Here is a 139,873-nt window from a genome sequence, read left to right as displayed (position 1 = left end):
GCCTCCCTAAATTCCTAGCATTCTGTCCTCCCTGACCTTGGCAATAAAACCCCTTATTGCCCCTCTCTGGTAGTCCCTGGATAGGCCTGCTGGCCCCACTCCATTGCAGGTATTGTGCTGTGACTTGACAACCCAACCCACACTGTCAAGCCATTTGACAGATTCCACAGCACTGAGACAAGCTTGCAGGGCCCAGATCTCTAAACTAATGCTGGTCTGTGGGCCCTTGGGTTCATGGGATGCACCCAGGAGAACGGCCTGGGCTGTTGGTGTTCAAGATGGGAGAACAGAGGACTGAGAGCTGCTTCGAAGGGCCTGAAGGTCAGGGGTTAGCATAACTAGATCTTTCTAGCTGTGAGTGTCCAATCTGGGTGTCACCCACAGGAAACTTGGACTCCTCAGACAGCAAGGCTGAGTGCTGAGGAGGGGGTGGGACTGGCCCACCACCCACATTGATGCCACAGGTTAATTAGGGATGCAGTCAGGCTCCCTGCTGTGGCCACCACTACCCAGGGACTCAGGACCACTTTGCATTGTTGGGCCCTTGCAGAAGAATCTTCCCTCCCACCTCCCCTCCCTGCACCTCCCCCCCCCCCCGTTATATCCTTTCTTAGAACATTCTTTTGAGTCTTAAGTGCCATAGAAGTGATGTGACTATTGGCATGAGGATTTATAAGGGTACCATATACCTCAGGTACACATACACAGATCATCTTTTTTTTTTTTTTTTGGTTGAGCTCCAGGACATTTGGGATCTTAGTTCCCCGAGCAGAGATCAAACCCATGATGCCTCCGTTGGGAACCCAGAGTCTTAACCACTGGATCACCAGGGAAGTCCCAGAGATTATCCTGAGAACCAAATAAGACCATGTAAAAATACTGGTAGCTGAGATACAATGAACGAGTGAATCATGGGTTTGAATGAATCCTGGCTCTGTTGCTTATCAAGTATATTAGATTGCTTGGGCTACTGTAAGAAATGATCACAAACTTAGTGGCTGAACACAACAAAAATTCATCTTCGTGCAGTTCTGGTGTCCAGAAGTTCAGAAATAAAGATGTCAACAGGGTCTTACCCCGCCCAGAGACTTGGAGGAGGGTTCCCCCTGCCTCTTCCAGTTTCCAGTGCTCCAGGCCTTGCTTGGCTTGTGGCAGCATCACTCCAGCCTGTCTCCACCTTTCCAAGGTCTTCTCTCTGTGCATCTCTCCCCTGCATGTTTCTTATAAGGGCACTTGTACCACCTGGACAGACAGAATGATCTCATCTTGAGATCCAACTTACTTAAATGTGCAAAGAAGTCACATCCCCAAACTGCAAGGGTTAGGATGTGGACAGGTTAGGTTCGAGGACACCACTCAACGCACTACACTGAGTGACCTTGGTAATGCCATTTAGCCTCTCTGAGCTGCAATTCAGACCTCTTTAAGACAGGGGTAGTAAGTTCTACATCACAAGGTTATGATGAAAATTAAAGTGAAAGCACTTGTCACATAGTAGATGCTCTATAAATACACATGGTTAATGATGCAGATTTCAACCCTGTGAAACTGAGAGCTCGCAACTGCAAATCTCATGGGCATGAATACCTCTGCTCATCTTTTTAAAAAATTTCTTTTGTTTATTCACACTGCATGGCCTGTGGGATCTTAGTTCCCCTACCAGGGATCAAATGAACCCTTGCCCCCTGCATTGAAAGCACAGAATCTTAACCACTGGACTACTGGGGAAGTTCCCTCTGCCCATCTCTAGGAGGTCTCCTCTTCCCTGCCCTGTCTTCTTTCTCTGCCTATCTGACCTGTACTTGATTCCTCCTGCAATTAAAACCTCTCACATAGTATCTTTCATTGATGTATAGAGAGCGCCTAGTACATAGTCTTCATTAAATCATATCCTGAAGTTAGACCGCCTTTCCTTGAGTCCCCAGGACCATGGAGGAAACAGTAGTTAGCATTCAGCCCTTCCACTGGCTATAAGAGATGAGCTTATAAGTCAGAAGATTTGAACCAGCTGTACACCAACTAGCTGTGTATCCTTAGCTAAGAATCTTAACATCTCTGAGCCCCAAGTTCTTCACCTAAAAGCGAAGCTGACAATGCCTGTCTTATCAGCCCAGCCAGCCTCCTGCAAAGATCGACTGGGATAATGTAGGCAACCAGGACTGTAATTAGTCACATGCTCCACGAGTGTAGGGTCTTAATTATCATTTTCAGCTCAAGCCAAGGGACATGGTCCCTGACTCTAGGTAGCCACGGTCACAAAAAAAGCCCAGCTTGGTCTCCTTCCTCAGGGTGTTGCACTTACTCTGCCTCCTCTTTCCTATTTGGACCCCCACTTTTAAAAACAAGTATTTATTTATTTTTTTATTGAATTTTTTGTTTTGGCCTCGCCCTCTGGCATGCAGGATCTTAACCATGGATGGAACCTGCCTGTCCTGCCCCCTGCAGTGGAAGCTCAGAGTCTTAACCAGTGGACCACTCTCACTTCTGATCCATTACCCAGGTTGAGGTCTGAGCCTGTGCCCTCTCCTGGCAAGGTCTCACTCCATCTGCCAGTCTCCCCATCAAGCAGCCTGGTCATGAGTGGGAGATGGTGTGGAACGGAGCTCATGACCAGGGGGGTCGTTTCCGGGCACTCTGCCCGCATCTCTGCTCAGGGACTCACTGGTGCTGCCAGGATCAACTTGACTCCGAGGACAGAGGCCCATTGTGTTGCATCAGGAGGGGCCCTGGCAGGGACCTCTGGCTCCAAAGCACAAGGAGAACACAGAGGCCCTGAGGGGAACAGAGCCCTTCAAGTCTGTTGACCTGGTTTCAAATCTCTGCACTTTCGCTTTTTAGCTGAGCGACCCTGAGCAAGTCACACAAACCCTCTGAGCCTCCATTTCCTCATGTGCAGATGGGGATGACAGTCCTTACCTGTAGGTGTGTGATACCTGCTAGTGAGCTTGATGTAAAAGGCTGAGGAAGGGAAACTAATATTTATGAAATGCTCCCTTTTGCTGGATGCTTTTCTCATTTCATTTGGACAACTCTGTGCAGAATTAAGATGGGGAGAACAAGGTTAGACGTGTGACATGACTAGTGACTGCTACAAGAGAGATGAAGCCTGTGTCTGACCCCACGCTGGTCCAGCTTTAAAGCCTGGGTGGAGCCTCTTGTTCCCATCCACTCCCCTGCCCATCTCCAGTCAGTACTGCTTCTGATCGCAGAAGGAAAACACCCCAGTAAGCAAGGAAAGGGGTTCTAAGTTGGTTTCAGAGTCCCTTTCCCTCCTGGGGTGGTAGGCAGTGAGCTCATGTTACCTCCTGCTGGCACAGTGACCACTGAGGATGACTGGGTTTGTCAGGGTTCTCCAGAGAGACAGACCGGTAGGCTACAACTCATGCAGTTATGGAGGCTGAAAGGTCTCGCTATCAGCTGTCTGTAAATTGGAGGCCTGGGAAGGCCGGTGGTATAATCCTTATAATCCGGTGGTATAATCCTGTGTGGGTGAGTGCTTAGTCGCTTCAGTCATTTCTGACTCTTTGCGACCCCATGGACTATAGCCCACCAGGCTACTCTGTCCATGGGATTCTCCAGGCAAGAATACTGGAGTGGATTGCTGTGCCCTCCTCCAGGGATCCCCGACCCAGGGATCAAACCCACATCTCTTATGTCTCCCGCATTGGCAGGTGGGTTCTTTACCACTAGTGCCATAGGGGAAACCCTGAGTAGTCCTAGTCCAAGTCTAAAGGCCAAAGAACCAGAAGCTCCTATGCCTGAGGGCAGGAGAAGATGGATGTCCTAGCTCAAGTAAAGAAAATCCTCCCTTTCTCCACCATTGTGTTCTACTCTGGCCCTCAACGAATTGGGGGATGCCCACTCAAACTGGGGAGGGCCACCTTCTTTGCTCAGTCTCTTGACTCAAACGCTCACCTCTTCCAGAGACACCCTCACAGACACACCCAAGGATGTTGTTTACCAGCCATCTCACCCTCTCTGTTAGCCCAGTCAAGCTGACACAAGGATGAACCATCACAGCGACCAAGGATCCAGTGGTGCCCATGGTGGTGGCTCACTGCTGGTTGTTCCTCACTCCGTCAGATAGAGGGTTGCAGTAGATCCTAGTGCCTCCCATCTGTCCTCCAGACACGCTCCAGTCTGTTTCCTTCTTGCCTCTCTTGTTTCACCTCCTCCTTCACACTTTCTGGTCCAGCATCAATCAGCTTGGGACCCCTATAGCTTTCTCACCCTGACTCTCTCTTTTATTAAAAAAAAAATGTATTCAATTTTTTGGCTATGCTGGATACCAGCTGCGGCATGCAGGATCTTCAGTTGCATCATGTGGGATCTAATTCCCTAACCAGAGATAGAACCCCGGCCCTCTGCACTGGGATTGCAGAAGTCTTAACCACTGGGCCAGCAGGGAAGTCTCCCTCACCCTGACTCTGGCATGTGCTGTTCCCCCAGAAGAACATCCTGCTTAATTTTGACTCATCATTTAAGACTCAGTACTAGTACTGCTAACACCAGGGGTCCTTTCTGGCTCCCCAGACCTCATGCAGAGTCTAAAGCCCCATCTCTGTAGTCCTGCAGTAATCCCCAATGCTGATTTCCATCTCTGCATGAATCACATGATGATCACATTAATATTCAATATTTGTCTCTTTTCATAGTCAGGATTGTCTTAAAGGGGATCAAGCAGTGTTTAGGACAGTGGTTCTGGAGATGAGCAAAAGAGAGTGAGAGGGCAACTAAAGAGGTATTTTGTTGGATTTTTCTTTAGGTTTTCTAAAAGAAATTTATTTCATTTTATTATGACATCGTAGAATAACTATATTCTAAATATTCTTTTTTAAAAACCGGAGTATATTTGCTTTACAATGTTGTGTTGATTTCTGGTGTGCAACAAAGTGAATCAACTATATGTATACATATATCCCCTACCTATTGGACCTCCCCCCTCCCATGCCCACGCCCATCCCACCCCTCTAGGTCATCACAGAGCACCAGGCTGAGCTCCCTGCATTATACAGTAGGTTCCCACTATCTGTCTGTTTTACACATGGTTAGTGTATATATGTCAATTCTAATCTCCCAGTTCATCCCACCCCACCTCTCCCCACCTGTGTCCAAATGTCCATTCCCTACATCACATGTCTTTTCCCTCCATCTGCATCTGTATTTCTGCCCTTCATTAGGTTCATCTGTACCATCTTTCTATATTCCACATACAGCCTTTAATACATGATATTTGTTTTTCTCTTTCTGACTTACTTTACTCTGTATGACAGACTCTAGGTCCATCAATGTCTTTACAAATGACCCAGTTTCATTCCTTTTTACAGCTGATATTCCACTGTATACATGTACCACACTGAAGAGGTATTTTGACATCCTGTGTCCAATGTCAGATGGTCTGGTCAGGAAGGTCCAGGGTGAGTGTAAGAGAAATTCAGGGCACAGAGTTATTTTGTGAATATGTCCCAGGTGATTCTGACTTAGGGTTGGTCTCTCACCTCAACCTTTGCCTTGGACCAGGCCACTGAGCTGCACAAGGAAACAGATGAACATCTACTGATACATTCAGTTTGGGGAAACCCGTGTTTGAGGCTCGAGGGGTCCTGAGATTGGGAAGTCAATGATGAAACTCTTATTGTGCTTGGAAACTGAACTTGACTGGGGTGATGTGGAAGAGGTGGCTTGGTGTTTGGGGAAGGGAAATTCAGCCTGGAGGTGGGTGACAGATGATCTTGAAATTTCCTCCCTGGTTGTATAAAGACCTTCCTCATGCGAATAACCTGTCAGCTAAAATGCTTTTATTTTTTGGATTTGTGACAGTGTCCTGAGCTGGCAGCAGACTTACCTTGACTTTCACTAGGACTCAACTCTCATATTCCGGAAAACATGACCCTTGCTGGTAAGTACAAAAACCCACTTATGTTATGGGCACCACAACACAGGGTATTTCTGTACACATGTGTTTATACTTACATGTGCACAGAGAAGATAAAAGGCTGACAGGAAATGCACCTAAGGGTTAAAGAGATTATCTCTAGGTGGTGGGTGGGATCATAGCTGAGCTTTTCTTCCTTTTACTCATGTGAGTGTGTTTTTTGTTTTCTACAATGGCTATGTAATATTTTTGCAGTTAATCCTGCTTTCAATTTGTAAAAGGAAATGAGGGGTGAGTTGCAGCAGTGGGGGTGGGGAAGGGACTGACAGAAGCACACACCAGGGCCTGGAGGAGTTGGGTTGGACTGGACTCAACATATCAGCTCTAGGGACTTCCCTGGTGGTCCAGTGGTTAGGACTCCATGCTTCCACTTCTGAGGGCCCGGATTTGAGCCCTTGTTGGGGAACTAAGATCCTCTAAGCCCAGTGATGTGGAAAAAAAAAATTAGCTCTAAACGTGACCTCCTGGTATCCAAACCCTCTCCAGACACAGAGTGACCAGATAGGGGTGGGGGTATGTTTCCGGCCTTCACGGAGGGACACCAGCCCTTTTGGCTTTGACCACTGCATTGGGATCATCAGGGAAGGCTCACAGTCTAACCTTGTCACCCAGGGAAGGACAGGATCACAGGAATGGTGGTGGCCTTCTTTGCCCTCACAGAAGTACTGCCAAGTACCTTGAGAATGGAGTGTGTGTTGCCTCTATCCTAGAGTGAAAGGAATGGAATATTCTGGGCACATGGGGGGAAATAGAGAGAGGTCCAGGGTGCATGCTGGGGTGAGGCCACTGGTGCTTGGGGCCCATGTTGTTGCTGTTTAGTCGCTCAGTCGTGTCTGACTCTTTACGACCCCCATGGACTGTAGCCCGCCAGGCTCCTCTGTCCATGGGATTTCCCAGGCAAGAATACTGAAGCTGGTTGTCATTTTCTTCTTCAGGGGATTTTACCTGACCCAGGGATCAAACCTGCATCTTCTGCAAGTCTCCTGCATTCTTTATCACTGAGACCTGGGAAGCCATTGGGGTCCATACCTGAGGGCATTTTTTGCGTTCAGTATCACAAAGGGAGATGATGCACTGGAGAGAGGATAGGGTCCTCTGGGAGCTCTGGCAGGCTCAGGTTCTCATAGGTGGGCAGAAGTGGGTCCAAATCATACACAGGGGTTCTAAAGAGAGCTGCTCAGGGCAGAAAGGGCTGCGTCACCGTGCAAGGGTCTGGGTGGTTTGGGTGCCTCTGTGGAGCCTGGTGACCCCCGGGGTCTGGTTTCTGAGTTTAGGAAGGGGGTCACCCTCTTCACCTGTCCGTGTTTCCACAGCCTACAAGGAGAAGATGAAGGAGCTCCCGCTGGTGTCCTTGTTCTGCTCCTGCTTCCTGGCCGACCCCCTGAATAAGTCATCCTATAAATATGAAGGTACGTGAAGGCCACCGCTGGGGGACTAAGGACCGAGGCTTCCTGTAGCTTGTCTCCAGGAGCCCAGTATACCCACCCTTGTTTCCCGAGATTCCGCCCTACATCACATTTTCTTTCCTAGAGCCAGTAAAGTCACCGCAGCTGATTCTGGGGGGGGGGGGGGGGTCTACGTGCAACGCGATGGTGGGAGTGGGGCTGCGACCTGGGAGACCAGATAGCAGCTGAGGGTCTAAGTCAGACCCTCTCAGAGTGCCCCCTTGATCTCGGCTTTTGTTCACTTGTGTGACAAACAAATGTGGTGGAAGATGCAGAGGCCAAGTAGACAGAGAGTCTGCCCTCAGGGACACCTAGCCTAGAAGAGGGACAGTCACGTGTCAATCACCAGATACCCTGGCTCATTGTCTCTTTAGTGAAGGGTCAAGAATGCTCTGAGCGAGTCCAGAGGTGGGAAGGGACTTCTGTGCTTTGGCCACCCAAGGAATTTCTGGGATGGCCGTGTTGCCCGAGCCCTGTGACAGGTCCCAGGATACAGACAAGGAACATTGATTGGCCATGTCCTGATTGAGGGGGGTTGGTGGTTGGGGAAGCCAGGTCACCTCTTAATTTCCTGGGGCTTAAAAGGAAGGTACGGGTTTGGTCTGGAAATGAGAGATGGGAATGCTCAGGTCACCTGAGATTGTTTTTTCTGTTTAGGCTGGTGTGGGAGACAGTGTAGGAGAAAAGATGAGAGCCAGCGGAGAGACAGTGCTGACTGGAGAGAAAGAAGAGAGCAGGGTAGGAGGGGGCGGGGGGAGAGGTCTGCAGGCCGAGCGTCAGATCTGTAGTGGGGTGAGGAGTGGACGGGCGGTGGGTGGTGAATGCCTCCACGTGCACCAATTTGAAAGTGAAAGTGTTAGTTGTGTTCAACTCTTTGAGACCCCACAGCTGTAGTCCATCAGGCTCCTCTGTCCATGGAATTTCCCAGGCAAGCCAGTTTGAGCAAGAGCCCAGCTAAAGGGGGACCCTTGTGGCAGAAGCAAAACAAAGGCAGTTGCTACAGCCATGATTAGAAATCCCCTGTCCTGGGGCTCCTGCTCTTAGAGCCAGAGACTCTCCAGTGGCTGCCCACTCCAGCCGCATCAGAGCCCAGCAAGCTTGGGTGCTATGTTCAGGACAGACCCAGAACCCTGGCCTTTGGTCAGCCTTGGGGACCCTGGCCCTCCCTCATATGTGTGCATGCTATAGGGGGGTCCATATGGTCTTCAAGGAGGGGTGAGCAGCCCCTTTTCTGTTCTCTGCAGCAGACACAGTGGACCTGAACTGGTGTGTCATTTCTGACATGGAAGTCATCGAGCTGAATAAATGCACCTCTGGTCAGTCCTTTGAAGTCATCCTGAAGCCACCCTCCTTTGATGGGGTGCCTGAGTTCAATGCCTCCCTCCCCAGACGGCGAGACCCATCACTGGAAGAAATCCAGAAGAAACTGGAAGCAGCTGAGGAGCGGAGGAAGGTAAGTGGCTCTCCTTTTCTTCCCCGGCAGGGCGTGATGGGGAGGAAGTTGAAGAAGACAGGTTCTGAGCTGGAGTCGGGTCACCACCAACCTGTAGATATGAAGGCAGCACCTCCAGATACCAGGAAGGGAATGAGACACTATGGAGAGAAACAAAGATGTAAAAGCCCCAGGTGTTTAGGAGCTTGCTTAGGGGAAGAAGATGCTATATTACATGCCTCCAAGAGGTGACCTTATAGTGACCTGTGCCAACACTAAGGATTTAAGGAAAGGCTGGACAATTAAGGAAAGGGGTCCTTAACTGGGAGAGGGGGAAGAAGGTCATGGTATGGTATATTGGGTTGGTCAAAAAGCTTGTTTGGGTTTTTGGTTAGTGCTTACAACAAGCCCAAAAGAATTTTTTGGCCAACCCGATACTTTCACCCCTTGGTGTGCCTTCCTTACTTTCTATGGATTCTTATGGTTCAACTCTGATGCTGTTTCTGTGTAAGCTTTCCTTCATCTTTGAAGCTGAAAATGATGATCACCCTTGAATTCCTATAGTACTTCATTTCTGCCTCTCAAGGCATACGTCACATGCTAGCCTGGGTTAGAGTTATTTATATATGATTTGTGTCTACTAGACTTTTTTTTCTTTCCCAAGTTGCTAGAAAAGTGCCTGCTACACTGAATCTGATCACTTTTTTGTGAATGAACGAATGGATGGATAGATGGATGAATGATGGCAATGAGAAAAAGAGGACTGAGAGCCCAGTGGGAGAACCCAAGAAGCATCCTTGCTTCCTGCCAACAGGCCAGGGGCCCAGGCTCAGGGAGGTGTGCGCTCTGGGTGTGCAGCTCTTAAGTTATGATGATAAAATCACACCCTGGCTTGCTCACCCGAAAGGGCCTCCTTTTCACTTCATGCTCCCATAGTACCAGGAAGCAGAGCTCCTGAAGCACCTGGCAGAAAAGCGAGAACACGAGCGTGAGGTGATCCAAAAAGCCATCGAGGAAAACAACAACTTCATCAAGATGGCAAAGGAAAAACTGGCCCAGAAGATGGAATCCAATAAGGAGAACCGGGAGGCCCACCTTGCCGCCATGTTGGAACGGCTGCAAGAGAAGGTAAGAGGTCTCGGATTGGAGAGGAGACTCCTAGGACTTGCTCTTCCTTCCACGGCAAGTACAATGGACATGACTATCATTTCAGGGAGCAAGTAGCCTCAGGCAGGAGGGGCCACATTTCTGTTAGGTTAGATCCTTAGAGAGTTCCAAGGGATTACTTGGGAGGTGGCAGGCAAGAACCATAAACTGAGCCAAGAACCATGAACCAATGAACCAAAAACCATGAATTCCTTGGGGGGATGAATTGCCCAGCTACACAGTTGAAATTTCTCATCGTCTGAGGGAGATTAGACCGCTTATCTTCCAGAGAAAGCCTGCCGAATGCTTTTGTACATTCCTGGCTTCATCCTTAAATGCCCTGATTTGATTTAATGAAAGATGCTGACTTGAGCTCTTGGCTTGAGGCCAAGGGCATGACCAGCTGAGTTGCCCACTGAGCAGGAAACACGATCCTCTCCAAACCTCTTGATGTGGGCTGAGTGGGTCACCGGTGTCTCCAATATTTTGCCTTTTGTCAATAAACCTAACGCTGTCACCCGAATATGAGAAACGTGAGAGACTGGGGTTGGTGCCGCGTGTCAGCAGAAGCACAGCCCATTCTGCTGAGAACACGCTGGCCTCGTTTCCTGAGTCCCAAGACTGCCCCAGTTTCTCCTGCGGCTCCTGGGAGAGCTCCAGCTCTGTGTTTTATTTCCAGGCGCCGCCTGCCGCGCGGTGACTCCCGGGACCCGATCGGTGGCCTCATCCCATGGTGAGCAGCGTGGTCTCCGCTCCTTCCTGCCCATCCACCTAGAGTCTCAGGCCCTTGGCACAACTACCAGAAAGATCTGGTTTCTTCACAGGGGATCTGGATGTTGTGTAGGCCCTGCAGCTGGCCAGCATGTGGCAACCCCCATCCACTCTCTTTCTCCATCTTTAGGGGGGCAACGAGCCCTCCATAAGTATCAGATGGGAGGGAAGTGTTCTGGGTCTGATTTCAGGCTTCCTCAGTTATTGAGAGATGGGTAGGAACAAACTCTTGCAGGAAAAAGAAATCAGAGACTGGGACAGGATGTGGCCTGGGCACTCAGGCTAAACCTGAGACAAATACTGAGGATAAAGCCATGATATGTGATTTGAAAGACTGCAAAACACTTTTATTTCATCATACCCCTATCCTCACAATGTGATGAGCAGGACGGGCATTATCCTTATTTTACTAGTAAGAATCCATGTCAGAGGAAGGTCCAATGCCTTGCCCAGCGTCACATAGCCACTAAGCAATGGAGCTGGGAACAGAACTGAGTTCTTTGACTATGAGTCTACGTGGCTTTTTCTATGCTTGTTTCAGGAAGACCAGACCACAAGCATCCTGCCAGCCTTTTGTCAGACAGGGAGCCACTTGGAGGTCAAGGAAAGGGAGTCCAGGAACCTAGGGATCCATCCAGTGAGCGGATATAGGGAATAGAGAGAGGTTCTGAGCTAGAGAGGCTGGGAAAGTCCAAGGTCTGGAGGAAGAGCTGTGGGGGTGAGATAAGCCTCAAATGAGCACAATGTTAGAGCAGACGTGTGGGTGGCCTCACTCCTCTGGGTTCCTGACCCCTCTTCACCTTTGCCCACCGATGAAGACAGGAGGTAGGATGAGATAGGTGTGTGGTGTCTGCTCTGCTAGGCACCTATAGCAATGCCTCTGCATCAGTACTTGCATGAGTCACCAAGCGTCAGCACCAGACTTACCTGGTGTAAAGTTGAAAACTATAGGTACTTGGACCCTAACCCCAGACCCACCAATCCTGGCTCTCTAGGGATGGTGCCTGAGGACCTCAGTGGTTTTTTTTCATATTAAATTTTTTTTATCAGAGTATAATTGCTTTACAATGTTGTATTAATTTCTGCTGTATAGCAAAATGAGTCAGCTATACGAACACATACAACCTGTCCCTCTTGAGCCTTCCTCCCACCGCCCCCCCATCTCACTCCTCTGGGTCATCACAGGGCACTGAGCTGAGCTCCCTGTGTCATACAGCAGCTTCTCACTAGCTGTTTTACACATGGTAGTGCACATATGTCAGTGCTACTCTCCCAGTTCATCCCGCCCTCCACTGCACCCTCCCCTGTGTCCATGTAGGGCCTCAGTTTAATAAGCTTCTAAGATTATGCTGACATGTGGCAAGGTTGAGAACCACTGCCCTAGATGTACCATTCCCCATGCTTTCTTCAGGGCCATGGAAAGTTTTAGGGTCTCTCCAGGGACAGATCTGTAGTCTAAGGTACCTCCTGGGATCTTAGGCTGCCTCAGTGGGTCTTCCCCAGGCTGATTCATACCTGGATGTGAATGGATAGAAGGCTCTGGCAGAGACACACTTTACTGAGCATCTATTATGTGCATGGTGCTAGATGAGGAACTGGGAGATACTAATACAAAGAGGAAAAGGCATGCTCCCTGCCCACAAGGAGGACCCAGATGTCTTCATCATGATCAGGGATGGAAAGTAGACCATGAAAAGCCCTAGAAGTGAACCCCAAAATTACAGAATTCTAGAGGTAAAAGAGCGTACTTTCCATTTGTTGTTTAGTGGCTAAGTCACGTCTGATTCTTTGTGACCCCACAGACAGTAGCCTACCAGGCTCCTCTGTCTGTGGAATTTTCCAGGCAAGAATACTGGTAGCCATTTCTTCCTCCAGGGGATCTTCCCAACCCAGGGATTGAAACCAGGTCTCCTGTATTGCAGGTGGATTCTTTACCACTGAGCCACAGTGATGTCTGTGGCCCTCCGTGAGCCTGATCAGTGAAATGAGTTGGTCAAGGTCACACAGCTGATGGGCCTTTGAAGTCAGAGCCCATTGTTTGGTTTGATGATGCTCAGAAACAAAGGGAGCTTCCCTGGTGGTTCAGACAGTAAAGAATCTGCCTGCAATGCAGGAGACCAGGGTTCAGTCCTTGGGTTGGGAAGGTCCCCTGGAGAAGGGAATGGCAACCTACTCCAGTATTCCTGCCTGAGAATTCATGGACAGAGGAGCCTGGCAGGGAAACAAAGAGTTGGACACCACTGAGTGACCAACAGTCACTTTCAAGAAACAAAAGAAGATTCTCTATCACACTTTGTGGAACTGGACATTTTCCAAAATCCTTTATTTGATTTATGCTTTACAAGCCCTTGTCTTTCATCCAGGGGCTTAAGACAACCTTCACTAAAGAGGTGGACCAGAAACACAAGGGCAGTACAGTTGCCTGTGTGTAGGGGCCACCTGCGGTGAGTTCTCCTGAGCTACTCCTGGCATTAGGTCAAGCAGTGTAATCAGCCCTAAGATGGCCAGGTGAGGATGGCAGAGGCTGATGGTCCCTGCCAGGTGGGTCCCCCAGGGAAGTTGTTCCCAGGTAACAAGCATCCTGGGGCCAGAGGCACCAGCAAGCTCCCTCACCTGTCTCCTGCCAGGCTCACCTGCCTCCTCTGGTCCCTTCTCAAGATGCCTTTGCAGACCCTGCGTGTCTCTTCCTGTGGTGGCCAGTGGTGACCACACTGTTTGCTTCGGCCCTCCAGCCCCTCAGTCTCCCTTTATCCTGGGGTAGTCGGTGTGACCCGATCTTTTCTCTCCCTACCCTCCCAGGACAAGCACGCGGAGGAGGTGCGGAAAAACAAGGAGCTGAAGGAAGAGGCCTCCAGGTAAAGCCCAGAGGCAAAGAAGTTTCCAGAACGGCCAGACAGCTCCAGCAGCTCCGCAGTTCCGGAGGCAGCCTGGCCCATTGCTGGCTGCTCTCCCAGCACTGGGGTTTGGGGGGAGGGGGGTGGCCAGGGGCGTTTCCTCTGCTTTTGGTGTTTGTACATGTAAAGAATTGACCAGTGAAGCCATCCTATTTGTTTCAGGGGAACAACGATGGGGTGGGAGAGGGGAGCGAAGGAGAGAGGTGGGGAAAGAGAGATGGAGAAGGACTTGTGGACATTGTAATCCAGCCCAGGTCAAATCCTAGGCTTTTCTTCACAGTGAGCATCTGGGCACCGCCTTGAAGGAAGTTACAACAGGCGGTAGAATTCCCAGCAAAGGGCAGAGTCCTGGGTGGAACGAGGGCTGCAGGGCGTGGCCGGAGACGCCAGCAGCGAATGGGGGGCCCTGTGATGGGGGGATGAGGTGTGAATGTGTGTACGTGTGTTAACCATTATCTTTTGATCATCATGACCAACAATGAAACATTTCCTCCAAGTCTCCAGTTCTTTATTTCCTGAATTTGTCCTTTGTGTAATTTATAGAATGTTCTTGAATTTGGTTTCCCCCCATCAGGGGCCAGATGCCCCCTTATTTCTTAGTCTGACCATCAGGGCATCTGAGGTGCTGGGTGAGGATGGTTGAGACATCCATTCTTTGGCATTGTTTGATTTTTCTTCTTCATTTTTACCCACCACTCCCCTCGCCTTTCCTGGGCTGTCCCATGTTGTACTGAGTGCACTGAATTGATAAAATTAATATTCCTTTGCATGGATTGACATTCTAATGTGGTCTCCAAGAAGAAAGAGGGCTTCCTTGGTGGCTCAAATGATAAAGAATCCTCCTGCAATGCAGGAGACCTGGGTTTGATCCCTGGATCGGGAAGATCTCCTGGAGAAGGGAAAGGCTACCCACTTCAGTATTCTTGCCTGGAGAATTCCATGGACCGAGGAGTCTGGTGGGCTACAGTGCATGGGATCGCAAGGGTTGGACACGACTGAGTGAAAGAAGGAAGGAGGAAGTCTGCCTCACGTGAAGGGTATGAGATGCTAGGTGGTCACAGATAGTGAGCAAGTGAGGAAATAAAGTTTGTTAGTGGAAAGCAGAGAGGATCATTTCATGATCCAGAACATGGAACCACAGCTGGGAAAGGAGCCTCCCTACTTCTCTCCCTGCAAACAGAGGGGGTGGGGACAGCCTGTATGTGAACAGGGTCCCAGGGCACCTTGCCACCCTGCCCTTCCCACTGTCTTATACAACTCTGTAAATAAATCTTCTTTCTTCCCACTAGTGGCACTGCAATTTAGATTCATTTAGAGTAGGATAACAGGAGGGATCAGAGATATCATTTTGTAATTGTGTGGCAGGAATTTTGATTAATTCATGGAGCAGACACAACTCTTCCTTTGAGCGGGTGGAGACAAGGATGATAGATTTACACCAAGAGTATGTCCACACCACACTCAACTTCTGAGTGTAAGTGACAAACCTGCTTATGGTTATCTAAGCCCAGAACTCAGTTTTACATGTAAGCACAAACCCCTTCCCACCCCACCGTGGTGGCTTTTGCAGGAACACAGTCCCTCTGCTGTGCTGGTCTTAGGTCTTTAGCCCTTGATCTGTCTCATTCCTCTGTGCTCTCTCCTTGGCTCTTGAGTCCTATTCTTCTCCATTTACTCTGTTCTTGGACTTAATTCTTTTCTCCTGCTCAGCACCTTCTCATAGACCAGAGGTTAACTTGAATCCACCCTGACAAAACCTAAAAGCAAGCTTTGAAGAAAATCACACTGCTTTCAAGCAAATTATTGGCATGCCAGAACAAAGTCCAAACTGAGCCCAACAATGTAAAATTAAAATATCTGGTATCTAGTAAAAATCTACAAGGGATACAAAGAAGAAGGAAAATATTACAGATAATCAGGATAAAAATCTATGGAGGCAAATATAGAAAGGAAAACTTTGATGGAATTAATAGACAAAGATTTTAAAATAGGCACTAAAATCTGCTTCATATGTATAAGGAAGTAATAGAAAACAAGAAAGAAATGGAAGATATATAGAAAAAGACCCAATGGAAGTTCTAGAATAAAAATATATTTGAAAAAATTGCACATATACACTGGATGAGATTAGTGGCTGGTTAGTCAAAAGAAAGCTTGAGGACAAAACCACAGAGATTATTAAAGCTAATTATAGAGTGAAAAGTACTAAAGAAATGAGGAGGGTAGCAGTGATCTGAGGAATAAGAAAGAAAATGTTTCAGCGCATGTAAAATTTGAAGAGAGGAGAGTACAAGGGAGATGAGGGAGCAAAAAATTATTTTAAGAAATAATGGCTAGCATATTTGAGATTTCATAAAATGTATAAATTAGAGAAGGAAATGGCAACCCACTCCAGTATTCTTGCCTGAAGAATCCCATGAACAGAAGAGCCTGGTGGGCTACAGTCTGTAGGGTCACAAAGAGTCAGATATGGCTGAAGCTACTTAGCAGCAAAATGTATAAATATCAGATTTTTTTAAATCTCAACAAACCTCAAGAAGAATAAACAGAAAAACAACACCAAGATACACCCCAACCAAATCGTTGAAAAACAGTGATAAAGAGAAAATTTTTCTCCAACTCCCTGCAGTTTTTTGAGATATATTCAACCTACAGGACTGTATAAATTTAAGATGTTCAGCATCATGACTTGACTTACATATATTGTGAAATGATTATCACAACATGTTTAGTCAACATTTATCATCTCGTATAGAAATGCAAAACTTTTTCATAGTGATGACAGCTCATGAAATTTACTCTGTAAACAACATCCAAGTATACCATGTTGATAATTACATTACATTACCCTAACCCTAATGGGTTTCCCTAGTAACTCAGTTGGTAAAGAATCTGAGTTCTTTACCTGGTTCAATCCCTGGGTCAGGAAGATACCCTGCAGAAGGAAAAGGCAACCCACTCCAGTACTCTTGCCTGGAGAATTCCATGAAAAGAGAAGCTGGGCAGGCTACAGTCCGTGGGATAGCAAAGAATTGGACAGGACAGTGTGACTTTCATTTTTTCTTTTCTTTTCACCATAACCCTGAATTATGTAAACACTCCAATTACAAAGTATAGACTGCTACATCAAATAAAAAAGCAAAGTCCAAGCTATTTGCTACATACAGTGGGTTCATTTTCAATATAAATATGAAGATAGGTTAAAAGTAAAAATAATAAATAAAGATATGTCATGTAAGCACCACTCAAAAGAAAGCTGAGGTGACCACAGTCATATCAGACTAAGTAAGATTTCAGAACAAAGATCATTACTAGGAATAAAAAGGACAATATATAATAAAGGAGGCAATTTATCAAGAGAAAATAATTGTAAATGCTTGTGCATCTAATAACAGAGCTTCAAATACATTGGGAAAAGCCTGATAAAACTGAAAGCAGAAATAGTTGACTAGCTTGACCAACTAGAACACTACCTCCAACAACAGTGGAGTATACATTCTTTTTCAAGTACACATGGAATTCATCAAAATGGACTAAATTCTGGGTCATAAATCAAGTGTCAAAAAGTTCAAGAGAATGGAATCATACAAAATAAATTTTCTGACTCTAGGGAATTAAAGCAGAAATTAGTAACAGGAAGATCTCTGGAAAACCCCCAAATATTTAGGATTTAAACTACACACTCTAAATAACCCATGAGTAGAGGCATAAATCATACAGAAAATTAGCATGAAAAAAAGTGAAAGTTGTTCAGTCATGTCTGACTCTTTGCAACCTCACGGACTATACAGTCCATGAAATTCTCCAGGCCAGAATACTGGAGTGGGTAGCCTTTCCCTTCTTCAGAGGATCTTCCCAAACCAGGGATTGAACCCAGGTCTCCTGCTTTGAGGTCAGGTTCTTTACCAGCTGAGCCACAGGGAAGCCCAAGAATACTGGAGTGGGTAGCCTATCCCTTCTCCCGTGGAACTTCCTGACCCAGTGATTGAACCCAGGTCCCCCTCATTGCAGGTGGATTCTTTACCAGCTGAACTACCACGGAAGCCCCAGAAATTAGCATGCTTTGAACTAAATGAAAAAAATCACAATACATCAAAAATTTTAGGAAACAGCTAAAGAAATGCTTAAAGAGAAATTTATATTTTTAAATGCTAATATTAGAAAAGAAGGAAGATTTCAAATCAACAGTCTAAGGTTTCACCTTAAGAATTTAGAAAAGCAAAAGCAAATATATCCAGAATAGGCAGAAGGAAAACATAAGAGCAGAAACCAATGAAATTAGAAATAGAAAGACATAGAGGGTAAACAGGAACATGAAAAATGCTTAACATTGCTAATTACTAGAGGAATAATTGTGCAAATGAAAGCTACAATGAGGTTTTAATATCACTTCAAACCAATCAGAATGGCCCCATTAAAAAGTCTACAAATAATATTTTGGTTGGCATTCTGTGATTGTGTTATTCCTTCTGGAGGTTGCAGGATTGTATTCTTGCTTCTTCTGTCTGCCTTCTGGTGGATGAGGATAAGAGGCTTTTGCAGGCTTCCTGATGGGAGGGACTGACTGTAGGGAAAACTGGGTCTTGCTCTGGTGGGCAGGGCTGTGCTCAGTAAATCTTTAGTCCAATTGTCTGCTGATGGGTGGGACTCCTTGTTAGTTCTTTGTCCTGAGGCAATCCAGTCCTGGAGACTGCAGGCTCTATGAGACACCCAAGAGGACTTGCCAAAACGTATCTCCCAGCACTGCTGCTTCCAGTGACTATGTCCCCGCCAAGGGCCCCTGCCAACCAATGCCTCTTCAGGAGATGCTCCAACACTAGCAGGTAGGTCTGGCTCAGTTTCCTGGGGGGTCTCTGCTTCTTACTCCTGGGTCCTGGTATGCACAAGATTTTGTTTGTGCCCTCCAAGAGTCTCTGTTTCCCCCAGTCCTGTGGAAGTTCTGTAAGCCCTACTGGGCTTTATAGTCAGATTCTCTGGGGATTCCCTGTCCCTTTACTGGATACCCAGGCTGGGGAGCCTGATGTGGGGCCTAGAACCTTCACAATAGTGCAAGAACTTCTTTGGTATTATTGTTCTCCAGTTAGTGAGTTGTCCACCCAGCAGGTATAGAATTTGACTTTATCATGATTGTGCTTAGTCGCTCAGTCATGTCCAGCTCTTTGGGACCCCAGGGACTGCAGCCCGCCAGACTCCTCTGTCCATGGGGATTCTCCAGGAAAGAATACCGGACTGGGTTGCCATATTGTGGCCCTCCTAACATCACGTTGTGGCTTCTCCATTGTGCTTGGACACGGGGTATCTTTTTCTGGTGGGGTCCAGTATCTTTCTGTCAGTGGTGGTTCAACAGCTAGTTGTGATTTTGGTGCTCCGGAAGGAAAAGATGTGCGTATTTCCTTCTACTCTGCCATCTCGAACCAATCCTCACTTAGGCCTCAAAAAGTCTACGAATAATAAATGTTGGAGAGGGTGTGGAGAAAAAGAACCATTCTACTTTGTCGTTGGCAATGTAAATTGGTGTAGACACTATGGAGAACAGTATGGAGATTCCTTAAAAAGCTAAAAATAGAGTTATCATATGATTCTGCCTTCCTACTCCTGGGCATATATCTGGACAAAACTGTTACAGAAACCACAGGAGATGTGAGTTCTATCCCTTGGTCAGGAAGATCCCCTGGAGGAGGGCATGGCAACCCACTCCAGTATTTTTGCCTGGAGAATCCCACAGACAGAGAAGCCTGGCAGGCTACAGTCCATGGGGTCACAAAGAGTATGACAAAACTGAAGTGACTTAACACGCATGCACATTATGTGATGCAGAGTAAGGCTTCTCAAACTGGGCACATGATATCTGGGGACATACAAAGCTACAAGACAAAAATTTCACATCTTCCTAGAAGACCGTCTTTATTGAAAAGCTGAGGGGAAACATTGTTATGATAAATTTGAAAAGCAACTACAAAACAAAAATGCACCTCAATGTTTTTATTGTAGTAAAAACACAAAATGTAAGATGAACCATCCTAACCATTTTTAAGTGTATAATTCAGTAATATTCATTATATTCACCTTGTTGTGAAACAGATTTACAGACCTTTTCATCTTGCAGAACAAAAACTCTGTACCTTTTAAACAACAATTTCCCTTTCCCCCCACCCTCCAGCCCCTCCCTGGTAACCACAATCTACTTTATATTTCTATGCATTTGACTACTTTAGATACCTTACATAAATGGAATCAGACAGTATTTGTTTTTTGTAACTGGCTTATTTCCCTTAGCATGATGTCCTTAAGGTTTCTCCATGTTGTAGTTTGTGCCAAGATTTCCTTCCTTTTTAAAGCTGAATAATATTCAATTGTATATATTTTGCTCAGGCTTCCCTGGTGGCTCAGTGGTAAAGAACCCTCCTACCAATGCAGGAGACTCGGGTTCGATCCCTGGGTAGGGAAGATCCTTTGAAGGAGGAAATAGCAACCCACTCCAGTATTCTTGCCTGGGAAGTCCCGTGAACAGAGGAGCCTGGTGGGCTACAGTCCATGGGGGTCACAAAGTGTCAGATATGACTTAGAGACTGAGCACAAGCATGTTATTTTGTTTATCCATTCATTCATTGATGTATACTTGGGTCTCTTCCACCATTTGGCTAATGAGAATAATGCTGACATGAATATGAGTGTACACATATCTCTTCAAGGCTCTTCCTTCAATTGTTTGGGATGTATATCCAGAAATGGGGTTGTGGCTCATATGGTAATTCTATTTTTAATTTTTGGAAGAACTATCATACTCCATATGCTGAGCTGTGCTTAGTCGCTCAGTTGTGTCTGACTTTTGCGACTCCATGAACTGTAGCCCACTAGGCTCCTCTGTCCATGGGGATTCTCCAGGCAAGAATACTGGAGTGGGTTGCCATGCCCTCCTCCAGGGGAATCTTCCCAACCCAGGGATCTTACCCAGGTCTCCCACATTGCAGGCAGATTCTTTACTGACTGAGCCACTAGGGGAGCCCAAGAACACTGGAGTGGGTAACCTATCCTTTCTTCAGAGGATCTTCTGGATCAAGGAATCAAACCGGGGTCTCCTGCATTGCAGGTGGATTATTTACCAGCTGAGCTACCAGGGAATCCCACTGTTTTTCATAGCAGTTGCAAAAGTTTTCATAGATTTTTGAGGAAAAAACAAAAGCTTCTAGGATTTCACTTGCTTCTAAATGGCCAGGTCTGTCTACACTCCATATACCCCAAGGATCAGCTTGCTCACTTCTCTAACATTATGCTCATTTTGGTGGAAAAGTTTGGGAAGTCTTGACGTAGGGGTTGAAAATAACCTCTAGAATCATTGCAATCTGGATTTATGAATATTGGATCTACTGTTACCTCTGTGACTCTTGATAAGTGACTAAACCTTTTGAAGTTTTAGTTATCTATCTCTAAAATAACTAAGATCAGTCACTACTAAAGCTAAAATGCTTAGTACTATGCCTGGCACACACCTAATGCTCAGTGAATAGTAGTTAGTGATATTCTATGGCTGTTCTCCTCTGCAATGAGACTAAGTTTACGTCCTCTTCCTCATGATAATGTTATTGTAATCTTCTTCATGATGGATGTTTAAAAATATCTAACATGTCCGCCCTTATCCTCTGGTAAACTTTCCACATTTATCTCCAATAATTACTTGCACATAATGTTTACTTTCTATAGAGACTTTCAAGTTGCCCCATATCTCTCTTTCTATAGAGACTTTCAAGTTGCCCCATATCTCTCTTAAGTGTGATGTTCAACTTTCCTGAATCCAAATGGGTATTGCCATTTTAGCAAACCATTTGGTGATACATAACATGACCCTAAAAAATGTCTATTGTTGTTGTTCTTGTTTGTTGTTCAGTCGTGTCCAGCTCTTTAGGACCCCATGGGCTGGAGCCCACCATCTCCTTTGTCCATGGGATTTCCCAGGCAAAAAATAGTGGAGTGGGTTGCCAATTCTTTCTCCAGGGGATCTTCCCAGACCAGGGATTGAACCCGCGTATCCTGCGTTGAAGGCAGATTCTTTACCACTGAGCCACAGGGAATCCAACTGTCCATACCCACTGATTTACTTACTTTCTAGAAATCTAAAGAAGTCTGAAATACCAAGTTTATGGACAAAATTCTTATGAGAATATTAAATATAATATTAAAATGCTGCTCATGTTACTGTCTGGCAATAGGGAAATAATCTTAAAAATATGGGACAATTATACAGGGAATGTTTGTAAAAATTTTTAATGTTATAGGGAGCTTGACTCAGCAGCCCATGTGAAAAAAATGATATAATTTAAGTGGAAAAAGCAGGACATCAAATTATATATAATTTAGTAATTCTTAACCATATAAAATTACACAGGCAGTATATGCTAATTTATGTGTTTAGCTTTTCATTCTGTTGAGATCCTGTTGTAATTTAGATAAGGGCAAGGTTCTGAAGATACAAATAGAAACACAATAAAAATTCTTTTTCTGGAATGTCCTATAATCTAAACGAGTTATATAGATTTTCAAAGTATTATGATAAGTCATATAATGAAAGTAGATGTTTTATGGGAAGGCCTGACTGTTCAGTGGAGTGGGAGGAGGTGAGGAAGCAGAGAAGTTTACACAGGAGAGGGTTATCTGAGCTGACTTTTGGAGAATTACCAGAAGTGGGTCAGGCAGGCAGAGGATGGGAAGAAGAGGGTTTATTGTTGTTCAGTCCCTTCAGTTATATCTGATGATTTGTGACCCCATGGACTGTAACATGCCAGGCTTCCCTGTCCATCACCAACTTCCAGAGCTTGCTCAGACTCATGTCCATTGAGTTGGTGATACCATCCAACCACCTCATCCTCTGTTTCCCCCTTATCCTCCTGCCCTCAGTCTTTCCTAGCATCAGCGTCTTTTCCAATGAGTTGGCTCTCTGCATCAGGTGGCCAAAGTATTGGAGCTTCAGCTTCAGCATCAGTCCTTCTAATTAATATTCAGGACTGATTTCCTTTAGGATTCACTGGTTTGATCTCCTTGCAGTCCAAGGGACTCTCAAGAGTCTTCTCCAATACCATGGTTCAAAAGCATCATTTCTTCATTGCTCAGCCTTCTTTATGGTCTAGCTCTCACATCCATACATGACTACTGGAAAAACCAATAGTCTATAGTCTTTGACTATATGGGCCTTTGTTGGCCAAGTGAAGTCTCTGCTTTTTAATACACTGTCTAGGTTTTTCATAGCTTTTCTTCCACTGAACAAGTGTCTTTTAATTTCAAGGCTGCAGAAGAGAGTAGGGGAAGGAAGCAGAGAGCCTTCCAGACTGAGAGAACAGCCTGTACAAAGTAAGAATGTGACATGGCATTCTGGAAGTGACTAGTAGTTCCCTATAGCAAGGATTGATAGTAATAAAGGTTGTGCCAGGAGTTGGAGGTACAAGAATTGGCTGGACCCAGATTCTTCATGGAGCTAGAGGAGTTTGGGAATGCTGGCTGCATCCTGTGAGATTTCTGGAGGGTTTAAAGCATGAGATCTATGCTATGCTGTGCTATGCTTAGTCATGTCCATCTCTTTGTTACCCCATGAACTATAGTCTGACCGGTTCCTCTGCTCATGGGATTCTCCAGGCCAGAATACTGGAGTGGGTTGCCATTTCCTCCTCCAGGGATCTTGCCTGACCAGAGGATCAAATCCATGTCTCTTGTGTCTCCTGCATAGGCAGGCAGATTCTTTATCACTAGCATCACCTGGGAAGCCCAGAGAGGAAAGAACTGTGGCCGAAGCAAGGACTCCCGGAGTTCACTCAAACTCATGTCCATCGAGTCGGTGATGCCATCCAGCCATCTCATCTTCCGTCGTCCCCTTCTCCTCCTGCCCCCAATCCCTCCCAGCATCAGAGTCTTTTCCAATGAGTCAACTCTTCCCATGAGGTGGCCAAAGTACTGGAGTTTCAGCTTTAGCATCATTCCTTCCAAAGAAATCCCAGGGCTGATCTCCTTTAGAATGGACTGGTTGGAACTCCTTGCAGTCCAAGGGGCTCTCAAGAGTCTTCTCCAACACCACAGTTCAAAAGCATCAATTCTTCTGTGAGAGTTCAACTCTCACATCCATACATGACTACTGGAAAAACCATAGCCTTGAATATATATGTGTGTATATATTTTCTTTTTTTACATTATCTTCCATTATTGTAAAATATTGAGTATAGTTTCTTGTGCTATACAGTAGGTCCTTGTTGGTTATCTATTTTAAATACAGTAATGTGTATATTTTAAGCCCAAACTCCTAATTTATCCCTCTCCCCTTTTGTAACCAGAAGTTTGTTTTCTATGTCTGTGAGTACATTTCTGTTTTGTAAATAAGTTCATTTGTACAGGAAATGTTTTCATTTGAAGGAGTGTGTTCTTTTTCCCTTTCCTATCTCTTGCCTTCCCTGTCTCTTGCTGGATTGAATCTGGGTGTGATATCTGGAACTGGAGGAGCCATTTTGGATCCTAAGATATGCATGGGAACATAACAGGGTCACAGAAGCCTGGATCCCTAACACCAAAACTTACTTCAGATGTATAAAAGAGAAATAGACACCATTTTAAAAAGAGATGCAGACAAAGAGAACAGATATGTGGACACAATAGGGGAAAGTGAAAGTGAAAGTGAAGTCGCTCAGTCATGTCCGACTCTTTGCGACCCTGTGGACTGTAGCCTACCAGGCTCCTCCCTCCATGGGATTCTCCAGGCAAGAGTACCGGAGTGGGTTGCCATTTCCTTCTCCAGGAGATCTTCCCGACCCAGGGATTGAACCCAGGTCTCCCACAACAATAGGGGAAGGAGAGGGTGAAATGAAATGAGAGAAGAGCATAGACATTTATACATGACCATGTGTGAAATAGATAGCTAGTGGGAACCCACTGCATAGCACAGGGAGCTCAGTTCGGTGCTGTGATGACCTGGAGTGTGGGATGTGGGGTGGGTGGGAGGAAGGTCCAGAGGGAGGGGATATATGTATACATATAGCTGATTTACTTCATTGCACAGCAGAAACTAACACAACATTGTAAAGCAACTATAATCCAATGTAAAAAATAAAAATTTTATTTTTAAATAAAATTTTCAGTTATAATTGAATCTAGTCATATTAGATTTAATTTCTGTATTTATTAGTAAAATCTGTATCAATTTTTTTTGTCTTAGCCACTTCCTGCTTTTGTGCTAATACACTGAAAGCACTGGAGTGATAGATATGAATAAAAGGACCCCAGAGCTTGTATTCTATTAAGGAAGAATCATACAGCACCAACCAAAACAACAAGTCATAGGTTCTATTGGTGTTTGCTGGGGGTCCAGAAGAGGAACTCCTTAGCCCAGGCTGAGTAAGCGTGACTTTGAACTGAATCCTCTGCATAAGGAGGCTACCACCAGCTCTGGAAGGGGTGTGGAGAGAGGGCATTTCAGGGATTATACAGTATGAGGAAAGGAAACAGCACATACAACTCCTAGGTAGTGTTTTCTGGAAGTATTTTAGGAACAGTAAGTTATCCAGGGGCTTCCCAGATGGCTCAGCGGTAAAGAATCTGCTTGTCAAGCAGGAGACATGGGTTCAGTCCCTGGGTCAGGAAGATCCCCTGGAGGAAGAAATGGCAACCCACTCCAGTATTCTTGCCTGGAAAATCCCATGGTCAGAGGAGTCTGGCGAGCTACAGTCCATGGGGCTGCAAAGAGTCGAACACGACTAGGCAACTAAAACAACAAATTATTTGTAGTGACCAGAACCCCATATACAATGGGGTTGCCAGAAGATAACCCTAGCATGATTGTGTCATTGAAAAGGGTTCTGAATTTCAAACAAACCTGGACTTAATCTATAGGCAATTAAGAGCCCTCAAGTGATCTACAATGAAAATAAATCTCTTTACACACTGCCATGGCAATGATCGTACAGTCCTATATTCAGAACATCAGTTTATTGTCAACCAAATGGTGAAGGAACTCCCCATGGAAACACAATATAATTATAATTTTCTTCCAAGGGATTCATATAACTGTGGGGGCAAGAGGTGGGAGTTGGAGGAAGGAAAGGAGGAAGTGAGGGAAGGACACATACACACACACACACACACACACACACACACACAGTGAAAGAGCGAGATAGAGAAAGATAAAATGAGACAAGAGTGTGCGCATGTGTGTGTCTGCACTTTTGCTAGAGGCTACAGATGGTAGACAGGGGAGGGAAGAAAGCCTGAAGACTTGTAACAGAAAAGCCTTCAAAGGAATGGAAAGAAGAATCGAGATGAATTTTGAAAAGTTTAATTAAAACCGTGGAACGTTTCTGCCTCCAGGAAGGAGAAAACAATCTCTAGATTTATTTGTAATGAGATCTTCACACTTTCTTCCTCGGTCTATTTTTGTGGTATCTCTACAGGCTAATGGTAATAGATGGTAATGTCTTTTTTGATGGAGTTTCCAGAAGTGTTAATATATGTGCTATTTATTTGATTTCAGATTTATTCTTTATAAAATGGAATATTTATATGTAGTGTCATGCTAAGTCATGTCCGAGTCTTTGCAACCCTATGGACTGTAGCCTGCCAGGCTCCTCTGCTCCTGGGATTCTCCTGGCAAGAATGCTGAAGTCTGCTGCCATTTCCTCCTCCAGAGGATTTTCCTGACCCAGGGATTGAACCCGTGTTTTTTGCCTCCTGCATTGGCAGGTGGGTTCTTTACCACTAGGACTACCTGGGAAGCCCTATAAAACTGAGGGAAAAGTTAAATCTTTAAAATTATATTTTGTACAGGGGACAAGAGAAAAAAAAAATACATTGCTCCTACAATGTGCCTTTTATCTCGTGGCACTTAGCTTGTGTTATGTCATTTAGTTTAATCATCACTCTAACCCTATCAGAGAGGCATTGCGTTCATTTAACAGAAGGAGATGAGCATCTCAGAGACTGAGGATAATGTCCAGATTGTTCTTGAAGGAGAGAACCAGGATTTGAATTCTGCTCAGCTTGACAACAGAACCTGTATTCTTTCTAAAACACTGAGAATATTCTGACTTTGCCTTTCCTTGGCTAAGAGAACCTGGGCAAGTGGTACAGCCTCATGAGGCGAACTGAACTCCCAAAGGAGAGGCTTCTGGGAACCTTGAAATGAGGCACACTAGTTACTGTGGGCGAAATTTCTCATGGGAAACAAATATAGCACTTATATATATATATATATATATTTTTTTTTTTTTTTTCTTGTTAGCAGTTTTACTTGAAGCCCTCGAATTTATGCAGAGAAAAGCCTTCTGAAGCCACTTGAAATGCTCTGAACTCAGCAAGGAAGGAGGAGTAACTGAGAAATTCTAAGGAGCTTTAGGTCACCAAATCTCTTTATATATAAACCATATGATTCCTTGCAAGGTCAGGAGGGTCCATATGGGAAGCTTTAAGAACATGGGAATGTCTAATGACTGGGCTATTTCAGTCGCGTTGTGTCAGAAGTCTTGAATATCTCACACAGGATATTAATCTGCTTTCTTTATCTTCTGAAATTCAGTGAAAGTATTTGCATAGTCATGGCAATGTGCATTCAAGTTTTCTTACTTCTTTTTCTCTGTGGTTATTTTATGGAACTGTCATGTACGTAGAGACAAAATGGAGTATTATGAGCATAAGGCTCTGTGGTTGGGTGATGAGACCCTGAAGCAGGAATAGGAAATAGAATTCCAGTGGTTAAGACTGTGCTCCCCGTGCAGGGGGCAAGGGTTCGTCCCTGGTCGTGGAAACTAAGATCCCGAATGCTATGTGGTGCAGCCAAAACAAGAAAAGAAAAAAAATGGGGTATCTCGTATTGCCCTATAGTCCAGAATTCAAGAGTTCACAAATTCTGGCATTTATCTCCCACTTCAAACTTCTTATACTCCTTCCAGCAAAGCTCTTTTGTCTACCAGTGGGTTGTCTTTTGGAGAAGGAAATGGCAACCCACTCCAGTGTTCTTGCCTGGAGAATCCCAGGGACGGGGGAGCCTGGTGGGCTGCCGTCTATGGGGTCGCACAGAGTCAGACACAACTAAAGCGACTTAGCAGCAGCAGTGTTGTCTTTATGTGCTATATGTTCTTCTCTGGGCCTTCTCTTCATCAACTCATCTATGCCCTGCTCTTTTTTCATTGAACAGCTCTAATCTCACCTCTGTCAGGAAGGCTTTGTGGTTCTTAAAGCCTGCCCTGCTCCACTAGGCGGAAATATAGAGGAATCCTTGGGGCTCCCCTGACATAGGGGACAACTGCTCCAGGGGGAAAAAAGGCAAGAACAGCCACTGGGAACCTTGAGGGTGCAGTCAAACCAAAGATTTACTGGAGAAAGCTGCTTCTTCAAGCAGCAGCTTCACCAAAACAAGCATAGGAAACTGCACAGGGATCATTTTGCCTCCTGGATCCCCCACGGATTTTTCTCTTCCATCATCTTAGGCTGCTGAATCACTGAATAGTAATGTAGACTGTTGTCAAGCTGTTTTTTAGTTTATGATCTGATAAGGACTCTACATAAACTAGTTGTTTAGTTGCTCAGTCATGTTCAACTCTTCGAGATTCCATGGACACGCCAGGCTTCCCTGTCCTTCACCATCTCCCAGAGTTGGCTCAAACTCATGTCCATTGAATTGGTGATGCTATCCAACCATCTCATCTTATGTCATCCCCTTGAGCACAAAGAGAATCTACTGACTCCACCAGATAGAACTGTCCTTGTTCAAGGATGTGTAACAGGGAAAAACCAATCAGACTGTGATAAGGGATGAAAGTACAAAATAAACCTTTCACAGCACTCAAGTTATACAGGAATACTTGGTATTTTTTGAGAAATATTTGCTATCATGGAACAGAGAAGAATTTTTAAACTTTATATTTTGTATAAGAGTATAGCAGAAAAAACCTCGAATAGCCAAAGCAATCTTGAGAAAGAAGAATGGAACTGGAGGAATCAACCTGCCTGACTTCAGGCTCTACTACAAAGCCACAGTCATCAAGACAGTATGGTACTGGCACAAAGACAGAATTATAGATCAATGGAACAAAATAGAAAGCCCAGAGATAAATCCACGCACCTATGGACACCTTATCTTTGACAAAGGAGGCAAGAATATACAATGGATTAAAGATGATCTCTTTAACAAGTGGTGCTGGGAAAACTGGTCAACCACTTGTAAAAGAATGAAACTAGAACACTTTCTAACACCATACACAAAAATAAACTCAAAATGCATTAAAGATCTAAACGTAAGACCAGAAACTTTAAAACTCCTAGAGGAGAACATAGGCAAAACACTCTCTGACATACATCACAGCAGGATCCTCTATGACCCACCTCCCAGAATATTGGAAATAAAAGCAAAAATAAACAAATGGGACCTAATTAAACTTAAAAGCTTCTGCACAACAAAGGAAACTCTAAGCAAGGTGAAAAGACAGCCTTCAGAATGGGAGAAAATAATAGCAAATGAAGCAACAAACAACTAATCTCAAAAATATACAAGCAACTCCTACAGCTCAATTCCAGAAAAATAAATGACCCAATCAAAAAATGGGCCAAAGAACTAAATAGACATTTCTCCAAAGAAGACATGCAGATGGCTAACAAACACATTAAAAGATGCTCAACATCACTCATTATCAGAGAAATGCAAATCAAAACCACTATGAGGTACCATTTCACGCCAGTCAGAACAGCTGTGATCCAAAAGTCGACAAGCAATAAATGCTGGAGAGGGTGTGGAGAAAAGGGAACCCTCTTACACTGTTGGTGGGAATGCAAACTAGTACAGCCACTATGGAGAACAGTGTGGAGATTCCTTAAAAACCTGGAAATAGAACTGCCTTATGACCCAGCAATCCCACTGCTGGGCATACACACTGAGGAAACCAGAAGGGAAAGAGACACGTGTACCCCAATGTTCATTGCAGCACTGTTTATAATAGCCAGGACATGGAAGCAACCTAGATGTCCATCAGCAGATGAATGGATAAGAAAGCTGTGGTACATATATACAATGGAGTATTACTCAGCCATTAAAAAGAATACATTTGAATCAGTTCTAATGAGGTGGATGAAACTGGAGCCTATTATACAGAGTGAAGTAAGCCAGAAAGAAAAATACCAATACAGTATACTAACGCATATATATGGAATTTAGAAAGATGGTAACAATAACCCTGTATACAAGACAGCAAAAGAGACACTGATGTATAGAACAGTCTTTTGGACTCTGTGGGAGAGGGAGAGGATGGGATGATTTGGGAGAATGGCATTGAAACATGTATAATATCATATATGAAACGAGTCACCAGTCCAGGTTCGATGCACGATACTGGATGCTTGGGGCTGGTGCACCGGGATGACCCAGAGGGATGGTACTGGGAGGGAGGAGGGAGGAGGGTTCAGGATGGGGAACACGTGTATACCTGTGGCAGATTCATTTTGATATATGGCAAAACCAATACAATATTGTAAAGTTAAAAATAAAAAATAAAAAAAAAGAGTATAGCAGATTAACTGGAGAAGGAAATGACAACCCACTCCAGTGTTCTTGCCTGGAGAATCCCAGGGACGGGGAGCCTCGTGGGCTTCCGTGTATGGGGTCTCACAGAGTCGGACACGACTGAAGCGACTTAGCAGCAGTAGTAGCAGCAGCATAGCAGATTAACAATGTTGTAATAGCTTCAGGAGAACAGTGAAGGGATTCAGCCGTATATATACATGCATCCATTCTCCCCCAAACTCCCCTCCCATCCAGGCTGCCACATAACGTCGAGCAGAGTTCCATGTGCTATACAGTAAGTCCTTGTTGGTTATCCATTCTAAAAATAGCAGGGGATATGGAAAATTTAAATTGCAACTCCTGGGGGGGGGGATGTGGGAGGAATTGGCAGATTAGGATCAATGCATATATACTATATGTAAAATAGATAACTAATGAGAACATATTCTATAACAGAGGGAACTCTACTTAATGCACTGTAGTGACTTGAATGAGAAGAAAGTTCAAAAGGGAGAGGTTAGGCTTCCCTGCGGAGAAGGCAATGGCACCCCACTCCAGTACTCTTGCCTGGAAAATCCCATGGATGGAGGAGCCTGGTAGGCTGCAGTCCATGGGGTCGCTAGGAGTCGGGCACGACAGAGTGACTTCACTTTCAGTTTTCACTTCCATGCATTGGAGAAGGAAATGGCAACCCACTCCAGTATTCTTGCCTGGAGAATCCCAGGGACGGGGGAGCCTGTTGGGCTGCCATCTCTGGGGTCGCACAGTGTCGGACACGACTGAAGTGACTTAGCAGCAGCAGCAGCAGCAGCAGCAGCAGCAGGCTTCCCTGCTAGCTCAGTGGTAAAGAATCTGCCTGCCAATGCAGGAGACGTAGTGGGTTCGAGCCCTGGGTCTGGAAGATCCCTTGGAGAAGGAAGTGGCAACCCACTCCAGTATTCTTGCCTGGGAAATCCCATGGACAGAGGAGCCTGACGAGCTACAGTCCATGGGGTCACAAAAGAGTAGCATGATAGTTAGTGACTAAACAACATATATGTATGGATGGATGATTCATTTTGCTGCACAGTAGAAACTAACACAACACTGTAAAGAAACTGTACTCCAATAAAAATTTATTAAAAAATAAATAGCCCCTGCTATGTATTAATGAAATTCAAGAAGTTTGGCCCAAATTACAGCTAAAAGATGATAAGAAAACACATTAATATGGAATAGGCTGAGAAGAAAGAGGAAGAAATATGGAGATGCATGCAATATTGGGAGCTATTGAAGGAAAATAAAAATGTACGCCAGAATTAAGACACAGAATAGTAAAATAAATTAATAAATCACTCACCATAAACAGATGATTTAAGCCAGGTATAAAATGAGCTTAAAGATTTCTCCTAAAATGCTGAGGGGAAAAAGAGAAGTAAAAAATTTACAGCGAACAACAAATGAATAGAAAGTACACTGTTAGCATTGGGTTAACCATTCATTTTAAAGGGAATATTTATTTACTTATTTACACATTATTTATTGACAATGGCGAATGCAGTTACAGTAGATCTCAGGAGAGTCTATGGGGAAACTTATTTTCAAGAAATTAACTTCACTGAACTTGATTCTATTTTCACATTCGAATTCCTGCTTTCCTATTATGTTTTGAGAGTGTGCCACTGGGTTTGGACCTTCCTTATTCACTGACATAAGAATGGGAGTTTATAAATGTGCAAATTCCGTATAATCACAATTCATTTCTTTCTGGAAATTGGGAGGGTTCACGCAGTGTGCAAATTTTGTAGTTCTGATTATCAGGCATTGCACCTCAAAGCGGGCAGGAGTGTGCAGGAAAGAGTGGTAGCCACCAGGTGGTGCTCTTGGTTCTTGCTGATTTCATTCTGGGAGTTAGAGCAGTAGTTCTGCAAAAACACAAGACTCGCCCAAGACAGGTTGCTACACCAGAGCTCACAGAATTGGTAATTAGGAGTAGGGTTGCTATGGTGATGGCAGGGGACATCTTGGGATGTTTATGGCTTTGTAGGAGCCAGTGCCTATAAGCAATCAGATTGCTTCCTTTGATGATAATGGCTGGTGTAGCAAGGTCATGAAAATCCTTTCAGATTGTGCACATTGCAATGGTTGCTGTTTTTTCAATGATCCTCTTGATTCGTGGGTTATAGCTGGGGTGTTGAGAGTGACAGAATGTACTTGTTTTAATATGTTTATCTTCTACTGTATTGTACTTTTGGCATTTTTCCATATTTGGTTTTCCTCATCCCTAGCATTTCTCAATTTTTTTTTCATAAAAATACTCTATGAAGAAAGACTTGATGGTCTAACAGGTTCGAGCAAGACTGCATGTTAATTGTTTTTGAAGATTCAAAATATCCACCAGTATATTAAAATCAATGCAAAGTCCTGTTTTATGTTAAAAAGATCGTGTGACAATTGAACCTATTTTAGTGGAATATTCATTAACACTTAGGGATTCTTCCCTCATTTTGTCCCTAAGAAGTTAATGAATGTTCCATTAAAATGGGTTCAGTTGTAGTAACTTATTACGTTTACATGGGTCTCCCCAGGCTTACTGTCTAATTGAGGTTCAAAAACCTAAGAAATATTTTTTGGTTGAATTATCTCTCTGTGGATACTATCGGTTGCAATTTTTTAAAAAATATTTATTTATTTGACTGTGTCCAGTCTTATTTGCAGCAGACAGCATCTTTGTTGCGGCACTTGGGATGCGCTATCTGTGCCGTTCAGGCTTAGTTGCTCCATGGCATGATGGACCTTAGTTCCCAGACCAGGAATTGAACCTGTGTCCTCTGCATTGCAAGGCAGATTCTTAACTAATAAGCCACTAGGAAAGTCCCACAATTAGTGTTTATAAACAATCTTTAGCCATAAGTTTTAGTGGGATTCCAACAGCAAGATATAGCAACACCATTAGTGATAAGTCATTTGTAACTTAGTGGGTTGCCATTTCCTTCTCTAACCAAATTATCACCACGTCGTCATGAAAGGACAAAAGAATGAAGCACTTTTGCCTCTACTCAACATTTATTTTTTGTCTTATTGCATATTCTCAGTGTTTCAAGATCATTATGTTGCTAGCAATTTTTCCGAGAGACACCATTTCCCCTGTGAATAATCTTCTGCGATTGATCATAAAACATAACCCATAAAAAACTCACAAAAATGCAAAAACACTGAGCATTTGCTCATGCGTCTTTTGTTTCCCCAGGGAGACATCCTTACTAACATTTTATTGCGTGCATGACCTTATGTCTCTTGCCTTTTTTGGAAGTGTTATGCATGTCTGAACTCCTACTAGCATAAAAAGAACAATAATCGTGGGGGCATAAAGGGGATGCTATTTGTTGAAACCTGTATCAGGACTCCAAGCAGAAGGCTCTCTGACTCCTTTCTTTTGAGTAAGTCTAGGCCGCATCCATTGAGGTGGGTTCTTCTACAAAGAGTATAGCCTCTTCTTGTTTCTGAATTTAAACAGATCAAGGCTCTATAACCTTTTTCTGTTCCTACAAGTTGTGCAAGACTGGGGAGAGGGGTACCTCTGAGTCTTTGTCTTATTATCTCTGAAATGGGTAATAAACCCCAGCAAATGAGTTACTTTGAGAATCAAATGTGATAATGTATGTGATGAAACAGCAGAGTCTGTTATATAGGTAGGCACTCTGTTGAGGTCACTTTCTCTTGTTACCTTCTTACTTTTTCCCTTTCTTGGCCCTGGAAACAAAAAAATCATTGAATCCAAGGACATGGGATGGAGCTAGAGTAATGGCAGAGACATAACTATACTCTGAATGTTTGTGTCTCACCAAAATTTATGTGTTGAAATCTAATGCCCAAGGTGACAGCGTTAGGAGGTGAGACCTTGCAAGGTGGTTAGGTCATGGGGGCAGAGATCTCATAAATGGGATTTGTTGCTATTTAGTCGCTAAGTTGTGTCTGACTCTTTGCAACCCCATGGACTGTAACTCTACCAGGCTCCTCTGTCCATGGGATTTTCCAGATCAGAATACTGGAATGGTAGATTCCAGAATACTGGAATCCCTTCTCCAAGGGATCTACCCAACACAGGGATCGAACCCAGGTCTTCCGCATTGGCAGGCAGATTCTTTACCACTGAGCCACCAGGGAAGCCTCTTTATAAGATTACAGTGAACATTAATCATATAACGTATGCAACGCTCCTAGCACATTTTTGGGAGACAGTATTCCAGGAATGTTAGTTCTCTAACATCCTTCCATTCTTCCTTCCTTCTTTCTACTTTTTTCCCCTCTCTTCTTCCATCTCTACCTCTCCTTTCCTTCCTTCCTTTTCCTTTCTTCCTTATTTTCCTCCCTCTGAGTATAAATAAGTCTTTTTTGGATATCTCTGAAAACTATGCTTTCCTTACTCCCTTTCTGATGTCTCAGCAGAAGAGAGGGGGGAGAAGGGAAGAAATCAGAAAAGATTTTCTGTCAGAGAAAGATAAAATGATTGCCCTAAATAGCACTGGGGGAGTGCAAGTCTTTCTCCTGTGTTCCATCCTACCTCTTGGTTTGAGGGCCTGGAAAATCCCATGGACAGAGGAGCCTCGTAGGCTGCAGTCCATGGGGTCCTGAAGAGTCGGACATGACTGAGCGACTTCACTTTCACTTTTCACTTCCATGCATTGGAGAAGGAAATGGCAACCCACTCCAGTGTTCTTGCCTGGAGAATCCCAGGGACAGGGGAGCCTGTTGGGCTGCTGTCTCTGGGGTCGCACAGAGTCGGACACGACTGAAGCAACTTAGCAGCAGCAGCAGCAGTGTCCTGGTGGGCAGTGTGTAAGTGTGTGTATGAGACAGGGATACATCTGAGGCTTTGAGTTAGGAGTTGATGCTCTCAGAGGGGAAAACCATGACTCTCCCATTTGGTATTGCTCCCTTATTTTTCTTGAGTCCATCCCCCTTTTTGGATTGTTTCTCTTTGTAATTATTCTCTAATTTGACTGATACAAGATGACTTGGTATCTCCTTTCACTTTTAAGAAGGCCATACCCCATGTTCCCCTGCATCTCTCAGAAAACAAGGCAGTAAACAAGGTGGTACCCAGAGGAAATAAGACAGGTCTATTCAGAATGGAATATTAATTAGGTGAAAATGAATTCTCCCCAGTTTGTGAGGAGTATTCTTTCCTGAGCTCATACAGAGCCAGGAATCGTTCAAGTTCCCTTGAGATGGGATAGATGGACCCGGCTGAATAAACAGAGTGTTTCAGAGACTCCAAGAGGGTCGCAGGTCACATGGGCTTTTTATCTCATCTGAATGTCTCAAGCTTACACCACAAGCTTAAACTATTACAAACCAAACACTCAGTTCCCTCCTGATCTTCCGAAAGTCCCAGTTTTCCCCAATCTCCCTCATCTCAGTGAGTAAAAAGAAATATCCTGAGACTCCCAAGTCAGAAAGGTGTGGGTGACCCTCTGAATCCTCTCATACCCTCAGCACCCACATCATCAGATTCTCTAGTTTGTATCTCCCAGATGGATATCTTTAATTCCTTCAATTTTCTTTATTTCCACTGCCAACCATCTCCTGTCTCACATGTAACCAACCCAGCTATCACTTCCCAGTTAAACTACTGCAAGCAGTTTTTCTGACCTGCTTCCAATTCATTCTTCATATATTAACTATGTGTGTGTGTTAGTCACTTAGTTGTGTCCAACTCTTTGCAACCCCAAGAACTATATAGCCTGCCAGGCTTCTCTATCCATGGAACTCTCCAGGCAAGAATACTGGAGTGGATTGCAATTCCTTCCTCCAGAGGATCTTTCCAACTCAGGAATTGAACCCTGGTCTTTTGCATCACAGGCAGATTCTTTACCACTTGAGCTACATGGAAGTCCTATATTAGCTACAGAACCTTTTAAAAACCTTAAATCATATCATGCCATCCTCCTAAGTTTAAACTTTTTAGTAGATTCCTATTGAACATGGAGAGGGCTTCCCAAGTGGCTCAGTGGTAAAGAATCTGCCTGCTAATGCAGGAGATGCAGGGTCCATCCCTGGGCTGGGAAGATCCCCTGGAGAAGGAAATGGAAACCCACTCCAGTATTCTTGCCTGGAGAATCTCATGGACAGAGGAGTCTTGGGGTGGGGGGGTTCCAGTCCATGGGGTCTCAAAAGTCAGTGAGTCAGTTCAATCACTCAGGCATGTCTGACTCTTTGTAACCCCATGGACTGCAGCATGCCAGGCTTCCTTGTCCATCACCAATTCCCGGATTCTACTCAAACTCATGTCCATTCCATCAATGATGCCATCCAACCATCTCATCCTCTGTAGTCCCCTTCTCCTCCCACCTTCAATCTTTCCCAGCATCAGGGTCTTTTCCAATGACTTGCTTTTTTGCATCAGGTGGCCAAAGTATTGGAGTTTCAGCTTCAGCATCAGTCTTTCCAATGAATATTCAGGACTGATTTCCTTTAGGATTGACTAGTTGGATCTCCTTGCAGTCCAAGGGACTCTCAAGAGTCTTCTCTAACACCACAGTTCAAAAGCATCAATTCTTTGGTGCTCAACTTTCTTTATGGTCTAGCTCTCACATCCATACATGACTACTGGGAAAACCATAGCTTTGATGAGATGGACTTTTGTGGGCAAAGTAATCTCTCTGCTTTTTAATATGCTGTCTAGGTTGATCATAACTTTTCTTCCAAGGAGTAAGTGTCTTTTAATTTCATGGCTGCAGTCACCACTGGCAGTGGTTTTGGAGCCCCCCAAAATAAAGCCTGTCACTGTTTCCATTGTTTCCCCACTATTTCCCATGAAATGATGGGACTGGATGCCATAATCTTAGTTTTCTGAATGTTGAGTTTTAAGCCAGCTTTTTCACGCTCCTCTTTCAACTTCTTCAAGAACCTTTTTAGTTCCTCTTCGCTTTCTGCCATAAGGATGGTGTCACCTGCATATCTGAGGTTATTGATTTTTCTCCCGGCAATCCTGATTCCAGCTTGTGCTTCATCCAGCCTGGCATTTCTCATGACATACTCTGTACATAAGTTAAATAAGCAGGGTTACAATATACAGCCTTGATGTACTCCCTTCCCGATTTGGAACCAGTCTGTTGTTCCATGTCCAGTTCTAACTGTTGCTTCTTGACCGGCATACAGATTTATCAAGAGGCAGGTCAGGTGGTCTGGTATTCCCATCTCTTGAAGAATTTTCCACAGTTAGTTGTGATCCAGACAGTCATAGGCTTTGGCGTAGTCAGTAAAGCAGAAGTAGATGCTTCTCTGGAACTCTCTTGCTTTTTTGATGATCCAATGGATATTGGAAATTTGATCTCTGGTTCCTCTGCCTTTTCTAAATCCAGCTTGAACATCCGCAAGTTCAGGTCCCTTTGGGTCCCATCACTTCATGGTAAATAGATGGGGAAATAACGGAAACAGTGAGAGACTATTTTCTTGGGCTTCAAAACCACTGCCGATGGTGACTGCAGCCATGAAATTAAAAGACGCTTGCTCCTTGGAAGAAAAGTTATGATCAAGCTACACAGCATATTAAAAAGCAGATAGATTACTTTGCTGACAAAGGTCCGTCTAGTCAAAGCTATGGTTTTTCAAGTAGTCATGTATGGATGTGAGGTTTGGACCATAAAAAAAGCTGGGTGCCGAAGAATTGATGCTTTTAAACTGTGGTGTTGGAGAAGACTCTTGAGAGGCTCTTGGATAGCAAGGAGATCCAATCAGTCCATCCTAAAGGAAACCAGTTCTGAATATTCTTGGAAAGACTGATGCTGATGCTGAAGCTCCATTACTTTGGCCACCTGATGGGAAGAACTGACTCATTGGAAAAGACCCTGATGCTGGGAAATATTGAAGGCAGGAAGAGAAGGGAATGACAGAAGACAAGATGGTTGGATGGCATCACCGACTCAATGGCCATGAATTTTAGCAAGCTCTGGGAGTTGATGATAGACAGGGAAGCCTGGCATACTACAATCCATGGGGTTGCAAAGAGTCAGACAGGACTGAGCAACTGAACTGAACTGAACTGAACTGATCTGAGCTTTTCTTAATTAAGTTACACTTGCTCTTAATATTGTGAGACTATTTTATGTTTGGAATCACTATAGAAATACCTTTTCTAATTTGATATGTTTATTTTCATTTTATTGTTTTTATGATACATGAATATCTTACATTTTTATTTAGTTATATCAGTTATATTTTTCTTCAAGTGCTTTGACTTTGGCTTAAATGTTCAGAAAGTTTTTCCCTACCACAAACTTGTGTTAACATTTATCTGTTTTTTCTTCTAATTTTTTTGGATTTTATTCTGTGCCCTCCATTTAACTACTCCATCTGGAATATATTTGGATATATGGATTGAGGTAAGGTTCTAATTTTAAATCATTTCCAGCCAGTTGTTTTAATACTATTTTTGAATAATCCATTCCTTCCATATTGAATGTTCTGAAATGTCTTTAACATATGATGCATTCTTGCTCTTACATATTGCTGTTCTGGGATTTCCTTTTCTGTTCCATCAATCTATATTTTTATCCTTTATTCCAATACTATTTACATAGGTGTTACTTTTATGCTTTAAAATAAAATAAGCCTACTAAAATAATTTTTCTTTTGGTTCAAATTATGGCCAATCCATGAAATTCTTCCTCCAAGGGGAGAAAAAAAAAAACTTTAGAAGTACTTTTCCAGTTCCTAAAAATTATATTGGAGATTTTATTGAAATTTGATAAAATGTATAGTCCACATTTAGGAGAAGAGAATTCTTTTTCTTTTTAATAATTTATTTATTTATTTACTTCTGGCTCTGCTGGGTCTTCATTGCTGCACTGGCTTTTCTCTAGTTGTGGTGAACAGAGGCTACTGTCTAGATGTGGTACCCCGGCTTCTCATTGCTGTGGCTTCTTACTGTGGAACGCAGGCTCTAGGTCATGCGGGCTTCGGTAGTTACCACACCCAGGCTCTAGAGCACAGGCTCAACAGTTGTGGTACACGGGCCTAGTTGCTCTGAGGCATGTGAGATCGTCCCATATCAGGGATAGAACCTGGATCTCTTGCACTGGCAGGTGGATTCTTTACTGCTGAGCCACCAGGGAAGCCCGAGAACTGAATTCATTATTCATTAAATATTTTTGTCTAGGGATAGAAAGGCTTTTATTTTCTTCAATTATTCAAGTCACTTTTATGTCCCTTGGCAAAGTTTTATAGTCTTCTTCAAACAGGTTTATAAACATACAGTTAATGTAGTGCTTGCACGTATGCATGCTGAGTTGCTTCAGGCGTGTCTGAATCTTTGCAACCCTATAGACTGTAGGCCACCAGGCTTCTCTGTCCATGGGATTCTCCAGCCAAGAATACTGGAGTGGGTTGCCATGCCCTCCTCCAGGGAATCTTCCTGACCCAATGATCGAACCCATGTCTCTTGTGTCTCCTGTATTGGCAGAAAGGTTCTTTATCCTACTAGTGCCCCCTGGGAAGCCCAATGTAGTGCTTAGTATTTTATATTTTATGTTAACTATTATTTTTCTAGCTTATTGCTAATGCTTTGGGGAAAAAATCTTTGTATATTTATTTTATGATTGAATATATAAACTTTCACTAATTCTTAAACATGTTTAGTTAATTTGGTTAGGGAGGTAGATGTTTCCAGTTTACAATCTTATTATTTGCAACACAGTGGACCCTTAGTATCCCAGGTTCCATATCTGTGGATTCAACCAACTGTCGATTGAAAGTCCAAACAAATACCAAGTAGAACCCCTAGATATGGAAAACTGGTGACTGTATTATTCCATTTTATATAAAGGACTTGAGCATCCATGAATTTTATATCCATGTGGGTTCTGGAAGCAACTCCCCATGAGTACCTAGGGATGACTGTAATGATTATTTTTTCCCTGATCTGATGTTTATACATTATATTCTTTTTCCTTGTACATTGCACTAGCTAGAACCTTCAGAAAAATACTTACCAAGAGTAATTATAATGGGCATTCTAGCCTTGATCCAGACTACACTAAGACTTTTTCCAGTTTTTCAACATTAAGTGCAATACTGGTTATATGATTAAGAAATATATAGGTATATTAATCATATTTAAGGAAGTACCCATATTCCAGGTCACTGAAAGTTTAACAAAATCAAAACAGATGTTCAGTGTTATCAAACGTCTATAAGAGTTGTATTTCTCAGGCGTGCTGCTTGGAAGCTAAGATGTACAGGTAATTGGCTGATGGATCAGTTGGTATGTTCTGAATCTACTCGTGTTCCACTGAAACCATGCTTCCCACCAGCTGCTCCCAGCCAGTGACTGAGGCAGCTGAGATGCTGAGATGCACGGATCTCCTCTGGTGGGTACCCTTCCTTCCCTTGACATTTTCCCCATCAACCTTGCCCAGAATTTCTAAGAATTCAACTGTAGTTTAAGGCTCATTCTACCCCAACTTCTTTCCTTCCCTCTCTTCCTCAAGGGTCAGCCCTGCCTCCTGGCTTGATGCCTTTCCTTATCTTCTAAAATTTCCTCCCAATTGGCCTCTACAGGTGTATTTCCCCGACAAGTCTGTTGTCTCTCCAATCCCATCTGCTATACTATTGGGCCACAGAGAGAATTAAGTGAGATAAGGAAGAAAAATGGCAGTAGAAAGCCTTCAGTAAATGTTAGCATACAAAAACACTAAGTATTACATTTTATCACAGTGCTTAACGCTCCTTTATGGATACATCCCCTTTCTTCTTCTTCAGTTATACATTTGTAGATTTTTTTTGTTTGTTTTTTGCTTTTTTCTCTTGAGTGAACTGGCTAGAAAAGTGTCCATATTGTTCTCTTTTTCACAGAATCAGCCCTTGGATTTATTTATGTATTTATTGATTCTAACATTAATTTAATTATTTTCATCTTTGTATTTATCAACTTCATCTTGATTTATCCCGAGTTTGTTGTGTATTCCACTTCATAGCTTCCTGAACTGAGTTTTTAGTTCTTGTGTTCATTCCTTCTTGTTTAGTAATGACACTGTGTAAAACATTTGGTTTTCCTAAGGAGTATGTCTTTGGTGGGACTGTATTGGTTTTCATGTGTCATCACCTCATTGCTGCATTTTGTAAATAATTGGTAATTGTAGTTTTGATGGACTCTTTGACTTCTATCAGTAATCATTTTGTGTGCTAAGTTGCTTCAGTCGTATCCGACTCAGAGACCCCACACACTATAGCCCTCAGGGCTCCTCTGTCCAAGGGCTTCTCCAGGAAAGCATACTGGAGCAGGTTGCCATTTCCTTCTCCAGGGGAATCTTCTTGACCCAGGGATCGAATCTGGATCTCCTGCATTGCAGGTGGATTCTTTACTATCTGAGTCACCAAGGAGGCCTCAATTATTTTGAGATGATATTTTTATTTATGTTAGTTATTATTTCTTTTTTATTATATTTCACTAATATCTTCTGTACAAACTTCACTTTTGAATTTATTAAAATTACTTTGTGGCCTAATGTATGACGAGTTAATATAAACATTCATGAATTTTAAACCAATACTAAAGCAGATGACACACGGCAGTGCCTGGTGACAAAAAGCACAGAATTTAGCATGAAACAGAAGTGGGTTTAAGTCCTGGCTGTCCTTTATTAGCTGTGTAATCTTAGATGTGCTATTTAATATTTCTGAAATTTAATTTCCTGTACTGAATATGGAGGTAATTGCAATATTCCCTTCACAAAGATGCTGTGAAGATCAAATGTAATTGAGTGATCATTTTATACTGTTGACAGTTGTACCTTTTGGCTGCAATAGTCCAGTTTTTATAAGATTATCTTTTGTTCTTTGTTGGGCAACATAGTGACAAAACTTGAGAATGGAAATAGCTTGTAGATGGGTTTTTTTTGGTCTAAGGTATAGTATAATTGATGGACTGTGTGTGTGTGTGTTAAGTTGCTTCAGTTGTATCTGACTCTGTGCCACTCTATGGACTGCAGCCCACCAAGCTCCTCTGTCTATGGGATTCTCCAGGCAAGAATACTGGAATGGGCTGCCATGCCCTTCTCCAGGGGATCTTCCTGAACCAGGGATCAAACCTGTGTCTCCTGCATCGAAGATGGATTCTTTATAGCTGAGCCACCAGGGAAGCCCTCTGGTGACTCCTTGCTAAAACAGCAGCTGTTAAATACTCTCACTACACACACACACGCATATAATGGTAATTACGTACGTTGATGAAGGTGCTCACTAGCTTTTTTTTCTTTAAAACTATATGTTTATATACATACACACTGCAGAAATAGTATTTAGTGATCTCAACCTTCATCAATGGAGTGTGCCCATTGATTACAGGCTGTCAATTCTCTTAAGCTTTTGCACGGACAAATCTAGAAAATATGTAATTTTGAAATAAAAAAAATTCAAAGTTTATACTAATATTTCCTATTTTGATATTAATAAAATTTCACAAAATATGTGTGCATCAAATCATCACATTGTGTACAAACTTATACATTGTTATATGTTACTTATATCTCAATAAAGCTAAGACAAAAAATGACTAGCATATCCAAAATTGGAATACTATGCAAAATATGACTTCCATACAAGGATATAAAATGACCTCCAGGGTACTATTTCTGCTAAAAAGAAGCAGGAATTCCCTGGTGGCCCAGTGGCTAAGACTCCATGCTCCCATTACAGGGGGCCTGGGTTCAATTCTTGGTGAGGGAACTAGATCCCACATGCTGCAACCAAGACCTGGCACAACCAAATAAATAAATAATAAGTAGAATAAATATGTAAAAAAAGAAGAAAAAAAGAAACAGGGATTCTGGAATAATAGTTATACCCAGATACAGAAAAGGACAGACATTCTTGAGCCTGGAATGTTTCATTATGTTCAAAAATATGGTAGATGGTTCATTATGCTGGCTAGTAAGAGTGTTTAAATATAAAAGACTACTAAAAATTCATGTTCAAAAAATACAGGGGCCAAAATAAAAGAGGTTCTCATTGATCAAAGATGGGCATCTTGAAATATTAAAAATGATATTGAATGTTATTGGTTGAAAACATTGACTATATAAAAACCTTGGAGTTCATAATTTTTAAGATGTCTTTGGATACCACCGGAGTAACTGGAGCAAAACCAACTTACAGCAAAAACTGGAAATTAAAAGGAAAGAATTAGACATTTAGTCTGTCTTTCTTCATAAGCTGTATTTCAAGGTTATCAGAAAGCCTTGACACTCTAAAAAGTTTTTTTATTTAAAGGAAGAATTCTAGTTAAAACTGTGGAAGAAATGATGGAATTGTAATATCTATCTTGCAACTGTTATTGATCCCCAATAGACTAAATATTAGCCTAGGTGAAAATTTGATGGGGAGATTCATAATGGGGAAAAGGGAAGAATCAGACTGCAGTCTTCTGAATTCATTCATCAGATGCCCACTAACTATGGGGCATCTAGATCCTAGCTCATAGTAACAGTGAAGAAGTATTCTTGCCAAAAAAAAAAAAAAATTTTCTAATCAATTCTAATTCTAATCAAGCTTATAGATTTAACTCTCATTTGCAGGGAAATATACAGAAACAGGCTAAGACCCCAAGGAGGCAAATTCAGAATGTAAGATATTTTTATAGTTGGGTGACTTGGTTTCTGCAACATGTAAATGACTGGCAAGGAAAAAAGCAGGGGAGGAAAATTCCCACTTAACAGAGATTTAAGACATAACTACCAAATATAATGAGTGGATTATATTTGGATTCTGGTTTGACCCAATCAAATGTAAAATCAACTTTTTGGAGGCAGTTGGAATATTTTTTATGAAAGGGCATTATGTGAAACCCTGAGGGTGAAAAAGCTGGCTTCAAACTGAACATTCAAAAAACAAAGATCATGGCATCTGGTTCCATCACTTCATGGCAAATAGTAGGGGAAACAATGGAAACAATGAAAAACTTTATTTTCTTGGGCTCCAAAATCACCGTGGATAGTGACTACAGCCATGAAATTAAAAGACCCTTGCTCCTTGGAAGAAAATCTATGACAAACCTAGACAGTGTTTTAAAAAGCAGAGATGTTACTTTGCCGATAAAGTTCTGTCTAGTCAAAGCTACGGTTTTTCCAATAGTCATGTATGGATATGAGAGTTGGACCATGAAGAAGGCTGAGTGCCAAAGAACTGATGCTTTTGAACTGTGGTATTGAAGAAGACTCTTGAGTCCCTCGGACAAAAAAGAGATCAAATCAGTCAATCCTAAAGGAAATCAACCCTGAATATTCACTGGAAGGACTGATACTGATGCTGAAGCTCCAATCCTTTGGCCACCTGATGGGAAGAACTGACTCATTGGAAAAGACCCTGATGCTGGAAAAGATTGAAGGCAGGAGGAGAAGGGGATGACAGAGTACAAGATGGTTGCATGGCATCACCAACTCAATGGACATGAGTTTGAGCAAGCTCCGGAAGATGATGAAGGACAGGGAAGCCTGATATGCAGCAGTCCATGGGGCCACAAAGAGTTGGAGATGACTGAGTGATTGAACAACAAATTATGTGAAACAAAAGAATGATTGTTAATTTTTATTAGGTGCGATAATAGCACCATGGTTTCATAATTATATTGTTAGAGATACCTTTTGAATCATGTATGATAAGACCCTGATGCTGGGAAAGATGGACGGCATAGCGATGAAACAACAACAGAACACATGGTAAAATAACATGGTGTGAGGACTTTACCTTAAAAGACTTCAGCAAACGGAAAAAAAGAAAAAGTAATAGATGAATCAAGTATGGCAAAATCTGAATAATTGTTGAGCCCAGTAAATGATATTTGGAATTTCCTGATATTGTTTTCTAAACTTCTAAGTATGTTTTAAAAATGCATAATATAATTCTAAAACTAAAATTACTTGGAAAATAAAATATTAACATGACTTTTGGGGAAAGCATTGAAGAGACATTTGAAAACTATCTTGAGATATTGGTCTTCAGACAAAGGAAAAACATTGAAAACAGACTCATTTATATGCAGTTTTTCTGAAACTCTGATTACTCATTGAATGGTAAAGGTAGCACCACATTGGTTGACCTTGGACCTTGGTCTTTATATTAATAAGAAATACAGTGAATATAATTTGCATGTTATAGTTCCTGGGGAGGGGGCTCAAGGTTTCTCTCTAGTTCATTCCATTCCCAGGAGGGTTTTTGGTTGTGCCAGTCAAGAGTCTGGGGCTGCCATAGTCCTGGGTGTGTGTTCCACAAGAGAAGTCAAGAGGTTAAAGGTTCTTGTTTCATATGGTTAAGTAATAGGATAGTCTGGGACATTTTTCTTCATGGGGGGAAGTATTTCACCTTCTCCACTTAAACCACTTGGGAAACAAAATGGGACAAAAGTGAAGAGAGTCACGGGGAAGGCCTCGGATGTCCTTCAACGTGTCAATGATTTTCAAAATGTGCTCCATAGAATTCTGGCCACCCCGAATCATTTCAATGGAGTCTGTAAAATCAAAACTATTTTCATTTTAACACCAAGATATATTTTTTTATCTTTTCCAATGTGTTGACATTTGCACAGGTGATGCAAAAACAGAAGGTAAAATTCTGGTGTGTGTGCATGCTCAGTCACTCAGTTGTGTCTGACTCTTTGCGGCCCCATGAACTGTAGCACCCTTATGGCAGAAAGTGAAGAGGAACTCAAAAGCCTCTTGAAGAAAGTGAAAGTGGAGAGTGAAAAAGTTGGCTTAAAGCTCAACATTCAGAAAACGAAGATCATGGCATCCGGTCGCACCACTTCATGGGAAATAGATGGGGAAACAGTGGAAACAGTGTCAGACTTTATTTTTCTGGGCTCCAAAATCACTACAGATGGTGACTGCAGCCATGAAATTAAAAGACGCTTACTCCTTGGAAGGAAAGTTATGACCAACCTAGATAGCATATTGAAAAGCAGAGACATTACTTTGCCAACAAAGGTTCGTCTACTCAAGGCTATGGTTTTTCCTGTGGTCATGTATGGATGTGAGAGTTGGACTGTGAAGAAGGCTGAGTGCCGAAGAATTGATGCTTTTGAAGTGTGGTGTTGGAGAAGACTCTTGAGAGTCCCTTGGACTGCAAGGAGATCCAACCAGTCTATTCTGAAGGAGATCAGCCCTGGGATTTCTTTGGAAGGACTGATGCTAAAGCTGAAACTCCAGTACTTTGGCCACCTCATGCAAAGAGTTGACTCATTGGAAAATACTGTGATGCTGGGAGGGATTGGGGGCAGGAGGAGAAGGGGACGACAGAGGATGAGATGGCTGGATGACATCGCTGACTCGATGGACGTGAGTCTCAGTGAACTCTGGGAGTTGGTGATGGACAGGGAGGCTTGGCGTGCTGCGATTCATGGGGTAGCAAAGAGTTGGACATGACTGAGTGACTGATCTGATCTGATCTGAACTGTAGCCCACCAGGCTCCACTGTCCATGCAATTTTCCAGGCAAGAATACTGGAGTGGGTTGCCATTTCCTTCTGAAAGGAATCTTCCTGACCCAGGGATTGAACCCAGACCTCCTGCATTGGCAGGCGAATTCTTTAACACTGAGCCACAGGGAAGCCCCAAATTCTGGTGCTTTAGCACAAATCAAAACAGTGACACAGATATGGAGTCTCTACAACATATACTCTAGGAAAAAAAAAGACAGTTTTAATTAAGAATGTCCTTGATGAGGCAGTAAAAATTACTGATTTTATTAAAAATTTACTTTTGAATATATACCTTTTAAATACTCTGTGTGGTAAAATGGCAAATATACATAAAGCACTTCTTCTAAATACTGAGTATGATCATTGTGTTGAGAAAAGATACTTGTGCAAAGCTTTGCATCATGAACTGACTGCTGTATTTCATGGGACATCATTTGTACTTGAAAGACTGATTGATAGACAAAGTCTGATTACCCAGAGTTGGGTATTTACAGGTATTTTCTTGAAAATGAGTCACCTTGGTCACTTCAAGGAAAAGGACTGAGTGGATTTTGGCCAATGACAAGCCAATAATATTTTTTTCAAACTCTCAAAAAATATTAGACATTAGGAAATTAGAATTTTGGAAATGTTGCCTTCAACTTGTTAGCTGGACAGTTTGCAAACTTAAAGGTATTTCTCATGAGATAAGCAGTGATTTTTTGATACTATAATATTCATATGTCACCGTTTGAAAGATGTGCATACAATAATGACCACTTCATGACATTACCAAATCATACATGAGTAAAAGGTCCATGGGAAATGTAAGAGAGATCCATGGGTTTTAAATTGTATCAATGAACAGAAAGTTTATTAACGAACTTTCAAGATCCTACTTTGCTTTAAGAAACTACAACATGCTGAGTTTTTATGTAGTATCCATAATATTAATAATTATCTGTAAAGATCATTAAAATATTCCTTCTGTTTCCAATTAACATCTGTCTGAGGTAAGAGGTGAGTTTTTTTTCATATGATTTAACTAAAACAACATATTGCAACAGATTGAATGCAGAAGTAAATATGGGAATTCAGTTGTTTCTAAAGAGATATTAAAGAGATTTCTAAGAATGTGAAACAATGCCACTAGTTGTCCTTGTTTAGAAACTATAAGTGAAAGTGAAGTCGCTCAGTCGTGTCCCGACTCTTCGCGACCCCATGGACTGCAGCCTACCAGACTCCTCTGTCCATGGGATTTTCCAGGCAAGAGTACTGGAGTGGGGTGCCATTGCCTTCTCCATTAGAAACTATAGCCATATTTAATAAAACTACATTATATATAAGACAAGTTTATTGTTTTTCTTTTTTAAATGAATTAAGTACTTCAGAATTTTCTCAGTTTCAGTTTCTGGTTTGATTAATATCCATGAATGGAGCTCACACAAACCTAAGCTTTTTGGTGTCATGAGTCATTTTTAAAAATACAAAGTTCTGGAGACCAAAAAGTTAGAGAAACATTGGTCTCTAGGCTACATAAATTGTGTGAATCCAGTTCGGATCCAAAACTCTAACCAGTAATAAAATATTTCTTCATTTGTAATGTCCCCTGTATGTGTAATAAATAAGGGTGCCAATAAATGCCAATCTGGAGGCACCAGAATATTCAGTTGTCCAAAAAGTTCATTCCTATTTTTCTGTAAGATGTTGAGGGAAAACATGAGGGACCTTTTTGGCCAACCCAATGTATTGTGACCTTTCAGGACCTCTGTTTAAGAGACATGGGTCTTAAATTCAGAAGCATCTGTTGGCCACAGGCAAATCAGAATCAGCAATGAGTATGTGGGAATTTAGCTGGTGCTCAATCACTTGCTCTTTTTATAATTAGAGTTCTTGACAATTCCCTTGTGAGTGCCTGAACCAAAGTACCTGAAATAAGATGTATTTGCAGCCTAAAGATGGTTCCTTCCGATGAAGAGCTGGAATTAGGGCTAAATTCAATATGTAAAATTGGATTGAAACATTTAATTCCTGTATCTAATCGTTCTAACAGAAGGAAAACTTTTCTTGCTATAAAAGTGCCTTTAAAAAGTCAGATGGCAAGTTCTGCATTTAAACTTGACCCTCTGCCTTGGCTTGACGATCTGTCAAATGTTCATGAAATCCACTCTAAATCCAGAGAACGCTTCAGAAACTTCCAAAGCACAACATCCCCAGGCACTGACTAACATGCCTTTCTGTAGACTCTCACTTGTGGGGTGAAGTTTACAGAGAAGTATTTTCAGATTGTCCTGTCACTTGATAGTCCCCAAAGGAAAGTATAATGTACCTTCAGGGGGCTGGAAAAAAGCAATCATGATTCACTGCTTTGCAGTGGTAACCAAGACAACAGATAGAACTATTTCTCTGGGAAACAGCCAATAGAGGGGTCTTGACTGTGGAGTTCTTGGTGCTCACTGAGGGCAGTACTGCCTTTTTTTAGTTTGGCTGTGCTGGGTCTTAGAAGGCAATGGCACCCCACTCCAGTACTCTTGCCTGGAAAATCCCATGGATGGAGGAGCCTAGTAGGCTGCAGTCCATGGGGTCGCGAAGAGTCGGACACGACTGAGCAACTTCACTTTCACTTTTCACTTTCATGCATTGGAGAAGGAAATGGCAACCCACTCCAGTGTTCTTTTTTTTTTTTTTTAAACCTTACATAATTGTATTAGTTTTGCCAAATATCAAAATGAATCTGCCACAGGTATACATGTGTTCCCCATCCAGTGTTCTTGCCTGGAGAATCCCAGGGACGGGGGAGCCTGATGGGCTGCCGTCTATGGGGTCACACAGAGTCGGACACAACTGAAGTGACTTAGCATAGCTGGGTCTTCATGGCTGTGCATGGGCATTTTCTCCTTGCTGTGAGCGGAGGCGTCTCATTGCAATGGTTCCTCCTGTTGTGGAGCACAGGCTCTAGGTATGCGGGCTTCAGTAGTTGCAGTGCCTGAGCTCAGAAGTTGCAGCTTCCGGGTCCTAGAGCAAGGACTCAGAAGTTGTGGCGTATGGGCCTGGTGGCCCCAAGGCATTTGGGATCTTCCAGGGATCAAACGGGTTGCTGGCATTGGCAGGTGGATTCTCAGTCACTGAACTACTAGGGAAGTCTCTGGGCAGCGCTGCTTTGAGTTTACATCTCTTCTTTGCTCAGTAGTTTCCTTTTCTTACTTGCATTAGTATTTACTTGGAGTTGCTGGAGTTTCCTAAAAACATGGGTGATGGAGTTCATTGGGCTTACCCCATCATCCAGAGATGCATTTGTGTCCCCAAACACCTTGGGTGGAAGCAGGCTATGGAGTCCTCTGGCATCCTTCAGGTATCCAGTGACGGATGAGCCATTCCTGGAGATCTTGAGCTGATGAATGGGGATCCCGCAGGTGAACTGACCAGGCTGTAGAATGATCCTGTATTTCCTTAGATTGCACATCCTGCCCCCACCCCCTCTTTGTAGCACAAGGCCTCGGTGTTGAAGGCTGAATCATCCAGATCTAGGCTAGATCGTGATGATAGAGTACTAAAGTAATAGGAACATTCTACCCCCATTTCTGCCCTAATAGCTGTGTGTTTTTGGCCAACTCATAGAACCTCTGAGTATACTGTCCTCAGCTGCAAATGAGTGACTTGGGCTCACATCACTGACATCCCTTCTGGCTTGGGCATCCACGTGACTGTCTCCCAACTACAACTAGGAATGGTCCTCAGTTGAGTTCAGTTCAGTTGCTCAGTCATCTCCGACTCTTTGCGACCCCATGATAATCACTTACAAGCAATCACTCTCACGCCTTCCACCAATGATCCTTGTCCTGGTGTATTTTCCTGTGAAGAAGGACAAGAGGTCATTCTCTCAGTCCCTGATAAGGGGATCTACGTGAACGAAGTGTTGAAGCACATTAGATCAGCCAGCCTCAGATTGCCTGGGTGGAATAATAGTAGTTTGTTGCTGGTGTCTTGTGTGCCCAGAACTCTTCTAAGTACTCCAGGGGACTAATTCATTTAAGTTTCACATCAAGCCTTTGAGGTATAACTATGTATCATCCTTATTTTGCAGATGGGAAAAACGTGGCACAGAGAGGTTAAGTAACTTGTCCAAGATTACACAGCAAACAGGAGACGGAGCTAGGAAGCAAAGGAAAACAATCTAGCTTACGATCTAGGCTTCAGCCACTACTACCCTAATCTCTTGTTTCCTTCTGTCTTCCCAAGCCACCTTTGGCTTCACGTTCAGAATCTCCTTCTCTGCCAGCTCTTGTACATGTGTCTTGTTTGAATGTTTTTCGAGATGCTCTCTCTGCCCTCCCCATATCACAGCCAATGAGTGGTGAATATATTTCTGTCCTCACATGTAATGCACACATCATGAGTTGCATGGGTCCTTTGTCACCTGGGATGGAGAAGCAGCCATTGGTCTCCTTGTACAGAGAGCTCTGACTCTATTTCCCTCCCTGATCACTGCAGCATTCAATTTTAAATGGAGGGGAACTATCCTTTTACAATATAGAGTTTTTGTCTTTTGTGTGTGATGAAAAAATTTTATAATTTCAAAGACTAACAAAGACGTTGACTGTCATTCTCAGAGGCCAATAAATGAATACATTTACATTTGGTAGCTTCGGACTTTCATTATTTCATCAAATAATTTATTGCCTTAACTTTTCTTTCTTTTAAAAATTTTTTAAAAATTAATTAATTTCTTTGGTGAGCTGCTGTGCAGCATGTAGGATCTTAGCTCACCAACCAGGGATTGACCCTGAGCCCCCAGCAGTGGAAATATGAAATCTTAACCACTCGACCACCATGGAAGTCCCTTTTGCCTTTCTTAAAAAATTTTTATTTTATATTGGAGCATAGCTGATTAACAATTTGGGTTAGTTTCAAGTGTACAGCAGAGTGATTCAGTTATACGTATACGTGTATGTATTCTTTTTCAAATTCTTTTCCCATTTAGGTTATTACATGTTTTAACTTTCCTTATTTAACAACTGTTTTCTTCTTCTTATTATTATTACATAGGCATTGATGTGTTTGTTGCTGTGTTTAGTCACTAAATCGTGTCCGACTCTTTGCAACCCCATAGACTACAGCCCACCAGGCTCCTCTGTCCATGGCATTTCCAAGGCAAGAATACTGGAGTGGGTTGCCATTTCCTTGTCCAGGGGATCTTCCCAATCCAGGGATCAAAGCAGCATCCCCTACATCTCCTGCATTGTCAGGTGGATTCTTAACTGTTGAACCATCAGGGAAGCTCACTACCTATTGTTAAGAGTATTGCCAATCTCCAGGGCTCAGTCATGTCCGACTCTATGCTATCCCGTGGACTGTAGCCTGCCAGGCTCTTCTTTCTGTCCATGGGATTCTCCAGGCAAGAATACTGGAGTGGGTTGCCATTCCTTTCCAGACCCAGGGATCGAATCAGTGTCTGTTGTGTCACCTGCATTGGCAGGCAGATTCTTTACCACTAGCGCCACCTGGGAAGCCAGTCTCCAGTGTGGTTGCTCGGTTGTGTCCTCCGGCATTACTCTTTTCCAGTGGTTCTCAATAGGTGGGGACTTTATGTTTCCCCTCACCAGGGGGGATTTAGACATTTCTGTGGGGATTTTGTGGTTTGTCATAACAACAGAAAATGTGCTAGCAGCATTTGGAGATGAGGTGGTTGATTGTGGAGCCAGTTCTGTAATGCCCAGGAAGTCTTTTATATTTTTTAAAAATTTATTTAGACATAATCCACATACTCGACATCAGCAGTCCCCAACCTTTTTGGCACCAGGAACTGGTTTCGTGGAGGCAGTTTTTCCACAGTCTGGAGTGGGGGATGGTTTCGGGATGACTCAAGGACATTGCGTTTATTGTGCACTTTATTTCTATTATGATTACATCAGCGCCACTTCAGGTCATCCATCAGGCATTAGATCCCAGAGGTTGGGGACCCCTGACTACATTGTCTATTTAAAGTATATAAATTCACAGACTTGTATGACTCCCACCACAAGTTCAGAACATTTTTATCACCACAAAAAGATTCCCTGTGCTCATCATCAGTCACTTCCCAACCACCCCATCCTCCAGCTCTGGGCAAACACAAAGCTATTTTCTGTGTCTATCAATTTGCCTTTTGTGTACATTTCATATAAACAAGAGTCATATACCATGTGGTCCTTTGTAACTGGATTATTTCCCTTAGCATAATGTTTTCACAGTTCATCCATGTCGAAGCATGTTCATTTCTCTTTATTGCAGAATAATATTTTATTGTATGTATATATATCACATTTTTCCACTGGAGAAGGGGATGGCAAGCCACTCCAGAATTCTTGCCTGGAGAATCCCCATAGACAGAGGATCCTGGTGAGATATAGTCCATGGGGTTGCAAAGAGTTGGACGCTACTGAGCAACTAAGCACAGCACAGCACATATCACATTTTTAATCCATTCTTTGACTAAGGAACTTTTGGGTAGTTTCTACCTTTTGGCTATCGTAAAGATCATGTCTGCTTTGAACATTTGTGTACAAGTTTTTGTGTGGATACATGTTTTTACTTCTATTGGGCATATACTTAGGAGTAGAATTGCTGGGTTTTTCAAAAAAAATTCTATGTTTTATCTTTTGAGGAACTATTAGGATACTTTTTAAAGTGGGTCCATCATTTTACATGCCCTCCAGCAGTGCACGAGGACTCTAGTTTCCCCACATTCTAGCCAACACTTGTTATTTTCTGCCTTTTTGACTATTGCTATGACTGAGTGACACACATACAAGGTTGGGAGGGCATCCCTGGTGGCTCAGATGATGGAGAATCCATCTGCAATGCAGGAGACCCGGGCTTGTTCCCTGGGTTGGAAAGATCCCCTGGAGAAGGGAACAGCAACCCACTCCAGTATTCTTGCCTGGAGAATGCCATGGACAGAGGAGCCCCGTGGGCTACAATCCATGGGGGTACAAAGAGTCAGACAAGACTGAGCAACTAATACTTCCTCTTTCATACCAGTGGGTGTAAATTAACACCTCATTGTGGGTTCTGGTTGGCATTTACCTGATGACTAGTGTTGTTAGACTTCTTTTTAAAATGTACTTATTGGCCATTTATATGGTACCCGTTGGAGAAATGTCTATTGTGGTCTTTTGGTCATTTAAAAAATTGACTTCTTTATCTTTTTGTTGTTGAATTATAAGGCACCTTTATATATTCTAGACACAAGTCCCTTTTTGAATCTATGACTTACCAAATAGTTTCTCCCATTCTGTGGGTTGTTTTTTCACTTTCCAGACAATGTCCTTTAAAGCACAAAAGTTTTTAATTTTGATGATGTGAAGGCAGTCTTTGCACAACAAATTCTCCCACCAGCATGCCAATGGCATGAGCACTGCCAAAGGTCAGACTGAAAGGCAGTTGGTTTATATTGGTCTCAAACCAACAGTCTTGATGCTTACTAAAGTCTTTAAATCCACAGAAGACTCTTCTGTCCTTTCCTCTCCCAAATCTCACTAATATCCTACTTAAGACTTTGCCTCTATTCCTTGGCAGTGAATAGTTCAAGTTTAAATGAACTTCTTTTCTCCTCTTCATATTTTATTTCTTACTAAACCTTAGATTTTGGATTGATTGAATTCATGTTTACTTGGTAAGTGTCCCAGTATGATCATATTTTAGCTTTTTCAGGACATGTAGTATATTTGATCACATCTGTGCAAAAAGCCCTTAGACATGCCAAAACGTGGTGTTTTGTGGGAATAATCAATGCAGCCTTGCTCAGCCTCGTCTACGTCAGTAGGGGGAGCAGGTAGTAAAACTGAGGTCTGAGCCCGGCAGGAGAGGAAAGCTGATGAGAAGAGACAAAGGAAAGTTAAAGAAGAGGTAGATGAAGATGGAGGAGATAAGGAAGAAGTGGGAGGCAGGAATGGTTGACTTGAGAGAAACAGAGAAAGAAAAAAGAGAGAAAATGCTTTCAGGCAAGGTTGGTTCTTCTTTAGTCTCCTCTCTTCTTCAGTCCCCCCTCCCTTCCCACAGCTGGGGAAGGACCAGGACACTGTGCCCATCTGAGTCTGCAATTACCTCCGGCACAGCCCAAAGAGGAGACCTGGGTTTTCCCTTGGATGGGTGTCAGAAGACACACAGAATGTGGCTTTCATTCTTATCATCAGTCCTAATCTAGTGCACAAATAACTTAGACCTGAGACATTCTCCTTATAAGAGTTACCACAGTGTGTGGCGTGTAGCATGACTGTCATCCTACTCAGGTGGGAATAGAGGAGCTTGGCAGGCTACAGTCCATGGGGTTGTAAAGAATCAGACATGACTTAGTGACCGAGCATGTAGGCATGCACACACGAGGTGGAGTTGGCCTGTGAGTGAGCTGAATTGACTTATATCTGAACATGAAGGTTTCTTCCCCTGTTATGTCTGTGCTTCAAGTGGGCAGTGTCAGAGTGAACTTTTGTAAATTGGAATTTAATCAGAAAAAATGATACAGATGAACCTATTGGCAAAGCAGAAATAGAGACACAGACGTAGAGAACAAATATATGGACATTGAGAGGGTAAGGAGAGTAGGGGGAATTGGGAGATTGGGATTGGCATATATACACTGCTATGTATGAAACAGATACCTAATGAGGACCTACTGTATAGCACAGGGAACTCTACTCAATGCTCTGTGGTGACAAAGAGGGGATAAAAGTATAGTTGATTCACTTTGCTGTACAGCAGAAACACGATATTGTAAAACAAGTGAAAGTGAAAGTCGCTCAGTCGTGTCCAATTCTTTGTGAATTTCTCCAGGCCAGAATACTGGAACGGGTAGCCTTTCCCTTCTCCAGGGGATCTTCCCAACTCAAGGATCGAAGCCAGGTCTCCCACATTGCAGGTGGATTCTTTACCAGCTGAGCCACAAGCAACTAAGTTCCAATTAAACAAAAGTCTATTATATGTGCTTAAATGGAAGGTAGGAGATAAGAAGGTGGGTGGAGTAGAATACCATAGTGCACAGTTTTGTGTGTGGATAAAGCAATCATGACACGATCAAATGCAATCATGCCATAAATTAGCAATCTTCAGTCAACAGAATAAATAAATGAAAAAACTTAAGAGGAGGTAATGAGAGAAGTGTATTTCTCCTTAACACCTTCACCTCTGTCATGTGCTTTAAGTTCATTAACATAATGATTATTTGACAATATGAAGTGCTCCTGACACAAGCCATCCAACACTCCTGGTGGGTTTGTCGTTACTCTTCTGAGTCTTTCTTTAGACACTTGTTCTTGTGAAATGATGATATGGAAACAGATTCAGTAACCGTAATCCCCCAGGAAAAGATTCCTGGCAAAGATGCTGGCATCTCTGTTTGAAAGAAAGTAAGAATGTGGGAAGTCCATCCATGGAAATGTTCCCACAAGAGATTAGTCACTGGATATACATTTTTATATTTGGTTATGTGTAATAATATTTCCCATCAATAAAAATATATATAACTGCTTTTGCTTCTTGTCGCTGCTTTCAAGTTGCATTTCCTTCAGTGGAGTCTAATTTAGATGAAGATGTAAACACATCTGTTCAGATCTGTTCAGATGGGCCAGGGTGGAAGGCTGGTGAAGTGACAGTCCGGATGCCTTCCAATGAATCGTCGTTACTTCCATCTAAGCACTCACTGTGTAAACAGCACAGTCACCTTCAGATATGAACTTGGCAATAATTACACATCTAAATTCTCCTCCACAGAGGCAGCGTGAAGCAGTTTTCATCCCTTGAAGGCTGGTCTCTTCCTGGTGGCTCACGTCCTTGCATCATAGCTCTGTTGACTCTACAACCATTGATTAGTGTTCAGAACCATAGCTCCATTTAACAGAGCCACTTAGAAATCAATCAAGAGCACATTTCCCATTGAATGACACCTGCTTTTTCCTGGAACGTAATAAAGGTGATGGCTTAGCCTCTCATTTTCTTAAATAGAGAACTTTTCACAAAATGGTGTCTGGATCATAGTTTTATAGATAAATACGTCTTCACAGCTAGCAAGTAATGCTTCCATTATTATTGCATAGTCCATTGATTAATTTGCTTCTTTAAGTCCAAGTGGAGGGCAGAACTCAATGGAGAGCTCAATAATTAGGATCCCTAAATTGAATACACCAAACAGCTTTTCAGCATATGGGAGATATGGACTTTGGAGCTCAGCAGTCTTAGGGTAAGAGAGTAGGTCCACAAAAATAAGCAGGACTCCCTCTGAGATCTTCTATTTTCTCATTAGTAAAATCCTTTTAATTGTTTAAAAAATACAAGTGTGATTGTGTACTTATGATATGTCATACTAACAGAGGCACAAAATATGTTACTTCACTTTCATCTCTTCATAACATTATTCTGTGACTCTAAGGTTTTCCCCTGGCTCTTGAGCAAATAATACTGTAGTTAGTAACTCCTGTGCCCTGGATAACCTAATGTGTGGACTGCTATTAGTAGTCCTTATGCTTGCATGCATGTGCTCAGTCATGTCCAACTCTTTGCCACCCCATGGCCAGGCTTCTCTGTCCATGAAATTTTCCAGGCAAGAATACTGGAGTTGATTGCCATTTCCTACTCCAGGGGATCTCCCTGATCCAGGGATCGAGCCCATGTTTCTTGTGTCTCCTGCACTGGCAGCAGATTCTTTACCAGTGGCGCCACTTGTATCCCTTACCTTGACCTCAAATACCTATCCTACCTTCTCCCATAACCTGTTATAGTAAAATCACAGTAGAGAGGGGGGTGCTGCTGGTGATCTGCACATTTATGAGCTGATGTCCATTTACCCCAAAAACGTATGCTGGGAGATGTAATCTAATCTTTCCTAGCAGATCTTGGTTCCCACTTGCTTCCTGAAGCATCTATGTGATTTTAGTGTTTAAATAAACATTAAAAAATATGATATGATCTCTAAATAGAAACCAAATACTTTGGTGGTCAACTGAAGAAATACTTTTAGCGTGGAAGGGAAAACTGACTTTTTTTGGATCTATGGAGGGAGAGTTGGAATGTCAGTCTTCTGTGTTACTTGAGATATGAATATGTTTACTCTGTGGGCTACTTAAGCATTTTTCAAGGTTTTTTTTGTTTTTGTTTTTTTAAATAACCTACCAATCTACAAGTCACTTTTTGCCTTAGACTTCAGAATCTAATCCTCTATAGTGGGTACATTTGGGTCAACTTCCTCTCATTCTCTACTTTCAATTATGCTCTTAACTGCTGATGCAGTTACTCCGTCATATCCAACTCTTTGTGACCCCGTGGACTGTAGCCCACCAGGCTCCTCTGTCCATGCAATTTTCCAGGTAAGAAGATTGGGGTGGGCTGCTATTTCTTTCTCCAAGGGATCTTCCCGACCCAGGGACTGAACACATGTCTCCTGCGTCTCCTGTACAGGCAGGCGGATTCTTTACCACTGTACCACCTGGGATGCTGCTCAGATAACAAATATTTATAGAATTGTTTTAAATTTTTAGGAAAAATATTAATCCTTTTGCTGATGTTAACCTTTTTATGCTCTGTTCAATCTTAACTTATCCCACAAAAAAAACTGTCCTTTGGTGTGTATCATTAGGATAAGGGAGCTTTAAAATGCCTGAGTTAGAGGAAACCTAACCCTTTTTTCAATCCCTTAGTATAGTGATTTACTCAGAATCCCACAGCAAAATAGAAGCAGAAGCACAGGTCTTTTTTTTTGTTGGAGGACCAAAGATTTCTAGTAAAATAAAGATACGTTAAAAGTAAACTACATTCAGCTGTTGCTATATTAGTTTTTAAAATCAAACTAACTTCACTATCCCATAAAGAGCATCTCATGAAGGACGGGCTGGAACAAATAGCCCTGACAAGGGCATTAAAGTCTAGAAGTAAGGGCAACGTGGAAACAGATCAGCCCTCTCCAAAACTGAAAATGACCCAAGCAGAAGGCCAGCTCTCCAGTGTGTCTTGATTAATGCAGTTTCTCAGAGGGTGTTTGCCTACAGGGGAGGAGCTTCCGGTGGGCAATCACACGTCTGGCAGGTGCTGTTATCTTTCGCCCTGGGTGTGTTGGCTCAGACAGCGATGGAATGTTGCTATTTTCTTCTTGCCTTCAGGTGACCCATACAATGGGGATATTCACCTTCACAAAGGCTTAACAAAATCTCCTTCCAGAAGCTCTAAAGGTGTGTGTTGTGTGTGTCAGGGGTGGTGGTGGTGGGGGGAAGTCCAGAATAACCTTTAGCCTTCTCAGAGCTCCCTTCTTGGATGGTTGGAGCAGGGAGAAGAGGATGGATGGCCAAGGAGGAAGGAAAGAACAGTAGAGGGGAGCATTCAGACAGGGCAGGACTGGCTGAAAAGATACCATCAAATACCATCAAAGCCCAACTGGCTCTGATTTCTCTATTCTCTCCTTTCTCTGCCATAGATTCATCATTGCTTTGTTTTCTGAGCTGACAATTTGGCCACAAAGTCAAATCCATAGTCTGACAGTGAAAGGGAATATTTTTGTTTGGGCATCTTTTGGAAATAGGGGGTATATTATTGCCATGTTTCTGCCTCTCCTGTTCATGCTGTTTCTGCTCTCTTTTTATGCAAGATGAAGTGTGTGTTGATTATTTTGTGTTGATTATTTATGTTTTCACTACAGTTGGCATCAGCTAAAATGTTCCCACTAAAGAGGTCATTATAGATAGAGGTTTTTCTGGGACTTCCCTGGTGGTCCAGTGGTTAAGATTCTCCAATGCAGGGGGTGTGGGTTCAATCCCTGGTTGGGGAACTAATCCCACATGCTTGTGGCATGGCCTCCCCCCAAAATTTAAGTAGGCTGAAATAAGCATCACATTTTTGCATCACAGACCCATCCAGTCACTCTATTATAACTTGAAGTATTTCCCTGACAAGAATGCATGCCTGTTAGATTCTAGTGCAGCTCAGTTCAGTCACTTGGTTGTGTCCAAGTCTTTGCAACCCCATGGACTGCAGCACCATAGGCTTCCCTGTCCAGTCCATCACCAACTCCCATAGCTTGCTCAAACTCGTGTCCATTGAATCGGTGATGCCATCCAACCATCTCATCCTCTGTCCCCTTCTCCTGCAGTCAAGCTTTCCCAGCATTAAGATATTTCCCAATAAGTCAATTCTTTGCATCAAGTGGCCAGAGTATTGGAGCTTCAGCTTCAGCAACAGTCCTTTTAATGAATATTCAGGACTAATTTCCTTTAGGATTGACTGGTTGGATTTCCTTGCTGTCCAAGGGACTCTGAAGAGTCTTCTCCAACACCACAGTTCAAAAGCATCAATTCTTCAGTTCTCAGCTTTCTTTATAGTTCAATTCTCCCATCCATACATGACTACTGGAAAAACCATAGCTTTGACTAGATGGACCTTTATCAGTAAAGTAATGTCTCTGCTTTTTAATATGCTGCCTGGGTTGGTCATAGCTTTTCCTTCAATGAGCAAATGTCTTTTAATTTCATGGCTGCAGTCACCATCAGCAGTGGTTTTGGAGCCCAAGAAAATAAAGTCGGACACTGTTTCCATTGTTTCTCCATCTATTTGCCATGAAGTGATGGGACTGGATGCCATGATCTTCACTTTTTGAATGTTGAGTTTTAAGCCACCTTTTCCACTCTCCTCTTTCACTTTCATCAAGAGGCTTTTTAGTTCCTCTTTGCTTTCTGCCATAAGGATGGTGTCATCTGCATATCTGAGATTATTGATATTTCTCCTGGCAATCTTGATTCCAGCTTGTGCTTCATCCAGTCTGGCATTTTGCATGATGTACTCTGCATAGAAGCTAAATAACAGGGTGACAATATACAGCCTTTAGGCTGGAGGTACTCCTTCCCCAATTTGAAATCAGTCTGTTGTTCCATGTTCAGTTCTAACTATTGCTTCTTGACCTGCATACAGATTTCTCAGGAGGCAGGTAAGGTGGTCTGGTATTCCCAACTCTTGAATAATTTTCCTCAGTTTGTTGTGATCCACACAGGCAAAGGCTTCAGCTTAGTCAATGATGTTTTTCTGGATTCTCCCGATTTTTTTGTTGATGTTGTCAAATTGATGTCTGGTTCCTCTGTCTTTTCTAAATCCAGCTTGACATCTGGAAGTTTGTGGTTCAAGTATTGCTGAAGCCTGGCTTGAAGAATTTTTTTTTTTAAACTTTACATAATTGTATTAGTTTTGCCAAATATCAAAATGAATCCACCACAGGAGAATTTTGAGCATTACTTTACTAGCGTGTGAGATGAGTGCAACTGTGCAGTAGTTTGAGAATTCTTTGGCATTGCCTTTCTTTGGGACTGGAATGAAAATGGACATTTTCCAGTCCTGTGGCCACTGTTGAGTTTTCCAAATTTGCTGTCATATTGAGTGCAGCACTTTCACAACATCATCTTTTAGGATTTGAAATAGCCCAGCTGGAATTCCATCATCTCCACTAGCTTTGTTCGAGTGATGCTTCCTAAGGCCCACTTGACTTTGCATTCCAGGATGCAGAGATTAGATTCTAAGTCCCATTTTAAATGATTTAAACTTATTTAAGAGTCTTTTAAAGTTATTAAGAACCTTAAAGTTTTATTCCAAGTCCCATCTTAAATGATTTTAGGCAACATTCAGCCAATAATTCTTTTTATTCTATTGGTATTATTTTCTTTTTAAGGAAACAACAAAAAGCCCTCAAAGAATCATTTTACTCTACAAAAACAATGTGAGGGCACATTGATTTTTACTCTCTGCCATCAAGATAAATTTATCCATATCCTGAATATAAGCCATTTAAAAAGTGTGGTGCAGTCAGGCTGAAGATATAGAAATGCCTGATGTAAGCAAATTGTTTTTTTTTTTTTTTAAATACATAGATTCATATTTACCAAAGTGATATTGTAGCCTGCCAGCTTCTCTGTCCATGGAATTCTCCAGGCAAGAATACTGGAGTGGGTTGTCATTCCCTTCTCCAGGGGATCTTCCCAACCTAGGGATCAAACCCAGGTTTTCTGCACTGCAGGCAGATTCTTTACAATCTGAGCCAGCAGGTAAGTCCAATATATATACATGCTGCTGCTGCTGCTAAGTTGCTTCAGTCATGTCTGACTCTGTGTGACCCCATAGACAGCCTCCTACCAGGCTCCTCTGTCCCTGGGATTCTCCAGGCAAGAACACTGGAGTGGGTTGCCATTTTCTTCTCCAATGCATGAAAGTGAAAGTGAAGTTGCTTAGTCGTGTCCGACTCTTAGCAACCCCATGGACTGCAGCCTACCAGGCTCCTCCGTCCATGGGATTTTCCAGGCAAGAGTACTGGAGTGGGGTGCCATTGCCTTCTCCATATATGTACATAGTCTCAGTCAAATAGTGGTATAATGTTTCTAATGACAAATAGCTTTTTATCACAGATTTTTAATTCCTAGAGGCAACCACTGTACATTCTTTTCTTCTCTTGCTATTTACTTTGATTATTCTACATAGATATACTACTATTTCTTGACTTTTTGGTTTTGTATCTTATCCATAATACCTGGTGACTTCTTACTATGGAATCCAAGGGTTTAACATTCTTATTTGGTCTTACATATGTATCCTAACAGAATTTTCTCTCTTTTTTTGGTTATATTCCTACCACATACATGCAATCTTGGAACTATGCAAACAAATATTTTTCCCTGATGAGCCAAGTAGTTTTTTATGTTTGCATTTCTGTGTCAACATTTTATTTTCCGAAATAAATTTCATCGATGTTTCTTTTCTGGGGCTTCATTAGAATATCTTGTTCTTTGCACATCAAAATAGCCATCAATCCAGTTTGCCATACAATCAAATTAATCCCTCACCATCCCTCCTGGAAGCCACTATGCTTGTTTCTAATCTGGAGCAGGTTGGCACTCTCAGCCAATGCCCAGCTCTCATCTGACGAACACCATTTACAATTCTCCTGGAGATTCCCTGTGCCACTCCCCTGCATTGGATCACTTATTTTCTCTATCTCTTGTCTTATTATATAAGGCAATGTTTGCTGCTATAACAAATGTACCTCAAAAATTATCAGTTTAAAGTAATAGAATTTATTTTGTCTAAAAGCCAAATGTAAGTGTTTCGTGAATCTTTCATTAAGGAGGACTCTTTGTTCTGCAATTCTGTTATCCTTTAAGGTCTTGATATATTTTGCTTCCAATCTGTAGGCAGAGAAAAGAGGATTGCCTGTAAGAGGTTTTGTTTCTTTGGCTCAAACCCTGTCATGTACTTGCATCTAATGGCAAGCAAGGCTGAGAAATACAGTCTGTGTGTCCAGGAGAAAGAAGTGGTGAAGAGGCAGTATATGAAGAGATATCAGTTGAGATATTTGCCAGAATTGAAGAAAGATGTGAATCTTGAAATTGAAAATGTTTGGAATTCTCAATCCTACACAAGATGAAAATAAACCCACACTGAAACTCATTATAGTGAAAATAAAGGTCATTTTTATTAATCTTATGACTCACAGCTTCCTTTTTCTTTTTTCCACGCTGATATTTAATTTTGGCTCATGACTCAGTTGCCTATAATATATCCTTATGTGATTTTTCTTTTCTTTTAAGAGTGGTATCCTTTATATAACTTGAAGTCTGAAAATGACAGCTACCATTATATATAAGTGGCCACTTGATTGAGGAAATCTTTTCTGTTCTCACATCTATAGACCAGTGGTTCTCTACAGGGGGCAAGTACCCTTCCCCTACCCCTGAGGATACCTGATAATGTTTTGAGACAGTTTGGGTCGTTGTAACTAGGGGGTAATGTTGCTGACATTACAGCTGATAGAGGCCAGGTGTGATGCTAAACATACCAAGGTGCCCAGGACACCTGTCCCCATTGACTCTAAAAGCCCATAGTGTTGAAGTCAAGAAACCCTTCTCTAAACATTGGCCTCAGTGCTGCCACTGTCTCATGACAATTAACAATGAGATGTCTGAGGCCCAAACTGGCTTTAAAAAAATTGTAGGGGTGTCGATAGAACTTGTGAGACTTTAAAAAGTTTATACTTGAAATGTAACAGAATTTAATGAGGCTAAGTGTGGGCTTCATGGCACTCAGCAGTAAAGAATCTCCCTGCCAATGCAGAAGACATCAGTTTGATTCCTGGGTTGGGAAGATCTCCTGGAGGAGGAAATAGCAACCCACTTGGGTATTCTTGCCTGAAAAATTCTATGGACAGAGGAGCCTGGGGGAACTACAGTTCATGTGGTTGCAAAGAGTTGGACACATCTGAGCGGCTAAGTACAGCACAGCACATAGCTGATTCACATTGTTGTACAGCAGGAACTAACACAACATTTTATAGCAATTACACTCCTCTTACACTGTTGGTGGGAATGCAAACTAGTACAGCCACTATGGAGAACAGTGTGGAGATTCCTTAAAAAACTGGAAATAGAACTGCCTTATGACCCAGCAATCCCACTGCTGGGCATACACACTGAGGAAACCAGAAGGGAAAGAGACACGTGTACCCCAATGTTCATCGCAGCACTGTTTATAATAGCCAGGACATGGAAGCAACCTAGATGTCCATCAGCAGATGAATGGATAAGAAAGCTGTGGTACATATACACAATGGAGTATTACTCAGCCATTAAAAAGAATACATTTGAATCAGTTCTAATGAGGTGGATGAAACTGGAGCCTATTATACGGAGTGAAGTAAGCCAGAAAGAAAAACACCAATACAGTATACTAGTACACATATATGGAATTTAGAAAGATGGTAACAATAACCCTGTGTACGAGACAGCAAAAGAGACACTGATGTATAGAACAGTCTTTTGGACTCTGTGGGAGAGGGAGAGGGTGAGATGATTTGGGAGAATGACATTGAAACATGTATAATATCATATATGAAACGAGTCGCCAGTCCAGGTTCGATGCATGATACTGGATGCTTGGGGCTGGTGCACTGGGACGACCCAGAGGGATGGTTTGGGGAGGGAGGAGGGAGGAGGGTTCAGGATGGGGAACACGTGTATACCTGTGGCAGATTCATATTGATATATGGCAAAACCAATACAATATTGTAAAGTTAAAAAATAAAATTAAGTTAAAAAATTTTTGCATCTATAAATATAAGCAACATTTGTGTATAATTTACTTTTCTATAATTGTCCAGTTTGGGTTTAGAACTACCTTATCAATTATCTCATAAGATTAGTTGGATAGGTATTTATCTTTTTCTTGTATCTGAAGCAGTTTAATAGGAGATAGATTATTTATATGTTCTTTGAAGGTTTGGATAAAATAATTTATGAGCCCATCTGAGCCTGATGTCTGGTGGGTGGCTGGGTATGGAGGATGCTTGAGCAATGATTGAATTCTTTAAATGGTTCTTGATTTACTCATGTTTCCAATCTATCATTGAGTTTATTTAAATTTTTTATATTTCAAAAAAGATCCATTCCGTCTAAACTTTAATACTTCATGGTTTACCTTTATTCTTAGTATTTCTAACTATGATCTCTTTTTCTTTCATGGTATATTTTTGTGTCTTTTCTCTGTTTTTCTTGACTAGTCTTGTCTATTTTATTAGTTTGCTTTTTAAAGTATTGACTTATGATTTTGGTGAGTGTCCTGCAAGGTGAATCCCCTGTAGATTTCATGCTGTCAGACCAGGTGGGTCACTATCTGGGTTTCCACCTGTCATCACCAGGGTGTGGGATGAATTCCACAGCATTGCTAGAAGGCACAGATTCAGGAGCAGGATTCACTAGGAAAACTTACAGAGGTCAAGGGAATCAACAGGAGAAAAGGCAGGGAGGGGTTCCCCTCCATTGACCAGAGACACCTGTGGATGAGCAGCTGCTGGCTTGCAGTGAGGGTCTTCCTCTTCAGTACACAGACCTCCTCCAGCCACTTGGCTTCCCCTGTCATCATCAGCTGAAAGAATGGAAGCAGCTTGTTGGTGGGGAAACAAACAGGATGCTGGATGTCAGGCTGTCTGGATTTGGGGCCACTCGGTCAGCAGTTCTAGCTGCCTGGCACCTGGAAATCTTGTTATTTACCCCCTCATGGAGGGCCATGAGAAAGCCATTAGTTCCCAAGGAAACTGAGTTCACATGCAGACCCCATCTGGCTATAGCTAGCTCATTTCCAGACAGTTCAGCGTGAGCGCTCAGGTCACTCCATCTGCCTGCTCTCTCTGTCTCTGCTTGAGATGCATTGTAATCACCCCCTTGCATTTGGATCATGTCAATATCTCCTTGCAATTGGGTGGGATTTTGCTACGTGTATTTCAAGATTATGTGCATGATCACAAAAATGTATATTATCTTTTTGATGGTGTGCTCCTCTTTTGTTACCTAGTGTCCCTCTTTATCACTTTAAATATTTTTCAGGGAATTTTAAAAAGCAAACTTTCTGGAATACCTGCTATTTAGTAGCCGTCAGACTACTATTCCCTACAGCAGCCATTCCCTACAATAACCTCTGAGGAAATTTAGGACAAGGAAACATGGTAGGTGAAATGCATATGAAAGGAAGGATTTCAGTGAACCCAATCTCTTGAGTCTTCCCATACACAGAGAAGCACTATATTCCTTAACTTGAAATGGCTGGTTTTCCTTTGACAATGACAGTGTCACTTTCTCAGTCGTGTCTGACTCTTTGTGACCCAATGGATGGTAGCTTGACAGGCTCCTCTGTCCATGGGGTTTTACAGACAAGAATGCTGCAGGGGGTAGCCATTCCCTTCTCCAGGGGATCTTCCCAATCCAGGGATTGAACCTGGGTCTCCTGAATTGCAGGCAGATTCTTTACCATCTGAGCCACCGGATTATAATATAACTCTATGTTGCTCAAAATTTCCAACCTTTGATGATTGGAGCCCTTTCAGCTGGCCCTGTGTCCCTTTGACAAACCACGATCAATGTAGGCTTTTGTTTGTTTGTTTGTTTTAACACTTATCATTTTCTGCCATTACAAGATGCTCTGGATTTATCATAGATATTTTCTGCTATTGCCACAAAATTAGTCTTTTTGAAGAATCCTGGCTCCTTTTATTGGAGAATCTTAGAAACCAAAATCTGGACATTATACCAAGTGTCATTCCTTCCAGGTCCTTCTAGACCAAGAAAATATATGTGTACATTAGCCATAAATGTGTACACTATAATACACACATAAATAAATATTTCTATATGCAGCTATCTGTATATTAAGCTAAATGTGAGTTAAGCTGAACATGAGTTCTTACTGATGTCACCAACTTTGATCCATTATCACATAGGTCATTCTAGCCTTTTTTTAAAATAACAGTTTTTCTTTAACTAGGTTTTTTTTTTTTTAAAGTATTTGTTTATTTGGCTGTGCTGGGTCTTAGCTACAGCATGCGAACTCTTAGTTGTGGCATGTGAATTCTTAGTTGTCTCATTTTTGATCTAGTTCCTTGATCAGGGATCAAACCCAGGCCCCTTGCATTGGGAACATGTAGTGGTAGCCACTGGACCACCAGGGAAGTCCCTTTTCTAGCCTTTTATTCTAGCTTGTCTCTAACCTTCTCGTCCAACAGTGAGAAAGCCACCTTTGACCAACTGTTGTTCATTTATTCAATTGTTTGATTCTGGTATACATGCATAACAGTGGTAGAAGTATTAACCCCTACCCCTGTGCGAAATTACTTGGCCAACTAGGCTGCAGTGCTCCTGTGCAGTTTCTTTTACCTCTAGTCTTATGAAATACACTCATTTTCAGTTACTTAAATCAGTACTTCTTCCCCTGCCCCTTTCAGAGAGGTTGTTTTGTATATTTGTAATGTAGTTAGATTGTTTTGTCATATTCTGTATTCTTTCCTTCCTATGAATGTTTCAGAAATCAACTTCATTGAGCTATGATCTCTGTACAATAAACTATATCAGTTTAAAATGAAATTCAATGAACTCTGACAAACACACACACTCAGTACACCACTGCCACAATTAAGACAGGATATACCTATTACCCTCAAAAGCCACCCTTGCCTTTGTCATGTGCCCTTTCTTCACATCTGGCCCCAGACATCTGTATATGCTTTTTTTGTCTCTATATGTCAGATTACATTTTTAAAAAATCATTTTGAGAGTCCTTCATGGTTTTGTGTAATCAACATTTATTTATCCTTTTTTGCCTGTTGAGGAATATTTGGTTAGATTCAAGTTTTTAGCTATTGTGAATGAACACATCTGTTATGAATATTTATACATAAGCATTTCTATGAAAATATTTGCTTTCTCTTGGGTGAGTAACTTGAAGTAGAATGTCTGGGTCATATGGTAGGTGTGGGTTTAACTTTAAGAAAAGTCCAAACTCTTTTCCAAATTGGCCAGACCATTTTTATTCCCACTGATGGTGTATGAAGGATGTCACATTTTCTTCTCTCACTCTGACTTGCATACCTCTTATAAGGACTCCTGTGATTACATTGGACCCACTGGGATAATCCTGAATATTCTCCCCATCTTGAGATCTCAGTTATGTCTGAAAAATCCCTTTTGCTGTTGAAGATAACATTCATATACAGACTAGGATGTGAACATCTTTCAGGGGCCATTTCAGAACAGTCTCAAAGAATTTGTGGCCATATTTTATCACTCACGTCATAATTTCTAAGCGCAATTTCTAATTTCACAGGGACTGGTACTGCTAGAACTCAGCATGCAAGTGTGAAGCGTAGTCAGAGATGAGCTTTGAAAGGTTAATTGGGTGATTCAATCATGTAGAGAATTCTCTGCCAATGTGATATTCTGGGCTTTTACTTAAAGTAAGTCAGGAGGAAATTGGAGGATTTTTGAGAAGGCTAAAAAAATCATCTGACAGAGTGTAACAAACTCACTCTGGCTATTGTGTCAAGAGTGGACTATAGAAGGACAAGGTTGGATGTAGGAGATGAGTTAGGAATTTTTTTTTTTTTTCCAATCCAAGCAAGTATGAAGGGGGTTTAGGTCAGGGTGGAAGCTGTGGTGATGGTAAGAGGTAGCTAATGTTGGGATATGATTTGAAGGTAAGCTCAAAGATCTGTTCCTGAACTGGATATGGTATGTGAGGAAAAGAAAGGAAGTAAGAAAAACTCCAACTTTGTTTTTTAAAAATTTATTTATTTATTTTTGGCTGTGCTGGGTCTTCATGCTGAGAGTGGGCTTTCTCTACTTGTGGTTAGTGGGGCTACTCTTTGCTGCAGTGCACAGGCTCTTGGCATTCAGGCTTTGGTAGTTGTGGTACTCGAGCTCAGTAGTTGTGGCTCATGAGCTTAGGTGCCTCATGGGCATGTGGAATCTTCCCAGAGCAGGAATCAAACCTGTGTTCCCTGCACTGGCAGGCAGATTCTTAACCATTGGACCACCAGAGAAGTCCTCCAAGTTGTTTTTGGCTAGGGCCATTAGGAGGATGCAGTTATAACCTATGAGATGGGGAAAGCTGCTGGTAGTTTACAGGAGAAAGATTAGACTTCAGTTTTGTCCATGTTAAGTTCAGATGCCTATTCTATAATTTTATAGTAAGTTTGAGGAAGGAGTTGGGTATAGTGAAGAGTTTGGGGAAGAAGTCTGGGCTGAGGATATAAATTTTGAAGTCATCAGCATATAGGTCATGCCCACCTCTGCTCAGTCACTCAGCTGTGTCCTACTTTTTGCAGCCCCATGGACTGTAGCCCAACAGGCTCCTCTGTCCATGGGATTTTCCCAGCAGGAATACTTGAGTGAGTTGTCATTTCCTCCTCCAGGGATCTTCCTGATCCAGGGATCAAACTCAGGTATCCTGCATCTCCTGCATTGGCAGATGGATTCTTTTACCACTGAGTCACCTGGGAGGCCCCATATAGGTCATGAGAGTAGATGAAATCATCAAAACAATGAGTATACAGAGATGATGACCAAGAACTGGTTTCTAGAATTCTGCAATACGGAAAGTTCAGGGAGATTAGAAGGACTCAGAAAAAAAAAAACAAAAAACAAAAAACAAAAAAAGGCTCAGAATTCATGACTATTGAAGTAGAAGGAAATCAGGAGAGTGTATTGCCTTGGAAACCAAGAGAAGAAAGTGAAAGGGTTGGAAGTGATGAACTCTGTCAAATAAGGTGCAGATTGAGAATTGATTACTGAATGTAGAAATGTGAAGGTCATCCATGAACTTGATAACAGCAATTTTGATAGAGTTACATGGAGTGCAATAATATGATGAGAATAGTTACAAGAGAGAAAGGAAAAAGAAGCATTGGAGATAGCAGTCACTTTTAAGGTGTTAAGCTCTAAAAGAAGGTGATAAATAGAATGGTACCCAAAGGGTGAAGGGAAGAGAAAGTAGAGTGACTTTTAAGATAGGAGAACAAATAGAAGTTTGGAGTAGATCCAGAGAAGGATTCATATAGAAGGGAATATCATGGCAAAGAAAGAAGGAAGGACTGCTGGAAAGTTCCTTGAGAGGGCCAAAGGGATGGTCCTAGGTTGGTCTTAGCTAGGAGCTAGGGCTCCAAAATCACTGCAGATGGTGATTGCAGCCATGAAATTAAAAGACGCTTACTCCTTGGGAGGAAAGTTATGACCAACCTAGACAGCATATTAAAAAGCAGAGACATTACTTTGCCAACAAAGGTCTGTCTAGTCAAAGCTATGGTTTTTCCAGTGGTCATGAACGGATGTAAGAGTTGGACTATAAAGAAAGCTGAGCACCAAAGAATTGATGCTTTTGAACTGTGGTGTTGGAGAAGACTCTTGAGAGTCCCTTGGACTGCAAGGATATCCAACCAGTCCATCCTAAAGGGAATCAGTCCTGGGTGTTCATTGGAAGGACTGATGTTGAAGCTGAAACTCCCATACTTTGGCCACCTGATATGAAGAGCTGACTCATTTTAAAAGACCCTGAAGCTGGGAAAGATTGAGGGCAGGAGGAGAAGGGGATGACAGAGGATGAGATGGTTGGATGGCATCACCGACTCAACGAACGTGGGTTTGGGTGGACTCCAGGAATTGGTGATGGACAGGGAGGCCTGGCGTGCTGCGGTTCATGGGGTCACAAAGAGTTGGACATGACTGAGCGACTGAACTGAACTGCGGTCCCACCTAATTCCACAGGATTGGTTCCAGAGAGGAGCAGATAGAACTTCCACCATCCATCTATCCATTTCGATCTTGTCAGCTCAGAAAAGCCAGTTATGGATTAAGAAAAGCCATAACATTAAGGCAGCAATCCTTTGCTTGTAGGAAATCCAGCCTCTTATTTTAGAAAATCTCTCTAGAACCTAAAGAAATGAAGTGACTTGTTTATATTTAACCCATGATTTTATGGCTTCATCGTTTCCATTTTATTTTTTAATTTTTAATGAGTTCTGTAAAACATTTTATAAAAGAGCTGATTTGAGAAACAATAAGTAGCATAATTAAAAAGGTTAGTTTCTTAAGTAGGAACTTTATTAGGGAAATAAAGCTCCATTTTGTTCTCAGTCTGTCACTGAGAGAATTAAATTCTATCCCCTTCCTCAAACCTGTGAATTGCATTTCACTAAGAACAATCAAAAAAGCTCTTTTTAGTAAAGGTATCTAGATACTCGGTCACTCAGGTGTGTCTGACTCTTTGAGACCCTTTGGACTGTAGCCCGCTCGGCTCCTCTGTCCGTGGAATTCTCCCCATAAGATACTGGAGTGGATTGCCATTTCCTTCTCCAGGGGCTCTTCCTGACTCAGGGGTCAAACCTGCATCTCCCATTGGCAGGCAGATTGTTTACCACTGAGCCACCTGGAAAGCCCAAAACTATCTAGAAAAAACTCAAATAAATACTAGAAAGCTGTAAAGATGGTTTTACTCTAAAAGCCCAAATTCCTCCAAATTTCTGTTAATAACAAACAATTCTCAGAGACTGCTTGGGTTCAGCTAGGAACAACATACAGTTTCAGCACTTTTTATCTCCCTTAGGATAATCTCTGGAATTAAATGCAGTGGCAGGACAAATATTTCTTGTAGTTACTTAAGCAAGAACTTTGAGGGCTGGCTAGTCCCTCCATAGACATGAAGGTCCATAGCAGAACTATGCACAATAACCAGTAGGTGGAAACAACCAAATGTCATCAAGGGAGAATGGATAAACCAAACACATTACATACACACAATGGAATCTTATTCATCCATAAAAAGGAATTACTAGATTTTAAAGGATTTACACTATAACTGAGATGAACTCTGAAAACTTTATGATAAGTAAAATAAGCCAGACATCAAAGACTTTTATTGATTGCTTCCATTTATATGAAATATCCAGAATAGGTAAATTCATAGAGACAGGAATTAGGCTGGTGGTTGCTCAAGGGCTGGGGTCAGGAGAGAATTCAAAGTGATTGCTACTAGGTACAGAGTTTTTTTGTGGGGTGATGAAAATGTTTTAAAACTAGCAAGAGGTGGTGGTTGCATTGTGAAAGTATTAAATGCTACTGAATTGTGGACTTTAAAATGATGAATTTTGTTATGTGACTTTCACCTCAATTAAAAAACTTAATATGGGCAAAAAACTTTCAGTGGCTCCTCATTTTATTTATTTTTTTTAAAAACTTCTTAATTTTTTTACTTGTTTATGACAAGCTGAGACAGCACATTAAAAAGCAGAGGCATCACTTTACCAACAAAAGTCCATATAATCAAAGCTATGATTTTTCTAGTAGTCATGTATGGATATGAGAGTTGGACCATAAAGAAGGCTGAATGCTGAAGAATTGATGCTTTTGAATAATGGTGTTAGAGAAGACTCTTGAGATTCCCTTGAACTGCAAGGAGATCAAACCAGTCAATCCTAAAGGAAAGCAGTCCTGAATATTCATTGGAAGGAATGATGCTGAAGCTGAAGCTTCAATACTTTGGCCACCTGATGCGAGGAGCCAACTCATTAGAAAAGACCCTGATGCTGGGAAAGATTGAAGGCAGGAGGAGAAGGGGGTGACAGAGGATTAGATGGTTGGGTGGCATCATCGACACAATGTCACATGAGTTTGAGCAAACTCTGGGAAATAGTGAAGGACAGGGAAGCCTGGTATGTTGCAGTCCCTGGGGTTGCAAAGAATTGGGCTTAGCAACAAAGAAACAAAACATTTTTATATTTGGCTATGCTGGATCTTTGTTGCTGTGCAGGCTACTCTCTAGTTGTGGTGAGCCGGCTTCTCATTGCAGTGGCTCCTCTTGTTGTGGAACACGGGCTCTAGAAACTAGGGCATGTGGGCTTCAGTAGTTGCAACTCCTGGACTCTAGAGCACAAGTTCAACAGTTGTGGCACACAGGCTTAGTTGTTCCGAGGCATGTGGGATCTTCCCGGATCAGAGATGGAACCTGTGTCTCCTGTATTGGAAGGCTAATTCTTAACCACTGGACCACCAGGGAAGTCCCTATCAAGACAGTATGGTACTGGCACAAAGACAGAAATATAGATCAATGGAACAAAATAGAAAGCCCAGAGATAAATCCACGCACATATGGACACCTTATCTTTGACAAAGAAGGCAAAAATATACAATGGATTAAAGACAATCTCTTTAACAAGTGGTACTGGGAAATCTGGTCAACCACTTGTAAAAGAATGAAACTAGAACACTTTCTAACACCATACACAAAAATAAACTCAAAATGGATTAAAGATCTCAATGTAAGATCAGAAACTATAAAACTCCTAGAGGAGAATATAGGCAAAACACTCTCTGACATACATCACAGCAGGATCCTCTATGACCCACCTCCCAGAATATTGGAAATAAAAGCAAAAATAAACAAATGGCACCTAATTAAACTTAAAAGCTTCTGCACATCAAAGGAAACTATTAGCAAGGTGAAAAGACAGCCTTCAGAATGGGAGAAGATAATAGCAAATGAAGCAACTGACAAACAACTAATCTCAAAAATATACAAGCAACTCCTACAGCTCAACTCAGAAAAATAAATGACCCAATCAAAAAATGGGCCAAAGAACTAAATAGACATTTCTCCAAAGAAGACATACAGATGGCTAACAAACACATGAAAAGATGCTCAACATCACTCATTATCAGAGAAATGCAAATCAAAACCACTATGAGGTACCATTTCACACCAGTCAGAATGGCTGCGATCCAAAAGTCTACAAGTAATAAATGCTGGAGAGGGTGTGGAGAAAAGGGAACCCTCTCACACTGTTGGTGGGAATGCAAACTAGTACAGCCACTATGGAGAACAGTGTGGAGATTCCTTAAAAAACTGGAAATAGAACTGCCTTATGATCCAGCAATCCCACTGCTGGGCATACACACTGAGAAAACCAGAAGGGAAAGAGACACGTGTACCCCAATGTTCATCGCAGCACTGTTTATAATAGCCAGGACATGGAAGCAACCTAGATGTCCATCAGCAGATGAATGGATAAGCAAGTTGTGGTACATATACACAATGGAGTATTACTCAGCCATTAAAAAGAATACATTTGAATCAGTTCTAATGAGGTGGATGAAACTGGAGCCTATTATACAGAGTGAAGTAAGCCAGAAAGAAAAACACCAATACAGTATACTAACGCATATATATGGAATTTAGAAAGATGGTAACAATAACCCTGTGTACGAGACAGCAAAAGAGACACTGATGTATAGAACAGTCTTATGGACTCTGTGAGAGAGGGAGAGGGTGGGAAGATTTGGGAGAATGGCATTGAAACATGTATAATATCATGTATGAAACGAGTCGCCAGTCCAGGTTCGATGCACGATGCTGGATGCTTGGGGCTGGTGCAGTGGGACGACCCAGAGGGATGGAATGGGGAGGGAGGAGGGAGGAGGGTTCGGGATGGGGAACACATGTATACCTGTGGCGGATTCATTTTGATATTTGGCAAAACTAATACAATTATGTAAAGTTTAAAAATAAAATAAAATTAAAAAAAAATGAGAATGAGGGAGTGGGGAGAAGTGATGGGGGGAGGAGGATTAGGCAGTCAAGCAACTGAAGTTACAAAAAGTGGTTAAGAGGGTTGGCCAGCATGAATTTGATTAGGGAGTGTCAGGCTGCTACTTTCCCTTGGAGACTGGAAAGCAGAGCCCCACTTCTTTTTGAGAACTACGTTTCAAAGGAAGGGCTTTCAGGTCCTTGAGACTGTCCTGGGTTTTAGGAGATGTATGTACATCTCAAAGGGACAGTGGAAGGATATACAGTTGTAAGCTTGTAAAATAAACCCTTTAAGAAAGGCAGGAAGTCAGTACATTGTTTTGGCAGCCTTGAGCTTTTCTGACCTGACGCTAGATCAGCATGGGGGATCTTAGTTCCCTGACCAGGGATTGAACCCACTCTCCCTGCATTGGCAGCACAGAGTTTTAACCACTGGACCACCAGGGAGGTCTACCCTACATAGTTCTTTTTGATCTATATAATATTATATTCTTATCTTGGTTAACATATCTCTTTCCCCTATTGGAGCTTCTAAGAGGGTAGAAATGTTGCTTCATTTTTAATTTTGATTCTCGATCTTCATTCAGTTTCTGGCATATATTATGTAAATAGCTAATGTGAGATGAGAGCTTCCCAGGTGGCTCAGTGTAAAGAATCTGTTTGCAATGCAGGAGATGCAGGTGACTTGGGTTCTGTCCATGGTTTAGGATAGGATATGATAACCCACTCCAGTATTCTTGCCTGGAAAATCCCACGGACAGAGAAGCCTGGTAGGCTACAGTCCATAGGGTTGCAATGAGTTGGAGTAAATGAGCACACATGCACACAGTGTTAGATGAATGAATTAAAAAATGAAAAGTAGATAGATGGATAAAGTCATACTGTTCATTTGTGGGGCTAGAAGCCAGATTTCTTATGCAAAGCCCAGATTCCTTGACATAAACAAACCTAACTGATGGCTCCCCACAAAGCAAGACCCAGGAAAATTTGTAACATACAAGGAAGGTATGTTGGAGTTTTAAAAAAACAAAAACAAGTAAAAGATAACACGTAGACTACCTAGTTAAAAACATCTTTGCCATAGTAAGTATTAGTTTTTCTTAGACAACTCCAATGTAAATTTTTGTGCACCTATATACTAATACATGCTTTTGAATTTTAATTTTTGTGTATATTTAGCATACAGCTTTCTATTTACCTCTTTCAACTGGAAATTAAAACTTTAATTAAAAAAGCTAGCCACATGTTGTATTTTCTGTACTTAGAAATACAGTCAACATATATAAAACTGAAAAGCTTCTGCACAGCAAAGGAAACCATTAACAAAATGAAAAGGTAAATTACAGAAAGGGAGAAAATATTTGCAAATCATATATATGAGAAAGGATTAATATCCAAAATATATCAAAAATGTATACAACTCAAAAATTATAAAATCATTAAAGCCAGATCAAAAATATATTCTCAAAAAATAATAAGCAAAGATTCTTTATTATTAATAAGATGTCTTTAGTTGAGCTTTTGTTCAGGTGAAACTGTAAATAGCTAAATAAGTTTGATGAAATGGAAACACTTGGTTCTGTGATGGTGTGTGGTGTGAGAGTTTCTACTTGTCAAATGTGTATTAAAAGTAATAAAATTTCAGAAAAAAGAAAATATCCCCAAACAATCTGATTAAAAAATGGTCAGAGGGACAGAATTAAATATTTTGCCAAAGAGAAATACAAATGTCTAACATGTACATGAAAATGTATTCAACACCACTAATCACCAGGGAAATGCAAATCGAAACCATCCTGAGATAGCACCTCTGCAGCCTCTTCTTCCCCTCACTGTGCATGCCTGGCTTTCTCTTCTTCTCTGCTTTGATTCACAGGATTACTGTGTGCCCATGCTTCGTTGCTCAGTTGTGTTTGGCTCTTTGCAACCCCAAGGACTGTAGCCCGACAAGCTCCTCTGTCCTCTTGCTTGGGATTCTCCAAGCAAGAATCCTGGAGCGGGTAGCCATTCCCTTCTTCAAGATATCTTCCTGACCCAGAACTGAACTTGGGTCTCCTGCATTGCCAGCAGATTCTTTACCACCTGAGCCACCAGGGAAGCTCATTTCCAAGCAAAGACATGAATAAAGTAAGAAATGAGCTGTTCAAAGATCTGGGGCAAGGCCTTGTAGATAGAGGAAACAAATAACCCAAAGGAGGGAGTAAGATGGAGCTCACAGTGGCAACACCAAGGCCAAAATGCAGAAGATAGAGAGGCAGGATGGTAGGAAAGGAAGGTGAGGAGGCTGCAGGGGCCAGGTAATTTACAGCTTTGTGGTTTTAACTAAGCTGTAAGGTAACTGACTGACTCACAGGGAGAGTCTGGGATTTTTGTCATAAGTGTGAAAGACATTGGGAAGTAGAGAGTCTTGAATAGGGAAGAGGTGTCTGATTAAGGTTTTGAAAAAAAAAGAAGCATCTTGGATAGACCAAAGTAGGACAAGAGTGGACAAAGAAAGATAAATCAGAAGATGATTGGAGAATTCTGGATCAGAGATGATAGTGGTTGGAGTGAGAATCTTGGCAGTCGGGTATGAGAAAGGGTTGTCAAATATGGAATGTATTTTGAAGGAACAGTCTTAAAGATTTGCTGACCTCCATTTGAACAGGGGACAAATACTACAAATCTGCAATAATTAAGCTGGTGTGTTCCTAGCGTACAGTAATTAGTCAGATCAGGGGAAGGAGTATACAGTCCCCAAAGAGAGCCACTTGTGAGAGAGTTTTGCAAATCATAATGAGGAACTAATCGGTGAGAAAGGGTAGATTATTTAAAAATGGTGTTGAGAAAAGTGACTTAGAGTTTTCAAAACAAAATGATACCTCCCATTGTCTTGTGGATGCCAGCACATATCCTAGATAGATTAAATAATTCAGTCAACATAAAAACATGAAGTCATAAGGAATTAATGTCAGAACCACATTTGGGTTCTTGATTAGGAAGGAGGAATTTATTCAGCATAAAAGCAAAGGCAGAAACCACCGGGAAGGATCGATAGAAATGGGAAGCTCTTGTGTGTCACAAAAAACTAAGAGCCAAGTGACAGCCAAAACCTAGTCACTGCATGTGATGAAGGGTTACCATCAATGATACACAGAAGAATGCTTTTCATTGTAAGGAAGAGACAAACATTCAGTGTAAAAAATGGGCAAGAGACTTTCTGCTGTAATAATGTAAAATTTGCTGAAGTTCAAACTGGCTTAAACTCTAAGGTAACTGACTGACTCACACAACTGAAAGTCTAGAGGGAGGGTGAACTTTAGGGTTGGTTGATCTAAGGCCCAATACAGAGAATTTAGATTTTGTCCCCCCCCTTATTTTCTATTCTGGCAACATGTCAGTTCCCATGTAAGTCTGGTTTCTAGGGGTTCAGAAGGGCTGCTGATTATGATCATAGATACATGTCTCATTCCTAGTCATGTGGCTCTTCCTTCTCTCTCAACGCACTTTTAAATTATGTAACATTTTGAATATATATTAATAAATAACATGTATAATGTATATGCAGGTCATCCAGGGTTATTAAATAGAAAAACCCAAGGTAAGAACTGCACATTTACCAATATCTTGAAATCTTACATTATCAGTATGTCCTTCACAAAGCCCTTGTCTTCTTTTTTTTTTTATTCTATATTTTTTTAATTTATATTGGTCTTAGTTATGGCAGACAGAATCTTTAGTTGAGGCATGTGGGCTCTAGTTCCCTGACCAGAGATCAAACCTGGGCCCCCTGCATTGAAAATGCAGCATGCTTTTATATTAATACTGCCACTGCTAAGTCACTTCAGTCATGTCCGACTCTGTGCGACCGCATAGACGGCAGCCCACCAGGCTCCCCCATCCCTGGGGTTCTCCAGTCAAGAACACTGGAGTGGGTTGCCATTTCCTTCTCCAATGCATGAAAGTGAAAAGTGAAAGGGAAGTCACTCAGTCATGTCCGACCCTTAGCATGGACTGCAGCCTACCAGGCTCCTCCGTCCATGGGATTTTCCAGGCAAGAGTACTGGGGTGGGGTGCCATTGCCTTCTCCATTACATATATTAATAGGTGCTCCTACATTATAGTGTGTATATGGTACTGAGTGTTATATCATCTTCTTTTATGAATTCCTTTATCATTTTGTAATGCCCTTCTTTGGTTTTTGTTATACTTTAAAGTTTACTTTGTCTGATATGAGTACAGCTACCCTCATTTCTTTTTGTTTCCATTTGCATGAAATATCTTTTACCATCCCCTCACTTTCAGTCTGTGTTATCTTTACCTCTGAAGTGAGTGTCTTGTAGATGGGCCTTAGTATTATTATTTTTAATCCAATCAGCCACCTTCTGTCTTTTGATTGGGGCATTTAGTCCACTGACGTTTAAAATGATTATTGATAGGTATGTACTTACTGCCATTTGGTACTTGTTTTCTGGTTGTTTCTGTAATTCCCCTCTGTTCTTTCTTCTTATTTTCGTTCCTTCTTTGGATGTGCACACTTTCCTTGGCAATGGGCACCCACTGTGGGCTGGGTGCGTGCTGGGGCTGTCACAAGAAATTGGCCAGAGCCCCACACAGTTTTCAACTGGTTTCCTTAGCCTCGTTCCTGGGAGTAAACAAGTGTGTGTGTGTGTGTGTGTGTGTGTGCATGCGTATGTGTCTGTGTGTTCTTCACAAGCAGAGTCTTGGTTTCTTGCAGCTCTCCTCTAAGTCCCACTGGATTTCAAACCAGCTATGAAGACTCGTCTTCCGGGTGCTGGACCCCAGGGCTAAGATGCCCAATATGGGTAATGAGTCCCTCCCTTGCCAGGGAGGATTCCTGAGTCAGTGACAGCCCCACCTCTTCTGTGTCCCCTGCTAGGACCATGGGTCCTGAGCCTGTTGCTTCTCCTCCCTTCCTACTGTACTTCCAGTGTGTCTTTCCTCACAGGCTTGGTTATACAAGAGCCTTTCTGCCAGTCTTCAGTTAGTTTTCAGCAAGAATTGCTCCACATGAGATGTATTTTCTGATGTGTTTCTAGGGGGAGGTGAGCTCAGCATCTTCCCACTCCATTATCTTGATCTCCTTCCTATGAGAAGTGCTCCTTTGAACTGGGTTTTCCCCAGCCTGTTCTAGTTGAGATATGGCTTTGCATAATCCACAGGGCTCTCTTTTGTAATGTTCAGATCTTTATCCAACCTCTCTTCCTTTTAATTTCTGCTCACAAATTTTTCTTTCTTATTTCTTTCCCTGCACTTTGTTCTTTCATAAAGCAAGACTTGTTTTATTATGGAACTCAATTATGAGTATTCAGTTATTGAGAAAGCAAGCTATTTTGCTGTTTGAAAAAAAAGGAGAAAGAAAAATCCACAAACCTTTTTTTTTTTTTTTTTTTGCAGAAGGAAATTAAAGATGGGAAAAGAGATAGTCTTACAGGAACTCTGCAGGAGTTCTGAAACAGGCTACCATTACATAAAATACCATTTTTTGGTGGATCTGCCAAATAATTACTAATTGATGTGTTAGGCACTTAATTTTGGTTGCTTTTATGGGAAAGATTGCAAAAACTAAAAGAGTGCACATTAAGAACTGTACATTTCATACTTTTATAGCAAATATAATTTAATAGTTTAAGATAGCTGTTGTCTATTAGCAGAAACTTATTATTAGAATAGTTCTGAAGCCTCCAGCAAATTTGCATTCTGTGTTTCCAGCAGGGAGCCCAACCATCTCCACATTAATTAGTAATCAGAGATGGAAACAAGGAACTGATGAACAACAGGAAATTATCAGCACCTTATATTATTGGCAGAAGATTCCACTGCATCAGTCATTGGATTTTCATCATCTCATTTGAACTGGATGCCATTGATGTAACATTTGTCATGGATGAATCAAATTATATCTATCTATCTATCTATCTATCTATATATATACTGACTAAAAATGATGTACAACTTGAGAGTTGCGAGTTAATTTTATTCAGAACAAAATGAGGACTGCAGCCTGGGAGGCAGCACCTCAGATAGCTTTGAAAGACTGCTCCAAAGCGGCAATGGGAGAAAGTCAATATATAAGGTTTTGGTGAAGGGGGAGTTCAGTACCATGAAGCATTCATTTTACAAAAGGTTTTTGTTAGTCATGAGGATCTGATGTCACCGTGAAGGGATTTAGTGCTTCTCTAGATATGAGGAGTTCATGATCTGAGCCACAGTCAGCTCCCTGTTTTGTTTTTGCTGACTGTATAGAGCTTCTCATTCTTTGGCTAAAACAATATTTCAATCAGATTTCGGTGTTGACCACCTGGTGATGTCCATGTGTAGAGTCTTCTCTTGTGTTATTGGAAGAGGGTATTTGCTATGACCAGTGCATTCTCTTGGCAGAACTCTGTTAGCCTTTGCCCTGCTTCATTCTGTACTCCAAGGCTAAATCTGCCTGATACTCCAGGTGTTTCTTGACTTCCTACTTTTGCATTCCAGTCCCCTATAATGAAAAGGACATCTTATTTGGGTGTTAGTTCTAAAAGGTCTTGTAGGTCTTCATAGAACTGTTCAACTTCAGCTTTTTAAGCGTTACTGGTTGGAACATAGACTTTGATTACCGTGATATTGAATGGTTTGCCTTGGAAACGAACAGAGATGATTCTGTCATTTTGGAGGCTGCATCCAAGTACTGCATTTCAGACTCTTTTGTTGACTATGATGGCTACTCCATTTCTTCTAAGGGATTCTTGCCCACAGTAGTAGACATAATGATCATCTGAGTTAAATTCACCCACTCGAGTCCATTTTAGTTCACTGATTCCTAAAATGTCGACCTTCACTCTTGCCATCTCCTGTTTGATCACTTCCAATTTGCCTTGATTCGTGGAACTAACATTCCAGGTTCCTATGCAATATTGCTTTTTACAGCATCAGACCTTGCTTCCATCACCAGTCACATCCACAACTGGGTGTCAGGAGCTGACTGTGGCTCAGATCATGAACTCCTTATTGCCAAATTCAGACTTAAGTTGAAGAAAGTAGGGAAAACCACTAGACCATTCAGGTATGACCTAAATCAAAACCCTTATGATTATACAGTGAAAGTGAGAAATAGATTTAAGGGACTAGATCTGATAGAGTGCCTGATGAACTATGGATGGAGGTTCGTGACATTGTACGGGAGACAGGGAGCAAGACGATCCCCAAGAAAAAGAAATGCAGAAAGGCAAAATGGCTGTCTGAGGAGGCCTTACAAACAGCTGTGAAAAGAAGAGAAGTGAAAAGCAAAGGAGACAAGGAAAGATAATACCCATTTGAATACAGAGTTCCAAAGAATGGCAAGAAGAGATAAGAAAGCCTTCCTCAGCGATCAATACAAAGAAATAGAGGAAAATCACAGAATGGGAAAGACTAGAGATCTCTTCAAGAAAATTAGAGACCAAGGGAACATTTCATACAAAGATGGGCTCGATAAAGGACAGAAATTGTATGGACCTAACAGAGGCAGAAGATATTAAGAAGAGGTGGGCAAGAATACACAGAAGAACTATACAAAAAAGATCTTCATGACCCAGATAACCATGATGGTGTGATCACTGACCTAGAGCCAGACATCCTGGAATGTGAAGTCAAGTGGGCCTTAGGAAACATCACTATGAACAAAGCTAGTGGAGGTGATGGAATTCCAGTTGAGCTATTTCAAATCCTAAAAGATGATGCTGTGAAAGTGCTGCACTCAATATGCCAGCAAATTTGGAAAACTCAGCAGTGGCCACAGGACTGGAAAAGATCAGTTTTCATCCCAATCCCTAAGAAAGACAATGTCAAAGAATGCTCAGACTACAGCACAATTGCACTCATCTCACAGGCTAGTAAAGTAATGCTCAAAATTCTGCAAGCCAGGCTTCAACAACACATGAACCATGAACTTCCAGATGTTCAAGCTGGTTTTATAAGAGGCAGAGGAACCAAAGATCAAATTGCCAGAGACACTGATGTATAGAACAGTCTTTTGGACTCTGTGGGAGAGGAAGAGGGTGGTATGATTTGAGAGAATGGCATTGAAACATGTATAATATCAAATATGAAACAAGTCACCAGTCCAGGTTTGATGCACGATACTGGATGCTTGGGCCTGGTGCACTGGGATGACCCAGAGGGATGGTACAGGGAGGGAGGAGGGAGGAGGGTTCAGGATGGGGAACACGTGTATACCTGTGGCGGATTCATGTTGATATATAGCAAAACCAATACAATATTGTAAAGTTAAAAAATAAAATTAAATTAAAAAAGAAAACAAATTGCCAATATCTACTGTATCATCGAAAAAGCAAGAGAGTTCCAGAAAAACATCGGTTTCTGCTTTATTGACTATGCCAAAGCCTTTGACTATGTGGATCACAATAAACTGTGGAAAATTCTGAAAGAGATGGGAATACCAGACCACCTGACCTGCCTCTTGAGAAATCTGTATGCAGGTCAGGAAGCAACAGTTAGAATTGGACATGGAACAACAGACTGGTTCTAAATAGGAAAAGGAGTACGTCAAGGCTGTATATTGTCACTCTGCTTATTTTAACTTATGTGCAGCGTACATCATGAGAAACACTGGGCTGGATGAAACACAAGCTGAAATTAAGATTGCCAGGAGAAATAGCAAAACCTCACATATGCAGATGACACCACCCTTATGGCAGAAAGTGAAGAAGAACTAAAGAGCCTCGTGATGAAAGTGAAAAAGGAGAGTGAAAAAGTTGGCTTAAAGCTCAACATTCAAAAAACAAAGATTATGGCATCTGGTCCCATCCCTTCATGGCAAATAGATGGAGAAACAGTGGTAACAGTGTCAGACTTTATTATTTTGGGCTCCAAAATCACTGCAGATGGTGATTGCATCCATGAAATAAAAAGATGCTTACTCCTTGGAAGAAGAGTTATGACCAACCTAGACAGCGTATTAAAAAGCAGAGACTTAATTCGCCAATAAAGGTCTGTGTCATCAAGGCTCTGGTTTTTCCAGTGGTCATGTATGGATGTGAGAGTTGGACTATAAAGAAAGCTGAGCGCTGAAGAATTGAGGCTTTTGAACTGTGGTGTTTGAGAAGACTCTTGAGAGTCCCTTGAATTGTGAGGAATTCCAACCAGTCCACCCTATAGGAAATAAGTCCTGAATGTTCGTTGGAAGGACTGATATTGAAGCTGAAACTCTAATATTTTGATGCGAAGAACTGACTCATTTGAAAAGATGGTGATGATGGGAAAGATTGAAGGCAAGAGGAGAAGGGGACCACAGAGGATGAAATAGTCGGATGGCATCATCAACTCAATGGAAATCAGTTTGAGTAAACTCCAGGAGTTGGTGATGGACATGGAGGCCTAGCGTGCTGCAGTCCATGGGGTCACAAAGAGTTGGTCAGGAATGAGCAAATGAATTGAACTGAACCAGACTGAGCTGAGATATGAGGAGATGCAAGGATTGAGATCAGAAAATCTGTTCCTAAAAACATTCAACCATCTAAAGACCTGTCCCACCAGATTCCCTGGAGCACAGAGTGCCTCACTCTACCTTGAACTCCCTCAGGGGTTGTTGAAGGTCAACAGCTAAAGCAGCATGGGGTTCAATCTCTGTAGAGGCAGATGGCAAATGCTCTTGCCAATGTTGTTGGCAATGCTCTTGGTAAGTGCCAATTTGCAGTTGACAAGACATACACATATGGAACAAGTAAAATGATGTTTCTCTCATGGAGGTCATGTTCTCCTGGCATTTTTTGGTCCATTGGTCCTCAGCATGGCAGATGCTGATGGCTGATACCCAGGGTATGAAGGACAAGTGATTAGCATAAGAGGAGAGACTCTTTTTAGTCCTGTTATTAACTGTCTGGTATGGACTGAATGTTCATGTTCCCCCCAGATTCATATGTTGAAGTCTAATCCTTAGTGTCATAGTAGTTGGAGGAGGGTTACATTATGAGAGTGGAGCCCTGATGAATGGAATTAGTGCTTTTATAAAAGAGACCCAGGAGAGCTTCCTTCTACCTTCCACAATGAAAGGATAGAATAAGAAGATGGCTGTCCTAACCTGGGAAAAGGGCCCTCACTAGATACAAAATGTTCCAGTTTTTTCTTTTTCTTTTCCTTTTAAAAATTTTTTTAAATTTGAAAGTATGATAACACATTACAGTAGACTTGTAAAATACAGAACAAAATTACATATCATTCCACTATGTGTATGTATGTGTTAGTTGCTCAGTCGTGTCCAACTCTTTGAGACCCCATGGACTATAGCCCACCAGGTTCCTCTGTCCATGGAATTTCCCAGGCAAGAATACTGGAGTAGGTTGCCATGCCCTCCTCCAGGGATCTACCTGACCCAGTGATTGAACCTGGGTCTCCTGCATTCCAGGCAGATTCTTTACTGACTGAGCCACCAGGGAAGCCCACTTCTATGTTCAGTTCAGTTCAGTTGCTCAGTCGTGTCTGACTCTTTGCGACCCCATGAACTGCAGCACGCCAGGCCTCCCTGTCCAGCACCAACTCCCGGAGTTCACTCAGACTCATGCCCATCGAGTAAGTGATGCCATCCAGCCATCTCATCCTCTGTCGTCCCCTTCTCCTCTTGCCCCCAATCCCTCCCAGCATCAGTCTTTTCCAATGAGTCAACTCTTTGCACGAGGTGGCCAAAGTACTGGAGTTTCAGCTTTAGCATCATTCCTTCCAAAGAAATCCCAGGGCTGATCTCCTTCAGAATGGACTGGTTGGATCTCCTTGCAGTCCAAGGGACTCTCAAGAGTCTTCTGCAACACCACAGTTCAAAAGCGTCAATTCTTTGGCATCAGTTTTTCCTGTGGTCATGTATGGATGTGAGAGTTAGACTGTGAAGAAGGCTGAGCGTTCTATGTTAGGCTGAACTAAATTAAACCTAAGTTTCTTCTTTCCCTCAGCTAGAGTTTTCCTTATAAAATAATCCACTGTGTTTTGTTGGAGATACAAGACCTGGTTTTGAGACTTCCTCTGCCTCCTGACAGTTGTATGATTGTTAGTGGGTCAACATTTAGAAATTCCTTCTTTAAATCTTCTAATGATGAGTCTGATCTGTTCATTCTCTCATTCAACAAACATGAATTGAATCTTAACTATATGCCAGATACGCTCTACATTAGTTTTTGAACTGTTTGGCAAATAATATTCCTTCCTATAATATATTCTTCTTTTGATCCTATTATTTTGAAAGTTTTGATCTGTGAAATGGGCTTTGTCTTGTATATTAAGTAATTTTTTCTATTTAAAAATCTGTTTCATTTATACAAAGTATTTAAGACATTTAAAACAGAGAATCATACCTGCTAATGAGCTGGAGACAGGATTCCAGCCTCCAAAACAAAACCTTTACTGTTGGAGTTAACTTTTAGAGTCATATTGCCAATAGATGTGTTGTTTCCATTAAGCTTTAAAAATTCAAATAATTATGGTTTTCCCTGGGTATATGCTCAGGAGTGGGATTGCTGGGTCATATGGTAGTTATATTTTTAATTTTTAAAGAAACCTCTATACTGTTCTCCATAGTGGCTGTATCAATTTACATTTCCACTAACAATGTAAGAGGATTCCCTTTTTTCCACACCCTCTGACATTTGTTATTTGTAGACTTTTTGACGATGGCCATTCTGACCAACAGCATGTGAGGTGGTACCTCATTGTAGTTTTGATTTGCATTTGTCAAATTATTAGTGGCATTAATATTTCTAGAATGTTCATTTTTATGGGTCTTACCCATTATGTTCTTATGAAACATTAAAAATGTTTCCAAGATATCTATTATTACCTTTGAAAGTTGCTTAGAAATCCAGGAATGCCAAGGTAGGTTGGGGGAACTAGTCTGTCTTATAAATTGCTATGGCCTGATCATTCCAAAGACAGATAAACAAAATCATGTTTATCTGTGCTTTTGGCTTTGAGTTTGTTAGCAGATGCTTAGCAAAGCAGGAGATTGTTTCACAACCACTTTGCTAGATGCTTGTGGGAAATGATTTATCCAACCAGGAAATAAATACCCTTGAAATATTCTCTTCTCAATGAACTGTGCCCTCATTTGATCATGGGCCAAAGAATTTGAGGGACCACTAGTTAAATCTCTGGGCTGAGATGGGAAAACTTGCAATTGCAAACAATATAGAAAGTCAGGGAAAACAATGTTCTTGAACTTGCTTGAGCTTTTAGATTCAACTCAATTGAGAGTTCACTCTCCTCCACTCAGCCCACTCTACCACTGAGCCCCCAGAATTGATGGTTTTTATTCCTGTCTCATCAGTGACCCTCTGGGATCAAATAACATTTGGCTGATGATTTTAAAATATTCACAATAGGCATACAGTGAATGAGGAACATCTCAGGGCACCAAAAACACAAACTCTGGATATTTCTCCCTTTAGCATTCAATTAAATGTAACAACATTTTTGGAATATCTTTTATGGGCCAGGAGTTATGCAATACAATAACTTATCTGTTGTTTCTTTATTGCCCTTAAGAAGCTTCCAGTGAAATGGAGAAGTTATACACATACAAAACTAACAGTCATGAAGTTACTGTAAATACAACAATATAGGATCATAATGTTTTCTACTGGAGATAATCACTGCTCAGCCTCTGACATAGATGCTCAATGCCAGTCACTTTTAGAAGAGGAAGAGTTGACATCAATGGGGTTATTTTGGAGACTAAAGACTGATGTTTAAATTGGGCCTGGAAACAGGATGGGATTAGAGGAGAAAAGTTTAAGAGCATTTTAGCAAGGGAAGTTATCAAGAGAGAGGACAAAATATCCTTTGCAGAATTATTTTTCCTGGTTGGGATAATCAAATCTGTTTCTTGAATACCTTGGCCTTCATTGTTGAAATCTCATCCTGATTTCTCAAAAAAAAAAAAAAAATTAAAGATAGGACTATATTAGGAATTCTGCTCCTGAGTATATATCCAAAGAAAATGAAAGCAATAATTCGAAAAGATATATGCACCCTAATGTTCACAGAGGCTTGTCAGGTGGCAGAGTGGTAAAGAATCCGCTTGCCAATGCAGGAGTCACGAGTTCAATCCCAAGATCAGAAAGATGCGCTGGAGAAGGAAATGGCAACCCACCCCAGTATGCTTGCCTAGAAAATTTTATGGACAGAGGAGCCTGGCAGGCTATAGCGCATGGGGTCATGAAGAGTCGGACACAATTGAGCATACACATACACAATGTTCATAGAAGTGCTGTTTATGATAGTCAAGATATGGGAGCAACTTGAGCAACATCAACAGATGAATGGATAAAGAAGATGTGGTTACACACAGTAGAATATTACTTAGCCATAAAAGGAATGAAAATTTGACATTTGCAGCAACATGGATGGAATAGGAGGGTATTATGCTTAATGAAATAAATCAGAAAAATACTGTATGTTAGTATTTATATGTAGAACCTAAAAAATAAAACAAATTTAACAAGACAGAAATAGACTTGCAGATACAGAGAAGGAACTAGTGGTTACCAGTGGGTAGAGGAGTTGGGGGGAAGGGGCAAGGTGAGGAAGGGGATTAAGAGGTACAAACTACTAGGTTGTAAGATAAGATACAAGATACAGCACAGGGAATATAGCCAATATTTTATAATAACTTTATATAGGGTGCAATCTATAAAAATATCAAATTACTGTATTGTACACCTGAAATAACATCATATTGTAAGTCAACTACACTTAACAAATGGATAAAGTCCACTGCATCTTCTCTATTGTGCAATTCAATTGTACATTCAAAGAGAATGAATCCTCAGGGCTTTATTTTTAGCCACAGAGCAATTTCAGAAGCTTTAAGACTCTATTATTGTTGGAAATGCCTGTCACATTTAATTTTATTAGAATTGCTAAGATAGCACTGTTTGAAAATCACGGTGAACTTGGGGAGAGTATGGTTGATAATAATAGAAACTAATGTTTATTAATCCAATATTTTGCAGGCATTACATTAACAATTTTACACAGATAATATCATTAATCTCATAAAATCTATGAAGTAAGTAATAGTTTCATGATTTCACATAAGATGAATTAATGGTAAAAAAGAATAAGTTGCAAAGGCCATACAATTACTTTGTGACAAAACCAGAGCTAGCATTTATCAATACTTTTAGACACACTTCTCTACCTACATATTTTCCCAGTATTTAGTTAATATCAAGCTGAAAAGTGACAGCCGTATATTAATATATAAGAATTGTGATGCTGGAGAAGAAGACTCTTGAGAGTCCCTTGGAGAGATAGGAGATCAAACTAGTCAATCCTAAAGGAAATCAACCCTGAATATTCATTGGAAGGACTGATGCTGAAGTTGAAGCTCCAGTACTTTGGCCACTTGATGTGAAGAGCTGTCTTATTGAAAAGATCCTAATCCTTGGAAGGATTGAAGGCAAGAGGAGAAGAGGGCGACAGAGTATGACATGGTTAGATAGCATCACTGACTTAATGGACATGAGTTTGAGCAAACTCCAGGAGATAGTAAGGGACAGGGGAGCCTGCTGTGCTGCAGTCCATGGGGTCACAAAGAGTTGGACACGACTGAGCAACTAAACAACAAAGGCAATCTTCTAAATGCTAACTGTGGCATCTGGGGAAGTTTTTTCCTCCTCCTATAATAAAGCCCTACTTGCTTAGTGAATGCACTTGGAAAAAGGGCAAATTGAATTTTGTAATTAACAAAAAAGATCTTCATGACCAGATAATCATGATGGTGTGATCACTGACCTAGAGCCAGACATCCTAGAATGTGAAGTCAAGTGGGCCTTAGAAAGCATCATTACGAACAAAGCTAGTGGAGGTGATAGAATTCCAGTTGAGCTATTTCAAGTCCTGTAAGATGATGCTGTGAAAGTGCTGCACTCAATATGCCAGCAAATTTGGAAAACTCAGCAGTGGCCACAGGACTGGAAAATATCCGTTTTCATTCCAATCCCAAAGAAAGGCAATGCCAAAGAATGCTCAAACTACCGCACAATTGCACTCATCTCACACGCTAGTAAAGTAATGCTCAAAATTCTCCAAGCCAGGCTTCAGAAATATGTGAACCATGAACTTCCTGATGTTCAAGCTGGTTTTAGAAAAGGCAGAGGAACCAGAGATCAAATTGCCAACATCCGCTGGATCATGGAAAAAGCAAGAGAGTTCCAGAAAAACATCGGTTTCTGCTTTATTGACTATGCCAAAGCCTTTGACTGTGTGGATCACAGTACACTGTGGAAAATTCTGAAATAGATGGGAATACCAGACCACCTGACCTGCCTCTTGAGAAATCTGTATGCAGGTCAAGAAGCAACAGTTAGAACTGGACATGGAACAGCAGACTGGTTCCAAATCGGAAAAGGAGTACGTCAAGGCTGTATATTGTCACCCTGCTTATTTAACTTATATGCAGAGTACATCATGAGAAACGCTGGACTGGAAGAAACACAAGCTGGAATCAAGATTGCCGGGAGAAATATCAATAACCTCTGATATGCAGATGACACCACCCTTATGGCAGAAAGTGAAGAGGAACTCAAAAGCCTCTTGATGAAAGTGAAAGTGGAGAGGGAAAAGTTGGCTTAAAGCTCAACATTCAGAAAACGAAGATCATGGCATCCAGTCCAATCACTTCATGGGAAATAGATGGGGAAACAGTGGAATCAGTGTCAGACTTTATTTTCCTGGGCTCCAAAATCACTGCAGATGGTGACTGCAGCCATGAAATTAAAAGACACTTACTCCTTGGAAGGAAAGTTATGACCAACCTACTAGATAGCATATTCAAAAGCAGAGACATTACTTTGCCAACAAAGGTTCATCTAGTCAAGGCTATGATTTTTCCTGTGGTCATGTATGGATGTGAGAGTTGGACTGTGAAGAAGTCTGAGTGCCAAAGAATTGATGCTTTTGAACTGTGGTGTTGGAGAAGACTCTTGAGAGTCCCTTGGACTACAAGGAGATCCAACCAGTCTGTTCTAAAGGAGATCAGCCCTGGGATTTCTTTGGAAGGAATGATGCTAAAGCTGAAACTCCAGTATTTTGGCCACCTCATGCAAAGAGTTGACTCATTGGAAAAGACTCTGATGCTGGGAGGGATTGGGGGCAGGAGGAGAAGGGGACGACAGAGGATGAGATGGCTGGATGGCATCACTGACTCAATGGACGTGAGTCTGAGTGAACTCCGGGAGCTGGTGATAGACAGGGAGGCCTGGCGTGCTGCGATTCATGGGGTCGCATAGAGTCGGACACGACTGAGAGACTGAACTGAACTGAAGGATTATAAAGGAAACTTTTCCTTGAAAGCTCACAGTGATTGATTGAGACTGAATCAAGTCTTTGATCACTGATAAGCTGGCAGTTTCTCCATTCAGTATAACAAATATTAGTTGAGGACCAATTGATACACCAAGCTGCTTCAGTCATTCTGAATATTGGGATTGACTGTACTTCTCACAATGTGACAAGTGTAGGCTTGAGATCTCCAACAAGCTAATCAAGAAATCTGAATTTTGATGAGACCAGATGCTGGAATGACCCTTTCTGTCATTTTTGAAACTGGATCCAACTTCTCAGGAATTTCATTTTCTCCTTCTACACCATCTCTTCTCTTCTTAAGAAGTCACAGAAGTTAAAACAAGATCTTCCTAACAAAATATTGAAGGCTAATTTTTAAAAATTAATTAATTTATTTTAATCGGAGGCCAGTTTCTTTACAGTATTGTAGTGGTTTTTTGCCATACAGTGACATTAATCAGCCATGGGTGTACATGTGTCTCCCATCCTGAAAACCCTCCCACCTCCCTCCCCATCCCATCCCTCAGCGTTGTCCCAGTGCACTGCCTTTGATTGCCCTGTTTCATGCATCAAACTTGGACTGGTGATCTATTTCACATATGGTAATATATATGTTTCAATGCTATTCTCTCAAATCATCCCACCCTTGCCATGATGGCTGATTTTCAAAATCTAAGAATAGCTGAAAACACAGGTGTCTTATCTTTATTTTCCTTAAAGATTTTTAATGGTTCTTTATTCTCCAGACCAGAGAATTAAAGCTCAGATCCTCAGTATGACAGTCAAGGCTATCAACCTGAATAAATCCACCAGGCAATAATCAAGCAGAAAACATTTATCTGGCATAAAAGAAATGCAATTAAGGGGACACAGATTTGGGTAGCGACCCAAATAATGTCTTACTAGGGAGTAAAAGTCAGGGACTTTTAAAAATATAGGGAGGTTCAAGTTACGAAGAATTTTAATTGGAGTTGGAGGCAGAAGTTAGTCTGGGCTAATTATGATTGATTGTGGAAGCTATCAGTAGGGAGAGTTGTAAAAAAAAAAAAAAAAGTCTGTTGTTTTGACAAATTGCAGATGCTCTTGCAGAGCCCTTGGGATATTTGTGGTTTGGCCCAGTTCAAAGAACGTATGTTAAGTCCACTTTTTAATATCCTCCCAGCTCCATTTTAAAACTACTTGACATAAGTGACTCCATTTTATTTCACATTTCACAAGGCCCTTCAGATATGGTCTCAATCTATATTTTTAGTTTTATAATTCTGCAACATCATCCCACCCACCAGAGGTAAAATTGTATGAAGGGTTTAAGCACTAGAATTGAATTTTGCTTTCTTCACTTACAGGTGTAATCTTGAACATGTAATCTTGGGCAAGTTTCTAAGGTTAAGTTCTTCCATCTCTAAAATAAGTATGATAATAGCTAAGTCTCCCCTGTACTTTTTCTTCTATTAGCCTTCCTTACTATGTACTAACCATACTGGGCTTTCTGCCTTTGATACTATATGATAGTAAGAAATATATATATACTTTATTATACGACATATAATATATTTATATCTTATATTATAATATATATTTTCCTGGAGAACCCCATGGATGGAGGAGCCTGATGGGCTACATCAGGTCTCTCAGAGTCAGACGTGACGGAAGTGACAGCGCTTCTTCAGGCACTCTGTCCATCAGCTCCAATCCCTTGAATCTATTTCTCACTTCCACTGTATAATCATAAGGGATTTGATTTAGGTCATACCTGAATGGTCTAGTGGTTTTCCCTACTTTCTTCAATTTAAGTCTGAATTTGACAATAAGGGGTTCATAATCTGAGCCATAGTCAGCTCCCAGTCTTGTTTTTGCTGTCTGTATAGAGCTTCTCCATCTTTGGCTGCAAAGAATATAATCAATCTGATTTCAGTGTTGACCATCTGGTGACGTCCATGTGTAGTCTTCTCTTGTGCTATTGGAAGAGGGTGTTTGCTATGACCAGTACATTCTCTTGGCAAAACTCTGCTAGCCTTTGCCCTGCTTCATTTTGTACTCCAAGGCCAAACTTGCCTGTTACTCCAGGTATCTCTTGACTTCCTACTTTTGCATTCTAGTCCCCTATAATGAAAAGGACATCTTTTTTGGGTGTTGGTTCTAGAATATCTTGTAGGTCTTCATAGAACTGTTCAGCTTCTTCAGCATTACTGGTTGGGGCATAGACTTGGATTACTGTGCTATTGAATGGTTTGCCTTAGAAACAAACAGAGATCATTCTGTAGTTTGTGAAACTGCTCCCAAGTACTGAATTTTGGACTCTTTTGCTGACTATGAGGGCTACTCCATTTTTCCTAAGGGATTCTTGCCCACAGTAGTAGATATAATGGTGATCTGAGTTAAATTCACCCATTTTGGTCCATTTTAGTTCACTGATTCCTAAAATGTCGATGTTCACTCTTGCCATCTCCTGTTTGACCATTTCCAATTTACCTCAATTCATGGACCTAACATTCCAGGTTCCTAGGCAATATTGTTCTTTACAGCATCAGACTTTATTTCCATCCATCAGAACATGTGATTAGAGGATTGGCACTTTCAGCTCTGGAGAGTGGAAAGGGGCAGGAGATGTTGAGTTTCATCACCAGTGATTCAATTAATCATTCGTCTGTAAGGAAACCTTTATAAAAAATTCCTGAAGCAGGAGGTTCAGAGACACTCCAGGTTAGTGAGAATGGGGAGGTGCTGGAAGGGTGGTTTATTTGAGAAAGTCATGGAAACTCTGCCCCTCTCCCCACTTCTTATAGCTCTTCCATCTGGTTGTTCCTGAGTTGTATCCTTTTATAATAAACCAGAAATGTCATGAGTAAATTGTTTTCCTGAGACGTGTATGCCAGTGGTCTCCAACCTTTTTTGGCACCAGGGACTGGTTTCATGGAAGACAATTTTTTCACTGACCAGGGAGTGGGGAGATGGTTTCAGGATGATTCAAGTGTGTTACTTTTATTGTGCACTTTATTTCTATTATTATTACATCAGCCCCACTACCAATCATGAGACATTAGATCCCAGAGATTGAGGACCCCTGCTGTAAGTCATTCTAGCAAATTATTGACCCTGAGGAGAGGGCTGTAGAAACCTCTGGTTTATAGCTGGTGACAACTTGGAACCAAGATTGACATTTGAAGTGGGGTGTGGGGCAGTCTTGTGGGATTGAGTCCTCAACCTGTGGAATCTGATGTATATAGTGTAAGAATTGAGTTGAACTGGAACACACCCAGATTGATTATCTTCTTTAAAGCCAAAGATGGAGAAGCTCTATACAGACAGCAAAAACAAGACTGGGAGCTGACTGTGGCTCAGATCATGAACCCCTTATTGTCAAATTCAGACTTAAATTGAAGAAAGTAGGGAAAACCACTAGACCATTCAGGTATGACCTAAATCAAATCCCTTATGATTATACAGTGAAAGTGAGAAATAGATTCAAGGGATTGCATCTGATGGACAGAGTGCCTGACATTGTCAGGAGGCAGTGATCAAGACCATCCCCCAAAAAAAGAAATACAGAAAGGCAAAATGGCTGTCTGAGGAGGCATTACAAATAGCTGAGAAAAGAAGAGAAACCAAAGGCAAGGAAAGAGAGGAAAGATAAAAGAATCTGAATGCAGAGTTCCAAAGAATAGCAAGGAGAGATAAGAAAGCCTCTCTCAGTGATCAGTGCAAAGAAATAGAGGAAAACAATAGAGTGAGAAAGACTAGAGATCTCTTCAAGAAAATTAGAGATACCAAGGGAACATTTCATGCAAAGATGGGCTCAATAAAGGACAGAAATGGTATGGACCTAACAGAAGCAGAAGATATTAAGAAGAGGTGGCAAGAATACACAGAAGAACTATACAAAAAAGATCTTCCTGACCCTGATAACCATGATGGTGTGATACCTCACCTAGAGATAGACATCCTAGAATGTGAAGTGGACCTTAGGAAGCATCACTAAGAACAAAGCTAGTGGAGGTGATGGAATTCCAGTTGAGCTATTTCAAATCCTCAAAGATAATGCTGTGAAAGTGTTGCACTCACTATGCCAGAAAATTTGGAAAACTCAGCAGTGGCCACAGGACTGGAAAAGGTCAGTTTTCATTCCAATCCCAAAGAAAGGCAATGCCAAAGAATGCTCAAACTACCTCACAATTGCACTCATCTCACACGCTAGTAAAGTAATGCTCAAAATTCTCCAAGCCAGGCTTCAACAACACATGAACTGTGAACTTCCAGATGTTCAAGCTGGTTTTAGAAAAGGCAGAGGAACCAGAGGTCAAATTTTCAACATCCGTTGGATCATCAAGAAAGAAAGTGAGTTCCAGAAAAATATCTATTTCTGCTTTATTGACTATGTGAAAGCCTTTGACTGTATGATCACAGTACACTGTGGAAAATTCTGAAAGAGATGGGAATACCAGACCACCTGACCTGCCTCCTGAGAAATCTGTATGCAGGTCAGGAAGCAACAGTTAGAACTGGACATGGAACAACAGACTGGTTCCAAATAGGGAAAGGAGTATGTCAGGGCTGTATACTGTCACCCTGCTTATTTAACTTATATGCAGAGTATCTCATACTAAATGCCAGACTGCATGAAGCACGAGCTGGAATCAAGATTGCCAGGAGAAATATCAAAACCTCAGAAAAGCAGATGACCCCACCCTTATGGCAGAAAGCAAAGAAGAACTAAAGAGCCTCTTGATGAAAGTGAAAAAGGAGAGTGAAAAAGCTGGCTTAAAACTCAACATTCAGAAAATGAAGATCATGGCATCAGTCCCACCACTTCATGGCAAACAGATGGGGAAACAATGGAAACAGTGAGAGACTTTATTTTTTGGGACTCCAAAATCACTGCAGATGATGACTGCAGCCATGAAATTAAAAGACACTTGCTCCTTGGAAGAAAACCTAGAGAGCATATTAAAAAGCAGAGACATTACTTTGCCAATAAAGGTCCATCTAGTCAAAGCTATGGTTTTTCCAGTAGTCATGTATAGATGTGAGAGTTGGACCATAAAGAAAGCTGAGTGCTGAAGAATTGATACTTTTGAACTGTGGTGTTGGAGAAGACTCTTGAGAGTCCCTTGGACTGCAAGGAGCTAAACCAGTCAATGCTAAAGGAAATCAACCCTGAATATTCATTGGAAGAACTGATTCTGAGGCTGAAACTCCAATACTTTGGTCACCTGATGGGAAGAACTGACTCACTGGGAAAGACCCTGATGCTGGGAAAAATTGAAGGCTGGAGGCGAAGGAGACAGCAGAGGATAAGATGATTCGGTGGTCACCGATTCGATGGGCCTGAGTTTGAGAAAGCTCCAGGAGTTGGTGATGGATGGGATAGCCTGGCGTACTGCAGTCTATGGAGTCTCAAAGAGCTGGACACAACTGAGCAACTAAACTGATCTGAACTGAACTGAGAACACACCCAAATGGCATCACTGAATGGCTTGGTGTAGAAAAAACCATTCTTCTGGTGTCAGAAATACAGTGAGTATGCTAGGGATAGTAGAGTACAGAGGAGAAATAGTTTTTCCTTTAAAAACTAATAATGAGTAAAATCCCCTTGTAGTGCTTCATGCAGTGTGTCATGGGAACCTTGACCCCAGTGACCATGGAGCCCTGACATTTGGAGAGAGAGGGACCCATAGAAAATTTGCTTGGGTGGGTCTGACTCTTAATTATTACGGGAAGTGGTTGGCTGCTTTTCCCTAAGGGTTGGATTATTTAGAAAGAAGAGAAATCATCTCATTCTTGAACAAAAGGAAGGCAAAGGGGCATCAAGGAAGGGAAGCAGGGTCCAATGCTGTAAAGAGCAATATTGAATAGGAACCTGGAATGTTAGATCCATGAATCAAGGCAAATTGGAAGTGATCAAACAGGAAATGGCAAGAGTGAATGTTGACATTTTAGGATTCAGTGGACTAAAATGGACTCGAATGGGTGAATTTAACTCAGATGACCATTATATCTACTATTGTGAGCAAGAATCCCTTAGAAGAAATGGAGTATCCATCATAGTCAACAAAAGAGTCTGAAATGCAGTACTTGGATGCAATCTCAAAAATAACAGAATGATCTCTGTTCGTTTCCAAGGCAAACCATTCAATATCACGGTAATCCAAGTCTATGTCCCAACCAGTAATGATGAAGAAGCTGAAGTTGAATGGTTCTATGAAGACCTACAGACCTTCTAGAACTAACAACCAAAAAAGATCTTCTTTTCATTATAGGGGGCTGGAATGCAAAAGTAGGAAGTCAAGAAACACCTGGAGTAACAGGTAGATTTGACCTTGGAATACAGAATGAAGCAGGGCAAAGGCTAACAGAGTTCTGCGAAGAGAATGCACTGGTCATAGCAGACACCCTCTTCCAACAACACAAGAGAAGACTCTACACATGGACACCACCAGATGGTCAACACTGAAATCACATTGATTATATTCTTTTAGCCAAAGAATGAGAAGTTCTATACAGTCAGCAAAAACAAGACAGGTAGCTGACTGTGGCTCAGATCATGAACTCCTTATTGCCAAATTCAGACTTAAGTTGAAGAAAGTAGGGAAAACCACTAGACCATTCAGGTATGACCTAAATCAAATCCCTTATGATTATACAGTGAAAGTGAGAAATAGATTTAAGAGACTAGAGCTGATAGAGTGCCTGGTGAACTATGGATGGAGGTTCATGACATTGTATAGGATAGAGGGAGCAAGATGAAGAAATGCAAGAAAAAGAAATGCAAAAAAGCAAAATGGCTGTCTGAGGAGGCCTTTAAAATAGCTGTGAAAAGAAGAGAAGTGAAAAGCAAAGGAGAAAAGGAAAGATATACCCATTTGAATACAGAGTTCCAAAGAATAGCAAGGAGAGATAAGAAAGCCTTCCTCAGTGATCAGTTCAAAGAAATAGAGGAAAATAATAGAATGGGTTAGATTAGAGATCTCTTTAAGAAAATTAGAGATACCAAGGGAACATTTCATGCAAAGATGGGCTCAATAAAGGACAGAAATGGTATGAACCTAACAGAAGCAGAAGATATTAAGAAGAGGTGGCAAGAATACACAGAAGAACTATACAAAAAAGATCTTCATTACCCAGATAATCACAATCATGTGATCACTCACCTAGAGCCAGATATCCTGGAATGTGAAGTCAAGTGGGCCCTAGGAAGCATCACTAAGAACAAAGCTAGTGGAGGTGATGGAATTTCAGCTCAGCTATTTCAAATCCTGAAAGATGATGCTGTGAAAGTGCTGCACTCAATATGCCAGCAAATTTGGAAAATTCAGCAGTGACCACAGGACTGGAAAAGGTCCATTTTCATTCCAATCCCTAAAAAAGGCAATGCCAAAGAATGCTCAATCTACCACACAATTGGACTCATCTCACATGCTAGTAAAGTAATGCTCAAAATTCTCCAAGCCAGGCTTCAACAATACGTGAACCATGAAATTTCAGATGTTCAAGATGGTTTTAGAAAAGGCAGAAGAACCGGAGATCAAATTGTCAATATCCGCTGGATCATTGAAAAAGCAAGAGGGTTCCAGAAAAACATCTATTTCTGCTTTTGACTATGCCAAAGCCTTTGACTGTGTGGATCACAGTACACTGTGGAAAATTCTGAAAGAGATGGGAATACCAGACCACCTGACCTGCCTCTTGAGAAATCTATATGCAGGTCAGGAAGCAACAGTTAGAACTGGACATGGAAAAACAGTGGTTCCAAATAGGAAAATGAGTACATCAAGGCTGTATATTGTCACCCTGCTTATTTAACTTATATGCAGAGTACATCATGAAAAATGCCAGGCTGGATGAAGCACAAGCTGGAATCAAGATTGCTGGGAGAAATATCAATGAACTTAGATATGCAGATGACCCCAACCTTATGGCATAAAGTGAAGGTCTAAAGAGCCTCTTGATGAAAGTCAAAGAGGAGAGTGAAAGTTGGCTTTAAGCTCAACATTCAGAAAACAAAGATCATGATATCCAGTCCCATCACTTCATAGCAAATAGATGGGGAAACGATGGAAACAGTGGCAGACTTTATTTTTTGGGTCTCCAAAATCACTGCAGCTTGTGACTGCAGCCATGAAATAAAAAGAGCTTACTCCTTGGAAGAAAAGTTATGATCAACCTAGACAGCGTATTAAAAAGCAGAGACTTTACTTTGCCAACAAAGGTCCGTTTAGTCAAATATCATTTTTCCAGTAGTCATGTATGGATGTGACAGTTGGACTATAAAGAAACCTGAGTGCTGAAGAATTGATGCTATTGAACTGTGGTGTTGGACAAGACTCTTGGGATTTCCTTGGACTGCAAGGAGATCCAACCAGTCCATCATAAAGGAGATCAGTCCTGGGTGTTCATTGGAAGGAGTGATGCTGAAGCTGAAACTCCAATGCTTTGGCCACTTCATGCGAAGAGTTGACTCATTGGAAAAGACCCTGGTGCTGGGAAAGATTGAAGCCAGGAGGAAAAGGGGAAAATAGAGGATGAGATGGTTGGATGGCAACACCAACTCAATGGACATGAGTTTGAGTAAATTCCAGGAGTTGGTGATGGACAGGGAGGCCTGGTGTGCAGCAGTCCATGGGGTTGCAAAGAGTCAGACACTACTGAGCAACTGAACTGAACTGAACTGAAAGGGGAATCATAGACTCTAGGATCTGGTTCTGACATTGGAAGTTCTTCCAGACTGAACATAAGAAAAGTGAACATTTTTGTAAATAAATTCAATTATATCATTTTTTTTTTAGGTTCTGCATATAAGTGATATCATGCTATATTTCTCTGGCTTATTTCCCTCAGTATGACAGTCTCCAGATCCATCCATGTTGCTGCAAATGGCATTATTTCATTCTTTTTTATGGCTCATATTCCATTGTATATATATATATACCACATCTTCTTTATCCATCCTCTACTGATGGACTTTTGGGTAGCTTCCATGTCTTGGCTATTGTAAACAGTTCTGCCATGAACATTGGAGTGCTTGTATCCTTTCAGACCACTTTGTTCTCCGGTTATATGCTCAGGAGTGGGATTGCAGGATTATATGGTAGCACTATTTTAGTTTTTTAAGGAACCTCCATTCCATTCTCCATAGTGACTGTACCAATTTACCTTCCCACCAACAGTGCAATTGAACTGATTTGCAAAACAGAAATAGACTCACAGACTCACAGACTTAGAGAACAAACTGATGGCTATCAGGGGGAAGGATTGGGGCAAGGGATAGTTAGGGAGTTTGAGATTGACATGTACATTCTTTATATTTAAGATGGGTGACTAATAAGGACATACTGTAGAGCTCAGGGAACTCTGATCAAAGTTAGGTGGCAGCCTGGATGGGAGAGGAGTCTGGGGGAGAATGGATACATATATATGTATGGCTGAGTAGCTATGCTGTGCACCTGGAACTATCACAGCAGTGTTAATCATCTATGCTCTGATACAAAATACAAAGTTAAAAAAAAAGTGAACAAAATCATTTTAGTGCAAGATCTGAAATGGGAACAACTATAGCTACATACCACACACCCAGTGCTTGGGATGGGATTTTCCATTGTGTGTTTTTTCCCACACCACGAAGCAGTTCACTCAGTTCTTCGTGGACCCTGACAAGGTGTCCCACAGATTAACTCAATTCTGACACTAATCTGGAGTTAGCATTAGATGCTACAGGTGAAGGGCTCAGTCCCACAAGATTGCTCCACTTAGACAACAATCACAAGTCCAGGTTGTTACCTGTGTTTCTGACCAGGCAGCTATAAATCAGAGGTTCCCAAGATCCCATCTTGGGTTTGAATAATTTTATAGAGAGGCTCAGCGAAGTCAGGGAGCCAATTTACTCACTAGATTACTGGTTTATTACAAAAAATATTGAAGAATATGAATGAATAGCCAGATAAAGAGATACATGGTGTGAGATTCTGAATGCAGGAGCTTCTGCCCCCATGGAGTCTGGGTCTGACATGTGAATGCATTCTACTTCACCAAGCTGCAAACTCTGAACCCTTTAGGATTTTTTATGGAGGCTCCATTCTACAGATATAATTTATTGTCTCTGATCATTGGTAATTGATTCACTCTCCATTGGAAGTCAGGAGTGGAACTGAAAGTTCCAGTCCTCTGATCACATGTTTGAGTCCCCTTGGCAACCATCCTTCCAACTTGAGGGGATTTCCAAAAGCCATCTCATTAACAGAAACTCAGCTGTGATTGAAATGGGTTTGTTATGAATAATGAGACACTCATTTCACCTTTAAGACTCTGAAGCAACTTCAAGACAAAACAAACAAACAAATATTATAACAAAAGATGCTTTCATTGCTACTACTGCTAAGGAAATTCCAAGGGTTTTGGGAGCTGTGAGTCAGGAACTATGGCTGAAGAGGGGAAAATATATTTATTATAAATCACAGGCTACTGTATGACTATTATCATTTTCTTTGTGTTCTATGACCTTAAAAAGTTGGCAAGCATTCATTTAAATATGATTTGTAAATCTGGCAGTTCAAGTTATGAGAAGACTTAATTCCTCTTAAATATTCCAATGCTGTTTATAGGCTTAATAAAATACTCTGATACCTTCCAGTTAAACTAATTATTCAGTGTGGTAGGCTGAATAACAGTCTCCCAAAGATGCCCCACATTCTAATCCCTGGAATTAGGAAACATCTGATTTTACATGGCAAAGAGACTTTGTAAGCTTTTTATTTTATATTCGCTTATAGACAATTAACAATGTTGTAAGTTTCAGGTGCACAGCAGAGCGATTCAGCCATGCATATACATGTATCCATTCTCCCTCAAACTCCCCTCCCATCCAGGCTGCGACATGGCATTGAGCAGACTTCCCTGTGCTACACAGTAGGTCCTTGTTGGTTATCCATTTTAAATACAGTTATGTCTACATGTCCATCCCAAACTCCCAATCTGTCCTTTCCCCCCATCCTTCTCCACTGGTAACCATAAATTCTGTAAATCTGTGAGCCTGTTTCTGTTTTGTAAATAAGTTCATTTGTACCATTTCCTTTTATTAATAGATTTATTAATAGATTCTGCATGTAAGTAATATTTCTTGGCAAAGAGATTTTGAAGATGCAATAAAGGTTATGGGCCTTTTTAATTTATTTTTAAAGCTTTTTTTAAAAATTTCATTTCTTATAAATTTTTTGTTGCACTGCATGGCATATGAGATCTTAGTTTCCTGACAAGCTTATGCTGTGCTCAGTCACTCAGACGTGTCCGACTCTTTGCAATCTCATGGACTGTAGCCTGCCAGGCGCCTCTGTCCATAGAATTCCCAAGGGAGAATACTGGAGCGAGTTGCCATTTCCTCCTCCAGGGAATCATCTTCCTGACCCTGGGATGGGACCTGTGTTTCTTGTGTCTTCTGCATTGGCAGGCAGTTTCTGTACCATGAGCCAGTGGGGAAGCCCCGGGATCATCTTACAATGGGAAAGTTATCTTCCATATCTGGGTGGGCCCAATCGAATCCCTGGACCCCTTGTAGACAGAGAAATCTCCAGTTCGAACTGGAGCGATGCAGCAGAGGTGTGTGGAGTTTTGACATAACTTCAAATCCACTTGTTTATGACAAAATTGTTAAGAATGAATTTCCTTTCAATAGTGAAATTGTATTTTGATATAAAATTGATATTGGGAGTCAGGATGTCATCATCCACATCTGTGTTTGTCACTAAGCACGCAGTTCCTCAGTGTCCCTGCTGGGAGATTATTGATAAGAACATATGAAGAAGCAGCTGTGATGAGGGGACACAGACCTGAAATACTGAGTTTGTGAGAGTGTTCCATGTGGGCAAGGCTACCCTTTGCTGATCTAAATAGCTCTCTGGAGATCTTGGGCATTAACTCCTGACATAGCAATGGTTAACACTATGCAGTGACTGGAAAAGAATACCATGCCTGTCAACCCAGCCCTGTTAGTACCTAGCAACATGCTCTAGCAACAAGGGAATTTTACCTTTGTAGACTCTTAGTGGGCTGAGCCATCTTTTCCTAGTACCAAATCATACTAGAGTACACCTCCACCAAATATGACCTTTATTCCTTTCATCTCCCCTTGCCTGGCACAACAGGATGATTAATAAGTCTTTGATTTGGAGTATGTTATTTCTTTCTTGGCTTATTAAGAGACATTATCCCGTATGCTATTGACTTTTGTGAAATTAGCCCACCGCAGCATACAGCTGAATGCTGGCAACAACCTGACTGAACCTAAAGCCAGTTGTTCCTCGGTGTCTCCACTGCTGACACTTTTATTTCAGCAGAGTGACACCAGTGTGGGTCTTCTGACCTACATGACTGTGAGATAACAGATTTCTGTTCTTTAAGTCTGTAATTTGTTGAGACAGCAGTGGAAGGCTAACATACTCAAAACTTAAAAAAAAATTAAATCCCAAGGTTAAAACAACACCAAATTCACATCTATATTATAAGATACTTTAAACTTGAACAAATTAATTCCATGAATTTGACTCATTTCATTATCTCAGTGATTGATTCTAAATCTTTTAGGATGCTTGTATACTAAGCCCTGAGAGTCTTTGCCGTTTAGAACCAACAACAACCGTCTTCCCAAGTCAATCTGGAGCAAACTTCTCAGTTGGATGAAGTTGTAGGGACCAGAGATTTTGATCTATTCATTAGATTTGAAGTTATAAACCCTTAGAACATTTTCCCCACAGCCCAACTGTCTAGTCTGAACTCCTTTCATTAGCCTTGGGGCATCTGGGGACGCCAAGTCCATGTCCTGTAAATAGGATTGATTTCACAATTGGTGTCCTCAAAATTCAAGATAAGCTCTTGCCTAATGAACCTTTGTTTCTGGATCAGAGCTGGTGAAATACAATGACTAGTCCAATTATTGCACTACTTAATTTCATTCACTCAATCTCTCTATTGCTCCATCCTGAGTTCTTTACCAGTTCTCTCTCATGCAGGACCATAGGACTTGTATTTAAATGAGTCTAATTGGATTTTGGTGTCTGTCAAGGCTGCAACACTGTGCAGTTAAAGTTGTGTCAGTGACATAAATCATCACACTTACACATTGACACTGCTCCCTAGCCTTCAACAATCATTATGATTTGTGAGTTTTTAAAAAATAAGTTATTTGGCTGCACCAGGTCTTGGTTATTCCATGTGCGATCTAGTTCCCTGACCAGGGTTTGAACCCAGACCTCCTGCATTGAGATTGTGGAGCCTTAGCCACTGGACCACCAGGGAAGTCTCAGTTTACGACTTTTAAAAATAGTCATCTAACACTGATGCACAGAAGAAAATTTGACATTTCACAAGAAAATTTTGATAGTATAAGAATATACTTTTCTTATTTTCTTAATATAAGAAGTATTTTACATTTTGAAAAATAAAATTTAAATATAAATTCACCTGGAACATCTAAGTTTTTGTTTTAAAAAGAGGTAAACTTGGGGATCTTTCTAAAAAAGAAACTTATTGTGTTGGCCAAAATTTCATTCAGGTTTTTCGGTAACATCTTACGGAAAAATCCAAATGAACCTTTTGGCCAACCCAGTACACTCAATAAGAATTAATCTGGCCCTTGTTGAAATACTACTGCACAGTGGCATAGCAAATACAGTAGAATTAGAAGAAAACATCACAGCACACAAATAGTTTAAGATATATATATATATCATGTACAAAACAACCAGAGCATATGTAAATATTTTAGAAACTATATCTAGATGTGAAAGGAAAACCAAAGAAGTGAGAATCTGTGCCAAAGACGATTAGTTAAGGGAAAGTAGGACATCTTGGAGATGTATGAAGGATTTAATGCATCTAAAATGACATAGGAAAAGAGGAAGGACATACTAGATTTTTCTAGAAATACACACATTTACTAGTGATATTTTGTATTTCAGAATCTCCTATTATTTTTACCAACCATAGGTCTTGAAAAATGTGTCATGCTGTTCAGAACAGTTATGATTCACTCAGCTCTCACATCTTCAATCTTCTTGTCAAAATGTCAATACTCAGAATAAATTATGAGTATATGCTAATGTGGTTAATAAATCCATGAGGTACACAGGTGCACACAGTGAAAACAAAAATAGGTCTGCAAGAGAAAGGCAAGAGGAATAAAAATGAGCAACTTGATAAATATTATCTGAAATTCCTCAGTTTTGCTAAAGATTTCCTGCCAGGAACTTAACATTTGGGAGAAAGAACCTTTAGAGAAGCAAAAAAGTTCTTAAACCCACATAATAGAAAAAGGGTACCCCAAAGGACAATAGCAATCCCATCTTCCAAGAAATCAGGTAACAATTATTAGAAGTGCCAAATCAATCCAGATGTGCTTTCAAAAATGGCTTAAAATGATTAATTTGAATACGAAATTTTGAGTAAATTGGCCATTGGTCAATTCGGTCACGAGACATTTTATGTTTAATGGATGTGTTACCACTCCAGACAGGTAGATGAGCATGAGTGAGCCTCAGGTGAAAGGCAGTGCTCTCAGGGCCCTGGCTATAAACTAAGATAGTTGACAATGGGGTTCTGAGAAGTGAGAAGAAAACATGCACAGGTGTGTGTGTGTTTGGAATTGATTGATAAAGTGTGTGTTAGTTGCTCAGTTGTGTCCTACTCTTTGTGACACCATGGACTGTAGCCCGCCAGGCTCCTCTGTCCATGGAATTCTCCAGGCAAGAATACTGGAGTGGGTAGCCATTCCCTTCTCCAGGCTGTCTTCGCAACACAAAGGACTTGTCCAAAAGGATGACAATGGAAACAGAATTGGCTTGGTCTTTCTTGATTCAAAGTCACAAGTAAACCATAATGGAAAAGAATATAAAAAAGAATGTCTATATGTATATCACTGAGTCACTTTGCTGTACAGTGGAAATTAGCATTGTAAATCAGCCATACTTCAATAAAAAAATAAAAAGATAAAGTCGTAGTAATGCTGTGGAAAGTGTCCGGAAAGACTTCAAGGGCATGATATGAAGTATTCTGTTTGGAGATTGTTATAAATTACGCTCATATGAAGAAGCACCTGCCATGTGGGGATTGCTGCACTGTCTGTACGCATTGATACAGGCTCAGCACTTTTCAAAATGAGGGTCTCCTGCATTGCAGGCAGATTCTTTACAGTCTGAGCCACCAGGGAAGCCCTTGTCATCAGTGAGTCCCAAATCAAGCACTTTTTTTCTTGACATTTAAAATATACTTTAAAAAAGGTACAAACAATACATGCTAAGTAAGGAAAAATTTAAAAATTGAATGGGCTTGAAGAACAGAATAAATACCATGTTATGACATCTCCAGGGTGCCCTGATTTAGTTTTCATCCTTACAGTTTTCTTATTGGCTTTCTCACTTCAAAATTCTGAAAATATTTACCTAAATGTTTTAAATAATTGTTCATGTTTATTTAACTTTTCATAATTGACTCTTCAGTTCCTTGGAATTCATTGCAGTGAGTTGTAAAATAAAGATCTGTATTTTCAAAAGAGGTAACTCATAATAAAGGTCTATTTGTTTAGCAGCTCATCTTTATGCTACTAATCTGAAATTCATCTTTATCATGGACTTCTATTTCCAGGTTTTCTTTCTGTTTTTCTTGTTTTCTTGCTGTTTTCTGGTTTTCTTTGCTATTTCTTTGATTTATTTGTTTATTCTGATGCCAGAAACTCATTTTGCTTTAATTATCATTGATTTAAAACATGTTCCCACATCTCCTAGTGCAAGTTCTCTTTCATTGTTCTTTTTTTCTCCCTGATGTTTTCTACATTATTCTTTCCCATCTCTATTTCTAAATTAACTTTAAAATCCCATTGAGAACTTAATTAGAATTATATCAAGTGTATAAACTAATTTAGAAAGTATTCTTATATTTTAAGTGCTGAATCCTCCAATGCAGGGAGATGATCCTTCTCTCTTTCTGTCTCCTCTCTTTTATTTTCTTTACCTGAAGCATATTCCTTGTTTAATCTGCTCTTAGTTATTTCATATTTATTACCGCTGTTGTAAATGACTTCTTTGTATTTTCCAACAGATGGACATTATATTGGAAAAAGTTTTTGTGAGTGTAGTTTGTAAATGCAAGCTATTCAAATTTTGTTTTCCTTTTCTAGATTTCAAGAAGATTTTTCTGAAGTTCTGATTTAACAGTATTGTCATTTTCAGCTAATGATAGTTCAGTTCATTCATTCAGTCATGTGCAACTCTTTGTAACCCCATGAACTGTAGCACACCAGGCTTCCCTGTCCATCACGAACTCCTGGAGCTTGCTCAAACTCAAATCCATCAAGTCGGTGATGCCATTCAACCATCTCATCCTCTGTCATCCCCTTCTCCTTCTGCCTTCAATCTTTCCCAGCATTAGGGTTTTTTCTAAGGAGTCAATTCTTCGCATCAGGTGGCCAAAGTATTGGAGCTTCAACTTCAGCATCAGTCCTCCTAATGAATATTCAGAATTGATTTCCTTTTGGATTGACTGGCTTGATCTCCTTGTAGTCCAAAGGACTCTCAAGAGTCTTCTCCAACATCACAGTTTAAAAGCATCAGTTCTTTGGTGCTCAGCCTTCTTTATGGTCCAGTTCTCACATCCATGACTACTGGAAAAACTGTAGCTTTGACTAGATGGACTTTTGTTGGCAAAATAATGTCTCTGCTTTTTAATATGCTGTCTATGTTGGTCATAGCTTTTCTTCCAAGGAAGAAGTGTCTTTTAATTTCATGGCTGCAGTCACCATCTGCAGTGGTTTTGGAACCCAAGAAAATAAAGTCTGTCACCTTCTATCAAAGAGTTTTTCCTCTTATATATTCATCTCCTCACTGTAAAGTGTAGAATTTCCAGAACAATGATAAATAATGGAGATTGTAATGCTATTGTTGGGGCCTCCATGGTGGCTCAATGGTAAAGAATCCAACTGCTAATGCAGGAGACACAGGAGAAGTGAGTTTAATCCCTGGGTTGGGAAGATCACCTGGAGAAGAAAATGGCAACTAACTCCAGTATTCTTGCCTGGAGAATCCCACGGACAGAGGAGCCTGGTGGGCTACAGTGCATGTGGTCACACAGAGTCAGATACGACTGAACTGACTTTGCATGCACAAGCAGTCATGTACCTACCACCTTAATCAAGATATAGAACACTTATATGAGATATGCATTTTTATAATAAGCATTTTTGAGACTTCCTTAGTGGTCCAGTGGTTAAAAGTTTGCCTTCCAATGCAGGGGGTAGGGATTCAAACACCTGGTTGAGGAACTAAGATCCTGCATGCCTCGTGGCCAAAACAAAAGAAAACAGATCTTTTTGACCCAGGGATGGAATCCATGTTTCCTACATCTCTGTCTGCGTTGTCAAGTGAGTTCTTTACCACTGCACCACCTGGAAAGCCATGTATATGTCTGTCTGACTCATGTTGTTGTACAGTAGAAACTAACACAAGATTGTAAAGCAACTATACTCCATTAAACATTAATTTTTTTAAAAAAGATGACTGATCTCATGTGTTTAGCTTTCTTCCTTAGAGTCTCTTACCTTGTTCCTCTCAAATGTCCTTAGGTCACCAAACGGTTTTCCCTCATAACCCAGAAAATGACTTAATAGCTTGAGTATACCTTATCTGTATACCTAGACAGCATATTAAAAAGCAGAAACTTTGCCAACAAAAGTCCATCTAGTCAAGGCTATGGTTTTTCCAGTAGTCATGTATGGATGTAAGAATTGAAATATAAAGAAAGCTGAGCGCTGAAGAATTGATGCTTTTGAACTGTGGTATTGGAGAAGACTCTTGAGAGTCCCTTGGACTGCAAAGAGATCCAACCAGTCCATCCTGACTGGTTGGATCAGGAAATCAGTCCTAAATAGTCATTGGAAGGACTGATGTTGAAGCTGAAACTCCAATACTTTGGCCACCTGATGCGAAGAGCTGACTCATTTGAAAAGACCCTGATGCTGGGAAAGATCAAAGGCAGGAGGAGAAGGAGATGACAGAGGATGAGATGGTTGGATGGCATCACTGACTTGATGGACATGAGTTTGAGTGGACTCCTGGGGTTGGGGATGGACAGGGAGGCCTGGCGTGCTGGAGTCCATGGGGTTGCAAAGATTCGGACATGACTGAGTGACTGAACAGAACTGATACCATATCTGTGCTCTCAAACAGGAGAAGAATCTTTCTCATTAAAATACAATTCCTTTGCTTGGTACCTATTACCAGATCATTTAGGATTCCAAATGTAAGCTTCAGTCTAAGGTGCAACTTTACTCAGAGCTTATAGGCAGCATAGTGATGACTGACAGTCAATGAAGTCCCATATGATATATATATATATATATACACATTTTCCTGTTCTGACCTAGTTTTCCTGCTCTTCCTACTTCAGAAAACTCTGAGGACTCAACTAGTGAACCTTGTTGAGAACATATAAGTAGCTGCACTTGTACAAAAGTCGTCTCTGTCTGATACACCTGGAGAAGTAACAGGGAAGTTCTCCTTGCATCCCAGACCCTGGAAGAGAAGTGGTTAACAGCAAGTGGAATGGTGTTAGGTAAGTTGCTTAACCCCTCTTTTACTTCAGTTTCCACATCTGTAATATGCAATGATATAAATAGTATCTACATCATTGGCTTGTTGAATGGAGTAAAGAGATAATATGTGAGAAAGTGAAAAATGGTGCTGGCAGCTGGTGGCTAGGCTGTGATGGTCCCAGTGCAACATAAACTCACTCACAGAAGATAAGCAATGCTCAGACAAAGCCACCCAAGGTCTATGGTTGAAACAAGCCAAGACGAAGTCATGCAACCATGCAATGACTGAACATCCCCCTCTTCATACGTGTACAGTGACGATTTCTCTGTTTCTTTTTTATCATTATTTTTATTTATTTGTTTGTTTGTTCATTTGCCTATGCTGGGTCTTTGTTGCTGCATGGGCTTTTCTCTAGTTGCAGCAAGTGGGGGCTTCTGTCTTGCTGCAGCATGCGGGCTTCTCATTGCAGTGGCTTCTCTTGTTTTGGAGCACAGGCCGCAGGGCACTTGGGCTTCAGTAGTTGTGGCACATGGGCTCAGTATTTGCGACTACCAGGCTTAGGAGCACAGGCTCAATAGCTGTGGCACACAGGCTTAGTTGCTCCTCAGCTTGTGGGATCTTCCTGGACCAGGGATCAAACCCATGTCTCCCTCATTGGCAGGTGGATTCTTTACCACTGGACCACCAGGGAAGCTGTCTGTTTCCTAAAGTAAAAATCTTCCTTGCTATTTGAGCTGAAAATGTGCTCAAAAATACTTATTCTTGCTTTGACTCAGAGCTTCCTAAAGCGCTATGAAATGTGTGTTCCTGCTACTTCTTCATTAGTAATTACTGTCTCTAATCCTCTTTCCTGCAAGATAACAACCATTAAGACACCCCATCACCAAATTGTTCCCACTTGTAAATAAATCCATTCCAGAACTGGCTCCCTCACTACCTTCAACCCCCCTGAAGATCAGCCAGAATAGATTCAAGTCTGCAAGAAGCTCCCACTTGCTCCCTCTTACTGAAGTGTCCCACAGTTCTTCTGCAGTGTATTTTCTCTTGCTGGAGCAAGCTGGACAAATGTAACTTTCCTCCAATGAGTAAATTTGTGCATGTTGTATAGTGCCTTTTTGTCTACTCAGAGTCTGCTTTATTTCTTATAACACATTTAATTTGGCAGACTCCTGTTGTCAGACATCCAGACCCTCTATCTCATTAAGTTTCACAATTCCCAATAAAGCTACTTGGAGAATTTCCATAGTAAGCCAAAGAGACTTCGGGTTCTAAACAGTGCATGGCTAACAGCCTTCATGTGGTGTTTTGCAACTCCTCATTGACAGCCCACAAAGTCATAGAAAAGCCAGCCACCAACTGAGACTGGCAACTCAACTCCATAATCTCAGAAGAAGTGACACTAATTATAAAGCATATGGAGCAGGACTGAGAATAACCCACCATGCTTTAACTCACAGGGCACCCAGGATTGGCTCACAAATTAGATGACCTCTGAAACACAGAGATGAAGATGGTCTGTGGCCCTGGCTCACAGACCCATGCTCAGACCAACTAAAATATAGAGAAAGTGTTCTTTACCCCATGTGTGCTTCTCTAGGAGTTACCAAGAGTTTTGTTTCTCATCTCTGCCTGTCCCCAATCTACCATCTTTCTACATTCAGGTAAAGATGGAAAATCCCAGAAACCATTGGAGAGGAATAGGGGAAGATGTGAGGAAATAGTAAGTGAGTCAAGAGACTGGGAATGATGCATCCACCACAGGTGAGGAGTGAGAAGGAGCAGTGCATTCTGGGAGTTGGACTTTCTGTGTATTACATCAACTTGATGCAAAGAGCTGACTCATTGGAAAAGACCCTAGTGCTGGGAAAGGTTGAAGGCAAAAGGAGAAGAGGGTGGCATAGGATGAAATGGTTAGACAGTGTCACTGACTGTATGGACATGAATCTGAGCAAACTCTGGGAGATAGTAAAAGACAGAGGAGCCTGATGTACTGCAGTCCACGGGGTGGCAAAGAGTCAGACAAGACTTAGCTACTGAGCAACAACAACAGTGTTGCATCAGCAGTAAGTAAGAAAATCCATCAGGACACAGGCAGAAAATGCTGGAACTTTATTTCTATTTTGTTTAAAAATTTAAAAAGAAATTAAGCTATTCAATAACAATCCATTAATGTTGGTCCATTAATTGTAACAAATGTACCATACAAGTGCAGAGAAGGCGATGGCACCCCACTCCAGTACTCTTGCCTGGAAAATCCCATGGACGGAGGAGCCTGGTGGGCTGCCAGTCCATGGGGTCGCAAAGAGTTAGACACGACTGAGCGACTTCACTTTCACTTTTCACTTTCATGCATTGGAGAAGGAAATGGTGACCCACTCCATTGTTTTTGCCTGGAGAATCCCAGGGACGGGGGAGCCTGGTGGGCTGCCATCTATGGGATCGCACAGAGTCATTCACGACTGAAGCAACTTAGCAGCAGCAGCAGTAGCAGCCATACAAGTGTATGATGTTAAGAATAAAGGAAACCACGTGTGGCATATGAGAATTCTGAGAATTCTCTATTTTATCTTCTAAACTTTTCTTTAAATCGAAACTATCTAAAACTATCATAAAGATAAAATCTATTAAGATATTTGAAAATAAAGATTTATTGATATTTACTGTATAATGACATGCATTGCCCTAATTTGTGGTATATGTCAGATGGTTCTTGTCACCTCCATAAATAAGACAAAAGCAGGAGTTTTATAGCACAGGGGATTCATGGAGGTATATTAACTAGGTCATTCATTTCCAGCATCTGACAACATTGTGGTTTACACATGCCTAATTAAGTCACAATAAACTGTGGAAAATTCTGAAAGAGATGGGAATACCAGACCACCTGACCTGCCTCTTGAGAAACCTATATGCAGGTCAGGAAACAACAGTTAGTACTGGACATGGAACAACAGACTGGTTCCAAATAGGAAAAGGAGTATGTCAAGGCTGTATATTGTCACCCTGCTTATTTAACTTATAAGCAGAGTACATCATGAGAAACGCTGGACTGGAAGAAACACAAGCTGGAATCAAGATTGGCTGGAGAAATATCAATAACCTCAGATATGCAGATGACACCACCCTTATGGCAGAAAATGAAGAGGAACTCAAAAGCCTCTTGATGAAAGTGAAAGAGGAGAGTGAAAAAGTTGGCTTAAAGCTCAACATTCAGAAAATGAAAATCATGGCCTCTGGTCCCATCACTTCATGGGAAATAGATGGGGAAACAGTATCAGACTTTATTTTTTTGGACTCCAAAATCACTGCGGATAGTGACTGCAGCCATGAAATTAAAAGCTGATTACTCCTTAGAAGGAAAGTTATGGCCAACCTAGATAGCATATTGAAAAGCAGAGACATTACTTTGCCAACAAAGGTCTGTCTAGTCAAGGCTATGGTTTTTCCAGTGGTATGGATGTGAGAGTTTGACTGTGAAGAAGGCTGAGTGCCGAAGAATTGATGCTTTTGAACTGTGGTGTTGGAGAAGACTCTTGAGAGTCCCTTGGACTGCAAGGAGATCCAACCAGTCCATTCTGAAGGAGATCAGCCCTGGGATTTCTTTGGAAGGAATGATGCTAAAGCTGAAACTCCAGTACTTTGGCCACTTCATGCGAAGAGTTGACTCATTGGAAAAGACTATGATGTTGAGAGGGATTGGGGGCAGGAGGAGAAGGGGACGACAGAGGATGAGATGGCTGGATGGCATCACTGACCTGATGAACATGAGTCTGAGTGAACTCCGGGAGTTGGTGATGGACAGGGAGGCCTGGTGTGCTGCGATTCATGGGATTGCAAAAACTTGGACACGACTGAATGACTGAACTGAACAGAATTAAGTGGATATATTGTTGATGACATCAGGTTTTATGTAAGCCAATCTTCCCAAGATGATGGGTTTAAAATATTCCTGCAAAGAAAATGTGAATTATATGGAGTAGTAGGAATGTTAGCACAGGTGAGTAACAAAATGGCGGAACTGACTCTGCTCTTATTCCTGGTTTGGCTTTATTTTTCTTAAAGTCACATGACTAAAAACTGTGACCCTCAGGAAGACTATTTAAAATACTATGAATGATAAACTTTGTTCATTATCACCTATATCATTTCTAGTGATGAATTTTGTTCTATTCAGGCAAGAATACTGGTGTAGGTTGCCATGCCCTTCCCAACCCAGGGATTGAACCCAGGTCTCCCACACTGCAGGCATTTTCTTTACTGTCTGAGCCACCAAGGAAGCCCATTATGCCTTTCCGTTCAGTTCAGTTGCTCAGTTGTGTCTGACTCTTTGAGACCCCATGAATCGCAGCACACCAGGCCTCCCTGTCCATCACCAACTCCTGGAGTTCACTCAGACTCATGTTCATCAGGTCAGTGATGCCATCCAGCCATCTCATCCCCTGTCGTCCCCTTCTCCTCCTGCTCCCAATCCCTCCCAGCATCAGAGTCTTTTCCAATGAGTCAACTCTTCGCATGAGGTGGCCAAAGTACTGGAGTTTCAGCTTTAGCATCATTCCTTCCAAAGAAATCCCAGGGCTGATCTCCTTCAGAATGGACTGGTTGGATCTCCTTGCAGTCCAAGGGACTCTCAAGAGTCTTCTCCAACACCACAGTTCAAAAGCTTCAATTCTTCGGCACTCAGCTTTCTTCACAGTCCAACTCTCACATCCATACATGACCACAGGAAAAACCATAGCCTTGACTAGACAGACCTTTGTTGGCAAAGTAATGTCTCTGCTTTTCAATATGCTATCTAGGTTGGCCATAACTTTCCTTCCAAGGAGTAAGCGTCTTTTAATTTCATGGCTGCAGTCACCATCTGCAATGATTTTGGAGTCCAAAAAAATAAAGTCGGACACTGTTTCCAGTGTTTCCCCATCTATTTCCCATGAAGTGATGGGACCAGAGGCCATGATTTTCATTTTCTGAATGTTGAGCTTTAAGCCAACTTTTTCACTCTCCTCTTTCACTTTCATCAAGAGGCTTTTGAGTTCCTCTTCATTTTCTGCCATAAGGGTGGTGTCATCTGCATATCTGAGGTTATTGATATTTCTCCAGCCAATCTTGATTCCAGCTTGTGTTTCTTCCAGTCCAGCGTTTCTCATGATGTACTCTGCATATAAGTTAAATAAGCATAAAGTTAAATTATAAAGGCATAAGTTAAATTATGCCTTTAGTATTAGCTAATAAATATGAAACTATCATCATTATCAAGACATTTATGGATAAAAAATTTTTGTTAATCACAGATATGAAGACAAGCCTTTGCAAATTTTTCAGTGATGTTTAAAGTCATATAATATTCAATCTGAGACATCACAGAACTACACTAAGCATGCTTCTAGATATTTAGCATCCTCTTCTGAGGTTTTTTGATATTAATAAAAGCAAAAATCATATGATGTTTTTTCTGAAATATTAAAATAGCTAAAATACTAATTGAAAAATAAATGAGAAAATAAAATACACCTATTTCACTGAAGACACTGGTGTAAACCATGTGAAGGAATATTACCAATTTGAAGAAATGAGCATGAAAACAAATCACATATTTTAGGAAGTTATATTGTCATTAATCATAGAATGTTCTATATTCTGTTTCAGTAATGAAAGTCATGAAATATTTCTTTCATTAGGAATATTTGAAGGATGATATAATTTCAGGATTAAGTAACTTTTTAACAAATATAATGTTTTATGGGGAAACTATACAAGTGTTACCACTGATGGAGTGACTATTGGAAGCTTGGTCAAGAAACAGTTCCAAGTGAAGTATACAAAGATGGCCTCTCCCTGGTAAATTAATTCACTATGTTGTTGATAGGCAAGCTCTTGTGGCAAAGAAGTTATGTTGTAAATAAATACACAAGAGGTTATAGTTCTTCCATGTCATATATATATATATGTAAAATAGAATGTCATCTTTTTAGAAAAAAAAATTTCAGTGGTACTACCATATGATCCAGCAATTCCACTTCTGGTCATATATCTGAAAGAAAATGTTAAACTAAGTGAGATGTCAGTTACAAAAAGACAAATACTGTATGAGTCTATGAGGTACCCAGAGTAGCAATATTTACAGAAACAGAAGGGAGAAAGGTGGTTATAATGGCGTAGGAAGTGAGGAGGTTCTATTTCGTGGGAACAAAGTTTCAGTTCGGGAAGATGAAAAAGCTCTGAAGATTTTAGTGACTTAAAGTGTGATGTTGAAAATCTTCCTAACCATACAGTTGTTGTTGATCATAAAAGGTAAAGTATATCAAAGAGTTGCTGCATGTGGAAGTGGCCCAGTTGTTTTTCTGCTCCGAATACACTTGTGCTGATCTTATCTGAGTTCTGATTTGGTAGATCTTTCTGAAGGCATTAAGTCTGTCCCAAAGGTAAAGTTGACATTTGGAAAACATGGAGCTGTAACTAGAATCTCTTTAAAAGAAGCTAGTGGTACAGTGGGCTTCCCAGGTGGCACGAGTGGTAAAGAACCCACCTGCCAATGCAGGAGACATAACGAGGTGTAGGTTTGATCCCTGGGTTGGAAAGACCCCCTGGAGGAGGACACAGCCACCCGCTCCACTATTCTTGCATAGGAAATCTCATGGATAGAGTGACCTGGTGGGCTACAGTCCATGGGGTGGCAAAGGGTTGGACATGGCTGAACAGCACAGTGGTACAGAGAGTACATTGTGAAAGATATATCCAATGGTTATCTCTGGGTGGTAGGATTTCTCTTCTCTTTTCTGCATGTTGAGATATATATATATATATATATGAAAAAAAGCTATGTGTCATCTTCTAATATCACAAAATCAAATTATTTTTAATTTAATTTAATTGAAAAAAATTTTTGGCCATACCATGTGGCATAAGGTTCATAGTTCCTGACCAAGGATCAAACCCAAGCCCCCTGCAGTGGAAGCACAGAGTCTTAATCACTGGACTGCAGAGAAATCCCTCAAGTTATTTTTTAAAACATGCTTGGCACGTAGTTGGCACTCAGTAAGTGGGAGATCTTTCAAATGTAAAGAGAAAAAGGAAAACTGAAGCTCTCCTTTTCCCACTGGAATAAATAAAACCATGTAAGAAATGTCCAAGAGAGACAAAATGTTTTCCCTTGAATTTGTTCTGAATGAACTGGAGTCTCTAAGTGGTTGGTTTCTCCGTGGTGAGCCTGGGCTCCTGACTGAACGAGACAGCAAATGTAAAACAATTCCTTAGACATCAGTTCAAGGCTTGGCTGCCCCTTTGCTTTTGGAGTGTCAATGGATGAGCCACCTGCTAGGAGCTAGAACCATATGGAGCAAATTTCCTCGCAAAAACACATTGTCTTCAAGGTTGGCTGTGGACTTCCCAGACAGCTTGTTGGTCCTAAAATGTTGTCATTTGAAAATATTTGGCTAACACAGTGTACTGCCAGCTTCTTCCCATCAGGGGAAGGACAGTGGGGGAGAGGATGCCCTGCCTCGGTGATCCCACATCCCTGAGCTTACAGTCCTGAGGTCACTTGTTCTCCAAGATCAAGAACCCTGACAAGAGCTTCTCAGTTCCAAAGGGGACATCAACTATCACTTGTCTCCTTGTTTAGGTCAGTTCAGTTGAAATGTAGCAAATATTGGGTTTTTTTGTTGAGATGTCCAATTTCTTTCTTACTTTTCCACCTGAAAGCTTTGACGGTCACTTTCTTCAGAAGGAAAGAAGCTTGGTGCTGTGGGTTTGAATCCATCCTCTGTCACTTACTAAATACCCTCAGCATCAATGTCTTCATGTATAAAATAGGTCATAAGCCTGGATCTAAAACATATGAATGGAAAGCAAGAAAACATGTAAAGCTCAGAGGCTAGTCTCTGGTCGGTACATGTTTTGTGTCTGACTCTTTGTGACCCCATGGACTGTAGCCCACCAGGCTCCTCTGTCCATGGGATTTTCCAGGCAAGAATACTGGAGTGGGTTGCCATTTCCTCCTCTAGGGGATATCTCTACCCAGGGATCGAACCCATATCTCCTGTGCTGCCTACATTGGCACTTAATACAGGCTAACTATTGTTGCTGTTTGTTAGTATTTGTGTTCATCATCATTATCTCTGGTCTTTCTGATCTTTCTCTCCTGGGAAGATATATGTGATCTGAGTCCCAGATCTACACTTGGGAACTGTTCACTGTTTGCTGTTAATTCCCAGTAGTAATTAAAGTTATTGGTGATGCTTAGGTTTATGCGTCATCTTCACTGGTCTATGGGATGCCCAGATAATTGGTTAAACATTAATTATGGGTGTGTCTATGAGGATGTCTTTGGAGGAGATGAGAATTATTTTTAATTAAGATTTTCTTTGATTTGGACTGTTTTTAAAGCCTTTATTGAATTTGTTACAATATTGCTTCTGTTTCATGTTTTGGTATTTTGGCCCTGAAGCACCTGGGAATTTTGTTTCCCAACTAGGTTTGAACCCACAGCCCTTGCATTGGAAGGCGGAGTCTTCACCACTGGACTGCCAGGAAAGTCCTGAGATGAGCATTAGGAAGGACAGACTGAGAAGAGCAGATGGCCCTCCCTAAGGTGGGTGGGCACCATCCAATCTGTTGAGGATCTGAATAAAACAAAAAGGTGGAGAGAGGAGGGAGCCACTATCTGCCTGACTGAGCTGGAACGTCCATCTCCTCTGCCCTTGGATCTGAACTTACATCACAGGCTCTCCTGGTTCCTAGACCTTCAGACAGACCACAACTACACAACCACCCAGGCTTCATGTATCCATCCAGCTTGCAGATGGCAGATCATGGGGATTCTCAGCCTCCATAACATGTAAGCGAATTCCTTATAACAATTTATAACATATACAATTTTTACATATCTATCTATACCTATATCTATCTATATCTATATTCCTCCTATTGGTTCTGTTTTTCTAGAGAACTGAATACACTGACATTAAAGCTCAGAGGCACCATCTCAATGATTAGACAATATAGGTGGGCTGTTGTTTAGTCTCTAAGTTATGTCTGACTCTTTGTGACCCCATGGACTGGACTGGACTGTAGCCTGCCAGGTTCTTCTGTCCATGGGATTCTCCAGACAAGAATACTGGAGTGGGTTGCCATTTCCTCTTCTGGGGGATCTTCCCCACCCAGGGATCGAACCTGCATCTCTTGAGCCATCTACATAGGCAGGCGCATTCTTTACCACTGAGCCACATGGAAAGCATACTACACTTGACCCTAGCGAAAAGGCTGAAAAGTGACACCCTAGACTTGAGTCATTTTCTGAAGTATTTCTGTGTCTCGCTACAGATACCCCAAAGGAGAGTTTAGTTCAGTTCAGTCACTCAGTCATGTCCGACTCTTTGAGACCCCATGAATCACAGCATGCCAGGCCTCCCTGTCCATCACCAACTCCCAGAGTTCACTCAGACTCACGTCCATCAAGTCAGTGATGCTATCCAACCATCTCATCCTCTGTCGTCCCCTTCTCCTCCTGCCCCCAATCCCTCCCAGCATCAGTCTTTTCCAATGAGTCAACTCTTTGCACGAGGTGGCCAAAGTACTGGAGTTTCAGCTTTAGCATCATTCCTTCCAAAGAAATCCCAGGGCTGATCTCCTTCAGAATGGACTGGTTGGATCTCCTTGCAGTCCAAGGGACTCTCAAGAGTCTTCTCCAACACCACACTTCAGAAGCATCAATTCTTCGGCACTCAGCCTTCTTCACAGTCCAACTCTCACATCCATACATGACCACAGGAAAAACCATAGCCTTGATTAGATGGACCTTTGTTGGCAAAGTAATGTCTCTGCTTTTGAATATGCTATCTATGTTGGTCATAACTTTTCTTCCAAGGAGTAAGCATCTTTTAATTTCATGGCTGCAGTCACCATCTGCAGTGATTTTGGAGCCCCCCCCAAAATAAAGTCTGGCACTATTTCCACTGTTTCCCCATCTATTTCCCATGAAGTGATGGGACCAGAGGCCATGATCTCTGTTTTCTGAATGTCGAGCTTTAAGCCAACTTTTTCACTCTCCTCTTTCACTTTCATCAAGAGGCTTTTTAGTTCCTCTTCACTTTCTGCCATAAGGGTGGTGTCATCTGCAAAGAAAAGTGGGGCAGAGAAATAGCTGTGACCTGGACTTGCTGGCTGCAGGAGGCCAGGGTTTTGGACTAGAGGGTTATGATACAGGTTGGTGTGTCTTTAGAAAGGGAAGCAAGGGCCATGTGAGCTCCAGTGAAGACAGCCACAGTCTTCTCAGAGCCCAGATGAAGGCACAGCGAGAGGGGTGTCCTAGCTTCCAGCACCCTCTACTCCATGTGGGGCCATTTCCCTCCCCCTCAGGCCCCAGCTCTCATTCCCAAACTTACGCCTTACTGTGCTGTCTGCTTCCAATCAGGAATGACCTTTTGGGGGCAAAATTATTTTGTGTTCTCTTAGTTAGATCATCAAAATATTTTAGTTGACATGACATTCTCTGAGGCATTATTCTTTTAAAGGGTTGAAAGATTATTTTCTTAAAATAATGGATTTTTAGTACAAAATGCATGCACATTGTAGAATATTTGGACAACAGAAATGAAGAAGGAAAATAAAACTACCCATAGCTCTAGGAGCCAGAGAAAAGCCTGGCTTTTTCTGCTGGTACTGCACACATCATAAGACCATTTAAATGCTCAAAAGCATGATGATTTTCTGACTGGATCTTTTCCTCATTCAGTATCATCTTCCTTCTCCAGTCTACTTCCCCCAACTTTATCCTGATGGTGCTTTCGGATGTGTCCCTTTTTGTTCATCCTGTTTCTCTCACATCATCACTGTCAAATGATGTTGTTGTTGTTTTTTGTTTAAAGTATGGAGGCTTATAGTATACATAAAAGTTCAATGTGTCACCCAGGTGGCACAGTGGTAAAGAATCTGCCTGCCAATGCAGGAGATGCAAGAGATACAGGTTTGATCCCTGGATGGGGAAGACCACCTGGAGGAAAGAATGGCAACCCTCTCCAGTATTCTTGCCTGGAGAATCCCATGGACAAAGGAGCCTGGTGGGCTACAGTCCATAGGGTCACAAAGAGTTGGACACAACTGAGTGCACACATACAATGCTTCAATGTACAGGGTAGAAGTCAGGGGTTCAAGGATTTGAAAGTAAATAAAAAATGTTCAGTTGCAAAGAACAGAAACCCATTCCCAGAAGCCCACGTGAAGCAAAACCAGCATCCAGAACTCAGTTGTTGGAAGGACAGAGGGCCCTGGTGTGGGAGGGGAGGTTCTTCTCTGAACTCTCATTCGGGCACCTCCTGGCTTTGCAGGTCTGCTCCTCTCTGTGCACCAGTGCATTCTAGCCACTTACACAATCAGTTGTTAACTTCAAGGCTGTTCTCACCCAGGAGAAGGACTCATGATCCACCACCGAGCTCCTTCCTCCTCTCTGTCTTGTCGTCTCCTGTTTATTTGGCCAGTGGCTCAGGCACCTGTGACAGGAATGGAGATGGGAGCAGCTGTACTCCAGGAACAAGGATGAGGTGGCTTCTCTAAGAAGCAGGCAAGAGCTGACACTTCCACTCTAAGGTATCCACAATGAATGTGGGAGAGAGGCGAGAGGGAGCAGATAAAATCAGCACTTCCAAGAGAACCACTTTCCTCCAAACATCACCAGTTTGGTATAGATGATCTTATTTGCATGCTCAGTTGCTCAGTCATGTCCAACTCTTTGCAGCCCCAAGGACTTTAGCCCACTAGGCTCCTCTGTTCATGGGATTCTCCAGGCAAGAATACTGGAGTGGTTTACCACTTCCTACTCCAGAGGATCTTTCTGACCTAGAGATCGAACTCCTGTTTCTTGGTCTCCTACATTGGCAGGTGGATTCTTTATCACTAGTGCCACCTGGGAAGTCCCACAGGTAATCTTATTTACAAAGCAGAAACAGAGACACAGGTGTAGAGAACAAATGTATAGATGCTGAGAGAGGGGGAGAGGGATGGGGTGGGAAGATTAGGGAAGATTGGGATTGACATGTACGTACCATTGATACTATGTACAAAATAGATAACTACTGAGAACCTAGTATATAGCACAGGGAACTCTACTCAGTGTTCTCTGGTGACCTAAAAGGGAAAGAAACCCAAAAAAGAGGATATATATGGATACATAATACAGATTCACTTTTCTGTACAATAGAAACTAGCAAAATATTGTATAACAACTTTGTTCTCTGTTTTCCAAATCTTCTGTAAATATGTTATCATACTTTCATAATTTGAAAAATACAAAACTTTGTACAGCAACTATACTCCAATAAAGATTAAAAAATAAAAATTACTTGGTAACTGCTTAGCAAAAAACAAACAACAAAACAAAATAAATACCACCAGTTTTGTGCAGTGTCTCTGACTCTCTCAGGGCAGCTAACATCTGTTTCCACCTTGAACACCTTTATTGCCCCAGCATTTATCATGTATTTTAATTTTATCTTTGCATTCTGTTCTTTCCATTATAAGTGGTGAATCCCCTCAACGCATAAAATATTCTATTTATCTTTGCACCACCACTCATTTTCCAGGATCTAGCACTTGATGGCCTCCAAATAAATGTTTGTGGAAGTGATGCTGAAAGAGTAGGAATGAAGAAGGAAATAAGAGAAGGAATACAAGCTGTCAGGACTTCCCTGGTGATCCAGTGGTTAAAAATCCATCTGCCAATGCAGGAGATGCTGATTCGATCCCCAGAGAAGCCTGCACACTGCAACCAGGAGCCCATGTGCTGCAATAAAGACATCACTGTCGAGAGGGAAAGAGAAGAAATACAAGTTGTAAGCAATTTCAAAATAGATGCGGAACTTTCTCAAGTAAATAGGAACTCTCCTTGTTAGGTGAATAGTGGTTGGTGTTGTTTGAAGGAATAAATGATTGGGATTAAAAGGAAGAACAGTTCTTTTGTTGCCTGGCTTTTCTGTGATCCTTTCCAAAGGCTTTGAGCATGATGTACACTGACAGAATGTGAGGGTTTTGAGTTCTACATGCTATTTTCCAAAAGGCATGACCCTGAACTTCAAGGCCATTTTGATGGCTCCAAGGCTGCCTGGGAAACTTGGTTGGCTTGAGCATCTGATTAGAGTGAATTGCCTTTTTCATTTGTGGTTAGGTGCCGTGGATACTTGGCAAGCTGGAGAGCAAAGAAAACTAAACATGTCCCCAGTGAGCGAGCAGGAAAGCTTGAGAACTTAGCAGAGTTTCCACCCCTGCAGGTTCTATAGATACAGGCTTTAAAATTTGGATGTTGTTTTTTGAAACGACCACAGAGACTTGGCAGAGAGTCCAAGAATGATAATTGGAGGACTGGGTCATGTAAAATGCTAGTGGGAGTTAGAGGAGGGACCTTGTTCACTTTTATGGACCATGTGGTATTAGTCAGGGATCCCCAGATAACAAGATACCTGTACCTCCTTTTGACTCTACTAGGCATTCTCTGTCAGGAGAAGGCAATGGCACCCCACTCCAGTACTCTTGCCTGGAAAATCCCATGGACGGGGGAGCCTGGTAGGCTGCAGTCCATGGGGTAGCTAAGAGTCAGACACGACTGAGCGCCTTCACTTTCACTTTTCACTTTTATGCACTGGAGAAGGAAATGGCAACCCACTCCAGTGTTCTTGCCTGGAGAATCCCAGGGACGGCGGGGCCTGGTGGGCTGCTGTCTATGGGGTCGCACAGAGTTGGACACGACTAAAGCGACTTAGCAGCAGCAGCAACAGGCATTCTCTGTGACATTTCATATCAAACACCTAAAGAAACAACATTATGCTGTAATAGTAAGAGTAAAATGAGGTGAAGACATTGCCTAAGAGATTTGTATCATCCTTTCCCGTCTGGTTTTAAAATTATCATACTCTAGGGAATGTCCCTGGTGGTCCAGTGGTTAAGAATCTGCCTTTCAATGCAATGGATGTGGGTTTGATCCCTGATCAGGGAAACAAGATCCCACATGATGAGAGGCAGCTAAGCCCCAGAGCCACAGCTAGAGAGAAACCTGAGTGCTGTAACTAAGACCCAACTTGGCCAGAAATACATACATACATAAATAGTAAAACAATAAAATCTCAGTTGTTAGTAGTTTCCTTTTTTTTACTTTATATATATGTGCAGTACAGTAGGTCCTTGTTGGTTGTGCTGTGTGCTTAGTCGCTCAGTCGTGTCCGACTATTTGTGACCCCCATGGACTGTAGCCCACCAGGCTCCTCTGTCCATGGGGATTCTCCAGGCAAGAATACTGGAGTGGGTTGCCATGCCCTCCTCCAGGGCTCTTCCCAGCCCAGGGATTGAACCCAGGTCTCCCGCACTGCTGGCAGATTCTTTACCAGTGGAGCCACCAGGAAAGTCCTTGTTGGTTATCCATTTAAAATATAGCAATGTATACATGTTGATCCCAAACTCCCTAACTATCCCTCCTCCCCACCCTTCCCCGCTGGTAGCCACAAGTTCATTCTCTAAGTCTGTGAGTTTTTTAGTTTGTTTGTTTTATACATAAGTTCATTTGTGTCATTCCTTTCTAGATTCCACATATAGGCAGTATCATACGACATTTCTCTTTCTCTGTCTGACTTCACTCAGTATGACAATCTCTAGGTGCATCCATGTTGCTGCAAATAGTTGCCATTTATTTTTGAAACCCATCCAACCATCTCAGTGCCATATCCATCTTCTTAATTCTCTTAGGTTTTTCTCCATCCATTCCTACAATGTGTCTTGTCATCTTTGTTTTCTAATTGACTGGACTAACATTCCCATTATGAAACTGTGCCTAGACTAGCCTTGTTTAAATGTTTTTCAAGTTCCAAATTATCTCCTCTGTCCCATTTTACCCACATGAAACCCCCTGTCCCTCTGGTTACCTCATCTTAGTTAGGTACTAGGAGGTATTAATATTACTATAAATGAACTAGTTCCCTGTAAGCATGCAAGACTAGCAGGCGATTGATCTACACTCTCAACTAGTTATGATGTTTGAAATAAGACCATGTAGGAACCTTTGTGAATCTCTAGTTGGCAGAAAACTCAGTAAAGATGGAGGGAATACATCAGGCCATACCCTATGTTTCAGATTTTTGAAATAAAGGTCTTTTCTGTACTGCTTAAAATTATACCATGAGGATGATCACCATCTTTTCTCAATGTATGGTTTGGTGTGAAAATAAATTAATTTCAAATAAATACTGCAATTATCCTTTGGTTTCAACATTTACTTCTAAAATGGCTTGGGTCTCATTGCTTTGGAAACCATTATTTCTTTCTTTGATAACTGAAGTTCAACAGACTAACCTCTGCACATTCAAAGACTCAGTTCCCTAAACAAACTGACACTTTTCTCCAACAGTGCTCGTATGGTCTGTTCTTTAAATAAGACAACATCTGCCGGACAGCAATTTCCTTGCTAATTAACAAATTCATTTTCAGTTTAAAGACACTATTTATATACCTCTCTGTTCCACTCTCTATATCCTATTAGTTTGGGTGTGATAAGTCACTTTAGCCATGTCCAGCTCTTTGTGACCCCACGGACTGTAGCCCACCAGGCTCCTCTGTCCATGGGATTCTCCAGGCAAGAATATTGGAATGGGTTGCCATTTCCTACTCCAGGGGATCTTCCCTACCCAGGGATAGAACCCAAGTCTCTTATGTCTCCTGCATTGGCAGGCGGGTTCTTTACCACTAGTGCCGCAATTAGGTTACTATTTATTAATTTATTGTTTTCAACTTGATTCTGCACTCACAACTTTTTGAACATTAATACATCTCTCAATTAATTTCTCAAAATTCATAGATGAATATTTTTTTTTTGCATGAAGGGATAATTGCCTTTCAAACATCTAGATGTATTCTTTCTATTTCGTCACATGCAGTTTAAGTAACAAAGCTTTTGGAGAAAGGATCAAGTTGGCCAAAGAGTCAGAAAGAGCTTTTTGATATTTAAAACTTGCCAGACCTCTGTAATATGTTTGCTGAACTCCCAAAGGCTATACAGTTTTATTCACTAGCTCTTCAGAATCTAGAAACCCCAAAGAGTTGTTTTTTATAACCATATCCAACAAATTACACAATTATTATTCAGTTCCGCATTTCCTGTCAAGGTGCATAGCAAATGTTTTACAGCTGATGTTTTAATTGGGTTGATCCACAGTCAGGAAGTGGCATGCCATTCACAGACATTTTAAAGCTATTTGTTTGTGATGGCTGTCATTAACTGCACTCACTCAGATGTGTTTTGAGGAGACATTTCAGCTGCAAAGATTGTAGGTTTCTAGTTTCCTTGAAGTTGGTGCTATCAAGGCCCTGATGGGAGGCTTTGATGGGGCTAAATGACATCTCCTCATTATTGATTTGATGTGAACACCTGGACCATGACTACACAATGTGGAAATGGGTTATAATTGATTTGTCAAGTGCTGTGTAAGTCTAGCAAATTGTTGCATGTATTTAGGCTCATTACCTCTCTGTGAATTAATTTTGATTATTGGCATTGCTCAGACATGGAATTTTCATCTTAACCCACATAGAATTTAACACTTTGAATAACAAAGCAAGTTCCTTGGTGCTGTTCTCTACTATTGCAATGTTGCTAGGTGACAATATATGTCTTCATAATTTCTCCGTGTATGTGGAGTAACATGGCAGACACACAGAACAACTTCCAGAAACCTTAGAGGAGCACACTTCTCAAATCACATCATTTGAGATTCAGAAGAAAATCACCCAAACAATTTTTGGTTTCCTAAAACAGGCCATTATGTGTTATGCTAAGCATTTTACATGTAGTATTCCATTTAATCAAACCTGCCAATCCCAAAGGAAATCAATCCTAAATATTCATTGGAAGGACTGATGCTGAAGCTGAAGCACCAGTCCTTTGACCACCTGGTGCAAAGAGTCAACTTTGTTGACTTGTTGGAAAAGTCCCTGATGCTGGGTAAGACTAATGGCAATAGGAGAAGGGGACGGCAGAGGATTAGATGGTTGGATGGCATCACTGAAATAGACATGAATTTGAGCAAACTCTGGGAGATGGTGAAGGACAGGGGAGCCCGGTGTGCTGCAGTCCATGGGGTTGCAAGGAGTCGGATACGATTTAGCAGCTGAATAACTGTAGCAACAAATTCCATTTAATTGCTTCATTCTTATGAGGAAAGTAATAAAGTATCTGCTTTAGAGATTGGGGTAGTAAAACCTAGAGAAGTTAAATGACTTCCCAAAGAAACCGACAGTGGAGCCCAGGTATGAACAGAGGGTTCAAGTTGACAAACTGGGCTCCTAATCATTACACTATCTGGTCCAATTATAAGGTAGAGAACCTAATGAGCTGGGGTAGAATCATAGGAAAAGACATTAGCTGTGATGAAAAGGTATAGGGTGTCTTTAAAAAGGCAACATGGAAAGAAGCTGTGGTCCATCCAGGCAATGGAAGGTTATTCTAAGCCAAAGAGAAATGAGCCATGAAAAAGACATGGAAGAATATTCATTAAATGCACATAACTCGGTGAAAGAAGCCAGTGTGAAAAGATTGTATGCTGTATGATTCCAAATATATGATATTCTGGAAAAGGCAAAACTGTGGAGACAAGAAAAAGGTCCTTGGTTGCTAGGGACTGGGGGAGAGATGAATAAGTGGATTACAGAGGATATTTAAGGCAGTGGAAGTAGTCCAAATGAGACAATAATGGTGGATATGCATCATTCCACATTTGTCAAAATGCATAGAATGTGCATCAAGAATTAAGCTAAAATGTAAACCATAAGGGCTTCCTTCATGGCTCAGATAGTAAAGAATCTGCCTGAAGTGTGGGAGACCTGGGTTCAATCCCTGGGTCAGGAAGAAAACCCTAGCTAATAAAGATATGTCAGTGCAGCTTCCTTGATTTTAACAAATGTACCATTTAGTGTGAATGTTGATAGTTAGGGAGGCTGTGCAGGTGTGGACTATATGAAAACTCTACTTTCTCACTAACTTTACTGTGAACTTAACACTGCTGTAAAAATGAAAGTTTAGTACAAGGCCTGGTACTGACTAGGATTCTATAAGAGTTTGTTAAAATAAATTTCGGTACATAACAGCAAAAAAAGGCAGCAGGGTGAGGCAAAAATTCAAGAATGAGATGAACAAGAGATATAAATCTAGGGATGTTTGTGTAGCGTTGGGAATATATAGAATCTAAATATATATATTGAAAGTTATTACAATATTATTGTAATAACATATAGTCAATATGTTATCATAATATAGAATTATTACAATAATATTGAATAACTTTATGTGGTGACCAGTGGTAACTAGACTCCCTGTGGTGATTATAACATATAAAAATATTTAATCACTATATTATACACCGAAAGCTAATATAATATTGCAAGTCAATTAGACATCAGTTTTTTTTTAAAAGGTGGGCTAGAGGGTATAATCTGGAAGAATTACATTATTATATAATATTTTAATTATATATATAGTCCCCTATATTATAATATAGGGGACTTAATTCCCTATATTACCTCGGGATTCCCTGGTGGCTCACATGGTAAAGAATCTGTCTGCAATGCGGGAGACCTGGGTCTGATCCCTGGGTTGGGAAGATTCCCTGGAGGAGAGCATGGCAATCCCTTCCGGTATTCTTGCCTGGAGAATCCCATTGACAGAGAAGCCTGGTGGGCTGCAATTCATGGGGTCACAAAAAGTTGGACATGACTGAGTGACTAAGCATAGAACATTACTTTCCTAGGACTGTCGCAACAAAATACCAAACTGGCTGACTTAGAAATCTATTCTCTCACGGTTCTGGAAGTCCAAAAATGGTATGGGCAGGGGCATGCTCTCTCAGAAGGTTTTAGGGGAGGAATCCTTTCTCACCTCTTCCTGGATTCTCGTGGTTGCCATTAATCCCCGGTGCCCCTTGTGTTGCATGCATGACCCCAGTCTCTGTGCTATAGTATAGGTTCAGCTGGGGTGGGGAGATAGATCTTGTGGGGCATAGTGGGATAGGTTTGACTTTGACTTTGAGTGTGCAAAGAAGTTATTGGAAAGTTTTGAGCACTGTAGTGATGCTCAAAGATCATTCTAGGGAGTATATGTGCAGGATGAATTCCTAGAAATGGTATATTGGTAAAAAGTCTATGAGTTTGTGGTTTTAAAATATATCGCAAAGTTGTTCTCTATATTATTTGTATAATTTACACTTCCACTGGAAATGTATAGCAGGTTTATCAGCAACAAAACTACAACAATAGTGAAGTAATAGTTTTATACCATCAATAGAAAATAACAGTCCAGTTTGAATTATATATGCAGCTGAAATATCTCTAAAGAATATGGGTAAAATAAAAGATATTTTTAGACAAGTAAGTGGCGGGTGTTTACCATCACTGAAAAAAAGTCTAAAATGTGCTTTTTGAAAGAGATCGAATCTAGAAGGAAAGAAGTCAGGAATTTTGAACAAAGAAAGAGTAAGCACATGAGTAAATTGAAAAAACAAAGCTTTGATTCCCTTGTCGCTCAGCAGTAAAGAATCTGCCCACAATGCAGGAGACACAGATTTGATCCCTGGGTTGGGAAGATTCCCTGGAGAAGGAAACAGCAACCACCCTAGTATTCTTGCCTGGGAAATCCCATGGACAGAGGAGCCTGGCGGGCTACATAGGATCACAAAGAGTAGGACACAACTTAGTAACTAAACAACAACAACAATAGGACAATAATAATGATAATTAGCATAGTGATGACAGCGAATTATGTGGAGACATAAAACTAAACATGAATGAAATATTTTACAGTATTCTGTAGAATAATAGGATAGGGATGGCATGGAGAATTGAAACTAAAGTTTTCTAAAATCTTCATGTTCTTCAGAAAGGTAAAGATATTGATTAAAATGAAGTAGAAATGGAAAAAATAAATAACCAGTAAAAAGAATATAAATAGAACATCTAACTTCCAAACCTGGTGAGGGAAAATAGTAAATTAATCAACAAGAAGAAAGAAAATGAGAAAAGGTATAGCTTACAAAAACTATGGTTAATGGAAAGCCAAAATATGATAGAAATAAATTAAAAAGAAAATAAACTATGCATATCAATCTATAGAAATATTGTATTTTAGTGCTTAGTTTTCATCCACATTGGTGGACCAATGTATAATTATGAAACAGTTAATGTCTAATAATTTCATCTTGGATAACATGCACAATATCATGTTAGCAAGTTAACCATAGACCAAGTACATCTTCAAGAATCTTTCCAATCTTTTATTTTGTTTGTTCCTTACAATTCCCCACAATGCAAGGTATCAGAGTGCTGTGTCTTAGATAGTTCGGGTTATGTGATTTAAATCAAGACTTGTTGACTCAGGGCTTTCTCCAATATCCACAGCTGCAGTTCTTTGATTTTCCTATTCCTCATACTTTCTATTCTTGTCACCATTAATGTGGGGGTGATTTTATTCTGGCTCAGGTTTTTCAATGGAAAAGGCATAGAGAAATTAGGAGGCTAGGAAGAATGGTAATACTGAGAAGCTTTTTTTTTTTTTTTTTAAAGCATATCACAAATACAGAATGAAAACTGAAGTTAGAAGGCCTCATAGCACTCTGTCCATCCTCACTCTTTGCCTCTGACACTGGGTGTTTGGTAGCCACTTCCTTGGAGTGACAAAACATATATACAAGTATATTATTCCAGAATCTGGGTAATACGTTTTAAAAATAGCTGTTAAGTTTTCTACTCATTTCCAAACTCCCACCTCTGTTCTTTCAAAACTACCAGGACAGGAAATTCATTTGGTACAGAACTTCCAAAATCTCTTGCAGGGAACATAGAATTTTTCACTGGCTCTGTATCATCAGAGATAGGCAACAATGAATTATCTATGGTTTATTCTTTTTTTTAAATATATATTTTTTAAATTTATTTTTTGGCTGTGCTGGGTCTTCATGGCTGAACGGGCTTCTCTAGTTGTGATGAGCGGGGGCTACTCTCTTATTGTGTACATGGGTTTCTCATTGCAGTGACTTCTCTTGTCGTGAAGCACGGGCTCTAGGCACATGGGCTTCAGTAGTTAAGGTGTGAGGGCTCAGTAGTTGCAGGCACAGGCTCAATAGTTGTGGTGCACAGGTTTACTTGCACAGGTTTTCTTGGCATGTGGGGTCTTCCTGGACCAGGGATCAAACCCGTGTCTCCTGCATTGGCAGAAGGGTTCTTTACCCCTGACCCACTAGGGAAACCCCTTGGTTTGTTCTTGATCATATCCATTTGAAGCATGAATCTCAAATACGGTTCATGGCTGGGATGAATACATGTCCTGCTTTGTTCAGGAGACCCCCAGTTTGTATAACATTGTAGGGCCACCCTATTGATGGCATGTTGGTGGAGAGTTCCCTTAAAGAACTCAATTTTTTTTTTTTAAAGACGACTTGTCTCCTCCATTTTTAAAGGTAAAATCGTTCTCAATTTCAACACTAAATTGACAGAGATTCAATTTTGATCAGGGAGGTATCATAATTTTTAAAACAGTTTTAGTGATTCTAATGAGTAGCCATAATTGAGAATGACCATACCAAGAAGTCCAGTGGTAAGTGACACTTAACAACATCAAGAAATTCTTCTAGTGCACATGTGCACAGATATAGTTGGAATTCTTTCAATTTGGGGCAAGGATGCCCAAACCAATTACCCTAAAATAGATACGAAACAGGCTTGAGATGTAGCGATTCATTGGCCTAACATTTACTGAGCACATACTATGTGTCAGTCACTTTGCCAGGCATGAGGGGAAGGTGTGAACAGAACAGTGCAGTCGAGTGCTGTAGCTTTTCCCACAGGCTTATCTACATGATCCTGAGGGGATGGGGAGAGGCCTGCCAGGAAAGGCATGGACAGGCTTCACAGGTGAGGAAAAATCAGATTGAATCCTGGATAATTAGTAGATGCTCTCCTGTTGTGCATGTGATAAGAGAGAGTCAGGGTAGAAGGCAGAGGAGAAAGAACTCTGGGCAGAAGGCACAGTGTAAGCAAAGGCAGCGAGGCAGGACACAAGGTGGTCTGGGGACATTACAGGATATCGAATATGCTGTTTATTCACCATCATTGCTACAGGTTTGGCGATTCCTAGATCTGTTTGCTGCTAAATCACTTCAGTTGTGTCCAACTCTGTACGACCCCATAGACGGCAGCCCACCAGGCTCCCCCGTCCCTGGGATTCTCCAGGCAAGAACACTGGAGTGGGTTGCCATTTCCTTCTTCAATGCATAAAAGTGAAAAGTGAAAGTGAAGTTGCTCAGTCTTGTCCGACGCTTAGCGACCCCATAGACGGCAGCCCACCAGGCTCCTCCGTCCATGGGATTTTCCAGGCAAGAGTACTGAAGTGGGGTGCCATTGCCTTCTCTGATATCTGTTTACATTAACTTAAAAAATATTTTTTGATATGAACCATTTTTAAAGCCTTTATTGAATTTGTTACAATATTGCTTCTGCTTTACATTATTGTTTTTTAATCATGAGGCATGTGGGATCTTAGGTCCCCAACCAGGGATCAAACCCACACCCCCTGTATTGGAAGGCAAAGTCTTTACCACTGGACCACTAGTAAAGTCCCCTACACTAACTTATTTTATTGATGTACATGATGTTCTTTTCCTATCAGCAATGTCTGTTCACCTTTTGTATGCTTTTAAAACAACTTACTTGTATTTTTTTTCTGTTTTCAAGACTTGTAGAGCTAATAGAAAAATGAGGAAAACATGACATCAAAAAGAAGAAAATTAAAACCACCTATAATTTCTCCACATGGAGATGACCACAGTCAGGGTTTTATCCTACCTCCTCCCTGTGTGTTAACAACACAAACTAGAGTGTGATGTTTTATATAGCCAAGCCTTTGTTCACAACAATATATCCTGAACAATTTTCTGGACTGTTAATATTCTTCTATAGCCTCAGTTCTCTTTGAAAGCGAAAGTGAAGTTGTTCAGTCATGTCTGACTCTTCGTCACTCCATGGACTGTGTGCAGCCTGCCAGGCTCCTCCGTCCATGGGATTTTCCAGGCAAGAATACTGGAGTGGGTTGCCATTTTCTTCTGCAGGGATCTTCCCAACTCAGGGATCTAACCCAGGTCTCCCGCCTTGCAGGTGGATTCTTTACCAGCTGAGCAACAAGGGAAGCCCCCAGTTCTCTTGACTGCTTTATTATAATTAGCAATACATGTTCATTGTTGAAAAATGAGAGAACGTAGGTAACTATAAATGAAGCAATAAAAATTGCCTTTAAATTTTGTGACCCAGAAATAATCAACATTTTTAGGTTCATCCTTCAATATATTTTAAAGGCATCCTCTTTCCATGGGATTTCCCAGGCAAGAATACTGAAGTGGGTTGTTTGTCTACTTATCTCCTCTTTACTAGAATGTAAGCTCAGTGACAGCAACAGTTTTGTTCATCTTTCCATCTCTCTCATTAGCTCCAAAACAATGCTCTTTAATAATAAGAACTCAACAATTATTTGAAGAATGTTGAAGTAAATACGCATTTTTGTACCACAAACCCAAAGCACTCTAGACTTAACTTTTAAAGAGGAAATGATAGCCGTTCCACAAAAAAGAGGAAAAAAAAAGAAAGAAAGAAAAAAAAAAAAGCTAAAGAAATGAATATGCTTATAAATTCTAGTTTGTGTTTTCAATTTTTTCACAAGAGACATAATTAAAGAGTTTCACTCTCCTCCTGGACCTCTGACAGCAAAATTAGCATGATGGAGAACGGTATATAATAGAAAGTAAAGGTAGGCATTAAAATGTTGTTCATCTCTTGCAAATTGCAGAATTCAGTTCTGATTCATGATGAAAAAAATCTTCAGGAGTCTTAGAACTGACAGATGTCAGTTTAAATACTTCAGAAACACAAAGCCTTTCCATCAAGTGCACAGCTTTGCTTGTGTAGTATGTATTTACTGAATGCTTCTGAAATGCTGTCTACCACGCGAGGCACGGGGTTGAGAAGGATAAATAGGAAACGGTCCTCTCTCTCCATCTAAGGGTAGTAGAAATAAGCAAAGAGTTAACACAGCAAGGATTTCCCAGATGGCTTGGTGGTAAAGAATCCACCTGCAAATGCAGAAGACACAGGAGATGCAGTTTCAATCTCTGGGTCAGGAAGATCCCCTGGAGGAGGAAATGGCAACCCAGTCCAGTATTCTTGCCTGGATAATCCCTTGGATGGAGGAGCCTGGTGAGCTACAGTCCATGGGGTCCCAAAGAGTCAGACACAGCTGAGCATGCAACACATTAATACAGCATAGTGTAATAAACGGTAAAACGCTGTCTGTTATTAAAGCACAGGGGGTGGTAATTGTGACTTCGTGAAAAATTTGACTATGAAATAATGAAATGGAGGAAACTTTAATGGTCTTCAAATATATGCTTGAAGTAATTAAGGATGATGTTTAAATTGGAAGCATGCAATAATCAAATTTAACCATGGCAGATCTGACAGATTGTCAATCATGAAGCATTTACTGAGGATCTCCTCTGCTCCTGGAACTATCCTAGGTGCTGTGATCCAAGAAACTGTCAGCTGACCATCGTGCTGGGTCTGTTTTTGTTGTTTAGTTGCTAAATTGTGTCCAACTCTTTGTGACTCCATAGACTGGAGCCTGCCAGGCTCCTCTGTCCATGGGATTCTCCAGGCAAGAATACTGGAATGGGTTGCCATTTCCTTCTTCAGGGGATGTTCCCAACTCAGGGATCGAACCTGCATCTCCTGCACCGACAGGCATATTCTTTACCACTGAGGCACTGGAGAGCCCTGCTGGGTCTGTGATGCTCCACCACCTACCCCCCAGTTCAGTTCAGTTCAGTTCAGTTGCTCAGTCGTGTCCGACTCTTTGCGACCCCATGAATCACAGCATCCAGGCCTCCCTGTCCATCACCAACTCCCGGAGTTCACCCAGACTCACGTCCATTGAGTCAGTGATGCCATCCAGCCATCTCATCCTCTGTCGTCCCCTTCTCCTCCTGCCCCTAATCCCTCCCAGCATCAGAGTCTTTTCCAATGAGTCAACTCTTCACATGAGGTGGCCAAAGTACTGGAGTTTCGGCTTTAGCATCATTCCTTCCAAAGAAATCCCAGGGCTGATCTCCTTCAGAATGGACTGGTTGGATCTCTTTCCACACCCCCGCAAAAAAAAAAAAAAAAAAAAAAAAGAGCATAAATTCCTGCTTTCTGCCTTCGTGGAGCCTAAACCTCAATAATCCACAATAAGAGCTTAGGTACTTAAGAAAACAGCTGGATTTCTCTACTTTACCCCACTAGCATGCCGACATTCTGGCCAAACCTTTGAAGGAGGTTGACACGGGAAGAGAGAGTCTGTCAGATAACTCAGAGACCATCCCTAGCCTCTGGGAGCTTGCACCAAATCCTTTGGGAGAATTTGTGTCCTGGTTCATTCCTAATATCACAGAATCTCCCTTTTTCAGAAGCTCTTCATTGCTCTCTGTTTTGTAGGCAGCTCTTGGATAGGAGCCAAATTCTACCAAGATGGGTGGGATGATTTGATTTATGACAGCAGAGAAATAGGCTTTCAGTGAGTTTTTGAGTCAGAACCATTTTCTGACTCCAAAATAAATTGTGACAGGAAGTGCGATCCATGCCAAGCACCCTGTGTCGTGTCAAGTTAAAACTTCAAATTTAAAGAGAATGGTAATAGTATTTGCTGGCTAAGCAATCTGCTGCTTCCTTGCACAGGAAGCCATGATATTGAATTCTCCAAAATCTTGACCCTCTTCCTCTTTCTCGTTTCTTGCTCACATCTTGGTTTTGGACTTCTCTGGCGGTATAGTGGATGAGAATCTGCCTGCCAATGCAGGGTACATGGGTTCGATCCCTGGTCCCAGAGGATTCCATATGCCCCAGAGCAGCTGAATCCCACGTGCTACAACTACTGAAGCCTGCAAGCCTGAGAGCCTGTGCTCCGCAACAAGAAAAGCCACTGCGATGAGAAACCTGTGCACCGCAACTAGAGAGTAGCTCCCACTCGCCACAACTAGGGAAAGCCTGAGTGTAGCAGCAAAGACCCAATGCAACCAAAAATAAACAAATTTATTAATAATTTTTATAAAAGATAGTTGGAATGAGTGTTTTTAAAATCTTGGTTTTTCTTGAATTTCCCCTTGCTGTTTGGGTTTGGGGTCAAGAGATTTCTGGGAGATTGGTGCAGTCAGAACTAGATGCTACAGTTGCTAAACTGGCATAACCTTTCTGAGTAGTATTTGCAACCACAATGGGGTGGTCACTGCAACTCTTTCTAGCTGTGTCTTTTGGTGGTAGGGGGCACTGAGAGCAAGGCCAGCAACACCTCTGGTAGGGATGACAGGATCTTCCTGACCCAGTCTCCTGCAGAGTAGGCAGATTCTTTACCATTTGAGCTACAGGGCAGTCCTGGTAGGGATAAGGAAACCAAATTGCTGCTTGGAAGACCTCAGGTGCCACAAGTCCTCACAGAAGCACCCAGCAGAAAGGACATTCCCTTCCTGCCTTGGCATTTCTTGAAAGACTTGACTGTAGCTCATCGAGTCACCAAGAGAGACAGCTTCAAGTTCACAGTCCCAGAGCTGAAAAGCAGCGTTTCATATATGCTTGTGTGTGTGTGTGTGTGTGTGTGTGTGTGTGTGTGTGTGTGTTCAGCTTCTCAGTTGTATCTGACTCCTCTGTAATCCCATGGACTGTAGCCCGCCAGGCTCCTCTGTCCATGGGATTTTACCAACAAGTATACTGGAATGAGTTGCCATTCCCTTCTCCAGGTGATTTTCCTGACCCTGGAATCGAACCCTTGTCTCCTGCATTGGCAGGCGAATTCTTTACCACCGAGCCACCTGGGAAGCCCTTCATACATGCTCACAGAAAACATTAAGAATGCCTTACCCAGACAAGCAGAAACTATCAATGGATTCAGAGAATGGTTTAAAAATAGTGCTTAACCTTAGTAAGAAGAGACTGGAGATATTTGGACCATGTCTCCAAAGCTTTTAAATCAACATTATGGAAAGCAACTCCCACAAATCTTTCCAAAGACAGATATATGGGTTGGCATTTTGACATAAAGGGGCGTTTGAGAATGCACTTATGTCTAACGGGTCCCAGATTATTAATTACTTTTCTGGTTGGAGTGAATTATTATGCCTTTTACATTTTATTTTTCAGCTGTGCTGGGTCTTCATTGCTGCACACCAGCTTTATCCAGTTGCAGTGGTCAGGCGCTACCCTCTGGTTTCGGGGCACAGACTTCTCACTGTGGTGGCTTCTTTGGTTGCAGAGCGCAGCTCTAGAGAACAAGGGCTTCGGTAGTTGCAGCACGTGAGCTCGGTAGTCGAGGCTTGCAGGGCCCAGTGTACTGGCTCAGTAGCTGCAGTGCACATGAGCTTAGTTGCTCTGTGGCCAGTGGGATCTTCCTGGACCAGGGATTTAACCAGGGTTCCTCGCATTGCAAGGGTGATTCGTAACCACTGCACCACCAGGGAAGTCTATGACTTGTAAAATAGAGAAATGAAAACAACTGCAATGGAAACAAATAGTAAAGAACCACCCTCTCCCCTTCAACGTACATGCCACCTTCATCACCACATCACCACCCTGACTATAGGTAGCTGGCATTATCATGAATCCAGCACTGGGAAGTCTATTTACAAGTATGATCTCATTAAGTCGTATAGAAAAACTTAAAAGGCTATGCTATTATCATTTCCACTTTGAGATGAAAAAAAATTTAAGATTCGAATGTTAATAACTGACCCAGCTAGTAAATCATACAGCCAACCCTAACAGCCTTTGTAATTTAGAAGACCTTGTTTCATGACACTGAACTGCCTCTCCTTAATGAAAAGTAGTAGCTCTGAGAAGTGGGACCTTCCACTTTGCTTCCAACTAATGTTTCCCAGGCTGGATTTGACCTCTGGCTCTGCTAGTGTATTTTCAGCTTTCTCCGTTCCACTGATGGACTCATATGGATCATATGGTCTTTCTTAAAGGATAAACCATGCATGAAACATGTCACTGAAGAAATACCAGACAAAGATAGAATCTTTAATTTTTCCCTTAAAAAAGTTCTCTAGAAGAATGATAAATTACACTACTTCGTTTAATGCTAAATTTTCTCCCCTTTACTTAGTTGCTTCTGTGATCCATTCTTCTCTATTCTGGTCCTCTCTGTAAGGCCTAATAAGTTTACTTGAAACCTAGCAATTTTGTGGCTTTCTTTTTGCTTATTACTTAGGAGAAACTGGCAGCTATTAATTCCCTACCTGTGAGCTGTGTGGGCCACACATTTTTCTAACAACCTCAGGAGCCAGGCAAGAGTCCATCTTTACTTAGGTTCAGACATATTCTTTCCAATTTGACATCAAATCATTAGAGGTGCAAATGAAAGAACAAAGTGCTTTGAGAGTGAATGAGGTGGAGGTGAGGAGGGGAGGTGGTTCCCTTGGGTGTCATTATCAGACTTTTATAAATGGGTGCTCTGAACAGTGCAACACAGAGGTTTTCAATGGCATCTCTGTGAGTAGGTGATAGGGCTTCCCTGGTGGCTCAGTGGTAAAGAATCCACTTGCCAGTGCAAGGAAACATGGGTTCGATCCCTGATCTGAGAAGATCCCACATGCCATAGTCATGTACGGATGGGAAAGCTGGATCATAAAGAAAGCTGAGCACCAAATAATTGATGCTTTTGAACTGCTGTTCTGGAGAAGACTCTTGAGAGTCCCTTGGACTGCAAGGAGATCAAAGCAGTCAGTCCTAAAGGAAATCAACCCTGAATATTTATTGGAAGGACTGCTGCTCTAGCTGAAGCTTCAATATGTTGGCCACCTTATGAAAAGAGCTGACTCATTGGGAAAGACCCTGATGCTGGAAAAGACTGAGGCAGGAAGAGAAGGGGGTGACCGAGGATGAGGTGGTTATATAGCATCGTTGACTCAATGAGCATGAATCTGAGCAAACTGGGAGATAGTTCGAGGACAGAGGAGCCTGCTGTACTGGACTTCATGGGGTCATAAAGAGCCAGACCCAACTTAGCAACTATACAATGATAACAAGTAGGTTATATATCCAGAGTAGGCGCAGAACAGGGCAAAGGTTGGACACAGAGTGAAGCTGATGGGATAATCTGTGAGCACTAGTGAGGCATCCCCTAGTGAGAGATGTCAGGGTAGGAGGTCCTGCCTTCCTGGGTGCAGGCTAAGAGTCAACATTGTTTGGATGCTCACGTTAGCGTATACTCACTTGTACTCAAAGACTGGAATGTCCAGAGCCACCTGGGTCAACCCCCTCAAAATGAGAGCTCTGCAAATTTTTCTATTGACTGGCCGTTTTTTAGAAGAACTACATTTCCTTCCCTAAAGGTCTAAGAACTACAGAGAGTTAAACTAAAAACTGTTCTCCTGGATCCTTCATTTTTTTTTTTTTTTTTTAATTTGGAGTGTGTAATATCTGACAATTCGTTTTTTCCTCTTAGGATATTATTAAAAATTGATTTGTGTGTTCCTTCCTTTTTAGTATGTGTTTTCTGTTTCTGACCTAAAATTGCCGTGTTATTGTATAATGTCTTGAGTAGGATTCATTTTTTGATCTTTTCAGCCTCTGGCAATATTGAAACTCCTTTGGCATGTCTGAATCTTTATAAGAACAAGATGTCTTGATTCCATCAAATCATTTAAGGAGTAGGAATGACTGCTTTTCTTTATAAAAAAAAAAAGAGAGTAAAAAGAATCAGAAATTACTCATATATAGCACTGTTTGCACCAAAACTTTACCGACCAGTACATATATATATATATATATATGCATGCTTGCATGCTCAATCATGTCTGATTCTTTGTGACCCCATGGACTGTAGCCCACCAGGCTCTTCTGTCCATGACAGGCGGATTCTTTAGCACTGAGCCATCTGAGAACCCACATATATATATACATAAACATATATACACTTATACATGATAGATATTATCACATATAATATGTATATTATATTTTATTTCAGGAAGGAAGCCCCATTTTTCAATATAAATATTATAATGTGAGATATAATTTATTATATTATTTTAATATTTTACAATATTATTTACTGCATAGTATAACTATAAATTATTTGTTATATGTAACTATATATTGGAGAAGGCGATGGCACCCCATTCCAGTACTCTTGCCTGGAAAATCCCATGGATGGAGGAGCTTGGTAGGCTGCAGTCCATGGGGTCACGAAGAGTCGGACATGACTGAGCAACTTCACTTTCACTTTTCACTTTTCACTTTTCACTTTCATGCATTGGAGAAGGAAATGGCAACCCACTCCAGTGTTCTTGCCTGGAGAATCCCAGGGACGGAGGAGCCTGGTGGGCTGCCATCTATGGGGTCACACAGAGTCAGACACGATGGAAGCGACTTAGCAGCAGCAACAACATTATATATAATATATACATATAATATGATATCATATTAAACCAGATATAATATTACATATAATAAA

General features: G+C 41.4%; 1 protein-coding gene and 1 long non-coding RNA gene across 5 annotated transcripts; both read left to right on the top strand.

The window, feature by feature from the left end:
- The first annotated feature begins 5,886 nt into the window (after positions 1-5,886).
- STMN4 (stathmin 4) lies at positions 5,887-13,588 on the top strand. Of its 4 annotated transcripts, XM_055580280.1 has the most exons (6): positions 5,887-5,899; positions 7,249-7,344; positions 8,038-8,118; positions 8,625-8,833; positions 9,749-9,940; positions 13,529-13,588. In XM_055580280.1, the coding sequence occupies exons 1-6, from the start codon at positions 5,887-5,889 to the stop codon at positions 13,586-13,588; spliced, it is 651 nt and encodes a 216-aa protein (XP_055436255.1). The 4 variants fall into 4 exon arrangements, with proteins under 4 accessions (XP_055436255.1, XP_055436257.1, XP_055436256.1 ...); XM_055580282.1 differs by lacking the exon at positions 8,038-8,118 and having other exon boundaries at positions 8,628-8,833; XM_055580281.1 differs by lacking the exon at positions 8,038-8,118.
- Positions 13,589-18,311: 4,723 nt separating this feature from the next.
- Positions 18,312-122,205, top strand: LOC129651661 (uncharacterized). The gene is made up of 4 exons (XR_008714262.1): positions 18,312-18,446; positions 109,187-109,351; positions 117,803-118,165; positions 121,905-122,205. It is a non-coding gene; the product is annotated as an uncharacterized LOC129651661 (long non-coding RNA).
- Positions 122,206-139,873: the final 17,668 nt, after the last annotated feature.

Source organism: Bubalus kerabau, chromosome 4 (genome assembly GCF_029407905.1).
Source record: "Bubalus kerabau isolate K-KA32 ecotype Philippines breed swamp buffalo chromosome 4, PCC_UOA_SB_1v2, whole genome shotgun sequence".
NCBI lineage: Eukaryota > Metazoa > Chordata > Mammalia > Artiodactyla > Bovidae > Bubalus > Bubalus kerabau.
The sequence above is the reverse complement of the archived record's forward strand: the minus strand, read 5'-3'. Positions and strand labels throughout refer to the sequence as shown.

Coding starts and splice junctions, on each gene's coding strand:
- STMN4 (XM_055580280.1), top strand. Junction 8,119..8,624: donor GAGAGAAAGAAGAGAGCAGG/GTAGGAGGGGGC, acceptor TGTTCTCTGCAG/CAGACACAGTGGACCTGAAC. Junction 9,941..13,528: donor TGGAACGGCTGCAAGAGAAG/GTAAGAGGTCTC, acceptor CTACCCTCCCAG/GACAAGCACGCGGAGGAGGT.